The 140,898-nt window shown below is 47.9% G+C and overlaps 5 protein-coding genes and 1 long non-coding RNA gene across 11 annotated transcripts in view; 4 read left to right on the top strand and 2 right to left on the bottom strand.

Moving 5' to 3' along the window:
• Positions 1 to 7,929, top strand: part of B4GALT7 (beta-1,4-galactosyltransferase 7) — a gene marked incomplete at its 5' end in the record, with an annotated part of 10,147 nt that extends 2,218 nt beyond the window's left edge. The window contains 5 exon segments of the mRNA NM_001168422.1: positions 1,804 to 2,166; positions 4,979 to 5,204; positions 6,500 to 6,583; positions 6,849 to 6,953; positions 7,484 to 7,929. Of these exon segments, the coding sequence (NP_001161894.1) occupies positions 1,804 to 2,166; positions 4,979 to 5,204; positions 6,500 to 6,583; positions 6,849 to 6,953; positions 7,484 to 7,639 (934 nt within the window). The 3' untranslated portion in view covers positions 7,640 to 7,929.
• LOC110259387 lies at positions 23,450 to 71,298 on the top strand. The gene is made up of 3 exons (XR_002341729.1): positions 23,450 to 23,863; positions 46,551 to 46,629; positions 70,814 to 71,298. It is a non-coding gene; the product is annotated as an uncharacterized LOC110259387 (long non-coding RNA).
• On the bottom strand, positions 74,588 to 94,949 carry LOC106507311 (translation initiation factor IF-2-like). The gene is made up of 3 exons (XM_021085150.1): positions 94,881 to 94,949; positions 93,592 to 94,234; positions 74,588 to 75,773 (listed from the first exon to the last, which is right to left on the bottom strand). Exons 1-3 carry the CDS (start codon positions 94,947 to 94,949, stop codon positions 75,754 to 75,756), a joined length of 732 nt encoding a protein of 243 aa, XP_020940809.1. The 3' UTR covers positions 74,588 to 75,753.
• On the top strand, positions 93,756 to 106,427 carry N4BP3 (NEDD4 binding protein 3). Of its 2 annotated transcripts, none has more exons than XM_003123673.4 (5): positions 93,756 to 94,213; positions 99,673 to 100,023; positions 100,279 to 100,806; positions 101,248 to 101,502; positions 101,627 to 106,427. In XM_003123673.4, exons 2-5 carry the CDS (start codon positions 99,703 to 99,705, stop codon positions 102,152 to 102,154), a joined length of 1,632 nt encoding a protein of 543 aa, XP_003123721.1. In that variant the 5' UTR covers positions 93,756 to 94,213; positions 99,673 to 99,702; the 3' UTR covers positions 102,155 to 106,427. The 2 variants fall into 2 exon arrangements, with proteins under 2 accessions (XP_003123721.1, XP_005655028.1); XM_005654971.3 differs by having other exon boundaries at positions 94,100 to 94,213; positions 99,676 to 100,023.
• RMND5B (required for meiotic nuclear division 5 homolog B (S. cerevisiae)) lies at positions 110,303 to 131,614 on the top strand. 5 transcript variants are annotated; one of them, XM_005654970.3, is made up of 12 exons: positions 110,303 to 110,661; positions 110,838 to 110,957; positions 115,964 to 116,114; positions 122,029 to 122,174; positions 122,307 to 122,447; positions 125,602 to 125,702; positions 125,882 to 126,048; positions 126,952 to 127,117; positions 128,298 to 128,400; positions 128,492 to 128,646; positions 128,731 to 128,825; positions 129,038 to 129,246. In XM_005654970.3, the coding sequence occupies exons 3-11, from the start codon at positions 115,976 to 115,978 to the stop codon at positions 128,792 to 128,794; spliced, it is 1,182 nt and encodes a 393-aa protein (XP_005655027.2). In that variant the 5' UTR covers positions 110,303 to 110,661; positions 110,838 to 110,957; positions 115,964 to 115,975; the 3' UTR covers positions 128,795 to 128,825; positions 129,038 to 129,246. The 5 variants fall into 5 exon arrangements, with proteins under 5 accessions (XP_005655027.2, NP_001230729.1, XP_020933418.1 ...); NM_001243800.1 differs by having other exon boundaries at positions 110,597 to 110,661; positions 128,731 to 129,249; XM_021077759.1 differs by having other exon boundaries at positions 110,652 to 110,691; positions 128,731 to 131,614.
• On the bottom strand, positions 130,047 to 134,222 carry NHP2 (NHP2 ribonucleoprotein). The gene is made up of 4 exons (XM_003123671.4): positions 133,989 to 134,222; positions 133,563 to 133,632; positions 131,514 to 131,619; positions 130,047 to 130,432 (listed from the first exon to the last, which is right to left on the bottom strand). Exons 1-4 carry the CDS (start codon positions 134,146 to 134,148, stop codon positions 130,307 to 130,309), a joined length of 462 nt encoding a protein of 153 aa, XP_003123719.3. The 5' UTR covers positions 134,149 to 134,222; the 3' UTR covers positions 130,047 to 130,306.

Raw genomic sequence — 140,898 nt, 5'->3', positions numbered from 1 at the left:
AATCTGATTACCAATGGGGAAGACAAGCAGGGACACAGATGATTTCAGAATTCCAAAGGCTTTGGAGTTCCCGTCGTGGCGCAGTGGTTAACGAATCCAACTAGGAACCATGAGGTTTCGGGCTTGATCCCTGGCCTTGCTTAGTGGGTTAAGGATCCGGTGTTGCTGTGAGCTGTGGTGTTGGTCGAAGACGTGGCTCAGATCCTGCGTTGCTGTGGCTCTGGCGTAGGCCAGCGGCCAGAGCTCCGATTAGACCCCTAGCTTGGGAACCTCCATATGCCGCGGGAAGCAGCCCTAGAAAAGGCAAAAAGACAAAAAAAAAAAAAAAAAGAAAATGTATATATATATATATATATATATATATATATATAAAGGATTCAAAGAGGGCACTACTGGAAACCATGGGAACACAAAGGAGGATATATGTATTTCAGTTTATGTCCATGTGACAGGAGCAGGGGTCACAGTGCGGGCCATGGTGTTAGAGTTTGGCCCTGAAGGATCATTGGGGTGCTTCCAGGCAGATAGAATAAGGGAAGTCATTTTAGGCAGAAGCAGCAGGCTTTGTGAGGGCTGGTACAGGAAGGAATCTGGTGAGTGGAGAAAGTCTGAGTTTCCCTATGTGTAGCACTGGGTGAATAACAAGGAGCAACTGGAGATGAGCCGGGTCACACAGGATTGTGACCTTGAGGCCAAGGAATTTGGCCATTACCTCTTGAGCAAAGGAGGATCATCCATGATATTGAATGGGTCTGAACAAGGCAAGGACCAGATGAGACTTGAGATAAAATAGAGGCAGTGGGTGAGGAAGGACCAAGGGCACTTAGGAGGTGAGTCTATATGACCTGGTAGCTAGTTGGTGACTCTCAGAGCTTATACAGTAGATTGCTTTGCAGATTACCTCAGAGTAGAGGAGCTTTCCTTTTCTTGGATTCCTCAGCTCCTTCACTGTCCTCAGGAACTTGAAGGAAGAGGGGCAAAGAAATCAGGTGAATTCCATCCATTTCTTTGTACTTCACAGCCCAAAGGGCAGTCTCTCCCAGCACTACCTCAAAGTCTAAGATATTCCGCTATTTTTCCAGTTTCTGAAGTGAGCCTGAGCGTGTTCCTGGCCCTCATCTTTCTTTCCCTCTTCTGTCTCTCATCTCTTGTCACATGGGCTGCCCCTTGGACTGAAGCTTTGAGACACATTTAGTGAACCATCACTGTTGTTTTGGGCCTGACATTAGTTTGGAGACAGACCTGATCTTCCCAGAGTAAATAGTGATTTTTTCAAGGGGGCTTGATGCCAGCACACAGGCTTGTTTTGGGGAGCTTTCTGAAGTGAGAAGCAGGATGAACCCAATGTTTCTGCTGAGGGTGAACCTTCAGGGGAGAAGGTGGATCTCCCCTGAAGTGGAAGTGGGTGGGATCTCAAAGATGGGGCTCCTGCCATCATGAGCCATTGTCCTGGGAAAGGGCAAGTGCAAGGGACAAGGAGTCTCGTCCCTGCCCTCTTGATCTAGCCAGGACTCAGGCACAGACAGTAAGAGAGCATCGAGGAAGTGGCAGCTCCAAGGCCTGGGAGTGCTTGGAGGGCCTCCTGGAGATAGTGTGCCTCAAGCTGGGCCTAGAGCTGTAGGCAGGATTCTGATGCATGGTAGGAGCACGAATTAAAGTACTAAAGTTGCTTCTGCACTAATTCCTGGGTGCTTGGGGCGGACCAGTCACGTGTGCCTTATTTGTGGGAAGCCAAAGAAGGTGTCTGTTACATGACCTCGGTTCAGCCTTGCCCTTCTGACCCACTCCCTGTTCTTGTCCCAGGTCCAGGTTGATCCCCAGCGGCCTCCCCAGGAAATGCTCTGTCTTCCACCTCTTCGTTGCCTGTCTCCTATTGGGCTTCCTCTCTCTGCTCTGGCTGCAGCTTAGCTGCTCTGGGGACGTGGCCCAGGCAGCCAGGGGACAAGGGCAGGAGACCCTGGGCCCATCCCGGGCCTGCCCACCAGAGCTGCCCCCAGAACACTGGGAAGAAGATGAGTCGTGGGGCCCCCACCGTCTGGCAGTGCTGGTGCCGTTCCGAGAACGCTTCGAGGAGCTCCTGGTCTTTGTGCCCCACATGCACCGCTTCCTAAGCAAGAAGAAGATCCAACACCACATCTATGTGCTCAACCAGGTGGATCATTTCAGGTAGGGACCAGCTGCTGAGCCAGCCCTGCTCACCTGAGCCTAATGGGGCCCTGGCCTCTCGGGCCCTGTACCCTCTCCCTACAGCAATCCAATGCCCGGTGGCCCAGGCCTGTGAAGGCCATCCAGGGCAGTGGCAAGAGGACAGGAGGTACTCGACCGCTCTCACTGGGGAGAGGGTGACAGGAATTTGCAGGGAGGGTTTGGGGCTGGGGAGGCCCTTGATTTCATTTCCATTTTACAGAGGTCCCTGTGGCTGCCATCTGTGGACTAGATCATCCCAGGACAAGAGGGAGAGCGGGGAGATCTGCTGAGTGGTCATTGCAGTCACCTGCGCTCATGGGGGCTCGGCCTGCACAGCAGAGGGGTTGGCGGGAAGTGATGTGGAGGGAGCGCAGATGGGGCTTGCTGGTGGATTGGCTGTGGGGATCAGGGAAAGGACGGTCAAGGCCACAGCTTTAAAGGTGTTCTCACTCTGGCATTATCCTAAAATCCTTGCCCTCACCCCAAACCACAACCCTCCATGATCACAATCCAAGCATCTTACGCTCCATCCCCATCTCCTTTCCCTCCAACTCGCTCCTACTGGGAGACAGACTCCAGCAATGCTTGGATCCCACCAGACCGTTTAGTCCACAATCCTCCCAGCGTGCACCTCCCTCCTTGTCCTCACTTTGTCCTGACCTAACTTGGATTCATGGTCCCTCACATCCACCTCAACTCCCTTCCCCTTTCTCCCTGGCATAATTCTCGCCGGATAAAACTGGGCTCTGCCTGGGCTCTGTTCCACACTGGCACCTGGCAGCTGGATGTGTCTGGAGACACTGCTCATCTCCCTGACGTTGAGCCCTGCTGGCCCAGAAGCTCTCATTCCTCCGGTCAGCTGCTCCCCCACCCCCGCCACTTTGCACACCCACTCCTCTCCTCCTCCCCATCCTCACCTTCAGCTGATGACTTTGCTTTCAACTTGAGAAAATAGAACCAACTGGAAAGAGAACTGGCCCAGGTCCCCACCCCTGGACTCCTTTTGCTGATTCTGTGCAGGCATCCTTACTTCTTGCCTCGGATACCCGGCCCAGCCCCTCCAGGGCCCACTCTTTTACTCCCAGGGCACTGGGTCCCTTTCCTGCTCTCCTACTCAAGGATGTCACTTCAGCCATTGGCACTTTTCTTTCCTTCATGATCAATTTTCCCTCTTCCTGGAACATTCGGGTCAATAAGCATCCTGAACTAGCTTCCATCTAAAAAGAAAAAAGAGACCCCTCCCCTTGATCCCCATATCACCCACAGGTATCGCCTTTTCTCTGCTCCCCTTTCTAGCAAAACTTCCTTTTCTCCTCCATCTCTCTCTCACGAACCTATTCCACTCAGACATTTACCCTCGTGATGACATTTAAACAGCTCTTGTTGACATCACCACTGAGCCCACCTCAGTCATCTAAAGCCCCATCCTCAGGCTTCATCCTGTAGCTCCTCCGGCAGCATCTGCCAGGTGGATTACTTCTTCCTTCCTGAAATATTCTGCTTGACTTCCTGGTCAGTGCTCTGCTTCTGCTTCCTCACTGGCCACACCTCCCCACCTCCTTTGCTGGTTCCGCCTCATTTCCCTGATGTCTCAGCCTTGGTGCTCCATGGGGGTCAGTGCATGGGCCCCCTCTTTTCTAGCTCCAATCCCTTCTCCATGGAGCTTATCCAACTCAGGGCATCAAATCCCATCTCTACCCTGACCTGATGACTCCTGAGTCTGTGTCCAGAGTCTTTCCTCTACTCCAGACCCACGTATCTAGCCAGCCCCCTGAGCAGCCCTCCGCTTGGTGGTCTCAGGCATCTCAAGCTTAACGTGGTCAAAACGGAATTCCTGATTTCCCACCCACCCCAGGCCTGCTTCCGCTGCCCCATTCCCATTTTTAGGGGATGGAATTCACGCTCCCAGCCGTGTTCAGACCAGAAAGCCCTGGAGTCATGCTCCACCCTCCCTACACAGCATGTATAGTGCTTCAGCAGAATATGCCTCTGGAGTCTGCCCACTTCTCCCCCTCTGCTGCTGCCTCCCTGAGTGAAGGCATCATCACCTCATGCCTAAATTGTTGTAACAGCCTCCCAACCTGTCTCCCTGCTTCCACCCCTCACCTGCAGGCTCTTCTGCGCACCCCAACTAGTCATCCTGTTAAACCCTGAGCCACGGCACATGATGCCTTCACTTAAGCCCTTCAGTGGCTTCCCATCTCATCCAGGCTCAAAGCCCAAGTCCATCAGGGCCCTGTCACCCTCTGACCTCAGCCCCTTCACTCACTGGTGTCAGCTCCTGCCTTGGGCCTTCTCAGTCCCTCTCCCCTCTGCCCCTTTCCTCCTGATTCTGTAGGGCTCCTTCCCTCAGACCTTCAGGTTTCTGCTCACGGATCACCCTGTTCTGCTGGCCCTCCCTGACCACCTCGTCATAAAAGGACACCCTCTACCTGCCAGCAGGCTTTATCCTCCTCTTCCTCCTACTTTACTCTTCTTCCCAGCACTGACTACTGCCTGGCTTGTTACATATTTACTTGTTTATTCTCTTATTAGAATGTCAGCTCCTTGAGGGCAAGGCTTTGATTTCTCACTGCCGTATCTCCAGTGCTCTGAACAGTTTCTGGCACATAGTAGATACTCAGCAGCCATTCATGAGATGAGTGGAGGGACAGATGTGCAGCTGGGCAGCCCCACTTTGAAGTTGGTGTCGGACTGGAAGGCGGTGGGTGCCATGGAGGATGGGCTCTCACGCAGAGATTGGGCGAGGGCAAGCTCGCCACCCTCTGCCCAGCCTCGGCGCCCTGCACAGGTTCAACCGGGCGGCACTCATCAATGTGGGCTTCCTGGAGAGCGGCAACAGCACGGACTACATCGCCATGCATGACGTGGACCTGCTCCCTCTCAACGAGGAGCTCGACTATGGCTTCCCGGAGGCCGGGCCCTTCCATGTGGCCTCCCCAGAGCTCCATCCGCTCTACCACTACAAGACCTATGTCGGCGGCATCCTGCTGCTCTCCAAGCAGCACTACCAGCTGGTGAGGCCTGTCTGCCGGCTCTGCTCAAAGCCTGGGAGCCCCCCTGGGTGGGGGCAAAATGGCAAGAGGGTCAGTAGTCCTGGGGCCCAGCAGACAGGGGAGTCCTGCGCAAGGCCAGCAAGGGAGCCCAGGAGCAGCTAGAGGCGAGAGAGAGGACTAGGACAGGGCAAGCCAGTTAGGGATGTTTCTACCACGGCGGGGACAGAATCCCCTTGCAGGCCGGCTTCAGAGGCCCTGGGGATCGTTGGCTCTCAAAATGGAAAAGTCTCGGTGGGGCTGGGAGCAAGGTCTGGCTTCAGGTTCATCTTGCCCAGCTTCAGACAGTGTCACTGGGACACCATTTCACCTTCCATCTCTCAGCTCTGCCTTCTCCAGACTGGATTTCTTGTCAGACATTCAGGATGCAAGGTGGTGATTTTAGCTGCAACCTGCATCCATCTAGGCCCAGTGGAAGATGGAGCCCCCTTTTCCAACAGCCCAGTCAGGAGGCCCACGGCTCCTCCACACTGGCCTTTGATTGGCCTGGCTTGAGTCACGGACCCAGCCTTGAATCAGTCACTGTGGGGTGGGGTGTGGAGTGGGAAGAATCAAGTGGCTTAGCGGGACTTACCACCTCCCCCCAGCTCCTCCGTTCTCCTTCATCCCTGTTCTCCTGCTCCTCTCTTCAAGCTGTGGCTAAAGCCAGCTTAAAGTAAATAAACCCCAAAGTTGGGTGGTAAAACCAGATGTCTGCTATAGAGCCCACTGTCCCTCTCCCACACAGAGGAAGAGGCCAAGGCAGAGCTACCCCTGGAGAAATGGGAGTATGGGGCCAGGCAGAAATGGAGCAGAAGGTGGCACTTCTGCCCATCACCAGCTTTCCAGAGGTCTCCTCCCGCCAGTCAGACATTTTTGAGAAATTATTCATCTCATAAAAATTCAAGGCCCCATTAGAACAGGCAGAGGGACTGGGGTATGCTAACTATTTCCCCAATACCACAGAAGTCGTGGAAACTAAGTATGTGAGTGTCCATTCAGAACTGCCAGGGATTGCAGTGGGTTAAGGATCCAGCATTGCTGCGGCTGTGGTGTAGGTTGCCACTGCAGCTCAGATTCAGCCCCTGGCCTGGGAACTTCCATATGCCACATGTGTGGCCAAAAAAGAAAAATAAAAGAAAATGAAAACAGAACTGCCAGGGAGGAGGAGGAAAAGGGGCCTGGCCTGGCCTGCCTCGGGCTAGGAACTGCTGAGTGGTAGCTGACCAGAGGGCACCCTTGGAGGATGGGGCAGGTGACACTACCTCTCTCTGTGTCAGTGCAATGGGATGTCCAACCGCTTCTGGGGCTGGGGCCGCGAAGATGATGAGTTCTACCGACGCATCAAAGGAGCTGGGCTCCAGGTAAAGCTCCCCCTTTCCCCCACCTCCTCAGCCATCATGGGTGCCCTGAGGTTCCCCTCTGCCCTCAGATGAAGTTCCAGGGCTGGGAAATGGCAGCCCTGGTTCCTCTCCCAGCCCCGCCCCTGATGAGCACACCTCTGCTGCAGGGTGGGATTGCAGGCCCCTGCCTGTGGGCTGTGGCAGGCAGTGGGATCCCAGAGGACGAGTGGTGAGGGCCAGGGTACCAGGAGAGGCAGCCTGACCCACCTTCCTTCGGCTTCCTTAGCTTTTCCGCCCCTCGGGAATCACAACTGGGTACAAGACTTTTCGCCACCTGCATGACCCAGCCTGGAGGAAGAGGGACCAGAAGCGCATCGCAGCTCAAAAACAGGTGCTGGCCGGTGTCGTGGTCAGGGACGGGTAGGTGGTATGTGGGGAGCTGGCAGCCCAAGCATTTCACCAAGTTCTCCTTGAGTTCAGGTGACCCCATCCTCCCCTGCTCAGCCCAGGTCTATTGCTGGACATTCTGCCTGGGCACCGTCCCCTGCTCTGGTGGCTGCCACAGCCCCTGGGCACTGTGGGTCAGCCAAGACCTCAGAGTCTCTGCAGACAGTATATATGGTGGGTGGGGACAGTATTCAGCTGAAGGTGCCAGATCCCCAGGCAGACCAGTGACACAGAAGTCCCTATCCCTTGAACAGCCTTTTCTCTAGGAGCCAGATAAGTTCACCTGGGAAATCTCTGCTCTCCTGCTGAGCAGGGGGTGCAGCCATGGGCAAGAGCCTTCCTGTCCCTGAGCTTTACTTTCCTCTCTCTTCTGTGACGATCATGGGACCTCTGATGATGAGGTCACGGGTGATCAGTGGATGGCTGGCACCTATGAAGCCATAAGTACATGCCCTCTCCCCATTTCCTTCCCAGGAGCAGTTCAAGGTGGACCGGGAGGGAGGCCTGAGCACCGTGAAGTACCGTGTGGATTCGCGAACAGCTCTGTCTGTGGGCGGGGCCCCTTGCACTGTTCTCAACATCCTGTTGGACTGTGACAAGGCTGCCACTCCCTGGTGCACATTTGGCTGAGTTGGCTGGACAGGAAGGAAGCCTGTGCCTACAGGCCACGCTGCTACTCAGGTCCAAGACAAAGCCTCAGGCCCCGGGCTCCGCTCCAGTAGAACATGGAGTGGCCTGAAGTAATGGACAGCAAGCCATGTGTTTGCAGCAGCCCAGCCCCCAGAGGCAGGCTTGAGCCGGGACAAGACACACACAGGGTGCCTGGGACGCTGCTGGCAATAAACAGTGATGGAGAGAGGCTGGGATGAACGTAGTTCCCAACTGGGACTCTCCGCCCTGCCCTGCCCTCCTTCGTGTGCTGAGATATGCAGGCTTTTGTTCCTTCCTCTGGACTGCCTCGTGCCAAGATACAGTTAGAAGCTGGGCCATTGACGTGGGTGGCCAGTGTCATCAGGAGGGTTAAGACTGCAGAGACTTCATGCAAGCTCCATAGAAAGAGCAGCTGAGACCAGCTCTGGCTGGTTGTCTGGAATGTGGACCAAGCATGGCCAGATCTTCTGATTTTTCAAAAGAAACTAGAATTATGGATTCTTAAGTGAAATTGGTTAATTTTTAAATGATAGCAACTAATTGAAACTTTAAAAAAGTATGGCAGGCCAAACCAAATGAGTTCTGAACCACCAGTTTGTCACCTGTGGCTGAGAGGAAGCAGATGGGGCAAAAGATATAAATTAGTTATTAGCTCTTAGTTACAAGCTGGCAAGGAGTTGGAGCACGGCTGGGGATGACAGGGCCAGGGGAAACTCAGGTGGAAGAGAAGCCAAAGACCCAAAGTCCCTGCCACCTCTCCTTGCCCTCCAGGTTTCACTGCCCTTCTGGACAGTCTGACCACCATCAGACCCTGGTGGGCTCTTACCGGAAGAGGTGCTTCATCCTGCCTCGCTGAGACGGACAGAAATAGATCCACAGGACTGGACTGAGGGTGGGTAGGCAGGACTGGACTGAGGGTAGGTAGGAAGTGAAGACCACGTTTCTGAGGCAGGAGGAAGATGGGAAATAGAGTCCCTGGAGTGTTCCCATAGCAAGAGGGAGATGGCCAGTGATTGCCAGATACCACGGAGATAGAAGGAAGGGAGCCAAGGAAGTTGGTGGAGCTGGGATGTGATCTTGGAGAAAACATCTGGAGGATGCCTGGGGCCAGTGAGAGAGGGAAGGGAGCAGCCCTGAAAGGTAAATCACTCCTTCAAGGCATTTGATTGTCAAAGATTTGGGGCAGAAGTCAGAGGAGACTGAGACCAGTTTGTTTAACTATAAATAGGACCCTTGGAGTTCCTGTAGTGGCATGGTTAACGAATCTAAGAACCACAAGGTTGCGGGTTGGATCCCTGGCCTCGCTCAGTGGGTTGAGGATCCAGAGTTGCTGTGAGCTGTGGTGTGGGTGACAGACATGGCTCAGATCCAGTGTTACTGTGGCTCTGGCGTAGGCCGGCAGCTGCAGCTCAAGTTAGACCCCTAGCCTGGGAACCTCCATATGCCACGAGTGTGGCCCTAGAAAAGACAACAAACAAACAAACAAACAAACAAACAAAAACAATAAATAGGACCCTTGAACTGTTGGAGCAAGGGATTGAGGTTAGGAAGGTAGATTGAACAGCTCTGCTCCAAAAAGGCTCCTCCTCTGAGGATGATCTTAGGGCTGCTGTGTGCAGTTGTGTGGGTTGTACACTGTACAACCTGAGCATAAACCAAGGGATTTAAGCAGAGATGAGTGGAAGGAGTGAAGAGCTTCAGATTCCACTGTTTAAACTTATAAGAAAGAGTCCTTACAATACTAAATTGACCTCCCCCAACAATTCAGCTCCACTCAGTACAGTGAAGGGCAAGCAGGCCTTGCTTACAGTGCAAGGGTAGTCAAAGGACTTTCTTAGCTTGAGGCCCGGGCGAGGGGGATTGTGTGCTTTCTGTGTGCTGGCCTCCTGGACAGCCCTGACTGCATCATCTTGGACTTAGGTACATGAAGGCCTAATGCCAGCCTCTTGGAGCTGGTGGAAGTGGATGTGACAGCAAAGCCCTGTGCTCACCTGGCAGGTAGGAAGACAAAAAAGATGGGGTGGGGGGCATCCCTTTCCACCTGCACCGGGGAATGGGATGAGCAGGAGAAAAGCAGGATTGGCCAACTCAGCTGGAGCTGAGCATATCTCTAACCCTGTGCTCCCTCACTTCCCATGGCTGCTGCCACCACCTCCATCATCCAGGCACCAGAAGGTGCCCCAGGCCAGGCCAGATGCTGCCCAAATCTTCAGCCCCACCTTATTCCCCAGCTCAGGCCTCCCTGCATAAAGAATATACAGGGTGCTTGGGGAAGGCCTCCTCAAGGAGGCTGGTCTTGTTGGTGGGGGGGGGGTCAGTTCACATGTAGTCAGGATGGGGAGGGCTTCCAGAGAGGTCAGAGAGAGCATGTTATGTTCAGAGACCTGGAAGTAGTTCAGGGTACTGGTACCCCAATACTGGGGAAATCGGGTGGCAGTGGAGGAAAGGCGAGGGTGAACCATGAGGATCTGTGAAGGCCACACTGAGCAACTTGTACTTTATTCTATGGGTGCAGGGTTTTCCAGCAGGGAGAGATACAGTGTTAGGTCTGTGTTACAGAAAGATCTTTGATGGGAGGATTCATGCTGGACTATAGGATAGAATTAGGACAAGGGAGAGAGCCTAGGCCAAATGAGATGATGAAGCCAGGATGAGACAGTGAAGGCAGGGAAGGGGATCTGCTGAGCCCTAGGGGCTGTAGGAGCCAGGATCGATGGTGCTCCACTGGGCCTTCCCTTCACAGAGGAGGTGCTCTCTGGCACTCTCACAAAAGGCCAAATGGACAGTCATGGCCTTTTGCCATCTCAGCCTTCATGCCTTGAGAGCATTAAAAACAAACATTCCTGGAGTTCCCGTCATGGCACAGCGGAAACAAATCTGACTAGGAAACATGAGGCTGCAGGTTCAATCCCTGGCCTCGCTCAGTGGGTTAAGGATCCGGCGTTACCGTGAGCTGTGGTGTATGTTGCAGACGCAGCTTGGATCTGGTGTTGCTGTGGCTGTGGTGTAGACTGGCAGCTATAGCTCCAAGTAGACCCCTAGCCTGGGAACCTCCATATGCTGCGGGTACAGCCCTAAAAAGACAAAAATACAAAACAAAAAAACCCAAACAGTTCCTGTTATGGCTCAGCTGGTTAAGAACCCGACATAGTGTCCGTGAGGGTAGGGGTTTGATCCCTGGCCTTGCTCAGTGGGTTAAGGATCCAGTGTTGCCACAAGCTGCAGCATAGGTTGCAGATTCAGCTTGGATCAGGCATTGCTGCGGCTGTGGTGTAGACCAGCGTTTGCAGCTTCGATTTGATCCCTGGCCTGGAAACTTCCATATGCCCCAGGAGAGGATGTAAAAAGAAAAACAAACAGAAACAAAAGAAAGAAAAGCAATTTCTTGCTTCAGCTTCAACACATAAAGCTTGTCAGTCATCATTCTAATTCTAATAAAAAAAAAAAAAATTAGGAGTTCCCGTCGTGGCGCAGTGGTTAACGAATCCGACTAGGAACCATGAGGTTGCAGGTTCAGTCCCTGCCCTTGCTCAGTGGGTTAACCATCCAGCGTTGCCGTGAGCTGTGGTGTAGGTCGCAGATGCAGCTCGGATCCCGCGTTGCTGTGGCTCTGGCGTAGGCCAGAGGCTGCAGCTCCGATTAGACCCCTAGCCTGGGAACCTCTATATGCCGCGGGAGCGGCCCAAGAAATGGCAAAAATACAAAAAAAAAAAAAAAAAAAAAAAAAACAACCTGAAATGCAACTCCTTCTCTTGGACCATCAGAGAATTGAAGTTGCAGGGCAAATTGCCATCCCCCAAACCTAGAGAGACAGACAGATAAGATCATATTCAAGATCAGCTGACCTAGAGTAGAGGCTGCTAGAGCCAAAACTGTAGAGTACTTAGCGGTAATTTTGACAAATGGATAGAGACAGTGCGGTAAAGAACCAAGAAAAATCTCCTCCTGGCTTGGACAAGAGAAGGGGAAAAGAAATTACTTAAACATATGCCCAGAGCCATCTTCCTAACGAAAGCCTACTCTCCAGGTAAAAGGACTATCAGAGCCTTATCTTACCCAGGAGGGTAGGACAGTCACCCAGCTTGGCCCCCTCTAGCCTTTCTGCCTCACCTAAGGAGGGAGGACAAAGCTAAGAGACACCCTGAAGGGCACAGTTCAGGCACACTGATCCTCCCCCCCCGCCCCCCCCCGCCCCCCCCCCCCCGCCAAAGATGAGATTAAAGACAGATTCAATCATAAAATGATAAAATGCTTCGCCTTCCAAATTTTACCAATGCAGCAACAGGGCCCCAGTGTATTAATAGTGGATTATAGCTGAAAGAGCTTCAAGGCACAGACTTTAAGAAGTTCTTGGGGAAACCCAAAGATATCAGAGGAGAAAAACACCAAGTTCTCTAGAGGAATTTAAAGCCACTGGTACTTAAAGCTATGGTAAATGTGAAACTCAGTCCAACTCCCAACCAGACTTAACATCAGATCTCACATAAAAGATCTCTTTACAGACCTCCCTTTATCTAATAAATCATGTGTTACATGGCCTGCTAAAAGTCAGGGGGAAAGCAGACTGGAGAGACAAAGCAAGAATCAAACCAAACACAAGATATGACACAGAGGATTTCCCATCTTAGCTCAGTGGAAACGAATCTGACTAGCATCCATGAGGATGTATGTTCGATCCCTGGCCTCGCTCAGTGGGTTAAGGATCCAGCGTTGCCGTGAGTTGTGGTGTAGGTCACAGATACAGCTCGGATCTGGTGTTGCTATGGCTGTGGTTTAGGCCAGCAACTATAGCTCCTATTTGATCCCTAGCCTGGAAACCTTCATATGCTGTGCCCTAAAAAGACCCCCAAAAATATATATGACACAGATTTTGGACTAATTTAAACTATGACTAGAATCCTGTTAAGGGCTCTAATGTGAAAAGTAGACAATATGCAAGAACAGATGGGTAATTAAGCAAAGAGGTAGAACTCAAAGAATCAAAGGAAATATTAGAAATCAAAAGCAAAAACAGTAACAGAGATGAATAATGCCTGTGATGGGAGCATCACAGACTGAACAAAGCCAAGGAAGGGATCAGTGATCTTGAAGATGTGTCAATAGAAACTTCCTAAACTGAGTTCTTATTGTGGTTCAGTGGGTTAAGAACCTGACTAGTATCCATGAGGATGGGGGAGATCAATCCCTGGCCTCACTCAGTGGTTAAGGTGCAGTGTTGCCGTAAGCTGCAGCATAGATCACGATGTAGCTTGGATCTGACATTGCTGTGGCTGTGGCAAAGGCCTGTAGCTACAGCTCTGATTCAACCCCTAGCCTGGAAACTTCCATATGCCTTGGGTGTGGCCCTAAAGAGACAAAAAACAGAAAAGAAAAAAAGAAAGAAAATTCTCAAATTGAAATGCAAAGAGAATGGAGGGGGAGGGAGAAGAACAGAATATCTGGGGCAATTTCAAAAGGCGTAATATATGAACAATTGGCATATCACAAGGAAAAATATAGATGCAAAAATCCTCAACAAAATCTTAGCAAATCTAATTTACCAAATGTATATAAACAATTATATACTATAACCTAATGGAACTTATGTGCAAGACAGGTTCAACATTCAAAAAATCAGTCAGTGTAGGAGTTTCTGCTCTGGTGTGGTAGGTTAAGGATTCAGTGTTGTCTCTGTGGCAGCTCAGATTTGATCCCTGACCCAAGAACTTTCATATACCATGGGTTGGGCCATTAACAAAAAAAACCTGGGGGAGTTCCCACTTGCTGCAGTGGGATTGGCCACACCCCTGGAGTGCTGGGGCACAAATTTGATCTCTGAGCTGGCACAGTGGGTTAAGGATCCGGCATTGCCCCAGCTGTGGCATAGGTTGCAACTGTGGCTTTCATCTGATCCCTGGCTTGGGAATTCCATATGTTGTAGGCAATCAGAAAAAAAAAAACAACTGGAGTTCCTGCTGTGGCACAATGGGTTAAGAAATCCGACTGCAGCGGCTCAGGTAGCTGCAGAGTTGCAGGTTCAATCCCCGACCTGGTGCAGTGGGTTAAGGATCCAGCATTGTCTCAGCTGTGGCATAGGTCACAGCTGTGGCTTGGATTCAGTCCCTAGCCCAGGAACTTCATTATGCTGCAGGTGTGGCCATAAAAGAAAAATATACGTATGTATATACACACACAAATTTAATTGTTTCCCTCACCACAAATAAGGTTTAGTTGTGGACTTCTCAGGATTAGAAAGAACTATTGTTTCATATAGTTGAAAGGTAAGAATTTTGTTGTCTGATAGTGCAGCACTGAGTATTTCCTTTACCTCAGAAGGAAGGAAGCAGTTTGTCCTTAATGACCCATCCCAGTGTCCCCTCCTTCACAGGGGCCTCCCTGACTACCCATGCTAAAGAGTTCATATGTCGCACACAGGCACACACGCATCTCCCTGTTTCAGCGCTTTCACAGCTATTACCACAAAATGAAATCGTATTTATTGTCTCTCCCCTCTTCCCCCATCCCTTTGGAACATTCACACACACGCACCACTCAGGGCTCAGAGCCTGGATTCACTGCTGAAACCTCAGCGCCTAGAGATGGTACCTGCTGCCCCATAGGCCCCCAATTTCTATAGAATTGAATTGAGATTCCCTGGTGCAGATTCCAGCCCACAGCTTCAGCCACGGTTGCTTAGGCCTCCTCTGCCCTAACAGCTGATGTTCTGCTCCCCCTGCCCTGAAGAGCGGACACCACCCCTCCCCCACATATGGGCTCCATCTTTGTTCGCTCACCCTTTCCGCCCTGTTCACCTGCCAGCCACTGCCAGTGCTCCCTGCCAACCTTAATTCTGCTTCATTTAAGCTCATTTGTACCAACTTCCTTTTTAAGAACAAGCGTTGCAGTCCCCTGAAGAGCAGCACCTGTTCTGGGTGGCCATTTCCCTTTTCCTAATTAACACAGAGCCAAGTAGAGAAATGCTCCCTTTCCCTCCCCTCGGGGAACTTGCTGGAGCAGAACCCAGGTCACAGGCCCAACATCAAGTATTTCCCAGAAAGTCCTTTTACCAGGACAGGAGGAAGCCTAGAGAGACTCAAGATGCTCAGTTCCTACCCGGGCTTGTGGTCAGTGGGACATTCTGTGAAAATTCTGAATTTAAGGAAATGGGAAGTCCAAAGTGCTTTGGGGGCTGACCTGACTCCTGAGGTGACTTTTCTTCCCTTATAGCTATGACACCCTGTGTCCTTCTAACTGAGCGGGACCCTATGGGCCCTTCCCTGGGTATCTTACATAAGTACCTAGATAACAGTATCTGATGCACATTTCCTGAGTTGTTTTATAGATGTGAAAACCCTCCACCAAATGGAAGATGTTAACTATTTGATGACCCTGACTGAGCACATAGCCCCCAGACTTCCTAGACCTTAAGGAGTGATAATGTTAACCCTTGTGACACAGCCCTGTTACCATTCCACTAGTCAATCAGAGAATTGTACAGGAGCTAATCACGCACGTGCATACCTCCCTCACCTTGCCTTTAAAATGCTTTGCTGGGAGTTCCCTGGTGGCCTAGTGGTTAAGGGAACCAATGTTGTCACTGCTGTGGCTCAGGTCACTACTATGGCCAAGTTCAGTCCCTGGCCTGGGCACTTCTGTATGCTGCAGGTGCAGGAAGGAAAAAAAAAAAAAATGCTTTGCTGAAAACTTTCAGGAAGTTTGGAGTTTGGGGGCATGACCTACCCCTCTTCTTGCACGGCCCTGAAATAAAACTTTCTCTGCTCCAAACTCCAACATTTCAGTTTGTTTGGCCTTACATGTGAGTTGGGCACATGAATGCATTTTCTGGCATCCTCCTATCAGGGACTTTAGACTTCAAACAGCCCTGGGGCCCATAACGCAGGAGGATGGTCTGTTCTACTCTCTGGAATTTGGAGTGAGAAGGAGGTTCAGCAACAGTGCCCCTGCCCCAGGGAAGGTTTTCTTTTCACCCTGACAGCAGGCAAAATCAGAAGGCCTCAACAGAAATGTTCACCAACCAGCACTGCCCTTCCTGTGTCGTGTCCCGGAATCTCACCCCAGTGGCGGAAGACACAGACTCTCCTAGCACGTTGTCATAGCCACCTACTCATTTTCTGCTGCTGAAGACTCATTAGCACATAATTAATTTATCTTGCTTTTCATGGAAATGAAGCTAAGGCAGGAAGTGGGGGAGGCAGAAACGGAAGGGCCCAGGAGGTTCACCTGGAAGAGGAGAAATTTCTGAGGCTGAATCAGCCAGGAACCTGGGACTATAACTTTGGCTTCAGCCAGATGGGGTGTTCATCCCACCTCTACCCTGAATTCACTGCAACCACAGGCAAGTTACTGAACCTCTCCGAACTTTGGTTTCCTGTTGCAGAACATTGAAACTGCTGAACGATGCAGTAAACAAATTTGGTGCAAACAAATTTGGTGCATGTGCAAAAGAACAACAACTAAGAGAGAGCTTTATCATTACCTGCACCTGATTTTGCTCATGAACACACGTCACCTTCCCTAATAAAAATCGTGTGTGCTAAAGCCTAGGCGTCTTTGTTCTATGGAGCAGAGTGCCACCCAGTCCCCCACTTTCTAGATGTAAGAGTCTTGTTTGTTTTGTATGTCGCACCGTCCCTCTTCCAGGATCTCCTGTTGCCCTGCAGCGCTGGATGCAGCAGTGTCCAGTTCCCACTTTTGGGGGGTGCTGAACCCATAGCATGTGGAAGTTCCCAGGCTAGGGATCAAACCAAGCTGCTGCACTGACAATGCTGATCTTTAACCTACAGCACCACAAGAGAACTCTGTTTCTATACCTTTGAAGTGGAACCTTTAGGAGTTCTGTTATGGCTCAGTGGGTTAAGGACCTGATATTGTCTCTAAGAGGATGCCAGCTCGATCCCTGGCCTCATTCTGGTGCTGGAAGCTGCAGCATGGTTGGAGACATAGGCTGCATAGGTCAAGGCATAGGCAGCTCTGATTTGACCCCTGGCCGGGGAATTTCCAGATGCCACAGGTGCAGCTGTGAAAAGGAAAAAATAAAGTGGAACATTTAATACCTGTCTCCCTTGCATGGCTGCTGAGAATAAACAATATCTGTATCTGGTATAGTATATGGCATTTGATACATAAGAAGTATCCAATAAGTAGTAGCTTTTGTTACTATTGAAAGGCTTCAAAACTATGAACAAGGGCATCTTTATCTTCAGAGAGCATCATATTACCTCATCATGTCAACAGTGTTAACCTAAAAGTCTCCTAGAGCTTGCTGATGATTTGCAGGGCCTCACAGATCTGCCTTGCAGAGAGATGTAGGCCATTTCCACAATTATACTCTATTATAGGTTATTACAAGATATTGGATATAGTTCCCTGTGCTATAAGGTAGGTCTTTATCTATTTTATATATAATAATGTGTATCTGTTAAACCCAAATTCCAAATTTATATCCCCCCTTTCCCCTTTGGTAACCATAAATTTGATTTCTTTTTTTTTAATTACTCAATGAATTTATTAAATTTATAGTTGTACAATGATCATCACAATCCAATTTTATAGGATTTCCATCCCACAATCTCAGCGCATCCCCCACCCCCCAAACTGTCTCCTTTGGAAACCATAACTTTTTCAAAGTCTGTGAGTCAGTATCTGTTCTGCAAAGAAGTTCATTGTGTCCTTTTTTCAGATTCCACATGTCAGTGAAAACATTTGATGTTGGTGTCTCATTGTCTGACTGATTTCACTTAGCATGATAATTTCTAGGTCCATCCATGTTGCTAAAATGCCAATATTTCATTCCTTTTAATGGCTGAGTAATATTCTATTGTGTATATGTACCACCTCTTCTTGATCCACTCCTCTGTCGACGGACATTTAGGTTGTTTCCATGTCTTGGCTATTGAAAAGAGTGCTGCAATGAACATTGGAGTACATGTGTCTTTTCAAGTCATGGTTTTCTCTGAATAGATGTCCAGGAGTGGGATTGCTGGATCAAATGGTAGTTCCATTTTTAGTTTTCTGAGGAATCTCCATACTGTCTTCCACAGTGGTTGCACCAATATTCATTCCCACCAACAGTGTACTAGGGTTCCTTTTTCTCTACACCCTCTCCAGCACTTATTGTTTGTAGACTGTTTGATGATGGCCATTCTGGCTGGGGTAAGGTGGTACCTCGTAGTGGGTTTGACTTGTATTTCTCTAATAATGAGTGATGTTGAACATACTTTCACATGTTTTTTGGCCATCTGTACGTCTTCTTTGGAGAAGTATCTGTTTAGATCTTCTGCCCATTTTTTGATGGGGTTGTTTGTTTTTTTTTTTTTTTTTTTTTTTGGTATGGAGGTGTTTATAAATTTTGGAGATTAATCCATTGTCAGTTGATTAATTTGCAAATATTTTCTCCCATTCTGTGGGTTGTCTTTTTGTTTTGTTCAGGGTTTCCTTTGCTGTGCAGAAATTTTTCAGTTCAATTAAGTCCCATTTGTTTATTTTTATTTTTACTATCATTACTCATTAAGAAGTGGATCTGAGAAGATGTTGCTGTTGTTTATGTCAGAGTGTTTGGCCTATGTTTTCCTCTAAGAGTTTTATAGCATCTGGTCTTATATTTAGGTCTTTAATCCATTTTGAGTTTATTTTTGTGTATGGTGTTAGGGAGTGTTCTAATGTCATTCTTTTACATGTGGCTGTCCAGTTTTCCCAGCACCACTTACTGAACAGACTGTCTTTTCTCCATTGTATATTCTTGTCTCCTTTGTCATAGATTAGTTGGCTGTAGATGCATGGGTTTAATTCTGGACTTTCTATCCTGTTCCACTGATCTATATTTCTGTCTTTGTGCCAGTACCATACGGTTTTGATGACTTGCTTTGTAGTATAATCTGAAGTCCGGGAGCCTGATTCCTCCAGCTCCATTTTTCTTTTCTTTCTTTCTTTCTTTCTTTCTTTCTTTCTTTCTTTCTTCCTTCCTTCCTTCCTTCCTTCCTTCCTTCCTTCTTTTTTGTCTTTTCTAGGGCCACAGCTCTGGCATATGGAAGTTCCCAGGCTAGGGGTTGAATCGCAGCTAGAGCTGCTGGCCTATGCCACAGCAATGCTGGGTCCGAGCCGTGTCTGTGACCTAGACCACAGCTCAGGGCAATGCTGGATCTTTAACCCACTGAGAAAGGCCAAGGATCGAATGCTCATCCTCATGGATACTAGTCAGGTTCATTAACCACTGAATCATGACGGGAACTCCTTCATTCCTCTATTGATGGACATATAGATTACTTCCATGTCTTGGCTATTGTAAATAGTGCTATGAACATCGGGATGCATGTACTTTTTTTTTTTTTTTTTCTTTTTCGGCTGCCCGTACAGCATATGGGAGTTCCCGGGTCAGCATTCAAATCCAAGCTGTAGCTGCAAACTACACTGCAGCTGTGGCAATACCCAATCCTTTAACCCATTGTGCTAAGCTGGGGCCAGGGATTGAACTGGCACCTCCAGAGAGATAAGCTGGATCATTAACCCCCTGTGCCACAGTGGGAACTTCTGCATGTATCTTTTTGAATTAGTTTTCATCTTTTCCAGATACATGCTCAGGAATCAGATTGCTAGATCATATAGCAACTCTGTTTTTAGTTTCTTAAGGAACCTTCACACTGTTCTCCGTAGGGGCTGTACCAATTTACATTCTTGGTGGCCTTCTTATACTTGCCATGCTCCCTTGTGTCACAGGGAGGTTCCCGTGCCATTGCCTCGCACTGGAACCATCATCCCTCCCACTCTCTCCTTGCATCACTCCTATTCTCCTTCAGATCCCACCTCAAGTGTTACTTCCTCAAGGCTTATTCAGATCTCCTTAACTAGATCAAATTCACACTCCTTCAACTGCTCCTGGTAAATGCTGCCTAACGCTCATCACTGTTCCAATCTTACAGCTATTTGTGTGGTTCTACATATCTCTAATCCTGACTTTAAGCTTCAAAATAACAGAGACTGTATTGGCTCACCATTCTATCCCTCAGTTGCTGCTTAATGAATATTTATAAATATGTAAATGTCTGAGATACTTCTATTTAAAATGACAATCCACTATCTAAGGAAGACTGTTTGGGAGGTAAATCTGCTCTAAACACATGTTCTTTAGTGGAAATGGACAGAATACCATGACTCTAAGTAAAGTCAGAGATTATCACAGTGACTCTCCAAAGATCTCAAACCAAACCTGGACATACAGAAATTAGAGTTCAAGGCCAGGCTCTGGCCTCAGACTTTGCTTCTGCTTCTCTCGCCCAGAATATCTTTTGATCATAGACTAGCAGCCAAGAGTTTTAGTCTTGGTTCTGCCACTATCTAGTTGTTATGACATCAGGAAAGTTGCTTAACTTCTCAAGATCTGTGATTTCTTCTCTGTAAAAAGAGGATTTGGATGTTCCCATCGTGGCTCAGTGGTTAACGAATCCAACTAGGAACCATGAGGTTTTGGGTTTGATCCCTGGCCTTGCTCAGTGGGTTAAGGATCTGGCATTGCCATGAGCTGTGGTTTAGGTCGTAGACATGGCTCGGATCCTGTGTTGCTGCGGCTGTGGTGTAGGCCGGCAGCTGTAGCTCTGATTGGATCCCTAGCCCGGGAACCTCCATATGCTGCGGGTGCGGCTCTAGAAAAAGGCAAAAAGACAAAAAAAAAAAAGAGGATTTGAACTAGATCAGTGTTGTAGCCTCTTATCTGCTCCTGTTGCTGCTTCCTCCTCCTGAGCAACAGCAGTTCTTATGGCTCACTTCCTCTTCCCTTCTCCTTCTGGCCTGGGGTCCACAACAGACAGTTTTAATCATTTACTCTGGAGTTGGCACAGAGTCATGGCACAGTGGAAACGAATCCGACTAGAAACCATGAGGTTGCCGGTTCAATACCTGGCCTCACTCAATGGGCTAGGGATCTTGCATGAGCTGTGGTGTGGGTCGCAGACGTGGCTCGGATCTGGCGTTGCTGTGACTGTGGCTATAGGCCAGCAGCTGTAGCTCCGATTAGACCCCTAGCCTGGGAACCCCTCCATATGCTGCAGGTGGGGTCCTAAAAAAAAAATCTTTTACCCATTCAAAAGGTAATTGGGGCTAGGAAATACTGGATTTAACACTTCCTAGGATCTCTAACAACTATAAAGATACAACAATCTATAAAGTCTTTCCTGACCTGCCCCCCCCCCTTTTTTTGCTTTTTAGGGCCACACCCCCAGCATATGGAGGTTCCCAGACAAGGGGGCAAATCAGAGCTAGCTACAGCTGCTGGCCTACATCACAGCCACAGCAATGCAGGATCTGAGTGGAGTCTGTGACCTACACCACAGCTCACAGCAATGCCGGACCCCTAACACACTGAGCGAGGCCAGTGATCAAACTCTCATCCTCACAGATACTAGTCAGATTCGTTTCCACTGTGCCATGATGGGAACTCCTGGCCCTTTCTTGATATTCAGATTTCCGTTCAATATGTCACTTCCTCAAACACCCTTCTCTAAGTATCCTGTGGAAAGAATTGCCCCCATTCCAGCTACTGTCATGTTTTATTCTCTTCATAGCACCCACAGCTCTCTGAATATGTCTCATAGTCTAGGCTCTGTGAGAACAGGACTTCCCTGCTTCCCTTCCTTTTTCTCACAGGGGCAAAGTGCATTCAAGTGAAGATATAATTAAGGTAGCCCAGTGCACCCTCTCTCCACTGGGCATGTTCACTCATTGTTCTTGGTCTTGTGAACTGGAGATTAAGACTTGCCATCTGCCTCTACAAAGATTAAATCATGAGCCGCTGCAGCTGCTGACCCTCAATAACCCCCTGAAAGAGCTCAGGGTGGAGATCAGGAGTGAGGCACTGTGTGCTCTGGGAAAACTGGCAGGACAGGTCTTTAGTTAGCTGGATATTTTCAGGAGAAGATTTGATGAGCCCAATTCTTGCATCTCCTTGTGCTCCTCCTCCTAGTGCTCCTCTAGAAAAGCACTAAAATCCTGCATTTTCTGCCCCTCGTGACTAGCAGTAGCCTTCATGAGACTAGCAGCCAACTTCTGCAACATGTATGCTTGATTGCACGTACCTCTCCCTTCACCAAAATCACATCTATACTGACATTCCCCCCTACCTCTTTGGAGTGATTTTTCAGAGCTATCTGAAATGCGGCCTCCCAAGCTATAGTCCTTATTTGCCCTCAAATAAAACTTAACTCACAACTCTCATGTGTTGTTGTTGTTTTTTAAGCTGAGAGTTTCATCCTGGAAAAGCTTCAAGGGAGTATGGATTTGCCCCCAGGAACTGGCGAGAGTGATGATTGATAGTGAAGATGAGTGCAGACTCTAAAGCAGCTTCGGGAGGCACCCTCCCTCCACTCAGAGCTGAGATCAGGATGCACCAAAGAGCCCAGAAACTGCTGCTTCTAGAGCCCAGTGACCACGTAGAGCTTGCTGAACCCTGAACTTTCTTTGGCAGCAGAGACCGAGTGTGGAGAACAGATGACTGCACGTGGGCTGGACACCATTACTTCTCAGCAGTAGTCAGGCTGAAGAAAAGAACAAGCAAGGCACTCATGCTTAGGTTAGGCTCTGAGTCACTGAGCTATAGTGAAGAAGGATGAGGAACCCTCAAACACAAGAGGGTGGACTGGTCAGACTTCCTGGACCAAAGTAAGTATAACTGAACAGGACCCTCTGGGGTCTTCCTGGGACAGACACCTCTCCCTTATCCTCTGCTTTAGCTCCTCTCTGAATTATCTAGATAAGAGTATCTGATGCACATTTCCCGAGTTGTTTACAGATGCTAAACCCCCCACCAAATGGAAGAAATTAGCTTGATGACATGAGCATTAGCCTCCAGACATACTGGTGCCTAAAAACCGATAATGTTAACCCATGACACTGCCCTGTTACCTCACCATCGACCAATCAGAGAATTGTGCACAAGCTGATCACACACCCAGCAACCTCTCCTCCCTCACCTTGCCTTTAAAGATGCTTTGCTGGACTTAATCTTGTGGTGTAGCAAGTTAGGGATCTGGTACTGCCACTGCAGTGGCTTGGTTTAATCCCTGGCCCTTGGGATTAAACCCTTTAATCTCCGCATGCCTTGAGAGCAGCCAAAAAAAAAAAAAAGAAAAAAAAAGAAAAAAGATGCTTTGAAACCTTTTGGGGTTTTGGGAAGTTTGGAGGTTTTGACCATTAGCCGCTGTGAACTCTTTGCTTGGTACTCTGTACCAATGCTACGCTTTCCTTCACCACAACCTTGTGTCAGTAGATTGGCTTTACTAAGTGCCCAGGCCAGGTGACTCAAGTTTAGCTCTTAAGTATCAGAAGCTGGACATGGCATGGCAGGGAGGGAGCTCCCTTGCAGGGCTGAGAAAGGTGGGCTCATTTGGGTGGTCCTCAGTTTTGGTGACCTTCTGAGGGGCTGGGCGGAGTTTGCTGGCCTGGTTGGCACAGCAGAGTTGACTACTTCCTGGGAAGGAGGGACTGGCTATTAAAGAGGGGCCAACTACCTATGGACGGGTGGGAGGGGACCCTCAGAGCTCAGTGGATTGAGAGAGAAGTAGGATCAGTTGTGGTGGGATAAGGGTAGGGAGAGTCCCAGGAAAGGGAGGAGAACCACCGAGGGAGGCAGCCCTAGAGGTGGATAAACCGTACTCCACACTAATCCTGCACCCCGTCTCTCAGGACTCAACTCCGGCTCAGCGCCTTCGGATTAGCAGAAAGTGGAGCTCCTCTGTGGCCCCACCCCCTTCCCCTGAGGCCCCGCCCCTCCCTTATAACAGGCGTCTTCTCTCCCAGGATGGGACCACGCCGCCGGCACACGGAGAGGCTTTCCCGCCCTTCGCCGGCTGCTAGTGCTGCAGCTCTTGTGACCCTTAAAACTGAAGGCCCTTTAATTGTCCTGTCTCCGCCTTGGGTAGAGTGCAGCTTGGGCTCTGTTTGCCTTGGTTGAGTGCTCATGGCGCTGAAGGCTGAGGGCTAGGCGGCTCCTTGGAGAGCACCCCTCAGGCGAGGCCTGGCTTGGCGGCGCGCGGGCCTCAGGGAAGCTGTTCAGACCCCCACCTCAACCGCAGGCGCGAACTGCAAGAAGTTCTCTGAGACAGTGGGAGAATTAAGGACCATCTGCTTCTGGATAAAGAAGAGCTCCTCAGAGTCGTTGTGTATGTACTGGAGTGTCACGCTGTGACACTTCTTTTCCACCGAACACTAGACCATCAGGTAACCTCCGGGAGAGGTTTCTTTTTTCTTTTTCTTTTGGTCTTGTGTGTTTTTAGGGCCGCGCCCGCGGCCATATGGAGGTTCCCAGGCTAGGGGTCGAATTGGAGCTGTAGCAGTCAGCCTACACCACAGTCACAGCAGCGGGGGATCCGAGCGGAGTCTGCGACCTACACCACAGCTCAGGGCTACACTGGATCCTGGACCCACTGAGCGAGGTCAGGGATCGAACCCACATCCTCATGGATACTAGTCGGATTTGTTTCCACTGTGCCACAACTGAAACTCCCAAAGAAACCTTAAGTTTTTCTTTTCTTTTTTTAATATATAATGCTTTTTTTTCCCCCCAAGAAACTGTAAGTTTTGGAGTTCCCGTGGTGGCTCAGTGATTAACGAATCCCACTAGGAACCATGAGGTTGCGGATTGGGTCCCTGGCCTTGCTCAGTGGGTTAAAGATCCGGCTTGCCATGAGCTGTGGTGTAGGTTGCAGACGTGGCTCTGATCCCGCATTGCTGTGGCTCTGGTGTAGGCCAGCGGCTACATCTCCGACTAGACCCCTAGCCTGGGAACCTCCATGTGCCTTGGGAGCGGCCTAGAAAAGGAAAAAAGACACACAAAAAAAAGACCAAAAAAAAAAAAAAAAAGAAACTATAAGTTTTTCAGTCTTTGAGTCAGTTTTGTTCTGCAAGTAACTTCAATTATATCCTTTTATTTAGATTCTGCATGTGAATGATAGCATATTGGTTTCTCACTGTCTAACTTCACTTAGCATGCTAATTTCTTGGTCCATCCATGTTGCTGCAAATGCCATTATTTCATTCCTTTTTTATGGCTGAGTAATGTTCCATTGTGTAAATGTAGCACATCTTTATCCACTCCACTGTCAATGGACATTTAGGTTGCTTCCATGTCTTGGCTATTGTAAATAGTGCTTCAGTAAACATTAGGGTATAGCTATCTTTTTGAATTATGGTTGTCTCTGGTTTTCCTGTATGCCCCAGGAGTGGGATCACAATGTTTTTCATAGTGGTTGCGCCAATTTACATTCTCACCAACAGCCTAAGAGGGTTCCCTTTCTCCACACCCTGTCCAGCATTTATTGTTTGTAGACTTTTTTGGCTATGGCCATTCTGGCTGGTGTAAGGTGGTACTGATAGGGATAGAGTAGGCACAGGTGGTTGTGGAAGTCTCAGTAGAGGATTATAGATAAAGAGGGAAACCTGGGGGATGTTGGGAGGCCGACGTAAGTTCAAGAAAACCATCAGAACAAGGCAGGCTTGCTTAACTAGTGGAGGTGTGAGAATTGCCTCAGATCTTTGGTAGGAGATGGAATGAGGTTTTGCATTCAGATTCAGACCAAGGGTAAGAGTTCGAAGACCTTCCTTCAGCTGATTTGAATCCAGCCGTTACCTGATACTAAGGAGGAGCTACTACTCCCTGAAAGGAAGAGGAGGGCCTTTCCAACCCCCCACGCCCCTTGGATGATAAAACCGTGGCCCATCAGATCCTGGGGCAGAGCTTTCTTGCCTGCCCACTTGCATCTCTTACAAGCATCCTATGGTAGTAAATCTGTTTCTTGCCTCTCACCTTGTCTCTTGCTGAATTCCTTCTGTGCAGAGGCATAAAAAACCTGAACCTTAGTGAGTCCAGACACAGGGTGAGTAACTCAAATTTAAAACCGTGGGCTTAAGTCTCAGTCTGGCTTTAGGTTGGGTTCGAGTCTCAATCTGGGTTTTGGCTGGTTTCAGGCCATTAGTGTTGTCAGTTTCAGTACCTCATAGTAGTTTTGATTTGTGTTTCTCTAGTAATCAGTGATGTTGAACATCTTTTCATGTGTTTTTTGGCCATCTGAATGTCTTTGGAGAATTGTCTGTTTAGATCTTCTGCCCATTTTTTGATGTTTTTTAAAATATATTTTTGAGATTAATCCCTTGATTAATCCCTTGTCAGGCAGTTCATATGCAAATATTTTCTCCTGTGGGTTGTCTTTGTTTAGGGTTTCCTTTGCTGCGCAAAAACCTTTTAAGTTTTTTTTTTTAGTCTTGCTTCCATATAATTTTTTTTTATTTTTATTTTTTTCCCACTGTACAGCAAGGGGGTCAGGTTATCCTTAGATGTATACATTGCAGTTAGTTTTTTCCCCCACCCTTTCTTCTGTTGCGACATGAGTATCTAGACATAGTTCTCAATGCTATTCAGCAGGATCTCCTTGTAAATCTATTCTAGGTTGTTAAGTTTGATTAGGTCTCATTTTTGTTTTTATTGTCATTATTCTAGGAGGTGGATCTGAGAAAATATTGCTGTAGTTTATGTCAGAGAGTGTTTGACCTACTATTTATAATTTCCAAAAACAGGCCTCCTGGGAATTGTCTTGTGGTGCAGCAGGTCAAGGATCCGGCCTTGTTACTGCAGTGGCTCATGTTGCTGCTGTGGAATGGGTTTGAGAACCTGGCCTGGGAACTTTCACATGCCTTGGGCCTGGCCAAAAAAAAAGACATAACTTCAGATGCCACCGCTTCTTTTTTTTTTTTTTTTTTTTTTTTTAAATTTTATGGCCACACCTGCAGCATATGGAAGTTTATGGGCCAGGAATTGAATCCAAGCCACAGCTGCAACCTGTGCCGCAGCTGCAGAAACACTGGATCCTTTTACCCACTGCACCAGGCCGGGGATTGGACTTTGGCCTCTGCAGCAACCCAAGCTGCTGCAGTCAGATTCTTTTTTTTTTTTTTTTTTTTTGGTCTTTCTGCCATTTCTTGGGCCTCTGCCACAGCATATGGAGGTTTCCAGGCTAGGGGTCGAATCAGAGCTGTAGCCACCGGCCTACACCACAGCTCACGGCAACGCCGGATCCTTAACCCACTGAGCAATGCCAGGGATCGAATCCACAACCTCATGGTTCCTAGTCGGATTTGTTAACCACTGAGCCACGACGGGAACTCCTGCAGTCAGATTCTTAACCCACTGCACCTCGGTGGGAACTCCCACGTGTCACCTCCTCTTGAAGCATTCCCAGATTCTCCCCTACCCACCATTTGAGGCTGGTTATATGCTCTCATTACACCTTATGCTTCTGGTATCCTGGTGTTTTCCATAGTTCTTTGTAATTGTCTATTTAGATGTCTGTTTGGCTTTTACAGCAGTTGTCCCTCAAGAGCAAGGTGTCGTATAATTATATGTAATTCAGAGTTACATGTAAATAGTCCTAGGCTTTCCAGAGTTTAGGAATCACTTTTTTTCTTTAAACCTCAATAGTTACAGTCTGGTCCAGACCCCATGAATTCACAAGTCCTCACCTACTCCCTGTGGATCACATTGCCACTGTCACTTTTCTCCCCATCCCGCTTTGCTTGAGTATGGACATGAGACCCTCCTCTGATTTCCCAAAATACAAATAAGCACAGGACATAATATGAAATAATTTATTGAATGTCAGTGAAAAAAAAGTAAACTTAAAAGTAAGATAATAGGAGTTCCCATTGCGGCTCAGCAGTAACGAACCCAACTGGTATCCATGAGGATTTGGGTTTGATCCCTGGCCTCCTTCAGTGGGTTTAGGATCTGGTATTGCTGTGAGCTGTGATGTAGGTCACAGAAGCAGCTCAGATCTTTTGTTACTGTTCCTGTGGAGTAGTCTGCAGCTGTAGCTCTGATTAAACTCCTAGCCTGAGAATTTCCATATGCCACAGGTGTGGCCCTAAAAAGCAATAAAATAAAATAATAGGTAGCCATTATTTAGGTAGCCATTATTTTATTAAACACATTTTTTTGGCCACACCTGCAGCATGTAGAAGTCCCCCAGCCAGGGATTGAACCCACCCCACAGCATTGACCGAGGCTGCTGCAGTATCACCGGATCCTTAACCTGCACCACAAGGGGCATTTGACACATTTTTTGTATTTATTTATTTGTCTTTTAGGGCCGCACCTGCGGCATGCGGAGGTTCCCAGGCTAGGGCTCTAATTGGAGCTGTTGCTGCCAGCCTATGCCGGAGCCACAGCAACACCAGATCCAAACTGCATCTGTAACCTACGCTTACCGCTCACGGCAACGCCGAATCCTTAACCCACTGAGTGATGCCAGGGATTGAACCCACAACCTCATGGTTCATAGTGGATTCGTTTCCACTGAGCCATGACAGGAACTCCTGACACATATTTTTAAAATTTCTGTGCCAAGCACTATTGAAGACCTTGGGAATATAGCTATAGCAGAATAGACAAAATGTCTCTCATTTCAGGCACTTGTATTCTTGTGAAGGGAAAGATATAAATTGAATACACCATGATTTTAGAGAGTGGTAAGATTTTTAGCTGTAATAAGCCAGATTGATAAAATGGAGAGAAATAGGGATGGGGGCACTTCCATGGTGTGGGAAGAAGAATCTTTGGCCAGATTTTCTCTTCAACCAGAATTTGAGAGCTGCCTTGCTAGATAGTAGTAGCTTTGAGACAGGATAATTAAAATTTTGTAAGCACACAGACTCCTATGGGGAGGCGGGGGTGGGAAACAGGAGCAAATGCTGGAGAAGAGGGGGTGGTCGATGGAATTCTCACCCCAGCTGCTGCCCAGATTGATGGAAAGGAAGGTGTGGGTGCAACTTGTTAATGAGCGTGGAGCTTAGGGCCTCTTACAGACAGCTTGCTTTGGTGTGTCTGAATTATTCATCTTGACCCAACTTTCTTGCAGGGTATATAGAACATCTTCCAAAAAAGTCCTATGACCAGTTCTCTACCTCTCCAGAGAAGTCAGCTGAGGTTACTTTAAGAGATATTGGGAGGGGAGCTTGTTTTGACTAAGTATCTTCTTTATGTTAATTATATTTCTTGTTCCCCAGGAATCCAAGACAGGAACAGAGAAATGAGCTGGCTTGGTTCTGTTTCCTATTTATACACAGTCCCACTTATGGCAAATTGCAATGTTTTTGCTTATAAAAATTTCTTAATTATTCCTCTGATGTCTTCAAAAATGACACAGCCAACATTTTCAAGACAATATACTTCTCACACTCAAGTCAGTGACTCACCTGTGACAGTTTTTCTTCTAATCCAGAGAGAACTTTGCATTTTAATTATATTCTTTGTAACTGTTTGTTCCAGCCTCATTTTTGGTTAAATATCATCCTGGACTGCAAAAGAGGATGGACCTTTGAGATTCAGTGACTTAGGTATCTGTTCAACTAGACTATTTAACCTCTGTTCCTCAACTTTCTGCGTGAGGTACCAGTATCTATCAGTTTCAAGGATTAAACAGGACACCTGTCATATGGAAAGTTTACTTACCTCTTTTCACCCCAGTAAGCTCACAGGTTCACATTCTATTCCACAAAAAAAAACAAAAAAAAAAACAAAAAAAAAAAAACCAAAACCAAAAAAAACCCCCCCCCAAAAAAACAAAACCAAAAAACTGAGCATAACTTTTTTCTATATACAACATAAAGTGAAATGGAATTAGTTTTTCCAGTAATTGCAATCAGGTGAAGACGAAATTCCTCAAACAATTAAATACAGGAGTTCCCGTAGTGGCAGAAACGAATCCGACTAGGAGCCATGACGTTGTGGGTTCAATCCCTGGCCTCGATCAGTGGATTAAGGATCTGGCATTGCTGTGAGCTATGGTTAGGTGGCAGCTGCAGCTTGGATCCAGCATTGCTGTGGCTGTGGCGTAAGCCGGCAGCTGTAGTTGTGATTTGACCCCTAGCCTGGGAACCTCCATAAGCCATGGATGTGGCCCCAAAAAGCCAAAAAGAAAAAGAAAAAAACAAGAAACAAAAAAACCCTAAATACAGAATTGGCGTATGACCCAGCAATTCCATTCCTAGGTATATACCCCAAAGAACTGGAAACAAAGACCCAAGCAGACACTTGGCCACAAATGTTCATACTCACAATAGCCAAAAGAAGGAAACAACCCAAGTGTCTATCAAAAGATGAATAGTTAAACAAAATGTGGCCTATCCATATGATGGAATACTAGCCATAAAAGGAATAAATTCCTAATATATGCTTGAACATGGATGAACCTTGGAAACGTTATGCTAAGTGAAATAAGTTAGACACGAACAAATATGACTCCACTTATACAAAATACTAGAGTTCCCTGGTGGCCTAGCAGTTAAGGATTCAGTGTTGTCACTACTGTGGCTCAAATTCAATCCCTTGCCCAGGAACTTCTTCACACTGTGGGTGCAGGGCCCCCTCCCCCCCAAAAAAAGTCTAGAATAGGCAAATTGATGAAGACATAAAGTAGATTAGCGTTTCCTGGGGCCTGGGTGGGAACAGAGAGAGGAGAAGAAATGGAGAGTTACTGCCAGATGGTTACAGAGCTTCTGTTTGGGCTGATGAGAAAGTTTTGGAAGCGGGTGATGACTGCCTAACAATGTGAATGCCACTTAGTTGTACACGTTAAACTGGAAAACTGCATATTATGCGTATTTAATCGCTCACACCAAGTTGCTTTAAAAAAATAAGGAATGTGACAGGAATTAGGATGATTTAAAGTTAGCTGCTCTACTTAGTATTCATTTCCTGTCTTCTGAGATACTGATTATTCCTAATAAGTGTGGTTATATTCGCCCTCACACCATCTCAGAAGCATGGCTAGATAGTGGGTTTTCTTTCCATATTTAATAAACGGAGTGTTTGAATCATAGGTTCACACCTGTTGGGGTAGTGAGTTTGAAATAGAACTGAGACTAGGATTCAGATGCCGTATTTTATTGAATTCTTAAAAGCCGCACAAGTAATACATGAATTTTTCATTGAAAACCTATGTGCCTTTTTTTTGTTTTTTTTTTTTGGGGGGGGGGGGAGCACACCAATGGCATATGAAAGTGCCCAGGCTAGGAATTGAATTGGAGCTGTAGCTGCTGGCCTACACCATAGCCACAGCAACACCAGATCTGAGCCATGCCTATGACCACACCACAGCTCACAGCAACTCTGGATCCTTAACCCACGGAGCAAGGCCAGGGATGGAACCTGAATCCTCGTGGATACTAGTCGGATTTATTTCCACTGCACCACCACTGGAACTCCTGACTTTCAACTTACTTCACTTAGTATGAGAATCTCTAGGTTCATCCATGTTGCTGCAAATGCATTTTTTCATTCCTTTTTATGGCTGAGTAGCATTCCATTGTGTGTATGTATCTTTTTATCTATTTTTATCTTTTTATTTATTTTATCTATTCATCGGTTGATGAACATTTAGGTTGCTTCCATGTCTTGGCTATTGTAAATCATGCTGCTATGAACATTGGTGTGCATGTCTCTTTTCAAATTAGAGTTTTCTCTGCATGTATGCCCAGGAATTGAATTGCTGGATCATATGATGGTTCTATATTTAGTTTTCTGAGGAACATCCATAGTGTTCTCTGTAGTTGACTGCACCAGTTTACATTCCAACCAGCAGTGTAGGAGGGTTCCCTTTTCTCCACACCCTTTCCAGCGTTTGTTATTTGTAGACTTTTTAATGATAGCCATTCTGACTGGTGTGAGGTGATACTCTAGTTTTCATTTGTATTTCTCTAATAATTAGCAATGATGAGCTTTTTTTTTTTTTTTTTTTTTTTTTTTTGTCTTTTTGTCTTTTTGTCTCTTAGGGCCGCACTTGGGGCATATGGAGGTTCCCAGGCTAGGGGTTGAATTGGAGCTGCAGCTGCTGGCCTACAAGACAGCCACAGCAATGCCAGGTCCGAGCCTCATCTGTGACCTACACCACAGCTCATGGCGACACCAGATCCTTAACCCATTGAGTGAGGCCAGAGATAGAACCCGCATCCTCATGGATGCTAGTTAGGTTCACTGACCGCTATGATGTCTATGTGGGTCTTCTGCCCATTTTTTTTGGCTGCGCCCATGGCATGTGGAAGTTCCTGGGCTAGGGATTGAACTCAAGCCACAGTGGCTACAGTGACACTGCCAGATCCTTAGCCCACTGCACCGAAAGAGAACTTGATTCTGCCCATTCTTTGATTGGTTATTTGTGGGGTTGTTTTGTTTTGTTTTGAGTTGTATGAGAGCTGTTTGTGTATTTTGGAAATTAAGCCCTTGTTGGTCACATTATTTGCAAACTATTTTCTCCCTGTCCATAGGTTGTCTTTTCTTTTTGTTTATGGTATCTTTTGCTGTGCAAAATCTTACAAGTTTGACTACATCCCAGTTGTTTATTTTTGCTTTTATTTCTATTGCCTTGGGAGACTGACCTAAGAAAACATTGTCAGAGAAGGTTTTGCCATGTTTTCTTTTTTTTTTCTTCTTTTTCTTTCTTTGCTTTTTAGGGCTGCACCTGCAGCATATGAAGGTTCCCAGGCTAGGGGTTGAATCGGAGCTGCAGCTGCCTGCCTATGCTGCAGCCACATCAAGGCCAGATCTGAACTGTGTCTGTGACCTACAGCACAGCTCAGAGCAACGCCAGATCCCCAGCCCACTGAGCAAGGGCAGGGATCGAACACAAGTTCTCATGGATATTAGTCAGGTTCGTTGCTGCTGAGCCATGAGGGGAAATCCTTGCCATATTTTCTTTTCTTTTCTTTTTTTTTTTTCTTTTGTCCTTTTAGGGCCGCCCCTGAGGTATATGGAGGTTCCCAGGCTAGGGGTCTAATCAGAGCTATAGCTGCCAGCCTACACCACAGCCACAGCAATGTCAAATCCGAGCCGCATCTGCGACCTACACCATAGTTCATGGCAACACCTGATCCCTAACTCACTGAGTGAGGCCAGGGATCGAACCCAAAACCTTACAGTTCTAGTTGGATTTGTTTCTCCTTTGCCATGATGGGAACTCCCCTTGCCATATTTTCTTCTAGGAATTTTATTGTGTTGAGGTAGGAGATAGATAGGTCCCTGGGCTGAGAATAGCAGGGACTTGTTAGGCTGAGTAAATTGGGCCTTACTTCTCTTTGACACCTCAAAGAGAAAGTTAATGGCAGGGGCTGAGCTCTGCTAGAGTAGAAAGATAAGATGACCACATCAATCACTCCTGGGGTCATGGAGACCTCCCCAATTACACATGTGTGGTAAAATCCTAGGGGTCCAAGGAGTTCCTGTTGTGGCGCAGCAGAAATGAATTTGACTAGGAACCATGAGGTTTCAGGTTTGATCCCTGACCTCGCTTAGTGGGTTAAAGATCCGGCATTGCCATGAGCGGTGGTGTAGGCCAGCAGCTGTAGCTCTGATTCGACCCCTAGCCTGTAGGCTAGCAGCTGTAGCTCTGATTTAACCCCTCCGTATGCCTCAGGTGCAGCCCTAAAAAAAAAAGCAAAACATGAAAACAAACAAAAAACCTCCTGGGGTCCAAAAGGGAGGGGGCGCCAGGCCATAATAAGTCTTGATACAATCTCAGAACCCTTTGGACTGAAATCTATCTTGACCAAAAGATGCACATGCATATCAGGGAGGGCCCTGTGTCCAGTCAGGTGTGAGAAATAAGATAAAACAAGATAATTGGCCAAAGGAAAACAAGAACCTGGAAGAGCTGTCCTGTGTAAGGGATATAAATCACCTCTCTGGTGTGCCCCCTCAGTGAGGAGGACGCCAGCACCCAAATTCCTCTTTTGGGTGTCTCTTACTGCTTTGTTTCTACTGTAGATAAATAGACTACTTCTCTGTGTGCTCTCCCACATGTTGTACTGTTTTTCTTTTTTGTCTTTTTGCCATTTCTTGGGCTGCTCCCTCAGCATATGGAGGTTCCCAGGCTAGGGGTCGAATTGGAGCTATAGCCGCTGGCCTACACCACAGCTACAGCAATGCTGGATCCAAGCCGCATCTGCGACCTACACCACAGCTCAAGGCAAGGCCAGATCCTTAACCCACTGAGCAAGGCCAGGGGTCGTACCCAAAACCTCATGGTTCCCAGTTGGATTCATTAACCACTGCACCACAACGGGAGCTCCCTGTTTTTCTAATAATAAACTTTATACCTGTTTTTACAGTCTTTGCCTCCTTGAAACATTCTTACTTTTAACAGGGGGCAAGAATCAAGGCAATTCTTCTAGCATCTAGCTGGTCTAGTGGCTAGGATTCCTGTTTTCATCCAGGCTGCCCAGGTTCAATTCCTGAGCAAAGAATTAAAATCTCCCTTTAAGCCATCACTCACTGCTGTTTCTCTGAGATCAGTGTCGTGTCTTGTATTTAAGTCTTTAAGCCATTTTGAGTTTTTTTAATACGATGTGAGGGAGTATTCTGAGTCCATTGATTTACATCCAGCTGTCCAATTTTCCCAGCACGACTTGCTAAAGAGACTGTCTTTTCCCCCATTGTGTATTTTTTCTTTGTTGATGATTAATTGACCATAGGTATGTATTTCGGTTTTTAAATCCTCTCAGAAATATTTTACAGTTTTAAGTGTGGAAAAGTACATATAGCTTTTTTTTTTTTTTTTTTTTTTTTTTTTTTTTTTTTTTTTTTTTTTTGGCCTCGCCCATGGCATGTGAAAGTTCCCAGGCCAGGGACTGAACCTGTGCTCAGCAGCAACCCTAGTCACTGCAGTGACAATACCAGATGCTTTTTTTTTTTTTTTTTGGCTTTTTAGAGCCGTACCCACAGCATATGGAGGTTCCCATTAGGTGTCTAATCAGAGCTACAGCTGCTGGCCTATATCACAGCCACGCCAGATCTGAGGCGCATCTTTGACCTCCACCACAACTCACTGCAATGCCAGATCCTTAACCCACAGAGCGAGTCCAGGGATTGAACCTGCAACCTCATGGACACTAGTTGGGGTTATTTTTCACTTTCAGTACAGTATTCAATAAGTTACATGAGCTATTCAACACTTCATTATAAAATAGGCTTTGTGGGAGTTCCTGTTGTGGCTCAGCAGAAATGAATCTGACTAGTATCCATGAGGGATGTGGGTTCGATCCTTGGCCTCACTCAGTGGGTTAAGGATCTGGCATCGCCATGAGCTGTGGTGTAGGTCACAGACACGGCCTGGGTCTGGTGTTGCTGTGGTTTAGGCCAGATGCTACAGCTCCAATTTGACCCCTAGCCTGGGGACCTCCATATGCTGCAAATTGGGCCCTGAAAAGACAACAAAAATAGTAAATAGGTTTTGTGCTAGCGAACTGTAGGCTAATGTGAGTATGTTTAAGGTAGGCTAGGCTAAGCTATGACGGTCAGTAGGTTAGGTGTTTTAAATGCATTTTCATTTTAGAATATTTTCAACTTGTGATGGTATATATCAGGGCATAACTCCATTGTAAGTCAAAGGAGATCTGTATTTATAAAACATGCAAACTCATACTCCTATTGTGGGGTTGGGGGAGTGGGGAGGAGAGAGAGAGGAAGAGGTTGATTGATGGGTACCATTGATGATAACCAGAATAGGCACTGAGTCTTTAAAAAGTTAGCAAGTAAAGGGGAAGAAGCATTTATTCTGTCTTGTATGAACAGTATTACATAGTGATCAAATAATACTAATTGATGAGGGAAAGTTTGTACTCTTTAAAAAGAATGACAGCATTAGAATATAATTTTGCAGCTCTTCATGAAGTAGTTCATTAAGGTAAAGCCATCAATGGATGAAACCACTGGACAAAAGTTTGTTAGGGAACTTTTCGTTGGAGGTATTACATTGTACCTCCAACGAAAACTTGGCATCACTAAGAGTGGGAAAATCAAACAAGATATGATGTGCCTCCTGATGGGATGACATCTGAAGCTCACAGTGCCACCTGTGAAGTATTCTTGCAAGAGAGAAAAGTTGAATCTGAATCTAGTCAAGACTTCTAGTTTATGGGAAATATGCAGAACAGGTTAAATGACTATCAAGTAGCAAGTGACACTACCGTATCAGATGACCTGGTTTCTTCAACACAGCGATGGCATAAAGTGTGTGCTTGTGTTAGGAGGTGGGGGTGGGTTACTGTAGATGAAATGAGACCAGAAGACCATAAGCAAATGCAACTCATGGTCTTTATTAGAAACCTGATTTCTAAATCAGCCAAGAAAAGTTGACTTTTGACATGGTCGGGGAAGTATGATTATGAAATGGGGATTAGATGATAGCAAGTTTTTATCGTTAACTTTTTTGGGTGTGAAAATGGTACTGTGTTATGTATCAAAGTGTCCATATATTTCAGAAGTGCATATGGGAGTATCTAAGAGTAAAATGACATGAAATTTTTTGCTTTCAAATAATTCATTGATGATAAAGAGAAAGATAAATAATACTAGTGGGGAGTTCCCATTGTGGCGCAGTGGTTAACGAATCCGACTAGGAACCATGAGGTTGAGGGTTCGGTCCCTGGCCTCGCTCAGTGGGTTAAGGATCCGGCGTTGCCGTGAGCTGTGGTGTAGGTTGCAGACGCGGTTCGGACCCCGAGTTGGTGGGGCTCTGGTGTGGACCAGGGGCTACAGCTCCAGTTTGACCCCTAGCCTGGGAACCTCCATATGCCGCGGGAGCGGCCCAAATGGCAAAAAGACAATAATAATAATAATAATAATAATACTAGTGGGACAGGACTTCCCATCATGGCTCAGTGGTTAACGAACCCAACTAGTATCCATGAAGACTCGGCTTTGATCCTTGGTCTTGCCCAGTGGATTAAGGATCCAGTGTTCCTGTGAACTGTGATGTAGGCCACAGACACAACTTGGGATCCCCAGGTCTGAATCGACTCCTAGCCTGGAAACTTTGATATGCTGCACTTGCAGCCCTTAAAAAAAAAAAAAAAAAAAAAAAAAGAAGGAAACTTCCTTAATCTGAAAAGAAGTAGGTACAAAATAATGTATACAGGAGTTCCCTAATGACACAGCAGATTAAGGATCCAGTGTTGTCAATGCTGTGGCATGGGTTTGATAAGTGGCTGGGAAATTCTGCATACCATAGGCACAGCTAAAAAGGAAAAAAAAAACTTAAATGTATACAAACACAGTGTTTAATGATGATACTTTAAAGATATACCAAGTAGGCGTTCCCGTCATGGCTCAGTGGTTAACGAATCTGACTAGTATCCATGAGGACACGGGTTTGATCCCTGGCCTCGCTGTGGGTTAAGGATCAGGCGTTGCTGTGAACTGTGGTGTAGGTCGCAGATGATGCTCAGATCCCTCATTGCTGTGGCGTAGGCCAAGAGCTACAGCTTTGATTTGACACCTGTCCTGGGAACTTTGACATGCTGCGGGTTCAGCCTTGAAAAGACAAAAGACAAAAAAATTAAAATATTCCATGTAAATTGGGAATTGCTATCCACCATTTCTCTAAAGCATTTAACTAGAAGTCCTAGCCCCTAAGCCGGAATGTTTGTGTTGGGGGTGGGGAGTGTTGGTCAGTGGAGAGGGAAGACAAGAAAAAGAGCATAAAGATATGAAAAGAAGAAACAGACCTGCCATTTTTATTTTATTACTCAGTGAATTCTATTACATTTATAGCTGTAAAATCATCAACACAACCAATTTTATATCATTTCCATCCCAAACTCCCAGCGCATCTCCCCATCCCGCAACCTATGTCCTTTGGAAACCATAAGTTTTTCAAGGTCTGTGAGTCAGTATCTGTTCTGCAAAGAAGTTGATTATATCCTTTTTTTATTTTTATTTTTTTATTTTTTATTTTTTTGTCTTTTTGCCTTTTCTGGGGCCAAACCCGTTGCATATGGAGGTTCCCAGGCTAGGGGCCTAATCAGAGCTGTAGCCACCAGCCAACACCAGAGCCACAGCAAAGCCAGATCCGAGTCACATCTGCGACCTACACCACAGCTCACAGCAACGCTGGATCCTTAACCCACTGAGCAAGGCCAGGAACGAATCTACCACCTCATGGTTCCTAGTCCTATTGGTTAACCACTGAGCCATGATGGGAACTCCTGTATCCTTTTTTTAGATTCCACATGTAAATTATAGCAAATGCCATTTGTGTCTCACTAACTTGATTTAGCATGATAATTTCTAGGTCCATCCATGTTGCTGCAAATGCCTTATTTCTTTCCTTTGAATGGCTGAGTAATATTCCATTGTGTATATGTACCACATCTTCTTGATCCACTCCTCTGTCGATGGACATTTAGGTTGTTGCCATGTCTTGGTTATTTTATATAGTGCTCCAGTGAACATTTGAGTACTTACCTTTTCAAGTCATGGTTTCCTCTGGAGAGATGCCCCAGAGTGGGATTGCTGGATCAAATGGTAGTTCTATTTTTAGTTTTCTGAGGAATCTCCATACTGTTTTCCACCGTGGTTGCACCAATTTACGTTCCCACCAACAGTGTAATGGTATTCCTTTTTCTCCACACTCTCCATCATTTATTGTTTGTAGACTTTTTGATGATGGCCATTCCGGCTGGTGCAAGGTGGTACCTCATAGTGTTTTGTTTTGTTTTTTTTGTGTGTGTTTTTGCTTTTTCTAGGGCCGCTTCCCATGGCATATTGAGGTTCCCAGGAAAGGGGTCTAATCGGAGCTATAGCCACCGGCCTACACCAGAGCCACAGCAAGGCGGGATCCTACCACGTCTTTGACCTACACCACAGCTCACGGCAACGCCAGATCCTTAACCCACTGACCAAGGCCAGGGATCAAACCCCCAACCTCATGTTTCCTAGTCAGATTCATTAACCACTGAGCCACGATAGGAACTCCATACCTCATAATGGTTTTGATTTGCATTTCTCTAATAATGAGTGATGATGAACATCTTTTCATGTGTTTCTTGGCAATCTGTGAGTCTTCTTTGGAGAATTGTCTGTTTAGATCTTCTGCCCATTTTTTGATGGGGTTGTTTGTTTTTTTGGTATTGAGATGTAGGGTGTATTTATAAATTTTGGAGATTAATTCCTTGTCACTTGCTCCATTTGAAAATATTTTCTCCCATTCTGTGGGTTGTCGTTTTGTTTAGGTTTCCTTTGCTGTATAAAAACTTTTAAGTTTAATTAGGTCCCCTTTGTGTATTGTTGTTTTTATTGTCATTACTCTAGGAGGTGGATCTGAGAAGGTACTTTGCTATGGTTTGTCAGAGAGTGTTCAGCCTATGTTTTCCTCTAAGAGTTTTTTAGTGTGTGGTCTTATATTTAGGTCTTTAATCTATTTTGAGTTTCTTATTGTGTATGGTAATAGGAAGTGTTCTTTTTTTTATTTTTTATTTTTTATTTTTGTCTTTTTGCAATTTCTTTGGGCCGCTTCCGTGGCATATGGAGGTTCCCAGGTTAGGGGTCGAATTGGAGCTGTAGCCACCAATTCGGGATCCGAGCCCCATCTGCAACCTACACCACAGCTCACAGCAATGCCGGATCGTCAACCCACTGAGCAAGGCCAGGGATCGAACCTGCAACCTCATGGTTCCTAGTCGGATTCGTTAACCACTGTGCCACGACGGGAACTCCTATTTTTAAATTTATTTATTTATTTGTTTATTTTTGCCTTTTTGCCATTTCTAGGGCCGCTCCCTCAGCATATGGAGATTCCCAGCATAGGGGTCAAGTTGGAGTTGCAGCCACTGGCCTACCCCAGAGCCAAGATAATGAGGGATCCGAGCCACATCTTCGACCTACACCACAGCTCACGGCAACACCAGATCCTTAACCCACTGAGCAAGGGCAGGGATTGAACCTGCAACCTCGTGGTTCCTAGTCAGATTCGTTAACCACTGATCCACAATGGGAACTCCTATTGTTTTTATTGTCATTATTCTAGGAGGTGGATCTGAGAAGATATTTTGCTGTGGTTTGTCAGAGAGTGTTCGGCCTATGTTTTCCTCTAAGAGTTTTTTAGTGTGTGGTCTTATATTTAGGTCTTTAATCTATTTTGAGTTTCTGTTTGTGTGTGGTATTAGGAAGTGTTCTAATTTCATTCTTTTACATGTGGCTGTCCAGTTTTCCCAGCACCACTTATTGAAGGGACTGTCTTTTCTCCATTGTATATTTCTTGCCTCCTTTGTCATAGATTAGTTGACTGTAGGTGTGTGGGTTTAATTCTGGGCTTTCTATCCTGTTCCACTGATCTATATTTCTGTCTTTGTGCCAGTACCATATGGTTTTGATGACTGTAGCTGTGTAGTATAGTCTGAGGTCGGGGATCCTGATTCTTCCAGCTCCGTTTTTCTTTCTCAGGATGGCTTTTGCTATCCTGGGCCTTTTGTGCTTCCAGACAAACTTTAAGATATTTTGTTATGGTCTATGAAAAATGCCCTTGGTGCTTTGATAGGGATTGCATTGAATCGGTAGATTGCCCTTGGGTCGTATAGTCATTTTGATAATATTGATTCTTCTAATCCAAGAGCGTGGTTTGTCTTTCATGCATGGTATCTGTTTGTGTCATCTTTGATTTCTTTCATCAGTGTCTTATAGTTTTCAGGGTACAGGTCTGTTGTCTTCTTTAGGCAGGTTTATTCCCAGGGATATTATTCTTTTTGATGTGATGGTAGATGGGATTGTTTCCTTAGTTTCTCTTTCTGATCTTTTGTTGTTGGTATATAGGAATGCAGTTGATTTCTGCGTATTAATTTTGTAGCCTGCGTCTTTGCCAAATTCATTGATGAGCTCTAACAGTCTTCTGGTAGCATCTTTAGGATTCTCTAGGTATAGTATCATGTCATCTGCAGACAGTGATAGGTTTACTTCTTCCTTTCCAATTTGGATTCCTTTTATTCTTCTTCTCTGATTGCTGTGGCTGAGACTTCTAAAAACTGGAGTTCCCGTCGTGGCGCAGTGGTTAACGAATCCGACTAGGAACCATGAGGTTGCGGGTTCGGTCCCTGCCCTTGCTCAGTGGGTTGACGATCCGGCGTTGCCGTGAGCTGTGGTGTAGGTCACAGACGTGGCTCGGATCCCACGTTGCTGTGGCTCTAGCATAGGCTGGCAGCTACAGCTCCCATTGGACCCCTAGCCTGGGAACCTCCATATGCTGCGGGAGCAGCCCAAGAAATGGCAAAAAGATAACAACAACAACAACAAAAAGACTTCCAAAACTTATGTTGAATAGTATTGGCGAGAGCGGACATCCTTTCAGCTTTTCACCTTTTTTTTTTTTTTTTTTTTTTGCTTTTTAGGGCTGCACCTGCAGCATATGGAGGTTCCCAGGCTAGGGGTCTAATCGGAGCTACAGCTGCTGGCTACAGCCACAGCCACAGCCACAGCCATACCAGATCCAAACCATGTCTGGTGACCCACACCACAGGTCATGGCAGCACTAGATCTTAACCCACTGAGTGAGGCCAGGGATCAAACCCGCAACCTCATGGTTTCTAGTCGGATTCTTTTCTGCTGCACCACCATGGGAACTCCAGCTTTTCACCATTGAGAATGATGTTTGCTGTGGGTTTGTCATATATGGCCTTTATTATGTTGAGGTAGGTTCTCTCTGTGCCCACTTTCTGAAGGGTTTTTATCAGAAATGGTTGTTGGATTTTCCCAAAGGCTTTTGCTGCATCTACTGAGAGGATCATATGGTTTTTACTCTTCAGTTTTTTTAATGTGGTGTATCACACTGATTGATTTGTGGATATTGAAGAATCCTTGCATCCCTGGGATAAATCCCACTTTATCACGATGGACAATCCTTTTAAGGTATTGTTGGATTCGGTTTGCTAGAATTCTGTTGAGGATTTTTTTCATCTATGTTCATCAGTGATATTGGTCTGCAATTTTCTTTTTTTGTGGTATCTTTGGTTTTGGTATCAGGGTGATGGTGGCCTCGTTGAATGAGTTTGGGAGTGTTGGTTCCTTCCTCTGCAGTTTTTTGAAATAGTTCCAAAAGGATAGGTGTTAGCTCTTCTGTGAGTGTTTGATAGAATTCACCTGTGAAGCCATCTGGTCCTGGACTTTTGTTTGTTGCACTTTTTTTTTAAATTTTTTTGGGGGAGGGTCTTTTTGCCTTTTCTAGGGCTGCTCCCGTGGCATATGGATGTTCCAAGGCTAGGGGTCTAACTGGAACTGCAGCCTCTGGCCTGTGCCAGAGCCACAGCAACGCCAGATCCAAGCTGCGTCTGCAAGCTATACCACAGCTCATGGCAACGCTGGATCCTTAACCCACTGAGCAAGGGCAGGGATCGAACCCGCAACCTCATGGTTCCTAGTTGGACTTGTTAACCGCTGAGCCACACGGGAACTCCCTGTTGCAAGTTTTTTCAATCAAAGTTTCAGTTTCAGTACTTGTGATTGATCCATTCATCTTTTCTATTTCGTCTTGGTTTAGTCTTGGAAGATTGTACTTTTCTAAGAATTTGTCCGTTTCTTCTAGATTGTCCGTTTTATTAGCATATGGTTGCATGTAGCAGTCTCTTATGGTCCTTTGTATTTCTGTGATGTCCGTTGTAACTTCTCCTTTTTCATTTCTGATTTTCTTGATTGAGTCCTCTATTTTTCTTGATAAGTCTGGCTAAGGGTTATCAATTTTGTTGCTCTTTTTAAAGAACCAGCTTTTAGTTTCGTTGATCTTTTCTGTGGTTTTCTTCATTTCTGTTTCATTCATTTCTGCTCTGATCTTTGATTTCTGTCCTTCTGCTAACTTCAGGTCTTGTCTGTTCTTCTCTCTCTGGCTGCTTTAGATGTAAAGTTAGGTTGTGTATTTGAGGTTTTTCTTGTTTCCTGGGGTAGGCTTGTATTGCTATAAACTTCCCTCTTAGAACTGCTTTTGCTGCATCCCCTAGGTTTTGGAGTGTTGTGTCTTTGTTGTCATTTGCTTCTAGGTATTTTTGAATTTCCTCTTTGATTTCTTCAGTGGTGCATTGGTTGTCTAGTAGTAGCATGTTGTTTAGTCTCCACGTGTTTGTGTTTTTTGCAGTTTTTTTCCTTGTTGTTGGTTTCCAGTCGTCAAGCATTGTGGTCGGAAAAGATGCTTGATGTGATTTCAGTTTTCTTAAAGTGACCGAGGCTCGATATGTGGGCCGGAATGTGATCAATCCTAGAGAATGTTCCGTGTGCACTTGAGAAGCATGTGTATTCTGCTGCTTTTGGACGGAATGTTCTATAAATATCTATTGAGTCCATCTGGTCTAATGCTTCATTTAGGGCCTGTGTTTCCTTGTTGATTTTCTGTCTGGACGATCTGTCCATTGCTGTAAGTGGGTGTTAAAGTGCCCCGCTATTATGGTGTTATTGTTGGTTTCTCCTTTTAAGGTTGTTAGCAGTTGCCTTATATATTGAGGTGATCCTATTGTTGGGCGCATATATATTTACAATTGTTATATCTTCTTCTTGGATTGATCTTTTGACCATTAGGTAATGTCCTTCTTTGTGTCTCATACTATTCTTTATTTTAAGGTCTATTTTGTCTGATATGAGTATTGCTACGCCAGCTTTCTTTGGGTTCCCGTTTGCATGGAATATTTTCTTCCATCCTGTCGCTTTCAGTTTGTATGTGTCCCTAGAAGTGAAGTCAGTCTCTTGAAGAAAGCATATTATATGGGTCTTATTTTCGTATGCATTCGGCCAGTCCCTGTCTTTTGGTTGGGGCATTTAGCCCATTTATGTTTAGGGTAATTACTGATATGTATGTTCTTATTGCCATTTTATTAAGTGGTTTGGATTTGTTTTTGTTGGTCTTCTTCCTTCCCTTCTTCTCTTGTTCTCTCCTCTTGTGGTTTGATGACTATCTTTAGTGCTGTATTTGAGTTGATTTTTCTTATTTGTGTGTGTATCTATTGTAGATTTTTTTGTTTGCAGTTACCCTGAAGTTTTGATATAGGAATCTACATATATACATGAGATCATTTTTTAAGTTGTTGGTCTCTTAATTGCAAGTGCATTTCCAGTGTCCTGCATTTGTACCCTCCTCTTTTCATTGTTTCTGATTTTGGTAGCATATTCGTGCGTGGATGATTTCCTACCTTTACTGTGATCCTTGTTGTTTGTAGTATTTTTGTTTCTAGTGTGGCCTTTTCTGCCTAGAGAAGTTCCTTCAGTATTTGTCATAAAGCTGGTTTAGTGTTGCTGAATTCTCTTAGCTTTTGCTTGTCTGTTAAGCTTTTGATTTCTCCCTCCAACCTGAGTGGAAACCTTGCCAGACAGAGTAATCTTTGTTGGAGGTTTTTTCCTTTCATCACTTTAAGTATATTGTGCCACTCCCTTCTGGCCTGCAGAGTTTCTGCTGAAGAATCTGCTGATAACCTTATCAGGGTTCCCTTGTAGGTTATTTGTTTCTTTTCCCTACTTTCTTTCAATAATCTCTCTTTGTCTTTAATTTTGGTCAGTTTGATTAATATGTGCCTTGGGGAGTTCCTCCTTGGGTTTATTTTACTATGATACTCATTGTGCTTCCTTGATCTGAGTGAGTGGTTCCTTTCCCGTGTTAAGGAAGTTTTTGGCTATTATCTCTTCCAATCTTTTTTTGTCCCTTTCTCTCTCTTCTCCTTCTGGCACCCCTATAATATGGGTGTTGGTGTGTTTAACATTCTCCCAGAGTTCTCCTAGACTGTCTTCATTTCTTTTCAATCTTTTTTCTCTTTTCTGTTCCTCTTCAGTGATTTCCACCAGTCTGTCCTCCACCTTGCTTATTCGTTCTTCTGCCTCCCATATTCTGCTATTGGTTGCAACTAAAGAGTTTTTTATTTCAGCTATTGTATTTTGCATCTCTGCTTGCATAAGGTTTTGTTTTGTTTTGGTCTTTTTGTCTTTTTATGGCCACACCCGCGGCATATGGAGGTTCCCCGGCTAGGGGTCGAATTGGAGCTGTAGCTGCCGGCCTATGCCACAGCCACATGGGATGTGAGCCATGTCTGCTACCTACACCACAGCTCATGGCAATGCTGGATCCTTAACCTGCTGAGCCAGGCCAGGGATGGAACCTGCAACATCATGGTTCCTAGTCAGATTCACTTCTGCTGCACCATGATGGGAACTCCTGCTTGCATAAGTTTTAAATTTTGTATTTCTTTGCTCAGTGTTTGCTGTAAATTATCACTCTCTGCCTCCAGCTTATTTCCAGTGTCTTGGCATCATCCTCACTATCATCAGTCTAAAGTCTTTTTCCTGGAGGCTGATAATCTCCAGATCACTTAGCTATTTTTCTGGGTTTTTTCTTGCTCCCTTATCTGAGTTATAGTTCTCTGCCTTTTCATATTTATAGGTTTTTGGTGTGGTCTCCTTTTTGCAGACAGTAGAGTTGTAGCTTCTCTTGCTTCTGCTGTCCTCGCCCCTTGTGGCTGATGCTGGTACAGGGGCTTGCTGTAGGCTTCCTGATGGGAGGGACTGGTGCCTGCCCACTGGGAGGTGGGGCCTATTCTTAACCCTCTGGTGGGTGGGCTTTGTCTCTGGGTGAGATTAGAGACTGCTGTGTGCCTGAGGAGTCTTTAGACAGCCTGTTTACTGATGGGTGGTGCTGTGATCCCAGCTGGATTATTGTTTGGCCTGGGGCTTTCAGCACTGATGGGTGGCCACCTCTAGAGGAACGCAGGCTGATGATTATTCCAGAGAATTTAGCCTCCAATGACCTTCCCCCACAAGGAGCCACAGTCACCCCCTGTTTTCCCAGGAGATCCTCCAGGAACTGCAGTCATGTCCAACCCAGATTCCTATGGAGTCTCTGCTTTGCCCTGGAACCCAGAGCACATGAAAGCCTGTGAGCGCCTTTCAAGAATGGGGTCTCTGTTTCCCCCAGTCTTATGGAGCTCCTGTGCACAAGCCCCACTGGCCTTCAATGCCAGATGCTCTGGGGGCTCCTTCTCCCAATGCCAGGTCCCCAGTCTGTGGGCTGCCCACCTGGCGAGTATGGGGTTACTTATATTGCATAATTGCCCCTCCTGTTGTCTTGATGTGGCCTCCTTTTTGTCTTCTGGAGTAGGATATCTTTTTGGATAGTTTGCCATCCATTCGTTTGAAGGTTTTTCAGCAGTTGGTTGTAAGTTTGTTGTTTTTATGAGGGAAGGCAAGCTCCAGTCCTTCTGTTCCGCCATTTTAATCGCGTCTCTTCCAGACCTCTCATTAAAAAAAAATTATTATAGTCGGTTTACAATATTCTTTCAAAAAAAAAAAAAGAGTTGCCATTGTGGCTCAGCAGTTAACGAACTGGACTAGCATTCTTGAGGACATGTGTTTGATCCCTGGCCTCACTCAGTAGGTTAAGGATCTGGCATTGCCCTGAGCTGTGGTGTAGGTTGCTGATACAGCTTGGATCCCGTGTTGCTTTGGCTCTCAAGTAGCCCGGTTGCTACAGTTCTGATTGGACCCCTAGCCTGGGAACCTCTTTATGCCATGGGTGCAGCCCTAAAAAGACAAAGAAAAAAAAATACAGTGTTCTGTCAATTTCTGCTGTACAGCAAAGTGACCTAGTTATGCATATATATACCTCTTTGTTTTGTTTTGTTTTTTCAGGGCCGCACCATTGGCATATGGAAGTTCCCAAGTTAGGGGTCTAATTGGTGGTGCAGCTGCTGGCCTACACCACAGCCACAGCAATGCAGGATCCAAGCTGTGTGTCTATGACCTACACCACACCTCACAGCAACGATATATCCTTAACCCACTGAGCAAGGCCAGGGATCGAACTTACATCCTCATGGATACTAGTCAGGTTTGTTACCACTGAGCCACAATGGGAACTCCTACATATACACATACATTCTTTTTCTCATGTTATTTTCTATCATGTTCTGTCACAAGTGATTGGACATAGTTCCTGTGCTATACAGCAGGACCTCATTGCAGTGAGCAGTGAAGGCACTTTTGGTCAGTGCTCTCTGAGAGCCAGGGCAGGCACACGTGCTGTCCGTGCCTGTGGTCTCAGCATCCTCATGTGCTCCCTATTTCCACTTTCAGAAGTTCTGCAGATGCCATCTACTAGCAAGAGGACCTTCTGCTCCCAGTGGCAGCAGCCGTCACTGTTGCTTTTCCCAAGGTAAACACATGCTGAGGTACACCATTCTCTTTGCTCTACTCTTACATAGTTAGGTGTGAAATTTTCGATGGGAGAGGAGGAGGGAGGGAAGCAGGAAGGGAGGGAAGGGCCTCAGAACCATGCCTGAGTCTCTCGGAGTGAGGGCCCAATTCTGTGGGGGGCGGGGTTCTCCTGCAGGAGATAATGTCAGTAGCCAGCCAGAACTGCAGAGGAGGATGGTTTTGTACACTGCCGATCTCTTCGTTCCATTGGAGCCAAACCTACCCAAAGGGCTGCTGTACAATGTATGGTCAAAAAGAAAAGAAAAAAAAAAGAGTTCCTTCACATCTCAGTGGGTTGGGGATCTGGTGTTGTCACTGCTGTGGCTCCGGTTACAGCTGTGGCACTGTGCATGTGTTCGATCTTTGTCCCGGGAACTTCTGCATGGTGCAAGCGCAACCAAAAAAAAGATGCAGGATCTGAGCAGGCCCAGGCATCCGTCCCTCATGAGCCTCACAACCCTGGCCCTTCTCGTGCAAAAAGTGGGGCCACTTTCCTTTTCAGCCTCCTTCCTGAAAAACCACAGCAGTTCCTCTTGAAAAACACCAAATGTTTTCATTCCAGTCCTCCTGGTCCAGTCTGACAGTCCTTGAGAAGGAGCTTGGCTCTAAGAACAAGTGCCTGGCCACCTCTCATGCCCACCCCAGGCCTCTCCCTCCCCCTGAAAGGGGAAAGAGATGGGGTGGGCTGGGTGAGGATCATCTTTCCTGGTAATTCCTGTTCCTCTCCTCTTCTACTTTCCCCAACGAAATACAGTCAAGGAGACGTCTCACTGTATAAGTGCCAGGATAAAAGTTAACTGCCTGTGGGTCCCTGTGCTATAAGTAAAGGGGAACCTCCAGGTACTAAGTGGGGGGTGTTCCTTCCCACTCCCAGCACCTCACTCATCCACTGGCTTTTACTGCCCCCTTGTGGTTGTTCTCTTCCCACAGCCAATCTGGCCCACTCTGACCACACTGGTCCCCTGCAAACCTTGCATTGGGCTAGTCTTCACTGGGGGGCACTTTTGGCAAAAAGTAGTGAGAAAACTTTCTTCCAAAATGTGTAAATACATGAGTATCTTCCAGAAATTTTCTTTTCTTTTTAAAAACTTTACTGGTTGAAAATTTTCAACTTTACTGGTTGAAACCTCACCAGGTGACTATAGAATAAGGGGATCAGAAAAATGTCCCCTGCCTCTAGATGGGTAAAGGAAGCCCTATTATTCCTGTAAAAAGTGATGCTCTTCTGGACACTGCGTGTTCCTGGCGAGGTTGTGGCTGGATCTATCTGAAACCAAACCCCACTAAAGCCAAGTTTATGATTCCCCTCTGTATCCCAAACTGTTTTCTCTTTCTTGTCTTACCCCTGTTCCTCTCAGGATTGAGGAGTTCAAAGAAAAGGGAGGACTAAAACTGGGCAGGATCCTGGGGCCCCTCCCAGGTACACAGGCCCCTTTGTGTCACCCATTTCTTGTTTGCAGAAAAAGCCTTTGGCCCCCTAGACATTCACAGAGTTCCAAAGAGCAGACTCAGTTACTAATTGGGGAAAAAAAGGAATGCAGGAACAGTCAAGCAAAAGCAGTCAAGAAACAATAGTTCAGTGATAAAGTGGAGTCTTAGCTCCTCCTCAAGGGATATAAGTAACAGTCTGTGAGAATCTTTGCGCTTTCTGAAGAAACTAAGACCCCTCCTTCAGGTGGAGAATGGTGTCTACCTGCTAACCACAAGCCCCAGACCCCAGATTGGTTGGAACCAGAAGGTGGATGATTAAGATTCCTGAAACATCACCCTTTTACCTTACTGTTAGGTTTGCCAAGAGAGGAATGAGCAAGGCCAAGTTAGTAAACCAAAAAAGATTTACTAAGGCATCAGAGGGACATGGGCTGAGCTCAAGATGGGGACAGCTCTGACTGTGAGGAGGTGCTAGGCTTGTAAAAGATCCGTGGCGGGAATCTGTGGCTGGATGGAGTTCATGGCAGGAACAACGAAGAAGGAGGGGAAGGTCAAGGGAGGGGTAGGGGGTAGAGTCCCATGACAGAGGGCAGTCAATCCTTGTAGGAGGTTAATCTATGCAGGCACTTGTTTTCTGCAGGCCGTTGTTTCTTGCTGCCGAACTTGAGCATCACGTTCTGGGTGGGTGTGTCCACAGCAGGTCTCCAAGGTGAACAGCCACATTTAGGGGTTTGGGGTCTGTCTCCATCCTTCAGGAACCTATCACTTACCACTAACCAATCAGAAGAAAGTCAGGCACCCTACATTCCTCACCCCAAATGTTGCCTTTCAAAACCCTTCCCTGAAAGCCACTGGCAAGTGTGGGTCTTCTAAGCACAAGCTGTCCCTTCTCCTTGCTTAGTGTCCTAAAAAATAAATGCTCAGATTTCCTTCAGTACAACCAGGTGTTGATGATTGGCTTTGCTGCATGTCAGATGAGCAGACTCAAGTTCAGTTACATAACTCCCAAGAGTTTTTTTCTGAGCCCTGGTCATAGCAGAACAGCATTTGGAGGCAAAAATCTCATCCCATGCTTGGGCAAGCCACTTAGGCTTCCTGCTGCCCTGTAATGTGGCTGTGACTACTGCATCCACCTCACAGCTATCAAGGGGTAAGGTTTTAGACCCTAAGGTGAGGACACAAGCCAATGATTTGATGAAACCTGTTTGCAGCCTGCTGTTTTCTGTCCTGTGTGGGATGGTTCTCAGAACACAAAGGGCAGGACTGTCCCCACTGTTCCAGACATCTCACACCTGAACAGCTAGTGCTAGAACATGGTGAATTGTTCCAACTAACACCCAGAAGCCCTCAACTAGAAACACATCCCTCTTCTTCATAACTGTAGTGTGTCTGACAGTTGAAGTGTTTTTTTTTTATTGTAATGCAAGTGTCTGACTTAAGCTTTTGATTGCATCCACTTCAAAGACTGTCATGTGAACAAACATATTGCCAGCCACAGAACCAGATAAGGAGCCGGGCTGAACCCCTTAAGTTCTTCTGTTTTAAATATTTTTTTCGTTTGGCCACTTGTTTTTTGCTCCCTGAGACTTTAATTCCTGCTCTTTTGTTGTTGTTGTTTTCTTTTTAGGGTCACCCCTGTGGCACATGGAAGTTTCTGGGGCTAGAGGCTGAATTGGAGCTGCAGCTGCCTGCCTACACCACAGCCACAGCACCGCTAGAACTGAGCTGCATCTGTGATCTGCACCACAGCTTGCAGCAACACCGGATCCTTAACCCACTGAGCAAGGTCAGGGGGTTGAACCCGCGTTCTCATGGATACTAGTCGAGTTCTTAACCCCCTGAGCCACAACAGGAACTCCAGTTCTTGCACTTAGGATTTACATTTACCAGTAAAGAGAAGAGTGAACCCAAGAAACCTAGGCCCACACCCTTGACCCCAATAAAAGCAGAACGGGCCCAGGCTCTCTACCCATGACCTTGTGTGGCCTCAGGCATCCTGTGTACCCTCCATAACTTCTAAGTAATAAACCTGGTTTACTTGCTTCATAGTTTCCTGATGGTTTTTGCTGAGGGTATCTTGCAATCATAATAGGAACCACAAGGGTAGGTCTTGTCACACTGTAGATAGGAGGCTGAGGCCCACACAAAACAACAGCTTTGCCCAAAGGTGACTTGTCTCTAAGCTTCTAATGTTCACGGACAGCACTGTTTCCTGTAAGCAGTGTTGACCCATGACTTGGAGGATACCTTGCCTTTCTGACTCATGGTGCCAAGGTGATCTCAGAGAGGCCAAGCTAGAGAGACTAGAGCCTTGGGAGAGAGCCCAGTAGAGAGAGACGCTCAGGCTGGGTGCCTGGAGAGTCCCGGATTCATAATTGCATGTCCTTGGGAAACTAACTTACCCTAAAATGCTCTTTCATCATCTCTAAAAGAGGGAGAACACCCCAAGGAGTGTTGGGGTGATATACGGAGAGGATGATTGAGATCTGCTCACACCACTGCTTAGGTGTACAAAGAAAATGTAGTCAAGTACATATTTTTCACAAGTCATAGGAGTCGGGGAGCCAGGACAAGGTCAGCTACTCAATTTCCTTTGGTCCAAACCTCCTCCAAGTTCCTTTCCCAGTGCAGCTTTGAATCAGGAATGGTTTAACAATTTCTCTTTAAATTTTTTTTTTTTTTTGTCTTTTTGTCTTTTTGCTATTTCTTTGGGCCACTCCTGCGGCATATGGAGGTTCCCAGGCTAGGGGTCCAATCGGAGCTGTAGCCACCAGCCTACGCCAGAGCCACAGCAAGGCGGGATCCGAGCCACAGCAAGGCGGGATCCGAGCCACTTCTGCAACCTACACCACAGCTCACGGCAATGCCGGATCGTCAACCCACTGAGCAAGGCAGGGACCGAACCTGAAACCTCATGGTTTCTAGTTGGATTCTTTAACCACTGCGCCACGACGGGAACTCCTTTTTTTTTTTTTTTTTTTTGTCTAAAAATTTTTTTTAGGGAGTTCCCTTCATGGCTCAGGGGTAAACGAACCCAACTAGGATCCATGAGGATGAAGGTTTGACCCCTAGTCTGCTTAGTGGGTTAAGGATCTGGCATTACTATGAGCTGTGGTGTAGGTCGAAGACATGGCTTGGATCCCGCATGGCTCTGCCTGTGGTGTAGGCCAGTGGCTATAGCTCCAATTCGACCCTTTGTCTTGGAACTTCCACATACTGCAGGTGTGGCCCTAAAAAGCAAAAAAAAAAAAAAAATTTTTTTTGGCCGCATCAACAGCATGTGGAAGTTCCCAGCCAGAGATTGGGTGCATGCCACAGCAGCAATCCAAGCCATTGCAGTGACAACACCAGCTCCTTAACCCACTGTGCCACAAGGGAACTCCCTAACAGTCTCTTTTGAACAAGTCTCTTCTAGATGAATTTTCTGCCATTGGAATGGGAATGATCTTGTATCCCATCCTTGTGTGCTTCTTCAAAATGTCACCTGGCTATATGTGAGGGTGTGAGGATGAGGGTAGAAGGGCCAGGGATCCACTGGAGGTGCTGGGGTCCATGTGGACCCCTGCAGTGGAGGGTCAGTCCGGCTTCATCTGGCTGTGAACACTATAGGATAGCTGGTCCCTGCTGGTCTTTGAGCCACTACTGAAGTCTCTGGGTCCAGCCATTCTCCTGTGACAATGAAGGCCAGGCATCTTGTAGTCCATCTGTCCTCATGCCAGACCTCTACTGACCCACTGGCCTCAGCCCCTTGTGTTCTCCCCATAAGGCATATGGGGACTTCTGGATCCCTGCATGCATCCCCTAGGCCACAGGGAGCCAGGAACCTCACTTCAGCTGTTTCACTCTGACCTTGTGTTATGGACTGAATACTAGTGTCCTCCCCATACTCGCTCATAGGTTGAAATCCTAACCCCCATTGTGAGCTGTTACGAGATGGAGTGATTAGTTCGTAAATGTGCAGCCCCATGAATGGAATTAATGCCCTTATAAAAGAGAGCCCAGGAGTTCCTATTGTGGCTCAGCGGTAATGAACCTGACTAGTATCCATGAGGACGTGGGTTCAATCCCTGGCCTCACTCAGTGAATTAAAGGATCTGGCATCTCTGTGAGCTGTGATATGTAGGTCGCAGATGCAGCTTGGACCCAGCATTGCTGTGGCTATGGTGTAGGCCAGCAGCTGCAGCTCCAATTCAACCCCTAGCCTGGAAACTTCCTTATGCTATGGGTGTGGCCCTAAAAAGCAATAAATTAAAAGTAAAAGAGACGCCAGGGAGCGCTCTCACCCTCTCCACCACATGAAGACAGACACACAGTAAGATAACCATCTACAACCTGGAAGAGGGCTCTCACCAGAACTCGACTATGCTGGCCCCTGATCTTGAACTTCCAGCCTCTAGAAGTCTTGTTGACATGCTACCAGTCTGTGGTATTCTGTCACAGCAGCCTGAATGGATTAAGATACCCACTACTGCTCTCCTGAATCATTCCAGATGTGTTGATCAGGCCCTCCCATCATGATTTCACCCTGAAAATTAAGCAAACAACCTGTGCCTCTGATGTCACTGCCCTCTCTCTGCCCTCATTCTGTGGGGCTGGAGGAAAGGACATTCTGGACCTCCCTGGCCATAGTCCTTTCTGCCCAAGAGCATTAGCAGGATCTCTGCCCCATGGAAGAAACTCTATGATCTGGCCTAGTGATCTTCAAACCAAGGCTGTTCACCAGGTATTCCAGCCCTCTGCCTTCCAGGATTACACTTCTGCCCCCCTGTAGTTGAGTGGGCCATGGGTCTATTCTGGCAGGGGCAAGAGCAAAGCATGTGTCACTTCCCCTCACAACTCAGAACTACCCCCTAACCCACAGTGCAGGTGAAGTGTGTGTGAGAAGCATTTATTACAAGCCTCTATGTCATTGGGATTGTTTGTTACTATAGCACAGCCTAGATACTCCTGACTGATGCACTTATAAAGCCCCTAAAAGAAGTCTTTAAAAACTGTGACCCTCTTGCACATTTTTACATGACATCTAAAATTTTCACTAAACATTTAAATTGTTGTAAGGGATATAATTTCCAGTCTATTGTAAATACTAATATCCATTTCAAATAAAAACTGTTACATCAGCCTTTTTTTTTTTTTTTTTTTTTTGTCTTTTTGCTATTTCTTTGGGCTGCTCCCAGGGCATATGGAGGTTCCCAGGCTAGGGGTCGAATCGGAGCTGTAGCCACCGGCCTACACCAGAGCCACAGCAACAAGGGATCCGAGCCGCATCTGCAACCTACACCACAGCTCACGGCAACGCCGGATCGTTAACCCACTGAGCAAGGGCAGGGATCGAACCCGCAACCTCATGGTTCCTAGTCGGATTCGCTAACCACTGCGCCACGACGGGAACTCCCAGCCTTCTAAATATATCCAGTGGAATCTAAATATTGAAGCACTTTCTTACCCAGTATCATTGGTTTTTTTAAATCCATGAACAAGCTCTTCTTCAATATTTGGAAATTTTTACTCGCCCCCCCCCCGACTTTTCCCTGCTTTTTCTCCTTGAATTCATTTCCACCCTATATACCTTTGCCATAAGGAAATATATTTTTAGGCTTTAAAGTCTTTTATCCACCACTTTATCAAACTTCCCTATAACAAAGCAGGCATATAAATAGAAATTTTGAAGCTTGCTTTATTCTCGACTGTAAATCCTAAATGTTAAACTTAGCTTCTGAATTGATTTATTAATATAATTGACCAAAACAATATGAACATAAATTTCGATGAATAATTCTTAAACGTAGAAAGCATTTTTTAGGGGGAGGAGCAAGATAAGTGAAGGGGGAGTTCCCGTTGTGGCACAGCGGTTAACGAATCCGACTAGGAACCATGAGGTTGCAGGTTTGATCCCTGCCCTTGCTCAGTGGGTTAATGATCCGGCATTGCCGTGAGCTGTGATGTAGGTCACAGATGTGGCTCGGATCTGGCTTTGCTGTGGATCTGGCGTAGGCTGGTGGCTACAGCTCCTATTAGACCCCTAGCCTGGGAACCTCCATATGCCGCGGCAGTGGCCCAAGAAATGGCAAAAAAGACCAAAAAAAAAAAAAAGGGATTAAGAGGTACAAACTACTATATAGAAAGTAAGATATGCAGTTCCCTGGTAGCCTAGTAGTTAAGGATCCAGAATTGTCACTGCTGTGGCTTGGGTCATTGCTACTGCATGGATTCGATCCTTGGTCCAGGAATTTCCACGTGTCCTGGGTACTGTCTAAGTAAATAAGCTCAAGGATATGTTGCACTTAACCCTTTGTGGGTTAAGAACCTGACTTTGTGAGGATGAGGGTTTGATCCCTGGCCTTGCTCAGTGGGTTAAGGATTTGGTGTTGATGCAGCCGCAGCTCTGATTCAACCCCTGGCCCAGGAACTTTCATATGCCACAGATGTGGCCATTAAAAAGAAGAAAAAAAGAAAAAGGATATATTGTACAGCACAGGGAATATGGTCAATATTTTATAATAACTATACATGAAGTATAACCTTTTAAAACTGAATTACTACGCTGTATACCTGAAACTTTTAAGTCAACTATACCACAATTTACAAAGTAAAAGAGAAAGCATCTTTTATTGAGGTATATGGTCATCCTTCAGTATCTGTGGGAAATTGGTTCCAGGATGCCCCCAGATACCAAAATCTGAGGGTGTTCAAGTCCTTTATTTATTTATTGTCTTTTTAGGGCCGCACCCTTGGCATATGGAGGTTCTCAGGCTAGGGGTTGAATCGGAGCTGTAGCCACTGGCCTATGCCATAGCCACGGCAACATGGGATCCGAGCCTCGTCTGGGACCTATATCACAGCTCATGGCAACGCCGGGTCCTTAACCCACTGAGCAAGCCCAGGGATCGAACCTGCAACCTCATGGTTCCTAGTTGGATTCGTTAACCACTAGCCATGACAGGAACTCCTTCAAGTCCTTATATAAAATGTATTTGCATACAACCTATATACCCTAAATCATCTCTAGGTGACTTATAATGCCTAAACAATGTAAATGTTGTGTAAATAGTTGCCAATGCAGCAAATTCAAGTTTTGCTTTTTGGAACTTTTTGGAATATCCTTTCCCCTTGGTATCTTTGATCAGTAGTTGGGTGAATCTGCAGATGTGAAGTCATGACTACAGAGGGCTGCTAGAACCTAATTAACCTGGTGCTAAAATTCTTTCCTATGACAGAATAGAAGATGTTAAACATTTTTAAAGATGCAGGCTGTAATTAGGATATTTTACATGATTTGATAAAACGGGTTTGACTCCAGTTTCTAAGAACACAACGAATCTGAAAGAACTATCATAGAAATATCTGTAAGTTTCAGCTGATGTGTCCTGAAGATGCTGGTCTCCCAGAGACTATGCATGTGGTTCAGCATCACTGTCCTCCAGTGTGCCTGCTGCTCAGAGGCCTGTCCCCCTGCCAAGGTCATATCCTAGGATGAGCACTGAGAACATAGGAGCTGCTTCCCAGGAGCTGCTTCCCACCTGTGCTCTCTGCTCCACTCTCAGGGGATTCCCTTAAGAGCAAAGCATTTCTAGACAAAAGGAGAGGTGGATAAGAAGTGGATAGGTCTTAAAAGTTCTCATCACAAGGAAGAAAAATCGTAGTTATGTATGGTGACAGATGTTAACTAGACTGTGGCGATCATTTCATAATATATACAAATATTGAAGTGTTGACACCTGAAACTAACACAATAATATACAAAAAACTAATATAATAATATAGAAAGGTAATATTGAAATGTTGACACCTGAAACTAATATGGTACACAAAATACTAATATCAAAAACTAATATTGAAATCACCTGAAACTAATGTTACATGTCAATCATATCTCGGGTTTTTTTTTTTCTTTTTTTTAAGGCCACACCCATGACATATGAAAGTTCCCAGGCTAGGGGTCGAATTGGAGCTACAGCTGCCGGCCCCTGCCACAGCCACAGTAACGTGGGATCCAAGCTGTGTCTGTGACCTACACCACAGCTCATGGCAATGCCAGATCCCTGACCCACTGAGTGAGGCCAGGTATCAAACCCACATCCTCATATCTCAGTTTAAAAAAAGAAGTGGAGGGAGTTTCTGTTATGTTGCAGAGGTAATGAACCCAATTAGTATCCACAAGGATGTGGGTTTGATCCCTGGCCTCGCTCGGTGGGTTAAGGATCCCGCCTTGCTGTGTCTGTGGCGTAGGTCAACAGCTGCAGCTCCAATTTGACCCCTAGCTTGGGAGATTCCACATGCTGCCCTAAAAAGCAAAATAAATAAATAAATAGAAATGGAAAAAGCAAAGCAATTAAAAATAGCCATGACACCCTGAACCCCAGGTCCTCATATATCTGCCTCCAGAACTTCCCAATATGACCAAAATTCCTTAGTTTATATTTAAGAGTAGTTGTCACCTCATATGCAGTTGTAGCCAGATCACCTTTAGGACAGAAGATACATGAAAGCTGAGATTCTGAAAACTGATTCTCTCGAAACTATCCATGTAGTTTGGATACAATTCAGTTACATAAAACCCCATGTAATTGGAATGTTTTCTGCAATACCCACATTTTTAAGATACAATGACTTAAAAACTCATGGATCTATCTTTTACAGGATTTTCTTCAGATTCCATGTATTAGTCAAAGTAATGAAAACTATATATATATATATATATATATATATATATATAATTTTTTTTTTTTTTTTGCCACATCCATGGCATTTGGAAATTCCTGAGCAAGAGGTCGAATCCAAGCCAGAGCTGCCACTGACACCACAGCTGTGGCAATGCTGGATCCTTAACCCACTGTGCTGGGCTGGGGATCAAACCCGCAACGTCACAGAGACAACGCTAGATACCCTGCACCACAGTGGGAACTCTGAGGAAAACTACTTTCTGGTTTCCTTGCCCACACCCACTTCCAGGAAAAACTTTGTGTACCCCAGCAATTTGTGTCACTTATTTGGAGGCCTCTGAGCTTACCTACTTGGCTTGGGAACTACGGAAATTTATAAAATTCTTTTCCTTTTCTACCTGCTGGCTCTCGACTCTGGCCTGGAGTTAAAGCTTTGCATTCCAGCAGCAGGACCAAGGCAAAAAATGCCATCAGCAGGAGTTCATACCCAAGAGAATGCAAGAGAAAAAAAAGTCACAATGATACAATTCAAAATTCTTGTGTCTGTTACACATGTAAAGGGCTTCCTACAGTGAGTGGCAATCGGAAAGTATTAAATAAAGAACATCAAGCAGACACATGTCACATGCGTGCACCACAGTCCCAGCCTGGCTCTGAGGCTCAAATACCATTGCAGGCAGTTAGGAACTTGGTCCAGAGTTGCTGCTCCTGAGATAACAAAAAGACTCGGATTGAGAAACTTTGGTTCCCAGATGTGGACTCTGTTCACACCACATGCCAACCCCAACGCCCAGTCTGTCACCTAACTGCTCGAGGACATCACTGTAGCTTCAGGCTTTATGAGACAGAGGTGGAGAGTCCATGGTGGATAAGCTGGGAAGCTGCCAGTCTTCCCAGGTGATCGCTCAAGTCCCGGTTCCCCAGTATGGAGCTGAAACTCAGGGAAGAAAAAGCAGGGAAAGGCTCAGGGCAGAGGAAGACCTCCCTTCTGCCCAACCCAGCTAGAAGTCCTTGGCAAGCAGGCCGACTTTTTGCTAACCCATAGCATCCAGCAAGGGAAGGAACTCATAATCTGAAGGCAGGCAGACATGGGCACCCACATGGCCCTGCCCTACCCATCACTGACCAGGTCAGTCACTATCTGTTCTGCCCTGGAGGTCTGTGCTGGCATGTGGGGATTAGACGCACCTTGTCTGATTATCACAGCCATTGACCAGTGAACCAGGACACTCAATGAAGAGCTGTCACCCTGCTCATCCTGGCTGCTCTGGATTTGTGGCCCCAGTGCTCCCTCCTCTTAGTTTTATAACCTAAGTCATGTTGAGACAGACTGATCCCATATCTGATGTCATCCTCACCACCATCTAGAGAGCCACCTTTTCATTATCTCCACCACACAGAGGCAGGACTCCCCTGGTTAACACTGCCTGTAGGCTATTAAGAGGCAACACCTCTAACCTGTGCTCTCCCTCTGTGGAAACTACCCCTTCCAGTGGCTCATAACTGAATCATGAGAAAAAGACTTGCATGCAATATCTCCTCCCATAAAACCCGGAGGAAAAAGGAGGATCCAAGTTTTGGTGTTAGAGAAGCTAATTTGTAATAAACACAAGAGCCATATGAGGGGATGGGAGAGGCATGTGCTCACAAACATTGTCTTGCAGGGGGCGCTGTCTGCCCAGGGATCTGCACCTGCCTTGGGGGTGGGGGTGGGAATAAGGATCTGTTTTCACAGCTGAGGCAGTCCCAAGTGCTGCGTTATTTGGTGTGTATGTACTTATTAAAATGTTTGCTTTGCTGTAAACTGCCTCAGCTCAAACAAATAACACTTTTTTTTTTATGGCCACACTTGGTGGCATATGGAGGTTCCCAGGCTAGGGGTCAAATTGGAGATGTAGGGGTTGGCTTACACCACAGCCACAGCAATGCCAGATACAAACTGCGTTTTCGATCTACAGTTCACCGCAACACTGCCTTAATCCACTGAGCGAGGCCATGGATGGAACCTGCATCCTCGTGGATGCTAGTCAGATTCGTTTCCGCTGAGCCATGACGGGAACGCCCCCATCACTCCTTTCAAAATCACAAGTACATACATATATCCTGCACACACAGAGAATCCCTTCAGAAAGACACCACCAGGAGTTCCTGCTGTGGCCTAGGGGTTGGATTCTGGCTGTAGCAGCTCCAGTTGCTATGGAGGCCCAAGTTTGATCCCCAGCCCTACTCAGTGGGTTAAGGATCTTGCATTGCCACAGTTGTGGCATAGGTTACAGCTTTGGCTCAGATTCGATCCCTGGCCTGGGAACTTACATATTCTGCAGGGCAACGGGGAATCCTGGAAGAGGGATAGCATAGCATACAAAACGCACAAGACTCTTTTACATCTAGAAAGTGGGGGACCAGGAGACATTCTGTTCCGCAGAGCAAAGGCCCCTAGGCTTTAATCCTCATGACTTTTATTAGGGAAGGTGACATAGGTTAATGAGCAAAATCAGGTGCATGTAATGATAAAGCTATCTCCTAGTTGTGCTTTTTGCATGTGTGCCAAATTTGTTTATTGCAGAATTCAGCAGTTTCAGTGGTCTCCAACATGCAACCATAAAAAAGAAAAGAAATACGCCACCAAACTACTTTTTTTTAACAAGCCTCCCAAGCAAAGATCAGTATTTCTGGGCACTTATTTTTAGCCTGAGAAAATATCCTTTTACTGGAATCAAAGTTACTTAAGTGTGTGGTTGGTCACCTTATTCATTTGCTACGTAGTCAGGTGCAATTTCTATTTGGATTCTGTTTCAGGTTTGCTTTTTTTTTTTTTTTAATCTTTTTCAGTTTAACTTTACTTTTTAAATATGTAAAACATTTTCATGATTCAAAAGTCAAAACTATATAAAAAGGTGAATTCAGAGCAGAATATGCTCCTTCTGATTCCAATGCATAGTTTTTTTTTCCCCCACATCAAGCAATTGATAAAAGAAATGTTCACACACTGAGGTATGGAGAAGTCATTCCGGTTTATGCATGAGTTAACTTGAATTTGAAGTTTAACTAGAACAATCCGTTTGTGGCCTATCAAAGGTACATTGTACATCTGCTTTAATTATTAAAAGCATGCACCAACCAGAGGTAAAGAATGTCCATAATGGAGTTCCCGTCGTGGCACAGTGGTTAACGAATCTGACTAGGAACCATGAGGTTGCAGGTTCGATCCCTGCCCTTGCTCAGTGGGTTAAGGATCCGGTGTTGCCGTGAGCTGTGGTGTGGGTTCCAGATGCAGCTCGGATCCTGTGTTGCTGTGGCTGTGGCTGTGGCCGATGGCTACAGCTCCTATTGGACCCCTAGCCTGGGAACCTCCATATGCCGCAGGAGCGGCTCAAGAAAAAGGCAAAAAAACCAAAAAAAAAAAAAAAAAAAAAAAAAAAAAGAATGTCCATATTAAGAATAAAGATTGGAGTTCCTGTCATGGCACAAAATGAATCTGACTAGTATCCATGAGGACATGGGTTCGATCCCTGGCCTCGCTCAGTGGGTTAAGTATCTGGTGTTGCCATGAGCTGTGGTGTAGGTCCTGGCGTGGCTGTGGCTGTGGCCGGCAGCTGTAGTAGCCCTAAAAAAAAAAAAAAAAAAAAAAAAAAAAAAGAATAAATGATTAAAGAGAATAAAAGATTAAATGTCTGCCTTTCTGGGATGCCAATGCTGGGACTCCTTTGATGGGAAGACGCCCTTTCTGGGTGCCAAGGCCATATACTCACTGCGTATATGCTGGTCTGTTTGTTTTTTAACCTTGAAGAAATGTATCCCTGACTTGTTTAACGTTCTTTGTTCTGACAAGATATAAAACTGTACTGAAAACCATGCTTTTTTTTTTTTTTTGGTCTTTTTGCCTTTTCTAGGGCCGCTCCTGCGGCATGTGGAGGTTCCCAGGCTAGGGGTCTAATCAGAGCTGTTGCTGCTGGCCTATGCCAGAGCCATGGCAATATGGGATCCCAGCCGCGTCTTCGACCTACACCAAGGCTCACGGCAAAGCCGGATCCTTAACTCACTGATCCTTAACCCACTGAACCCAGGGATCGAACCCACAACCTCATGGTTCCTAGTTGGATACATTAACCACTGCGCCACAACGGGAACTACACCATGTTTCTTCAGAGTAGTTTCTCAAAGTAACCGGGAAACTGGTTTCCAGGCCATAGTCCATAGTTTGGCCCAAATAAAACTCTGTTCTATTCCTTTTATTGATTGTTTATTGATTATTTTCATTGACATAATTTTCTGACACTTGCTGAGTGTCCTACAGTTCAACCCAATTCTGACATTATTTACGTGGATGTAGCATCAGATCACACAGGTTCAGGGCTCAGCTCTACAAGACTGCCCTCCTCCTCCCCCCATCTGGCAATACACATTTCAGACGCCAGTCACAAACTCAGGTTCTCTGCTGTGCTTGTTACCCACTCAAACTTGGGTCTGTTTCACCACCATGCAGTAAAGCCAATTTACTTACCCTGGGTTGTGTGAAGGAAAGTACAGTTTTTTTGTTTTTTTTTTTTTCTTTTTGCTATTTCTTTGGGCCGCTCCTGCAGCATATGGAGGTTCCCAGGCTAGGGGTCGAATCGGAGCTGTAGCCCCTGGCCTACGCCAGAGCCACAGCAACGCAGGATCCGAGCTGCGTCTGCAACCTACACCACAGCTCATGGCAATGCCGGATCGTTAACCCACTGAGCAAGGCAGGGACCGAACCTGCAACCTCATGGTTCCTAGTCGGATTCGTTAACCACTGCGCCACGATGGGAACTCCAGGAAAGTACAGTTTTTATTGCAGGGTACCAAGCAAAGCAAAAGGCCAGCTCCTGCTCTAAATACCCATACTCCCCAATGGCTCTCAGGGAGGGATTTTTTTTTTTTTTAATTACACAGTGAATTTCATTACACTTACGGTTGTACAACGATCATCACAACCCAGTTTTACAGCATTTCCATCCCAAACCCCCAGGTCATCCCCCCACCCCTCAACCTGTCTCCTTTGGAAACCATAAGTTTTTCAAAGTCTGTGAGTCAGTATCTATTCTGCAAAAAAGTTCACTGTGTCCTTTTTTAGATTCCACATGTAAGTGATAGCATATGCCATTGGTGTCTCACTATCTGACTAGCTTCACTTAGCATGATAATTTCTAGGTCCATCCATGTTGCTGCAAATGCCATTATTTCTTTCCTTTGAATGGCTGAGTAATATTCCACTGTGTGTATGTGCCACATCTGTATCCACTCATCTGTTGATGGATATTTAGGTTGTTTCTATGTCTTGGCTATTGTGTATAGTGCTCCAATGAATATTGGAGGACATGTGTCTTTTGAGTCATGGTTTTCTCTGGATAGATGCCCCAGAGTGGGATTGCTGGATCAAATGGTAATTCTGTTTTAGTTTTCTGAGGAATTTCCATACGTTTTCCACTGTGGTTGGACCAATTTACATTCCCACCAACAGTGTAATAGGGTTCCCTTTTCTCTATACCCTCTCCATCATTTATTGTTTGTAGACTTTTTGATGATGGCCATTCTGGCTGGTGCAAGGTGGTACCTCATAGTAGTTTTGAATTGCATTTCTCTAATAATTAGTGATGATGGACATCTTTTCATGTGTTTTTTGGCAATCTGTATGTCTTCTTTGGAGAAGTGTCTGTTTAGATCTACTGCCCATTTTTTGATGGGGTCGTTTGTTTTTTTGGTATTGAGATGTAGGAGGTGTGTGTAAATTTTGGAGATTAATCCCTTGTCAGTTGCTCGATTTGAACGTATTTTCTCCCATTCTGTGGGAGTCTTTTTGTTTTGTTTAGGGCTTCCTTTGCTGTGCAAAAACTGTTAAATTTAATTAGGTCCTGTTGTTTATTTATTTTTTATTTTTTTATTCTTAAATTAATTAATTAATTTATTTGTCTTTTAGCCATTTCTTGGGCTGCTCCCACGGCACATGGAGGTTCCCAGGCTAGGGGTCTATTCAGAGCTGCAGCCACCGGCCCACGCCAGAGCCACGGCAATGCAGGATCTGAGCCGTCTACAACCTACACCAAAGCTCACGGCACGACGGATCGTCAACCCACTGAGCAAGGCCAGGGATCGAACCTGCAACCTCATGGTTCCTAGTCGGATTCGTTAACCACTGTGCCACGACGGGAACTCCTATTTTTAAATTTATTTATTTATTTGTTTATTTTTGCCTTTTTGCCATTTCTAGGGCCGCTCCCTCAGCATATGGAGATTCCCAGCATAGGGGTCAAGTTGGAGTTGCAGCCACTGGCCTACCCCAGAGCCAAGATAATGAGGGATCCGAGCCACATCTTCGACCTACACCACAGCTCACGGCAACACCAGATCCTTAACCCACTGAGCAAGGGCAGGGATTGAACCTGCAACCTCGTGGTTCCTAGTCAGATTCGTTAACCACTGATCCACAATGGGAACTCCTATTGTTTTTATTGTCATTATTCTAGGAGGTGGATCTGAGAAGATATTTTGCTGTGGTTTGTCAGAGAGTGTTCGGCCTATGTTTTCCTCTAAGAGTTTTTTAGTGTGTGGTCTTATATTTAGGTCTTTAATCTATTTTGAGTTTCTGTTTGTGTGTGGTATTAGGAAGTGTTCTAATTTCATTCTTTTACATGTGGCTGTCCAGTTTTCCCAGCACCACTTATTGAAGGGACTGTCTTTTCTCCATTGTATATTTCTTGCCTCCTTTGTCATAGATTAGTTGACTGTAGGTGTGTGGGTTTAATTCTGGGCTTTCTATCCTGTTCCACTGATCTATATTTCTGTCTTTGTGCCAGTACCATATGGTTTTGATGACTGTAGCTGTGTAGTATAGTCTGAGGTCGGGGATCCTGATGCTTCCAGCTCCGTTTTTCTTTCTCAGGATGGCTTTTGCTATCCTGGGCCTTTTGTGCTTCCAGACAAACTTTAAGATATTTTGTTATGGTCTATGAAAAATGCCCTTGGTGCTTTGATAGGGATTGCATTGAATCGGTAGATTGCCCTTGGGTCGTATAGTCATTTTGATAATATTGATTCTTCTAATCCAAGAGCGTGGTTTGTCTTTCATGCATGGTATCTGTTTGTGTCATCTTTGATTTCTTTCATCAGTGTCTTATAGTTTTCAGGGTACAGGTCTGTTGTCTTCTTTAGGCAGGTTTATTCCCAGGGATATTATTCTTTTTGATGTGATGGTAGATGGGATTGTTTCCTTAGTTTCTCTTTCTGATCTTTTGTTGTTGGTATATAGGAATGCAGTTGATTTCTGCGTATTAATTTTGTAGCCTGCGTCTTTGCCAAATTCATTGATGAGCTCTAACAGTCTTCTGGTAGCATCTTTAGGATTCTCTAGGTATAGTATCATGTCATCTGCAGACAGTGATAGGTTTACTTCTTCCTTTCCAATTTGGATTCCTTTTATTCTTCTTCTCTGATTGCTGTGGCTAAGACTTCTAAAAACTGGAGTTCCCGTCGTGGCGCAGTGGTTAACGAATCCGACTAGGAACCATGAGGTTGCGGGTTCGGTCCCTGCCCTTGCTCAGTGGGTTGACGATCCGGCGTTGCCGTGAGCTGTGGTGTAGGTCACAGACGTGGCTCGGATCCCACGTTGCTGTGGCTCTAGCATAGGCTGGCAGCTACAGCTCCCATTGGACCCCTAGCCTGGGAACCTCCATATGCTGCGGGAGCAGCCCAAGAAATGGCAAAAAGATAACAACAACAACAACAACAACAAAAAGACTTCCAAAACCTATGTTGAATAGTATTGGCGAGAGCAGACATCCTTTCAGCTTTTCACCTTTCTTTTTTTTTTTTTTTTTTTTTTTGCTTTTTAGGGCTGCACCTGCAGCATATGGAGGTTCCCAGGCTAGGGGTCTAATCGGAGCTACAGCTGCTGGCTACAGCCACAGCCACAGCCACAGCCATACCAGATCCAAACCACGTCTGGTGACCCACACCACAGGTCATGGCAGCACTAGATCTTAACCCACTGAGTGAGGCCAGGGATCAAACCCGCAACCTCATGGTTTCTAGTTGGATTCTTTTCTGCTGCACCACCATGGGAACTCCAGCTTTTCACCATTGAGAATGATGTTTGCTGTGGGTTTGTCATATATGGCCTTTATTATGTTGAGGTAGGTTCTCTCTGTGCCCACTTTCTGAAGGGTTTTTATCAGAAATGGTTGTTGGATTTTCCCAAAGGCTTTTGCTGCATCTACTGAGAGGATCATATGGTTTTTACTCTTCAGTTTTTTTAATGTGGTGTATCACACTGATTGATTTGTGGATATTGAAGAATCCTTGCATCCCTGGGATAAATCCCACTTTATCACGATGGACAATCCTTTTAAGGTATTGTTGGATTCGGTTTGCTAGAATTCTGTTGAGGATTTTTTTCATCTATGTTCATCAGTGATATTGGTCTGCAATTTTCTTTTTTTGTGGTATCTTTGGTTTTGGTATCAGGGTGATGGTGGCCTCGTTGAATGAGTTTGGGAGTGTTGGTTCCTTCCTCTGCAGTTTTTTGAAATAGTTCCAAAAGGATAGGTGTTAGCTCTTCTGTGAGTGTTTGATAGAATTCACCTGTGAAGCCATCTGGTCCTGGACTTTTGTTTGTTGCACATTTTTTTTGGGGGGGTGTCTTTTTGCCTTTTCTAGGGCTGCTCCCGTGGCATATGGATGTTCCAAGGCTAGGGGTCTAACTGGAACTGCAGCCTCTGGCCTGTGCCAGAGCCACAGCAACGCCAGATCCAAGCTGCATCTGCAAGCTATACCACAGCTCATGGCAACGCTGGATCCTTAACCCACTGAGCAAGGGCAGGGATCGAACCTGCCACCTCATGGTTCCTAGTTGGACTTGTTAACCGCTGAGCCACACGGGAACTCCCTGTTGCAAGTTTTTTTTTTTTTTTGTCTTTTTGTCTTTTTGCTATTTCTTTGGGGCCACTCCCACGGCATATGGAGGTTCCCAGGCTAGGGGACGAATCGGAGCTGTAGCCACTAGCCTACACCAGAGCCACAGCAACGCGGGATCCGAGCCGCGTCTGCAACCCACAGCACAGCTCATGGCAACGCTGGATCCTTAACCCACTGAGCAAGGGCAGGGATCGAACCCGCAACCTCATGGTTCCTAGTCGGATTCGTTAACCACTGCGCCACGATGGGAACTCCCCTGTTGCAAGTTTTTTTAAATCAAAGTTTCAGTTTCAGTACTTGTGATTAATCCATTCACCTTTTCTATTTCGTCTTGGTTTAGTCTTGGAAGAATGTACTTTTCTAAGAATTTGTCCGTTTCTTCTAGATTGTCCGTTTTATTAGCATATGGTTGCATGTAGCAGTCTCTTATGGTCCTTTGTATTTCTGTGATGTCCGTTGTAACTTCTCCTTTTTCATTTCTGATTTTCTTGATTGAGTCCTCTATTTTTCTTGATAAGTCTGGCTAAGGGTTATCAATTTTGTTGCTCTTTTTAAAGAACCAGCTTTTAGTTTCGTTGATCTTTTCTGTGGTTTTCTTCATTTCTGTTTCATTCATTTCTGCTCTGATCTTTGATTTCTGTCCTTCTGCTAACTTCAGGTCTTGTCTGTTCTTCTCTCTCTGGCTGCTTTAGATGTAAAGTTAGGTTGTGTATTTGAGGTTTTTCTTGTTTCCTGGGGTAGGCTTGTATTGCTATAAACTTCCCTCTTAGAACTGCTTTTGCTGCATCCCCTAGGTTTTGGAGTGTTGTGTCTTTGTTGTCATTTGCTTCTAGGTATTTTTGAATTTCCTCTTTGATTTCTTCAGTGGTGCATTGGTTGTCTAGTAGTAGCATGTTGTTTAGTCTCCACGTGTTTGTGTTTTTTGCAGTTTTTTTCCTTGTTGTTGGTTTCCAGTCGTCAAGCATTGTGGTCGGAAAAGATGCTTGATGTGATTTCAGTTTTCTTAAAGTGACCGAGGCTCGATATGTGGGCCGGAATGTGATCAATCCTAGAGAATGTTCCGTGTGCACTTGAGAAGCATGTGTATTCTGCTGCTTTTGGACGGAATGTTCTATAAATATCTATTGAGTCCATCTGGTCTAATGCTTCATTTAGGGCCTGTGTTTCCTTGTTGATTTTCTGTCTGGACGATCTGTCCATTGCTGTAAGTGGGTGTTAAAGTGCCCCGCTATTATGGTGTTATTGTCGGTTTCTCCTTTTAAGGTTGTTAGCAGTTGCCTTATATATTGAGGTGATCCTATTGTTGGGTGCATATATATTTACAATTGTTATATCTTCTTCTTGGATTGATCTTTTGACCATTAGGTAATGTCCTTCTTTGTGTCTCATACTATTCTTTATTTTAAGGTCTATTTTGTCTGATATGAGTATTGCTACGCCAGCTTTCTTTGGGTTCCCGTTTGCATGGAATATTTTCTTCCATCCTGTCGCTTTCAGTTTGTATGTGTCCCTAGAAGTGAAGTCGGTCTCTTGAAGAAAGCATATTATATGGGTCTTATTTTCGTATGCATTCGGCCAGTCCCTGTCTTTTGGTTGGGGCATTTAGCCCATTTATGTTTAGGGTAATTACTGATATGTATGTTCTTATTGCCATTTTATTAAGTGGTTTGGATTTGTTTTTGTTGGTCTTCTTCCTTCCCTTCTTCTCTTGTTCTCTCCTCTTGTGGTTTGATGACTATCTTTAGTGCTGTATTTGAGTTGATTTTTCTTATTTGTGTGTGTATCTATTGTAGATTTTTTTGTTTGCAGTTACCCTGAAGTTTTGATATAGGAATCTACATATATACATGAGATCATTTTTTAAGTTGTTGGTCTCTTAATTGCAAGTGCATTTCCAGTGTCCTGCATTTGTACCCTCCTCTTTTCATGGTTTCTGATTTTGCTCAGTGGGTTAATGATCCAGCGTTGCCGTGAGCTGTGGTGTAGGTTGCAGACGCGGCTTGGATCCCACGTTGCTGTGGCTCTGGTGTAGGCCGGTGGCTACAGCTGTGATTCGACCCCTAGCCTGGGAATCTTCATATGCCGCGGGAGCGGCCCAAGAAATAGCAAAAAAAAAAAAAAAAAAAAAAGAAAGTTTGCAGACCAGCAGTTCCCATTGTGGCTCAGTGGTTATCGAATCCAACTAAGAACCATGAGGTTGCGGGTTCGATCCCTGGCCTTGCTCAGTGGGTTAAGGATCTGGCTTTGCCATGAGCTCTGGTGTAGATTGCAGACGCAGCTCGGATTCTGCGTTGCTGTGGCTCTGGCGTAGGCTTGGCAGCTATAGCTCCGAATGGACCCCTAGCCTGGAAACCTCCATATGCCGCGGGTGTGGCCCTAGAAAAAGGCAAAAAAAAAAAGACAAATAAATAAAACGAAAGTTTGCAGTCCATTTGTTTGAAGGTTGTTCAGCAGTTGGTTGTAATTTTGTTCTTTTTATGAGAGAAGCTAAGCTCCAGGCCTTCTATTCTGTCATCTTAATTCCATCTAGTGAAGGATTTTTTTGGGGCATTTTAGGGCCGCACCCATGGCACATGGAGTTTTCTAGGCTATGGGTCTAATCAGAGCTACAGCTGCCATCCTACACCACAGCCACAGCAATGCCAGATCCGAGCCACCTCTATGACCTAGACCACAGCTCATGGCAACACCTGATCCTTAACCCACTGAGTGAGGCCAGGGATTGAACCCACAACCTCACAGTTCCTAGTTGGATTTGTTTCTGCTGTGCCATGACGGGAACTCCTAGGGAAGGATTTTTTTAAAAGGAAACATTTGGGGAGTTCCTGCTGTATGGCACAGCAGACTAAGGATCCAGTGTGTCCACAGCTGTAGTGTAGGTTGCAGCTGTGACTCAGATTGACCCCTGGCCAGGGACCTTTCATATCCAGAGAGTATAGAAAAAAAAAAAAAAAAAAAAAGCAGTGTTTGGGATGAGGGTTGCAACTTGTGGACTTCTTACTTTCTTCTGATTGGCTGGTGGTGAGCTAAGAGTGTAATGTTTCTGGAATCTTAATCAACTTTCTGGTTCCAACCAGTCTGGGGTCTAGCGCTCATGGTCAGCTTAGGGTCTTAGTTTCTGCAGGATAACTCAAAGGTATGTGTCAGATTGTTATGTCTATCCCTTAAGAAGGAGTTATTATTACTTTTCTTGTTTAAGGGTTTTCCTTATTTTTTTCATTCCCTCACTTTCCTAATTAGTAATTGTTCGTGTCTGCTCTTCGGAACTTAGAAGGCCTAGGAAAGTAAAACCTTTGTCCACAAATGAGAAACAGGGGACAAAGAGGCGCTTTTGTACCAGGGGTTGGGGGGGGGGCTGCAGGGTTCTATTTGGTTTCAATACTCCTTTTTCTTTGATACTCCTTAATCCTGAGGGGAACAGGATGGGACAAGAATGGGAACACAGTTTTGGATAGAGCAATTAATTTTAAACTCAGCAGAGGAACTTGGTTTTGAGGTGGGGGTGGGGGGCTCGGTTTCACTTCTGACCAGCTGACTGTATCAGAAGTTCCTAAGACCCCTTCCTTGGGTTTGATTAATTTGCTAGAGCTGCTCACAGGACTCAGAGAACATTTACTAGGCACTGGTTTATTTCAGAAAGCTATAAATGGGGAACAGCCAGAGGGAAGAGATGCACAGGACAAAGCATGGGGAAGGGGCATGGAGCTTCCATGCTCCCCTCTGGGGATACCACTCTACCTGATCGCCAGGTGTTCACCAACCCAGGAAAAGCTCTCTAGACCCCATCCTTTTGGGGTTTTACGGAGGCTTCACTACACTGGCCAGTGTGACTGATGGAACCTCCAGCCCTCCCCACCTCTACAGAGGTCAGGGGATGGGACTGAAAGTTCCCACCCTCTAATCACCTGGTTGATTCTCTTGGCAAACAGCTCCCATCCTTAGGTGGCAGGGCATGTCCAGAAATCATCTCATTAACATAACGAAAGACACTTTTGTTTTGACGGCACTGTAGGCATATGGAAGTTCCTGGGCCAGGGATCGATTCCGAGCCTCAGGTGTGACCTATGCCACAGCTGTAGCAACACTGAATCCTCAACCCACTGTGCCACAGCAGGACCTTCGTGACACTTTATATCACTCTTGGAGTTCCCATAGTGGCTCAGCAGGTTAAGAACCCAACATAATGTCTGTGAGGATTGATCACTCAGTGAGTTAAGGATCTGGTGTTGACACAAGTTGCGATGTAGGTCACAGATGCGGTTTGGATCTGGTGTTGCTGTGGCTGTGCTGCAGGTCCCAGCTGTAGCCCCAGTTTGACCACTAGCCAGGGAACTTCCCTATGCCGCAGGTGCAGCGGTAAAAATAAAATAAATAAATAGCTCTTGTCACCTAGGAAATTCCAAGGGTTTTGGGAGCTCAGTGCAAGAAACAGGAGGATCAAATATATATTGATCATTTCAAACCACACTATCACAGCTCCCTTTCCCATCTAGGAAGTACATTTCCAGGAGCTGCCTCCAGGAGCCACCCACACCCACTGCTCTAATATCTCCATCCTGTCAGGGCATCAGGTGGCTGAGTCCCTGGAGGTCATCCAACATGCCCCTCCCTCTTACAGACCCAACTGATCTTTCCAAAGCCCTTATTGTACTTGCTGAACCGCAGAAAAACATACTATCCTGCCCCTCCAGCCACTCAGTTGCATTTTAAACTTCCTACTTCTACCGGCAGCAGAAGCAGCACTCAGGCTTCCAGGGCCACACAGGAATCGCTTTTAGCTCTTTCTTCTCCCTCACTCTAGCATGCAGCCTGTGGGCACAGAGTCCAGCCCTGGAAGGCAGAGTCCAGCCCTGGAAGGCAGAAGAAACTATAAAGGCCATACAATTCAGCTGCCCACGCAACACTTGAGTTCCCTCTGAATGGCCGAGGGGAAGCTGTTGCCAGCCTCAGCTTGAACACTACCCCCACCCCTAGGCAGGGAGTTAGCCACTTCCTGACATTACCTGTTACATCTTGAAACAGCTATGATGTTCAAAAGTGGTCTTAGGTTGAGCTAAAATTTGCCTCCCCATTGCTTCCCCCACACACATTTTCACTGGTCCTAATTTTTTCTAGGGTTTCACAGAACAGACCTGCCTCCTCCATCTGCATCTTAGCGTGAAGGCTATGATCACACCTCCAGAGGGTAAATACTCCCCCATTGCTCTAGCTGGTCTTCTGTGACATGTTTCAAGTCACTAACCGGTTTGGTGCCTCCTCCAGGCATGCTCCAGTTTTTCCAAGTCAGTTGTTGCAAACTTAGAGCCTACGGGCGGGGCCAAGCCAGTGACATCAGTGCATGACATGGGTGGAGCACAACTGGGAGGGGCGACAACTGCAGCAAAGAGAGAATCAATGCCCCAGTTACTGGAAACAATCATTTTCATTTCAGCCAATTGTTACCACACAGAATTGGAGCCCTAGCATTGCCAGATCTTTCACTTTTCAGTAGAAACAGAAAATTTGGATTTGGATTTGAAATGTCCAGATTTTTTTTTTTTTTCTTTTCGGGGCCACACTTGCGGCATATGGATGTTCCCAGGCTAGGGGTCTAAACAGAGCTACAGCCACCAGCCACAGCCATAGCAATGTGGGATCCGAGCCACATCTGTGACCTACACCACAGCTCACGGCAACGCCGGATCCTTAACCCACTGAGCAAGGCCAGGGGTTGAACCCGCAATCTCATGGTTCCTACTCAGATTTGTTTCTGCTGCGCCACAACGGGAACTCCTGAAATGCCCTGATTTTTAAAAGTTGGTAATTAGTTAAAAACAAAACATAGAGTTCCCATCTTGGTGATGTGGAGACGAATCCTACTAGGAACCATGAGGTTGCGGGTTTGATCCCTGGCCTCACTCAGTGGGTTAAAGATTTGTCGTTGCCATGAGCTGTGGTCTAGGTTGCAGATGCAGCTCGGATCTAGCATTGCTGTGGCTGTGGTGTAGGCCGGCGGCTACAGCTCCAATTGGACTCCTAGCCTGGGAACCTCCATATGGTGTGGGTTCGGCCCTAAAAAGACAAAAGACAAAAAAATTAAACAAACAAAAAACATTATCTGAATCAATACTATGCAGGCAAAACAAAAACCTCTGGGCACCAGTATGCAATGTGTGGTCTACAGGAATCTGAAAACGTGCCACCTAAAACTGAATGTGACACCCAGAAGTGGTGGCTGACCTGTTCCACCCATCCTTCCTTGGGAAAGCCTCACACCTCCCTCTCGATATCCACTATTTCAGCTCTTTACCTTCTCTCCTCAGGACCAGGCCTGTAGTATCTTGACAAGCAGCCATCACTCCAGCCCCTCACTGCTGCCCAGTGCATGCCCATCACCCCAGCCCCTGCCCTGGGACCTGCTATGGCCAGACCTCAATCAGCCAGGTCTGGCTCCTTCTGGAGAGCAGGCAGGTCAAGAGCCTTGGTTAACACATGCTTTTGGCCTCTCCCCTTCTGATAGAAGCAGTCCCTTGCCCCTTTCTCTCTGATCCTCCATATTTTGTCCAAGCCAGACCCCCCTGCAGGAATGCCTTCCTCCTCCCCCACCCACATCTTACCCGAGGCTTTCCCTGGCAGTGTCAGCCCTCAGTGGTTGCTGCCCCTTATACTTTGCCACAACTGGAATACAGGGAGAATGACAGACCAAGGAGTGTTTGAGGGATGTAAGAGATGACTTGTGTCATGTGCTTGGAGTAGTACCAGGCAAACAGGAAGTATTCAATAAACATGAGCTAGTATACCTGCTGAGTGTTAAACCTACCTGCCATCTTGTGCCCTTTCACATTTGCTACCTACGCTTTCCAGCTAAATGATGAAAGAAGCCTGGATGTGCACACTGGCAGACCTGGGTCTGAAGTCCATCTCTCCCACATTTTAACTCTGGTGAAGTCACACAACCTCTCTTGGACTCTGTCTCTGCATCTGTGAAATGGAGCTACTGGTTCCCACTTCTCAGGGTTGTGATAAGGATCAAATGAGGCAATGTCTGCAAAAGCTTTAAGTAAATAGGGAAGAAAGGCTGTAAGAACCACCGGTTTCTGCAGGAGGAAATTCCAGACCAGCCACCAAACTGCTGGAGTCAAGGGCAGGCAGTTCTGTCTTTGAGTAGACCTAGAATGTTCTTTTGTCAAAAGTTCAACAAATAGCTCTTGAGCAGCCATTCTGGGCCCACTATGCAGAGTTACTGCAAAGAAAAAGGCACAGCCCTCAAAGTAGAGGCGGTTAAGCCACCTCCAAACCTACCCCACCAGCCCTCTGCTCAGTCCCGTCACCCCAAGGATGCTCACCTGGGACCTGGTATTCCCACGCTTCCTGACTTCCCTTCCAACTCTGCCCACTCCTGTCACTCCTCTCGCTGCTGCCCTAGTGACCTTCCTGCAACACAGTCATTCACTCACTCACGCATTCCACAATCATGTATTCAGAACTTACTAGTCTTCTGAAAACAAAACAGACCAGAATCCCTGCCCTTCATGGGTTTTACATTTGAGTAACTCTACTAACTCGTTATGTAACTTCTTTGCTTTAAAAGCTCCACTGGCCTCCAATTCTATAAGCTAGAGTCAAAAGTCTTGAGCTTGGCTCTTGGGCCTGCTCACATCTGGCTCCACTTTCTTCCAGCCTCTCCCCCGAAATTTCCCAGGAAGGTGGCTTCCCACGGGCTTCAAGCGGGCCACACCCCCCCTTGAACTCAATTTCTTGTTTCCTGGTTGTTTCCTCAGTCTGGGGAATTCCTCTTCCAAGTTAGGGGCAGCTGAATGTTTTCCCTGTCCGGGAACTTGCCTATGAGCTCTGCCACACTCACCTGGGAGCTCCCAAATATCATTTTGCTTTTGCTTCCCCAGCATCTACAGAGTGGATGTTCAGCCATGGAGATCTATTTGTGTGTGTGTGTGTGTTGAGAAAGAAGCCTGTAATGGACATAAATGGTTTTGTGGGTGGCCAGAGAGAGAAGCAGAGAGCATCTCAGCCGGGAGATGACAGAGGGGGACTTAGGGAGGATGTCCCTGTGGCCTGGGCCTGGATGATGAACAGAATGTGACCACAGGAAGGAGGTCATCTGTCAGCAGAGGGACCAGCAGGTGCAGGCACAGTGTGTCTAAAAACATGAAATGCACTAAGGAGTCATCCAGCATTCCGTGGGCCAGGAGAGGAAGGCAAGAAAGGGAGCAGACAAAGAAGGTGGGAGAGAGGAGATGTCCCCTGAGTGGGAAAGGCCTTAAATGTCAGGCTAGGGGATCTGACCTCAGCACGTCAGGGGTCAAAAACTCAGGTGGAACCAGAGCAGATTAAGGAGATGAATGTGGCTCAGGGTACCTAGGGCAAGTGCAGACCAGGGCCTTTCTGAAAAGGAGAGGCACTCCTGGCTCCTGGTGATGGAGGCAAGGTCGAAATCTGGGCTCAGGGCTTCCATAGCTTCACATTTAAAAAAAGAGAAGACAGGAGTTCGTGGTACAGTGGGTTCAAAATCTGACTGCAGGAATTCCCATCATGGCTCAACGGTAACGAACCCACTAGAATCCATGTGGATTCAGGTTCAATCCCTGGCATTGCTGTGGCTGTTATCTAGGCCGGCAGATACGGTTCTGATTTGACCCCTAGCCTGGAAACTTCTAAGTGCCGCAGGTGTGGCCCTTAAAAAACAAATAAACAAACAAACAAAAAACTGACAGCGGCTTGGTTTGCTGCTGAGATGTGGGTTCAATTCCCAGACCAGTGCAGTGGATTAAGGAGCCAGCGTTGTCACCACTGTGGCATAGGTCACAGCTGCAGCTCAGACTCAATCCCTGGCCCCAAACTTCCATATGCCATGGGTTCAGCCAAATAAATAAATAAAATAGAAATAAAAAAGAGAAGCCAGAAATCTAGTCTTTATATTGAAATGTTGTGATGGAAAATACCACCACTACCAAACATGTTTATGGGTCTTAAGTTTGCAGCTTCTGGGGTAGGGTTTTAGGTGGCGAGATGTGTATTGGCCCAATAAACTGGTGACAGTTGCGGAAAATTGCCAATACACAGAGTGGAAGCAGCTGCAGAGGCTACAATGGGGCCACAGTAGTTCAAGTGGGCCCAGGTCAGGGGTGGTATGGAAAGGCAGGGGCATGGGGAGGGGTAAGGTTGCCAGACACATACAGAAACCCCCAGTTAAATTCGAGTCTCAGATAAACAAATTATTATTTTTTTAGTATTAAAAAGTGGTATAAAGGACTTCCCTGGTGGCTCAGCAGGTTAAAGATCTGGTGGTGTCACTGTCCTGGTTCCGGTTGCTGCTGTGGTGTGGTTCCATCCTTGGCCAGGGAACTTCTGCAAGCCATGGGTGAGTCAAAAAAAAAAATTAAATTTTAAAACATTTAATTGGTATAAAAAATAACCCATTGTTTACCTCAAATTCTAGTTTGCCTCTGTGTTATGTATTTTTATTTGCTAAATTTGTCCACCTTACAGAGGGGTCCTATTGTGTGGAACTAAGAGTACTTGATAAAAACTGACCACATGGGGAGTGGTAGGGGTGGGAGTGGGGGTCGTGTGCAGGGTCTGGAGTCCTTGGTGGCCCAAGGCAGGGCAGTAGCACCTAGCTGGGGGGCCTGGTGAGGGCGGCCGGGGGCCTGCAAACCCAGACCCGTGCCACCATCCTGGATAGAGATCAGAGAATCCCAGAGACCCGCATCACTTGCCTCCTTGCTCCAGTCAAGTGTATGCAGGGTGACCCTCAGCCTGGGCTCAGGAACAATGAGGAGATGGGGTGAGGGGGTTTGGACATGAGGAGGAACATTGGGACATTGTCCATTCCAGGGGCCTCTCTCCCTGCAGCACAGCATAGCCAAGTACTGAGTGCCGAGCATCTGCCTCTTCGCGTCAGGTACAGGGATCTGGGCTCCCTGTGGCTTCATCCCCTGGACCCACTACTCGGGTGATAGCCTGTACACACCTGTGCGCAGGCAGATCTGGAGGGATCTGTTCTCTGCTGGACCCCGAGGCCGGGTGAAGGTCAGCACCAGGTTATCTCCTCCCTCTCAGCAGGTCTTGCAGGCTCCTCAAAGCAATATTTGAGCAGTTTGTGATCAGGACAGAAATGGAGTTCCCTTGTGGCTCAGTGGGTTAAGTACCCAACAGTGTCCCTGAGGATGCAGGTTCCATCCCTGACCTTGCTCGCTGGGTTAAGGATCTGGCCTTGCTGCAGAGTAGGTCGCAGGTGTGGCTTAAGCCAGATCTGGCATTGTTGTGGTTGTGGTGTAGGCCTGCAGCTGCAGCTCCTATTGGACCTCTAGCCTGGGAACTTTCATATGCCACAGGTGTGACCCTAAAAAGAAAAAAAAAGAAGGAAAAAACCTGACAATAGCTGAACCTGCATGAGGCAAAATTTATGATTGGCTTTAAAATATTTGAAATGTTGGAAAAATTCAGGTCTTCTTGACATAATTTAGATCTGCAAAACCTGATCTAGGAGATTGGATTTGATAGAAATATCAGTCACAAGAGGAAAAGAAAACTGACTGGTGAAGAAATTAATTTTATTTTAAAATTAGATTAAAAAGCAGTGATACCCATGAAAATTATTTTGGCAAAATAACTTGAAGTGCAAAAAATAACAAATGGCTTGACTTTGCTATATTTAAATTTTTATCATCAGATTTGCTTTAATGAAATTTATTCAAAAACTGCTTTGTAGAAGTTCCCATCATAGCTCAGTGGTAACAAACCCAACTAGTATCCATGAGGACTTAGGTTTGATCCCTGGCCTTGATCAGTTGGTTAAGGATCCGCCTTTGCTAAAAGCTGTGGTGTAGGTCACAGACTCAGCTTGGATCTGGTGTGGCTGTGGCTGTTGCTGGCAACTGTAGCTCCAATTGGACCCCTAGCCTGGGAGCTTCCATATGCCTCAGGTGTGGCCCTAACAAGACAGAAAAAAAAAAAAAAAAGAAGTGCTCGGAGTTCCTGTCATGGCTCAGTGGTTAACGAACCTGACTAGTATCCATGAGGATGCAGGTTCAATCCCTGGCCTCACTCAGTAAATTAAGGATCTGGTGTTGCCGTGAACTCTAGTGTAGGTCACAGACGTGGCTCGGATCCTGTGTTGCTGTGGCTGTGGCGTAGGCCAGCAGCTGTAGCTCTGATTCGACCCCTAGCCTGAGAGCTTCCATATGCCAAGGGTGCAGCCCTTAAAAACAAAAGCCAAAAAAAAAAAAGGGGGGGGGCTTTGTTAACCCAAAAAAGAATCGTCAGTATTGGCAAAAATTCTAATTAAAATATTTTCATTCAAGAAAATCACAAGGTCAAAGTGCCCCCTTCCTATTGAAGACTCACAATTTTATATATCTCTGCCTGACCTCCAGACCCAAATATGCAATGCCTGTGGAATATTCTGTCTTGGACATCCCATAGCCTCATCAAATATATATACCCAAAGCCAAACTGCTGATCTTCTCTCCCCAAACTGATCTTCCTCTCAGACAGACACCTGTCTCTGAGACTGAGACTATCACTCATTCGGTTACTCCTGCCAAATACTGGAGGCATTCTCCACCCTCACCTCCCACATTCCCCTAAACACAGACAATAAGCCCATGGCGTTCCCATTGTGGCTTATTGGGTTAAGACCCTGTCATAGTGTCTGTGAGGATGCAGGTTTGATTCCTGGCTTTGCTCAGCGGGTTAAGGATCTAACACTGTTGTGGCCTTAAGTGGAAGAAAAAGAAAAAAGAATGCAAGCCCATCATTTCGATGTACAGAGTGGCTCTCAAAATTTGTCCTCTCAGAGTTCCCGTCAAGGCACAGCAGAAACGAATCCGACTGGGAACCATGAGGTTGCAGGTTCAATCCCCGGCCTCGCTCAGTGGGTTAAGGATCTGGCATTGCCATGAGTTGTGGTGTAGGTCGCAGACACAGCTTGGATCTGGCATTGCTGTGGCTGTGACCCAGGCTAGCAGCTGTGGCTCCAATTCGACCCCTAGCCTGGGAACCTCCATATGACATGGGTGCAGCCCTTAAAAAAAAAAAAAAAAAATTGTCCTCTCTCCAGCTCTCCCTCCAATGCCTTCATCCAAGCTTATAGCATCTTCCACATGGATTAACATAACTAGTCTCCCCCACACCACTGTTGGACACTCTGATCCATCCTCCCCACTAACAGTGTGATAGTTTCAAAAGCAAACCAGGGGAGTTTCTTGGTGGTCTCATGTTTAGGAATCAGCCCTTCCACCGCTGATCCCTGGCCTGGGAACTGAGAGCCCACAGCAAGTGGTGGGAAGGAAGGAAAGAAAGAAGGGAGGGAGGGGAAGAAGGAAGGGAAAGTAAACCAGAATCTTTCTTCAAGATAAAGCAGTCTAGGAGTTCCCATTGTGGCTCAGTGGTTAACGAATCCGGACTGGGAACCATGAGGTTGTGGGTTTGATCCCTGGCCTTGCTCAGTAGGTTAAGGATCCAGTGTTGCCATGAGTTGTGGTGTAGGTTGAAGATGTGGCTCAGATCTGGCGTTGCTGTGGCTCTGGTGTAGGCTGGCGGCTATAGCTCCAATTAGGCCCCTAGCCTGGGAACCTCCATATGCTGTGGGTGCGGCCCTGGGAAAGACCAAAAAGAAGAAAAAAAAAAAAAAAGATAAAGCAGTCTAGACATTTTGAACAAAACCTCCTGCTGAAGACAGCTAAAAGAGCTGGTCAAATGTTTATAACATTCAGGACCTAGAAATTATCATGCTAAGTGAAATCAGCCATACAATGAGACACCAACATCAAATGCTTTCACTGACATGTGGAATCTGAAAAAAGGACAGACTGAACTTCTTTGCAGAACAGATGCTGACTCACAGACATTGAAAAACTTATGGTCTCCAGAGGAGACAGTTTGGGGGTTGGGGGGATGTGCTTGGGCTGTGGGATGGAAATTCTGTGAAATCCAATTGTTAAGATCATTATACAACTACTGATGTGATAAATTCATTTGAGTAATAAAAAAAAGTGGAAAAAAAAGTGAAAAAAATAAACAATTAAAAAAATGTTTATAACATTCATACACATACACACACTCTCTTAAAAGCATCAAAGAGATAACAGGATAAAAATGAGGAATTGCTGTGCATAGGTCTAATTGAGAACATGATTCCAAAAAAGGTGACCCTGATACTTGATGCAATGGTTGCCCCAGAAGCTTTCGCCAGTTGGAAACAAATGACTGAGAGGCCAAGCTCACATCTAGTGGCCTTGCATGGCTGGAGACAAAAATCAGAGTCAGGGGCCTGCCATGGGTGAGAGACTGATAAACCAGCCCAACACTATGCTCGGCCTCAAAGAACTGCACCCCAGAAGTAAAAGGTGAACTGAAAGCAAACCAGCCCTTCCCTGAATGATAGTCAAGCTCTGAGTCATCCAGGTGCCCCAGAAAACATCATGCCCTAAGTATGAACTGACATGATCTCAGTTTGCTAATCCCTCCAGGCACCTAGCAAAAGCAATAGAAAATTCTCCTTGGTGAATTACAAAACCACCTCATTTCAAATTATTGCTACAAATCATTTCATAAGTACCATATTCAACATACAAAAACAAACAAACGAACTAGACACAGGATTCTTTGAGAAAAACCCATCAGAAATAATAGTCAATCGAAATAGAGCTGGAGGAACTCCAGACTATAAAACAAATTACACTTAAATGGAGTTACCATTGTGGCTTAGCAGGTTAAGAACTGGACATAGTGTCTGTGAGGATGAAGAACAGGAGCAAGGCTGCCCTTGCTCAGCAGGTTAAGGAGCCAGGTTCCGCTCAGATTCTGAGTTGTTGTAGCTGTGTTGTAGGCCAGCAGCTGCAGCTCCGATTCAACCCCTACCCTGGGAACTTCCATATGCCCCATGTGCAGACTTTAAAAAAGAAAAAAAAGAAAGAGAACAGGAGGGCTAGTCAGAAGAAACGAACCAGAAAGAAGTGTGGAAAGATGGGAGTTCCCGCTATGCTGTAACAGGATTGGCAGTGTTTCTGCAGTGCCAAGACACTGGTTCAATCCCAAGTCCAGCACAGTGGGTTAAAGGATCTGGCATTGCTACAACTGTGGCATAGGTCACAACTGTGGCTCAACTCTGATCCCTGGCCCAGGAAATTCATATGCCACAGGGCAGCCAGAAAAGAAAAAAATGAAGAAGTATGGAAAAAGAAAAGGATGGAAAATATAGAAGAAAAGGTTACAGCTAAGGAAGTTTCAATAAGACCTTACATAGGTCTAATTGCAGTTCCAGAAGGCGAGAAGAGAGGGAGAGACCAGAACAGAGGCAATATCTTATTCTATTAATTTTTTTTTCTTTTTTCTTTTATTTATTTATTTTTGCTTTTTAGGCCACAGCTGCAGTATATGGAGGTTCCCAGGCTAGGGGTCAAATCAGAACTACAGCTTCCAGCCTACACCACAGCCACAGCAATGCTGGATCTGAGCCGCGTCTGCAACCTACACCACAGCTCACAGCAATAACCAGATCCTTAACCCACGAGCAAGGTCAGGGATTGAACCCACAACTTCATGTATCCTAGTTGGATTCATTTCTGCTGTGCCATGACGGAAACTCCAGTTTTCTTTTCTTTTCTTTTTTCTTTTTTTTTTTTTTAATTTCAAGTATTGTTCATTTACAATGATGTGCCCAGGCAATATCTTTTTTTAAATTTTGCTTTTTTAGGGCCGCACCTGTGGCATATGAAGGTTCCCAGGCTAGAGGCTGAATCAGAGCTATAGCCGCTGGCCTATACCACAGCCACAGCTACATCAGATCTGAGCTGCATCTGCGACCTATGCCACAGCCCATGGCAACACTGGATCCTTAAGCCACTAGGCAAGGCCTGGGATCAACCTATGTCCTCATGGATACTAGTCAGGTTCGTTAACTGCTGAGCCATGGTGGGAACTCCCCAAGGCAATGTCTTAATAGGTGATGGCTAAGAATCTTCCAGAATGCATGGAAGATACCAGTCACAGACTTGAGAGCTCAAATGCATCCTAATCAGAATATATAAAAAGAAATCAATGCCTTGACCCGTGGCCCTTACCTTGAATCATGGTGAAAACGCAGAAAATCAAAGAAAGGAAAATGGTAAAAGCATCCGGAGGAAAATAGGTAATAGGGCGGGTTATTTACCTCTTGTATTTCAGGTCCTACCCCACCCTTCTATTACCTGCTCTGGGATGCTGGGGTGAGGGTCTGGAAATTCTGGGATTTCCCAGATCCCCTTGCCAGCTGATTTCCTGTTCATTTCTTCCACTGGGAGGTGCTAAAGGGAGATCAGTGATTAGTAGGTGGGAGAAAGGGATTCCCTTCAGTCAGCTTCCCTTCAGGAGCCTCTAGCTCCTTTCAGTCCTCCCACTACTGGCCACACCAAACTCCCTTGCAAGCCAGCAGGGCCTTTCTTGTGGGCAGAGCCCCAGCTGCTGTTCCTCTTCCAAGCCCCTGGGTTCTATTAACCCTGATTCTTCCCTTTTATCCTCTCAAGCCAAGGGGTGGGAGCTGCTTCCTGTAATTACTAGTATCCGGGTAAACTCAGCATCCTCTTTTGCTCTTGCAGCCTTCAAATATCTCTGTAAACAATCATCTTATGTATTATATTCCCTTTGTTTGAAAAAAACTAGTTTAGTTTATTTTTTCCTGAGTGGACCCTAAGTGCTGCAGAACTCTTCAAAGAAGCCATGATGTGTTGATAGCATATTGTTCCCAATTACAGTCTTCTCTCATGTCCTTGGGGGATTGGTTCTAGGACCCCTGTGGATACCAAAATCTGAGGATGCTCAAGTCCCTTACATAAAATGGTGTAAGAGTTCCTATTGTGGCTCAGTGGTTAATGAATCCGACTAGCATCCATGAGGATGCAGGTTCGATCCCTGGCCTTGCTTAGTGGGTTAAGGATCTGGCATTGCTGTGAGCTGTGGTGTAGGTCCAGACATGGCTTGGATCTGGCATGGCTGTGACTGTGGCGTAGGCTGGCGGCTACCGCTCCAATTGGTCCCCTAGCCTGGGAACCTCTATATGCCATGGGTATGGCCCTAGAAAAGACAAAAAGACAAAAAAAAAAAAAAATTTGGTGTACTTTTGTATATAACCCACATACATCCTCCTGTGTACTTCAAATCATTTCTAGATTACTTATAGTACTTAATTAAATAGTTAGCAGGGCATATGGCATATGGCAGATTCAAGTTTTGCTTTTGGAACTTCCTGGAATTTTTTTTCAAATATTTTTGATCGATGGTTGAATCCACAGACACAAAACCCTTGGATATGGAGGGCCCATGTATTTGCCACTAATCCCCATGAGAAGCTAGTATTTTCCCACCCTGCTGACATCAGACTTTGACCATCAACATATGTGGATAAGCAATGTCTGCCACCATTTCTCAACAAAAGTTTTACGAACCATCACGTGATTTTGCCACAGCTCTTTTCCCTCTGCTGGGAGACTAGCATGTCCCAGGTAGAAGCTGCAGAACAACCCATGCAGGACATGGAAAGCAAGCTAGAAATAAACCTTTGTTTTTGCAAGCCAAGGAAATTTAGGAGCTGTTTGTCACTGCAGCATACTCTAGCAAAATCTAAGTCACAGAATTTGACTGTATCTGGCTCCTTAATGGCAAAAATAGAAGCCAGCAGATGGTTGAACAATAGCTTCAATGTACTGAAAGAAAATTAGTGCCAACTTAGAATTCTATACACAGAGAAACTATCCTTTAAGATAAATAATGCTAAATAAAGACATTTTCATAAGAAGCTGAGAAAACAGTCCATCAAAAGACTATTACACATGAATGGAATTCTAAAGGCTATTTTGTAGAGAGAAGGAAAATTATCTGAGATGGCAGATCATGGATGAAGGAAGGAATGAAGGACAAAAACCATGGAAGATATGTGGGTCAATCCAGCTGAAGATTGGCTATATGAAAGAACAATAATGAAGTCCATGGAGTTATACAGATACGGTAGCTTGGAAGTCAAAGGGTAGTGACTGGAAGGAATTAAAGTGTCCTAAAGTCTTCATATATTCACCAGAAAGGAGATACACTAACATCTTGTGCCCCCTGAAATGCACCGAGAAGGCACACATCTCTGTGGCGCCCTTCTCCACGTTGTGCAGTCTCGACAAACACAAGTTGAGGGTATTCTACAGCACACCTGGGCAATGCTCTTCCAAAAAGTGAGGTCATGAAAGATGAAGAAAGACTGGGGAACCATCAGAGTCTGGAGGAGACTAAGAAGACATGACAACTAGGGAGTTCCTATTGTGGCACAGCAGAAACGAATCCAACTAGTATCCGTGAGGATGCGGGTTCTATCCCTGGTCTTGCTTAGTGGGTCGGGGATCCATCATTGCCATGAGCTGTGGCGTAGGTTGCAGACTCGGCTCGGATCTGGTGTGGCTGTGGCTGTGGTGTAGGCTGGCAGCTGCAGCTCTGATTCGACCCCTTGCCTGGGAACTTCCATATGCTTCCAGTGTGGCCCTAAAAAATGAAAAACAAAAACAAAAACCTAATTGAAAATTAAATTAAAAAAAAAATCAGAGTTCCCGTTGTGGCGCAGTGGTTAATGAATTTGACTAGGAACCATGAGGTTGTGGGTTCGATCCCTGGCCTTGCTTGGTGGATTAAGGATCCAGCGTTGCTGTGAGCTGTGGTGTAGGTTGCAGACGCAGGTCGGATCCTGCGTTGCTGTGGCTCTGGTGTAGGCCGGTGGCTACAGCTCTGATTCAACCCCTAGCCTGGGAATCTCCATATGCCACGGGAGCAGCCCAAGAAATGGCAAAAAGACAAAAAAAAAAAAAAATCACCCAGAAACATTGACGATTACTATTTCTGGTGTGTTTTCTGCCCGTCCATTATCTTGCATGTGGTGATGTTTTACATTCCTCATAAGTAAAATCATGTCAGACACTGTTTTTATTCCACACCAGGCTTTCAGAGATGTTACCTACCACGTTTATATCCTACAAGCATCATCACTGCCATTTTACAAAGAAGGAAATTAAGGTCTAGAGTAGACTAAAGGTCAAACAGGTAATAAAGGCCCAGATTCACTGTGAGTACAGATCCCCTGATGACTATTTCTGGAACCACACAAAAATCCAACTGGAGTTATCTTGTACAGAAGCAGGTTAAGGATCTAGCATTGTCACTGCAGTGGCTCAGGTCACTGCTGTGGTGCAGGTTTGATTCCTGGCCCAGGGATTTGCATATGCTGTGGGCACAGCCACAAAAAATTTGAGGGCTTTATAATTAAGAATTTCAAATTATATATATATGTTATATATGATTCATATTTCATAAATATGCAGGCATGTATGTACAGACATATAAAGTCATAACATGAGTCATCAGGTAAATATGAATTTTAAATATAATATCCCTTCAGGAGTTCCCATTGTGGTGCAGCAGAAACAAATCTGACTAGGAACCGTGAGGCTGCGGGTTTGATCCCTGGCCTTGCTCAGCAGGTCAAGGATCCGGCGTTGCCGTGAGTTGTGGTGTAGGTCACAGATGTGGATCAGATCTGGCATGGCTGTGGCTGTGGTGTAGGCCAGCACCTACAGCTCTGATTAGACCTCTAGCCTGGGAACCTCCAGATGCTGTGGGTGTGGCCTTAAAAAGACAAAAAAATATATATAATTTCAGATTTATCAATATAGATTTTTTTTTAAGTCTGACAAAACACATATTGGAAAGAATTTTCAGTGGCTAGAACTTTTTTCTTCCTGTCTCTCTCTCTCTCTCTTTTTTTTTTTTTCTTTTTATGGCCACACATGTAGCATAGGGAAGTTTCCAGACTAGGGGTCAAATCGGAGCTACAGCTGTGGGCCACAGCTACAGCCACAGCTACTCAGGATCCGAACCAAGCCTGCCACCTACACCACCGATCATGGCCACACCAGATCCTTAACCCACTGAGTGAGGCCAGGGATCAAACCCACATCCTCATGGATACTAGTTGGATTCATTTCCACAGTGCCACAACTGGAACTCCCAAAACCCAATTCTTGAAGAGTAAATTCATCCACTTGTTCATGCATGTGTTTAACCAGAGTTTGCACCTCCTGGGGGGAGAGAGTGTAGGAGACAACAATCCCACCATTAATTTGCTTCCATGCTAAAGATTTTATGCCTACAGCCCAGAGCCCGCAGCCACACAGCTTGGCCTAGTGTGACTAGGTAGGACACGGTGACATGCCCCTGCAAGAAAGGACCCATGGCCCAGCTACGAGGAGTGTGGCTGGATGACAGTGCCCAGCTGTCAGCATCTTTTGGGTCCATGGGCTTTCAGATGAAGGTTACACTCTTCTCCGGAGGCCAGCAAGGGGGTGGTATAAGGACCTCTTCTACCGCGAGGCAGATCTGAGCTCCGAGCTGGGCAAAGCAGTTGGGGTCTGAATCAGCTGGGAGCACCCTCTGCCCAATCCTGCTCCCTTCTCTTTTCGTTCATAAACCCTTGAGTTCCTAATTCCATCTCAGCATCTGTTGCCCAGAGGATAGACCTGCAACAAACTGTTTGGTAGGTTTGCGGACTTTCCCACTGACTCCAGTGGGTGAACTAACCCAGAGATGGTCTTTGTCCTGGGCAGCCTGGTAAGCCTCCTGGGGCAAACAGCTGTGTGCCAGGTAAGAGGCTAGTCCAGGGCCTGAATTCCCTGATGTCTGCACCACAAACACAATGCTGTGCTCATCCCGCCATCAGACCTGCCAGGGTGTGACCAACTCCTGCTTGGAGGACCTTGAGGACCGGATCTCAGAGGAGGTGGAGCAGCAGGGGGGAGGGGAATGGCTGCTGCCCGCGACGTTTGGTCAGAGGGTGGGGTGGGAGTGTGCCAGGCGGGTGAGGGTGTGTGCCAGCCTGTCTGGCTCTCCTGGGTGGGGCTGGATGAATGGGTACAGGCGGCGGCCTCGCATGGCTCTGTGAGTCGAGCCTGCTGCGGACTGGGGATGGAAGCCAGATAGGCAGATGTGCTGGGCCCATCTCCTCAGTGGCCAAGGAAGGGGAACAAAGCAGGCACCTGGGGATAACCTCTGCCAGGGCAGCCGACCCAGGGGAGAGGGCAGATTTCCAGACTTCAAAGGCCTGTGGTGTTTTGGGGCCCAGGGCAGTGCATGGATAGATGGAAGGCAGGTGAGGCACCCGCTGGGTGGACATGTAAGTGAAGGAGTGCATGACTCACTAGGTAGTGAGCCCCCAAGATCAGGACCTAACTGGTCACTCCTGGGGCTCCCACCCACTGTGGTAAGCATCCCTCTTTCGGTGCTGAAGCTTGAACTTTAGCACATCACCATCTTTTCCACACAGGCGGGAATCCACCGGTGACCCCCCGGTCTCTCCTTCTGGCCCTCCCTGTAGGGAGGAGAGAGGAAAGAGCTTCCTCATTCCATCTCAGGAGAGGAGTGGCAGTGGGCAGATGGCCCAGGCGCTGGTGGAAGGCAGAACAGAAACCGTGCGTCTGTTGCCTATGAGAAGCCCTGCCTGATCTGAACCCTTCATACCTGTGAAATCACCTGCCCTAAAATGAAATGCATGTTATAACTGAAAATGTTTATCTACATTGAACTATTGAGGGATGATACATCATAATGTCTGGAAGTTGCTTTAACCCAGGAGTGGAGTTCCTATTGTGGCTCAGCAGGTTAAGAACCTGATTAGTGTCCATGAAGACACAGGTTTGATCCCTGGCCTCACTCAGTGGGTTAAAGAATCTGTTGTTGCTGTGGCTGTGGTGTAGGCTGGCAGCTACAGCTCAGATTCGACCCCTAGCCTGGCAACTTCCACATGCCCCATATGTGGCCCTAAAAAGTAAAAAAAAATAAGAGAGCCCAGGGGTTGGGGAGGGGCTGGGGGCATGGTGGGGTGGGTGGTGGATATGAAGATGAATAAAATCATCACATTGGGTGATGGGTACCTAGGAGGTCTTCTACCTTTATGCATATTTGGAAATTTCCATAATTAAGCTTTAGAAGGAATCTAGGTAAAGTCTTTGTTTTTAAAATATGTTCTACTACCAGCACCTTTTAGTGAACACCATATACTTTTTACTTTTAAAAAATTTCACTTCAGTATACTTTTTTCTTGTAAAAATTTCTAATTGTAGTAAAATACACATATCACACAATTTGCCATCTTAACCTTTTTTTTTTTCTGTCTTTTGTCTTTTTAGGGCCACACCTGCAGCATATGGAGGTTCCCAGGCTAGGGGTCCAATCAGAGCTGTAGCTGCCGGCCTACACCACAGCCACAGCAACGCCAGATCCGAGCCGAGTCTGTGACCTATACCACAGCTCACCGCTTAACCATCTTTACATTGGGCCTCGCATCTTCACAACACTTTAATTGTTGTTGCCACAGTCTTTCCCAGACTTTTCCAAATCCTCTCCCCCACTAATCTCCCCTCTACCCCCAATCTCTCCACCACCTGGGTGGCAGCAGGGCCTGGGCCTGGATTTTGTGGTGGCTCCTGCAGATCTGGGCTCCCTGCCCCAGGGCAGGCACCTGAGCAAGTGGAATGATCCACTTCTACTCCCACCTGTGGCCTGAGGCTGCCCTGTGTCACAGTCACTGGGGAAGGCGGGCAGGGGGAGAGTAGAGGTGAACTTGGGCTCCTCCCCAGCACAGGTGACTCAAGGAGGGCACTTCAGGTCTCAGAAGTCCACGTTCACCCCAGGGTTTGTGGGGCACAGCACCCTGGGTGTGGGGTGAGGGCGGGTGAGCAGGGTCCTACAGCCTTTACCACGATAGCCACAGTGCCCCAGCAGTGACACAGCTCTCAGGTTTAGAACACTCTTGGAGGAGCTGGCAGGAGCTAGCGCGGGCAACAGGAGTTACCTGTTAGCCTGCCCTTGGCAAATTCTGAAATCCTCAGTTGCTGCCTCTCTAGAAACGCTCAGCTCCTGGCCCTCCTCCCAAGGGCTAGGGCCTGGCCCCAGGGGACAGAGAGGACAAAGGAGGGCCAGGAGCAAGTCACTGTTATCTTTAAGACATTTCATCCTTGATTTGATTCTGCCTGCTTACAAATGAAGAAACTAAGGCTCAGTGGGGTCATCAGAAAGTTATGGGGATTAGAGCCAGGGTGCCTTTCCTCATCCTCCTCCGCTGGGTTAGAAAGGAGTCATGAAGTGGCCTTTTTGCAGATGGTGGATTGCAGCTGAGTGCGGTCAGCTGTCAGCTTTGGGAAGGCACTGGGGGATGTGCACTGGAGGCTTAGGACTTACTGTCTCCTGGGGGTGACAGCCAGGTGCCCCACAAATGCTCATGCACTGCATCAAGCGCCACCCCAGTGACAGAGGATGGCGGGGGTGGGGGTAGTTTTGTCTCAGGGGTGGGAGAAGGGGCCTTGGGCAGAGTGGGTGCCCTTAATGGCTTCTCCCAACAGCAAGCACTTACAGATGAGGACATTGAGGCAGGGGCTAGTGCTGGGCCTGAAGGAGCTGTGGGACCAGTCCTGAAGGATGCCCCCTCTCAAGTGGGGGAAAGTGGAGAAAGAATGCGTGGGCTGGAAATGTCCCTCTGGGGCAGAGTGGGCAAAGGCCAAGGCCAGGCAGTGGAGCCCAGGCAGGCTGCTGCAACAATCGAGGAGAAAGGTGATGAAGTCAGAGGTGGCAGCCAGAGAGAAGGGGAAAATTCTGAGTCTCTCTGGGATGGCTCTAGGATTTTACAGTCCTGGCCACTGTGCAAGGAGCATGGATGCACTTACTACCCAGCCCAGGAAGACAGACCCAAGACAGCCTGAGTGGGTGCTGGGTGGGGGTCCACAGCCTTCCCAGCTACTTCAAGACAGGCTCCGTGGCAAGCATTTTGACCTTCTGATAAACTTTCCCCATAAGGAGAAGGAGAAGGACAAACTGACATTTGCCTACTCTTTGCAAGAACCATGCTGAACATGTGCTTTACAGTGATACTTAATCCTCCTAGCCAAATTATGATCCATCTTTCTTTTTTGGGCCATGCCCAGCATGTAGAATTCCTCGGCCAGGGATTGAACTCACGCAGCAGCGGTGGCCAGAGCCACAGCGCTGACAATGCTGAATCCTTAACCCCTGAGCCACGAGGGAACTCCCTCTGTTACCCTTTTGGAGAAAACCAAGGGCAGAGAAAGAAATGAAATTCTTCAAGGCCAGCCGATTCAGGAAGTAGGTGCATCCAGGAAGCTTCTCTCCCTTCCCCTGGCCCTGTGCCCTAAACGCCTCACCCCTTGGCACTTGGGCAGTGTGGCTCCTGAGCCAACTCCACAGAGGTGCCAAGTCTGAGGACAGGTGACCCAGGCAGGAGTGGCTGCTCTGTGAACCCAGAAAGGGTTCGACCTGCATACGACCCCCACCCCTGCCCAGTCTAGCCTCCCCCATGCTATCCAGACAAGCATGTGGGGAGGGGGACAAAGGCTGAGCTCCTGGACCTTTTCTCATATTATCCTCCATCATGTTCCATCACAAGTGATTAGATATAGTTCCCTGTGTTATACAACAGGACCTCATTGCTTATCCAGTCCAAATGCAACAGTTTGCATCTACTAGCCCCAAACTCCCAATCCATCCCACTTCCTCCCCCTCCCCCTTGGCAACCAGAAGTCTGTTCTCCATGTCCGTGAGTTTGTTTCTTTTCTGTAGATAGATTCATTTGTGCCATATGTTATAGTCTGGATATAAGTGATAGCATATGGTATTTGTCTTTCTCTTTCTGACTTGACTTCACTTAGTATGAGAATCTCTAGATCCATCCATGTTGCTGGAAATGGCATTATTTTGTTTCTTATGTCTGAGTAGTACTCCATTGTGTATGTGTACCACATCTTCTTAATCCATTCATTTGTTGATGGACATTTAGTTTGTTTCCATGACTTGGCTATGGAAGTGCCAGCCCAGCTTTTTAAAGACATCAGAAAGGCATATTGGAGGCCAAGGGCCAAGGGGATAGGGTGAGAACGAGAGCAGCCTGCATGGAGGGAAGAAGTGTAGTTGAACTCCTAGGCGGCAAGAGTTCCAGTTTCCAGGCCCAGCTCTGCAGGAACTAGCTCTGAGATGTGTTTAGGTGGAGCAGGTTGTGTCCCTCTCTGGACCCCAGTTATTTGCATCAGAGGAGGTTGGCACTGAGGGCACTCAAGTGTTCAATGTCATGCTCTATGGTTTACGCCCTAAGGTATTAAGCTTCCAAACGTGCCATGTGAGAGTGCATGGCTATGGAGGGGGCACTTCTGGCTTAGAACTATAGCTGCCTATGGAGTTCCTGTCATAGCTCAGTGGTAACAAACCCAACTAGTGTCTGTGAGGACTCAGGTTCAATCCATGGCCTCACTCAGTGGGTTAAGGATCCAGCATTGCCATGAGCTATAGTGTGGGTTGCAGATGCTGCTCGGATCCCGTGTTGCTGTGGAGTAGGCCAGCAGCTGTAGCTCTGATGCAACCCCCAGCCCAGGAATTTCCATATGCTGTGGATGGGGCCCTAAAAAGACCAAAAAAAACAAAAACAAAAACAAAAACACCAAAACAACAACAACAGCAAAAACTAGAGCTGCCTCTCCCCTGAGGCAGCTGGTCCCCTCAGCCCTGCATTCCCCATTCAGGTGATCAGGACAACCTCAAAGGGTTCAGAGAAGCCACGTAGGAAGGAACATCTTCCAAGCCAACTCCTCAACTGGGGAGACGTGGTGATGGTGCTTTTAACAATATAGAGCTCAGACCTGTGCAGGAGGGGAGGGACAGGGAGCAGGAGGGGAATGACAGCTCTGCTGGAGGGGTCAAACCAGGCTGCTTGACATGCCCCAGCCCACTGCACTCCACACCTTAGTGCTCAGCCACCATGCTTCCACCTGCATCTGCCCTCTCTGGCATGCAGCTGCTTTCTTGGTATTCCATTCAGTGGAGACCCTTACCCTCTCCCCTCCTTGCAGTGTCTCTCTAAAATTATTGTTTTCTTATGGCCTCAGGTGCAGCATATGGAAATCCCCAGGCTAGAGGTTGAATCAGAGCTACCGCTGCTGGCCTACACCACAGTCACAGCAATTCGGGATCCGAGCCTTGTCTGCAACCTACTCCATAACTCAGTGCAATGCTGGATCCTTTAACCTACTGAGTGAGGCCAGGGATGGAACCCACCTCCTCTTGGATACTAATCAAGTTCATTATCAGGGAGCCACTACAGGAACTCCTGTCTTTTATTTTTAAATTTATTATTATTTTTTTGGCCACGCCTGCAGCATGTGAAAGTTCCTGGACCCGGGATGGAACCCACACCACAGCAGTGATACCAAGCTGCTACAGTGACAATACCAGATCCTTACCCCACTGTGCCACAAGAGAACTCCTCGTCCTGTCTTTTATATCTCTGAGCTCCAGAGTATCTTCTAAAGATTTATTTATTTATTTTAGGATCTTAGATTGGTTGCAGCGTGCAGTAGCTTGATGTTGAATCTCAGTTCTCAGACCAGGGATTGAACCCTGGCCGCAGCAGTGATAGAGCTGAATCCTAACCACTAGATCACCAGGGAACTCCCCAGGGTATCTTTTTTTTTTTTTGTCTTTTTGCCATTTCTTGAACTGCTCCCACGGCATATGTAGGTTCCCAGGCTAGGGGTCTAATCGGAGCTGTAGCTGCTGGCCTACACCACAGCCACAGCAATGTGGGATCTTAGCCGCGTCTGCGACCTACACCACAGCTCATGGCAACGCCGGATCTTTAACCCACTGAGCAAGGCCAGTGATCGAACGTGCAACCTCATGGTTCCTAGTCAGATTCGTTAACCACTGAGCCATGACGGTAACTCCAAGTATTTTCTGATTTCTTTCCTTCCTGCTGGGATGTTCTAAAATACCCGAACACCCTTCCCCTCCCACCTCCTCTGGCAGTCTGGGGCTGGGAAAGAATGTTGCACTGGGTGGGGGGTGGTCAGAAGACCTTGGATAAGTCACTTACCATAGATCCCCATCTTCTCCACCTCATGGAATTTCTTGCCAAGTCAATTCTTCTTTCAAACCGTGAACATCCTTCCCCTCTCCCCACCACCCCTCCAAGGGAGGCGCTCTGTGGCCTCCTTCCTTTTCTGTGACACTCCTATAATCTGGCCTCCCTGCCTCAACCACCTCACAGGGCCTGTGTACACACCCCAAAGGCCAGCTGGTTCCTTACACTCCCCTGTCTCCACATCTCAGAGGCTCCTGTGGCGCATGTCGAGAGGCATCTCTGGGTCAGTTCCAATGTGCCTCTCTCCCACTGACCTTTCCCCACCCCCAGGGCTCTGGGCTCACTACCAGGCTTGCCTCCACCCAACCATGCCCTGCTTTCTCCAGCCACAGGCTCTTGCTCCATCATAAGCATCCTCCTCCATGGAAAGGCTTTCCATCCTTCAAGTACAGTCTCAAAAGCCACTTCCCCAGTGAGGTCTTCCCTCAGGCCCCCTAAAAGGCGAAGTGTGTGCTTGTTCTAAACCTTCATTGTAACTCAACCAATTGGGGGCTCCTCAGGGGCTGATACCCAGAGCAGTTATTAATGACCAATCATCTGAAGTCTGACACTTCCATTGTCGGGAAATTGTTAAGGATGGCATAGAAGGCAGGGGTTTGCAGAATGGAGGCCTGTGGGCCAAATCTGATGCATGGGTAACATGATGTCTTTTTTTCTTTTTTCTTTTTTTTTTTTTTTTTCTTTTTAGGGCTGTACCTGCAGCATATGGAAGTTCCCAAGCTAGGGGTCGAATTGGAGCTGCAGCTGCTGGCCTACACCACAGCCACAGCAACGCTGGATCTGAGCCGCGTCTGCGACCTACACCACAGTTCACAGCAATGCCAGATCCTTAACCACTGAGTGAGGCCAGGGATCAAACCTGCAACCTCGTGGTTCCTAGTCGGATTCCTTTCTGCTGTGCCACAATGAGAACTCCAACCATTTTTAAAGTATACAATTCAATGGCATTTAGCACATTCACAGTGTTGTGCAACCACCACCTCCATCTGGTTCCAAAACACCTTCCTCATACCAAAAGAAACCCCACGTCCATTAAGCAGTCACTCCTGGTTCATTCCTCCCCACAACTCTGGCCCTAATTTGCCTTCTATCTGTATGGATCTACCTGCTTCGTATAAGTGAAATCATACCACACCTGGCTCTACGTGTCTGGTTTCTTTCACTTAGCAAAATTGTTTGGCAGTTCACCCATGCTGTAGCATGTATAAGAACACCATAACTGGAGTTCCCGTTATGGCTCAGCAGATTAAGAACCCAACATGGTGTCCATAAGGATTAGATGCCTCAGAGAGTTAAGGATCTGGCGTTGCTGTTGCTCTGGAGTAGTCCATCAGCTGCAGCTCCCATTGGACCCCTAGTGGGGGAACTTCCATATGCCACAGGCCCAGCGGGTTTGAGAAACAAAACAAAACAAAACCACCATTCCTTTTTATGGTTGAATAATATTCTATTGTATGGATAGACTGCATTTTGTGTATCCATTCATCTGTTGAGAGACACTTGGGTTGTTTCCACCTTTGGACTAATGTGAATAGTCCTGCTTGGAACGTTTTTGCACAGGTGTCTGAGTCTCTTCCCTGTTTTCAATTCTTTGGGATGTGTACTTAGGGAGTGGAACTGCTGGGTCATACCTCACTATATGTTCATAACCTTTAGGGGAAGACGTGGTGTTTTAATATTGGAACATGAATGCCTTTTGGTGTCCATTTCGGACTCGGTCTCCATCTTCTTGTACCTGCTTAACTCACATTATTTGTCTGGCCCCCGAAGGCATCTGAATTTGCTTCCCCAGACGGCTTTGGCAGCAAAAAAACTTAGCGACCAATTCAGTGGCTAACAAGCCAGAGACCTTGGGTAACCTCTCGGAGTGCTATTTTGCTCAGCCTCAAAAGGGAATAATACTGCTTACCTAAGAGGAGGCGGTGAGGATCAGGGAGATGATGGATTGAACACGCCTCTTCGGAAGCTGTTGGGTTCTGGAAACCGAGAGGGCCGGGTGAGGCCAGGAGGACTAGGAGGCGGAGGAGGGTGGGCTGGGCGCCCTCTGGGGGTGTCGGCCGCACTCCGGGCTTCGACTCGGCCAGTGCCCGAGCCCGCGCGCCAGGGACGGTCTCCGCGCAGAGCGCAACCCTCTGGGGGCTCCGGTGCCACCGCTGCGCGGCGCTTCTGCGGGCAGGGCTAGGCTGGAGCCACGAACCCGGGCGGGGCTCAGGTTGGCACGCGGTGGGCGGGGGTGGTCCCCCGTCCCCGCCTCCCACATCCGGGGGCCCGGGCCGGTCCCCGGGCCGGCAGCGCGCGGGTGAGTCAGGCCGGGTTTTCCCTCCGCCTCTGGGGCAGGCGAGCGAGCACTGCCGATCGCGTCCCTCCCTCGCCAATCCGGCTCCGGCGCCCGCCCGCGTTTTCCTGGCGCCTGCTGCCCGGCCGCTCCGGCCCGGCTCGCAGTCTCGGCTGGAGCCGGTGCCCTGGAGGGAAGGTTCAAATCCGCGCCAGGGAGCTGCAGCGCGCGAGGGGTGCGGAGCGGCGCCAGCATGGTGAGTGGGGAGCGACGGGGGCTAGGGCCAGGGCTGGGGGCTGGACTCGCGGGGTGGGACCGGCCGGACTCGCGGGGTGGGACCGGCCGCGGAGGTCTAGCTCTCCCAGCGACCTTGGCCAAGCTGCAGCCCTTCGCCAGCCGTGGTTACATCTGAGAAGTGGGCGGGGGTGGCAAGGTGTGGTGTGCGCCCAGGTACCCCTGCTTCCTGACACCGAAGCACCGAGGTGCGGGATCAGGGACTATGTGGGATCAGGGATCATCCGCGATCAGGAACGCCCCGCTGGAAGGGCAGGCGGCAGGTCACGCTGCTCTCAGTAACCCATGCAAATGCTCTTTCCTGGGAGCAGCGCCTGGGATCCCCGCGCTGCTAATGGTTATAGGGCAGGCGCCCTTGGCGCGGGAGTATGACCTCGTCTTCCATTCCCCCAGCCCATCCGCTCAGGTCAGGCCCTAGAGAAGGGCCTGGAAGAGATGTCCCCTCCCGCCTCCGGGTAGCTTGAGGATCTCCCGTAGTTCTGGGGAGCCTTGTCTCGGCCACAGCCTTTCCCAGGGAAAGTCCATGGAGATGACAACCTCGACTGCCCCTCCACCTTTCCCACCAGACTCCTCTCCTGCCCTCTTCTGCTCCCTCGAGATACCCCTTTCCTCCAACCTCTGCCCCTTACTGGTGGCAGCTGCCAGCCTGCTGCCAGGGGTCCCGCGGATAGGGGACACTCCCAGGTCTGGAGCACCATCCCAGTCTGGCCACAACCTTTGGCCAAAGTGAGAGCTCACCTGAGGCCAGGCGGAAATCTGGGCCCTGACTGCAGCTGGAGAAAGGACTGGGACCTGTGATCTCCCGCTGGGCAACTGCCCTCGCCCACCCCAGGCAGTTTGGGGCTCTCTTCCCTTGCCACAGGGGCTCAGCCTGTCCCACCGCCTAGGTTCTCTCGCTCTGTCCAGCCTAGGCAGGGAGAAGAGGCAAGAGGCCATCCTGGGCCTGGTGATCAGCCTCCTCCCAAAGCCCTCCTGGGCAGGGCTCCTCTGCCTGCCGGCTGGCTCTGTGTAGGTGTGTATGTGCCAGACTGAATGAATGCAGCCAGCTACCGCCAGCGCCTCTAGAGCTAGCAGCTTCCAGGGCTCAGAGTCCCCATGGCGGGGCTTCCACTATTCCTGACCCAGGGGCAGGCAGGGGGGATTCTAAGCAGAAGGGACTGGGATCCCAATCCCCAAGAGTGCAGGTGATTGGGAAAAGCAGGTGTGGGGAACTGAGCAGATGTAACACACAGCAGTGTGTGCCCGTGAAGGGCAGCTGGTGATCCCTGGCTGGGGCAACCTGGGACACAAGAGAGGGTCTTGCCTGGGGAGTTGGAATGGCGGGTCATATGGGATCTTAGACAACTCACTTCTTCTTTCTGGGCCTCAGTTTCCCTATCTGTAAGGTGGAGTGAGGATAACTTCTGTCCTGCCTACCTCATGAGGCTGTTGTGGAGATGAAATGATTCAATGGTATAGCTGATAAAAACGTCAGTGACTATATAGTGATACTGAGAATCATTCCTCCAGGGTTTAGACGCTGGACTCTGCCTCTTCAAGTGTCCCAGTGGGGCTAAGGAATGTCAGTCCCCTCCCTGGGCCCCTTCACCCATTGCCCCCTCTTTTGGAGCTAGTACATTCCTGTCCCATTCCATAGGGGCAGCTGCAGACACACCCCTCAGCAAATCTGATCCCCCAGCAGGTGGTGGGACCCTCCCTTGGGGCCAGGGCTCAGGCAGGCGGGGCTAAAGGCAGGCCATGGGGCTAAAGGCAGCCATGGCCGGACTGGGAGCTTCCTGCCGAGTGCTCTGGGATGTTCCACTGCAGAGGATGCACAGTGTGGTCAGGGAAGGTGTCTAAGCTGGGGAGCCTTTTCACTTTCTCCTGTGCAGCTGAACATGACCTTAGGCACATTATTTTACCTCCTGGGCCTCAATGTTCTCTTCTGAAGTAGGGGAATGACAATATTCCCTCTTGTGTGTATTGTGAGTGTGTGGTAGGCCCAGGTCAGCAGACCCACCAAGGCACCCACTAAGGGACACTGTGGTGCCTACCTGCATGTCCTCTCTTTTTCTACTTCATGGCCAGGGCGGTCCCCCAGCCTCATTCTCCCGACTCCACCAAGGGTTGGTCCAAAGGAGATGCGCCTGGTGTCTGGGGCTCAGTGCTGCTGGCTAATCTTGGAATGGGTGGAGGGGAGGTAGGAGCAGGAGAAAGGGGCTCTGTTGGGGCCAGGCTGGACCTATGCAGAATGCGGCCTGTGTTGCTCAGCTGAAACCTAGCTGGCAGGGCGGTGGGCTTCAGCTCTGGGCATTGGGCAGCTATGGAGCTCTGGGCAGGAAAGCCCAGGCACTTGAAGGAGTATCTGCCTTTTTCTCTGATGGAGCTGCAAGGCACTTGCCATCTCTCACTGCCTCCTCCCCCACCACATCCTCTCCTGCACAGCTGCCCTGGCTTGAGTGGGCCAGTCCCTGGGCTTCCAAGCAACGAGAAGGAATGTGTGTGTTGTGGGGAAGCAGGGGAGGTGGATGGACTCCTTTAGAGAAAGGGACTGTCGCCAGACTGAGACATGGGCAGGGTGGAGTCTCTTGAAAGCCAAGGGCTCGACCCTACTGGGGGAGCTAATAATGCAGCCAGAGAAGTTATCTAAGAGGGGTGGAGGGCGGGGGTCTTGGGGAAAGACAAAGGAGAGGGCTGTTTGTGCCCCTCCATCATGCTCCATGGCTATTTCAAATTGCTCAACTTGCTTGTGGAGAGAAGCCAGTGCCATGCCCTGCTCACCACTTCTGCATGTACGTGCGCACGCGTGCACACACACACACACACACACACACACACACTCCCCTACATCTAGCCTTGGGGCTAAGGAGGACCCCTGGGTATCCATGTGTTATATGTGTGTCTAGAAGGTGCTCAGTGCTGTGTGGATGGATGACCTTGAACGTGACTCTGTCTGCTGTTAGATCTGCATTGTGTCCTCTAACAGAGGAGCCTCTGTGCCACTGGTGGCATTGATTGGACTCAGTATGCATATGATGTACACACTGTTTTGGCCCATGGCTGCCTCTCCTCTGGACCTGGGATGGGACCCTTCATGGGGATCATGGGGTTATGGCTCCCTGAGATAGGAAGTGAGGCTCTGGCTGGGGGAACGTGAGGCAGTGTGTATCTGGGATGAAGTGGGCGTTTTTGGCACCATTGCCACCATTTCCGCCCCCGTCCTCTCACCAGGCTTGCGGTTCACAAGCCCTTTCACCTCTGTGTTTCTGTGACTGTCACAGCAATCCTGGAAGGGAAGCAGGGAGGGCAGGCTTTCCTACTTTGCAGAAAGATGGGGAAACAGGCATAGCAAAGAGAGGTACCCTGTGAAGAGATGCTGTGAGAGCGGGGCTGGAGACCAGATTCTCTGCTGTCTACCTCCCTAAGAAGCAGTGACAGGATGGAGTTTCCGTCAAGGCTCGGTGGTTAATGAATCCGACTAGGAATCATGAGGTTGCGGGTTCGATCCCTGGCCTTGCTCAGTGGGTTAAGGATCCGGTGTTGCTGTGAGCTGAGGTGTAGGTTGCAGACATGGCTCGGATCCCAAGTTGCTGTGGCTCTGGCGTAGGCCGGTGGCTACAGCTCCGATTAGATCCCTAGCCTGGGAACCTCCATATGCCGAGGGAGCGGCCCTAGAAAAGGCAAAAAAAGACTGAAAAAATAAAAAAAAACTAAAAAAATGAAGCAGTGACAGGAGTTCAGTGGTGTCTGTTGCTGGGTGGGCTTATCATGGTGAAGGAGTGTCAGACTGGGGGCCAAGATGCTTCCATTCCAACTCTTGGGCTGTAGGTGACATCCTGAGTCCCCACTAGACATTTGGCTGCCATGATGCTGGACTCACAGGCATCCTCACTCTGACTAGTTCTGTGACCTTGGGCGAGCCCCTTCTCCTTTTGGAGCCTCTAAAAATGATGTACGGTTACCTATGTGTCAGGGCTCCGTGAGATCCCTACACAGGGCTGTGTTGCTGTAGTTGCCCAGCACCTGTGATTCCTTGTCTGGATGATTCCCCTAACCCTTTGTGACATGTGACTCCCCCATAGGGGTTGAGCCATCTGGGGGCTGGGAGGGGAGGGTTGGGAAGGCCACTTGCCCAGGGTGAGGTTGAAGGCCACAGGGCGTGGAGGCAGGGATATGCCCTCCCTCCCTCCTTCCCTTCCACTCCCCATGAGCTTTGTCTTCTCTAAACACAAAACCTGGAAATGGTTGAGGAAGATGGACCCTCCTAACCATTGTTTGGGGCGGGAGTGGGTGTCCCGGAAGCATACTGGGTGGATAGTGGGGGACTGGCAGCTGCAATGTGCCTGTGGGGTGTCTGTCTGGGAATGGGAGCAGGTGGGTGGGAGGCAGAGAAGGCGGCATTCGTTCATTTGGCAAGTCCTTTCTGAGCACCTACTGTGTGCCAGGTTCTGGCTGGGAACAGGGGCTCCAGTGGGCACTAGGGACAGGCCCTGCCCTCCATGGTGTGGTCCCAGCCCAGGTGGGAGACAGCCCATAATCTGGTCACTCAGCTGTTCGCTGGCGACATTCACGTGTCTAGCAGTTAAGCTTGCCCTCGGCCAGCCTGCGTTGTCCCTGGCTGTGGGCCAGGCCCTGGACTGGGCGTCATGTCCTCTTCTCTCAGCCAGTCCTCCCAGCATCCCAGAGTGATAAGATTCATGGTGGTGATTGTCCAGCTGAGGAAGCCAGGGCCCACACAGTGACAGGCTCCACACATCAGCTCAGGATTTTGGATCCCCCTCCTTGCGGTGGGCTCTAGAGGGGCAGCATATACAGGGGCTTCCTCCTGCCTCCCACTGCTGCCCTAACGTGAACACCTGTTCCGGAAACCAAGGCCATTGTTCCCACCATCCTTCCTCCCCTGGGGCTTTTCCTGTTTGTATCCCTCCTACTGTAGCCCCCAACCCCACGGGTGCCAGGTGCTTCCCTTGGGAACTCCGCCTCTTGGCAGGAAGAGGGGTTGAGCTAAGTTTTCCCCTTCCAGAGGGAAGAAGAAATGGAGATTCTGAGGCCACTAGCCCTGGTTCCCTGTGCCCGCTGCCCACCCCCCTACCTTGGGTAGGCAGCCTGGCAGGAGAATGAACAAAGTCAAGAGTCAGACATCACTGGAGTCCTCAGCTGGCCCAGTCCTGGAAGGGGCCCCTATCTTGCTGCTTCAGGTCCTGGTCCCTCTGTGACCGCAGTTACACACTGGCCCCTGGCTGGAGCTGGGGTGCCAGACAGGTGGCCTTGGGAACTGTACCCCTTTCTCTAGGAATCCTGTCCCGGTTTCTTTCTGGGACCCACATCTGCCACCCGTGGGTGGGCCAGGTGGGGAGCTGGCATAGAGAGCAAGCACCTGGTTTTAGAGCATCAGGGGAGTTGGGCACCTACCTGCCCCTGATGGAGCCTCCTGACCTCCAGAAGCAGCCGCTTGTGCCCTGGTGAAACTTCATGGCCAGAGCCCCAGGCCCTGCTGGCATTGCCATGGGCAGCGTGGGCAGCCTGTTGGAACGTCAGGACTTCTCCCCTGAAGAGCTGCGGGCGGCACTTGCGGGGTCTCGGGGCTCCCGCCAGCCTGATGGGCTCCTCCGGAAAGGCTTAGGCCAGCGGGAGCTCCTCAGCTACCTGCACCTCCCCAAGAAGGACAGCAAGACCACCAAGCGGGCCCCTCGTAACGAGCCTGCCGACTATGCCACCCTCTACTACCGGGAACATCCTCGGGCTGGTGAATTCAGCAAGACCTCGCTGCCTGAGCGGGGTCGTTTTGACAAGGTATGCCTCTGCCACCATGCCCCTCCCTAGTGTGGGAGGGAGGGTGGGGATGGGGGGTTTGGGGGGCTCCTTGGAGACCCTGATGCTGGGGTGGGATGTGACAGTCTTGCTATGGGCTGGCCTGAGGCTTGGTCACTGCCTCCCAGTGACACACCCCACATTCTCAATGAGGATTCCCCAGGGGCCATGGGAGCCTTGGAGGGCAGAGCTGAGCAATCAGCCCAGGGCCTCATACCTGCCTTCTCTTCCTGGCAGTGCCGCATTCGCCCATCAGTGTTCAAGCCAGTGACAGGCACCGGGAAAGGCTTCCTGTCCATGCAGAGCCTGGCGGCCCACAAGGGCCAGAAGCTGTGGCGCAGCAACGGCAGCCTGCACACGCTGGCCTGCCACCCACCCCTGAGCCCTGGGCCCCGGGCCAGCCAGGCCCAGGCCCGGGCCCAGCTGCTGCACGCCCTCAGCCTGGATGAGGGCGGCCCCGAGCCTGAGCCCAGTCTGTCCGACTCCTCCAGTGGGGGCAGCTTTGGCCACAGTCCCAGCACTGGCCCTGGTCCCTTCAGCTCTTCCCTGGGCCACATTAACCACCTTGGGGGCTCTCTGGACCGGGCCTCACGGGGTCCCAAGGAGGCTGGGCCGCTGCCTATGATGAGCTGCCTGCCCGAACCTCCGCCTCCCTATGAGTTCTCCTGTCCCACCGCTGAGGACATGGTGGCTGTGCTGCCTGACTCCTGTGAGGAGCTCAAGAGGGGCCTCAGTGATGAGGATGGCTCCAACCCCTTCACGCAGGTGAGAATAGCCCTGCCCTGGGGTCCTGTTCTGTCCCTTGGCATTGGAGTACAGGGCAGACAGAGGGTTACCAGCCAGCATTCCCATGTGGCTCTGGGCACAAGAGAGTAAGGAGGAGAGGGGTGATGTGGCTCCTCTCCCCAAACTCCACATGTCATGTCATCAGTGGTCCTTTGTTGGGAGTTGTCTGGGAGGGAAGGAGGGAGGGGACCCCTTGGGAGGACCATGTATTGGGGACACTTCACCTCTGGAGAACATTTTGGGGTCGGGCACATGTGTGACTGGAGCCTTGGGCCCTGGACCCTGTGGTGTCGGGGTACAGGATGTTAGAAGCAGCTGGAGTGTTGGAACAATGGGCCAGCCATGGAAATGCAGGCAGTGGGTGTCCTCGGGGCCGTGTATGACTTTCAGGGCATGGCAGGCACCTCTTCCCCTTGACAGGTGCTAGAGGAGCGCCAGCGGCTTTGGCTGTCTGAGCTAAAGCGCCTATACGTGGAGCGGCTGCATGAGGTGGCCCAGAAGGCCGAGCGCAGTGAGCGCAACCTCCAGCTCCAGCTGTTCATGGCCCAGCAGGAACAGCGGCGCCTGCGCAAGGAGCTGCGGGCGCAGCAGGGCCTGGCCCCAGAGCCCCGGCTTCCAGGCACCCTCTCAGAGGCCGATCCCAGCACTCGACCAGAGGAGGAAGCCCGATGGGAGGTGAGAGAGCAGGCATCCAGAAACTCCTGGCCCCATGGCTATCATCCCATCCTCTGCCTGCCCACCAACTGGTCCCCCCTTACCCTGCTTTGCTTGGCTCTTGCCCATCCTTGTCCCCCTGCAGGTATGCCAAAAGACGGCGGAGATTAGCCTCCTGAAGCAGCAGCTACGGGAGGCCCAGGCCGAGCTGGCGCAGAAGCTAGCAGAGATCTTCAGCCTGAAGACGCAACTTCGGGGCAGCCGGGCCCAGGCCCAGGCCCAGGATGCAGAGCTGGCCCGGCTGCGTGAGGCTGTGCGGAGCCTGCAGGAGCAGGCCCCACGAGAGGAAGCCCCCGGCAGCTGTGAGACTGATGACTGCAAGAGCAGGGGGCTGCTGGGGGAGGCAGGAGGCAGTGAGGCTGGAGATGGTGCCGAGCAGCTGAGGGCTGAGCTGCTGCAGGAGAGGCTCCGGGGCCAGGAGCAAGCGCTGCGCTTCGAGCAGGAGCGGCGGACATGGCAGGAGGAGAAGGAGCGGGTGCTGCGCTACCAGCGGGAGATCCAGGGGGGCTACATGGACATGTACCGACGCAACCAGGCGCTGGAACAGGAACTTCGGGCACTGCGGGAGCCCCCTACACCCTGGAGCCCCCGACTTGAGTCCTCCAAGATCTGAGGTCAGCGAAGCGAAATGACAGCAGAAGCACTGTCAGAAGACGGCTTGGACAAGCCCGCCCTGAGATGGCCGATTCCTTCCTTGCATTGGTCTGGGGCAGAATCTGCTGAGACCAGCCGGGGATGGGGAGGCTCGCCGAGAGTGGTGGGATCCAGTGGGGCTGTGGGCTGGATGGGGTGCCTGCAGCAGGAATCAGGGCCAGACTTGGCTGAGGAGCACCCAGGCAGGGCCCAGCCCTGCTCCCTAGAGTAGGGGTAGCCCAGAAAAGGAGGTTAAAGAACAAAGTGCCCCATGATGCAGAAGGGCCGAGGTGAGGGATGAAGTCTGGGGTGGGAACACTGGCCTCCCCAGAATAAAACCATGTTTTCTACTAGGAGGTGCCAGATGATCACGTTGAGCCTGTTGCTGGCCTGAGTCCAGAGGATTGTGGATGGTCAGGGTCAGGGGCTGTTCATCTGGGCTGTAGCTTCCTCCGTGGTCATGGGCAGTGGGGAGGGTGTGCCCTGCGCCTCAGCACAGCTGCTTGGCATGCATGTTGGGGAGCAGAGGAATCCCTGCCCCAATACCATGCAGTTCCTTTGCTGCCATGTGGGCTGAAATTCCTTTCTTTAGCACCAGTGGAACTTTTCAGAAGGAACAATGCCAGGGAACACAAGCAAACAAAAGGGCAAGTCAACCAAGGCATTTCTAGAACATGAAAGGTCCTCTTGGTGGGAAGTCTGGACCCCAGGTGCCCATTCCCCGGTAGATGTGGGGCCAGCCTAAGAGAGCTTCCGCTGGAGAACCTTATGGCTCCTGGTAGAGTTCTTCCCCTTCCAGAATGTACCTCCCCCTTTCTGACTTGTGCACCCCTTCCTCCTTAGGGCTGAGGGTCTTGGGAAGGTGCAGGAGACAGACAGAGAAAGCTTGCAGGTCTCTTGGTAAAGGGCCTGTACCACAGCAGAGAATGTGGACATTTCCCCATAGGCATGGGGGGCCCTGGGGTGTTCTTGAGCAGGAGAGAGATAGGATCTGATTTGTATTCTGGAAAGCTCCATCCTGGGAGAAAGCACCCCACCCCCGCCCGTGGCCCTGCAGGGGCCTCCCCTCTTAGGCAAGGCTGGTCCTTGGCCCCCAAAATCCACTCCCGCCCTTGCCCTCTCAGACATCTGGCTTCCCTTCTGGGCCCTTTCTTCCTCCTGGGTGGGTGGCCTGGAGCAGAGAACCAATCTGGCTGTGCAAGTGGTATCTTCCCAGCCCCTGCTCTGAAGCTCCGGATCCTTACAGATGCATCACCGTCACTGCTACCACCCATTGAGCACTTCCTGTCTACCAGATGCTGGGTTAGGCTGTCAGGGCATGGGGGCTCAGGGTTGAATTAGATGTGCTTCTTGCCCCAAGGGAACCAGCATACAGACGTCTCCCTCCCAAGCCCTGCCTGGTGGTGGGGGAGTGGCCATCTCTGAGAAGTTCTCAACAGAAACCCCCAATTTGCTCCCTTTGGGAATGCTGGCTCTCTCCCTGGCCATGCCTGGCTGGGGCCTGAAGGGTCCTGGTGGTGGAGTAGAGTTTCCATGCAAGGGTAGCTGTGAGGTATGAGCCAGTGTGTCCTGCCTTTTTAGGGTGGAGAGTGGGGTGTGTGAATTGTCTGCCATGAGATGGTATGTTTATGTCCCTGTGAATGGCAGGTGTTTATAGTAGAGACGTGTTATGGGTGGTGGGTGTGTCTAAGGGGGTGTGTATTGGAGGCCGGGAGGGCTGCTTTCTGGTCCCTCCCTCTGTCCCATTCTTTCCCACCAGTCTTAGCCCCTTTTAGCACTGGCCAGGCTTGGCTGGAGCCTGTGGCCAGGGCAGACCCCTGGGCCAAGCTGAGACCCATCTGAGTTCACCCCTGAGCCCGGGTCCTCTACCTGGGGAGGAAAAGCAGGGACACCTGGTTAGGCAGGCTGGGCCCTAATAGGCCTTGATACCCATTTCACACGGCCCTCCAAGCTGAGGTTTCTGGGTCAGTGACTCCTCTAGAGGGCCCTCCAGAGCCCAATGCTGGCCTGAAGCCTGGGTCACCCCCAGGGCCTGGAGCTGGTCAGGCTGGGTGCCCACAGTGCCAGGGTCCACCTTTTGGTGTCCTAGCTCTGCAGAACAACTCCCCACCCAGCAATTAGGGAGCTGGGCCGGCCAGTACAGCCAGCGGGGAGTGGGTGGGCGGTACCAAAACTTGGCAGCTGTGCCAGAAACCAAGCCAGGCCCAGATATAGGGGGAGGACGCGAGAGAGCTGAAGCTGGGGCGTCTCAGAGGGAACCAGATCCCTGTTAGCTCATCCCTGCCGGGCAAACCAGTTCCCTGTCCCCAAGCCGGCTGGGTGGCTCTTGGGCCGGCTGATCACAGGTGCCACTGTAGTGGCTACTGCTTGGGGCAGCCCTCAACTCCCCAGCTGTTCTTAGACCCTCTTCTCTAGTAGACTAGGTCCAGGAGTGAATTCTCTCCAGGACTGAGACAAGCTCCCAGCACTGGCTTCCTGCCCTTGGGCCTTCTTGTCACTCAGATAATGTCATGCCCTCCAGTGGCTCCCTGGACCCCTTAGCCTATCACTTGAGGCATCTCACAGTCTGGCCCCTGGGCTTGCTGATCGAGGTGCCCCTCCTGATGCCAGCCAGATGTAGGGAGAGGGTGTGAGAGAGCTGAAACCTGGGCGTCTCAGAGGAAACCAGATCCCTGTTAGCTCATCCCTGCTGCCCTCTGGGTCCTCCAGGCAGACTCCCTTCCCAATGCTTAGATCTTGCCTCCTCAGGGAAGCCTTCCAGGCTATCCCCTGTGTCCACAGCCCCATGTCTCTCCTCTAGCTCCTTCTGTGCTGCTGGCATTGTCAGTTTGCCTCTGCCTCCACTGGGCTGTGGGAATGGCCGGGGCAGGGCCGGGGCTTCTGTTTTCATCCCCAGAGCCTGCTCTCATTCTAGCCCAGAAGGCACTGACAGGCTTTGGGTTCAAAACAGACCAGACCCCTCCCCTGACTGGCATGGGTTCAAGCTAGGGGTGGGGTGGGAAGGTGGCAAAGGCTCCAGTTCCCAGTGTTCATTCACCTTTCTTGCCACTTGGTTCAAACTAGGTCTGTGCCAAGTACTAGGGCCCCTGAGCCAGTCACCATTTACTGTACAGTGATGTGTAGAGTGCCTGCCTCCGGGAGGAAGCTAAGGTGCCAAGGCCTGTGCCCCTGTGGCCCTTCCTGGAGGGTGGGGTAGGGAAGCAACACACACACACACACACACACACACACAGTAGGGATTGGGCTGGAAGAGTGCAGACATAGAGACAGAGGACAACAGAGAGACCTCTGCAGTGGTGTGCAAGACAGCTGAGTACAGAAAAGGCACAGGGAGACTGGAGGAGGGAGAGTAAATTTCTTTGAGAGCGGGGTGGAGGGGAGGTTGCTGCAGTAATAGGGAACATCTTCCAAAGAAGGTGCAGGCCCCATAGAGACGATTCAGATTGCATAGCCCACGGCCCTGCTGGGTGGAGGCTTAGCTGTTGGTATCGGATTCAAGAAAGAAAAAGGATGTGCTGTTTCTTGCAATAAAACCAAAAAAAGTGGACTATGTCATGAGAGGTGAGGTTTGACTGTGGTGGGAGTTCAGAGGAGAGCTGGCTCATGCACCAGGCGATAGGGTGGCGCTGGGGTTGACAAAGGTTGACTAAACTTTGGTCACGCACTTCCAAGCGCTCTCTCTCTCTCTCTCTCTCTCTCTGGCTGTGCCCATAGCATGCAGAAGTTCCTGGGCTAGGGATCGAACCTGTGCCACAGCGGTGACAACACCAGATCTTTAATCCACTAAGCCATCATGGAACTCCACGAGTTCTCTTTATGACTCTGCCTTCCTGTGTCCTTCCTTGTGCAGTCCCATTCGAGCAAGAATCCTGCGAAGTTTAGCCAGGGTCCCCATCCTCCGTATCTGTCACCCTCCACGTCTACTCGGTTCCTCAGCTTCCACCACCAGGTGATGTCTGATCACTGGCCTGCCTGCATGGAGAACCTTGGGAGGTCCGTTTAGCAAGTTCCCTTCTGCCCCCTGAGGTTTCCTTTTAGTAATTTTCCATCCACTGACCCCCCACCACCACCATTGGCTATAAATTCTACTTTTCCTTGTGTTTGGAGTTAAGCCTGCTCTTAGTCTCACCACATGGATACTAATCGTGTTCGTTAACCACTGAGCCATGACGGGAACTCCTCTCAGTCCTACCACAAAACCCCATTCCTGTAGCCCCTGCCCCTTGAATAAATTCTCCCTTATCACTCTTTAACAAATGTCATGAGTAACTTTTTTTTTTCTTTAATGAGGTCATCTCTGAGGAGTTCAAGTTGGATGGGAGAGTTCCTCAGGAGCAGAGTGCGATGAGGGCCCGGATTGGCCACTGGGGAGTGTGGGGGCAGGTCCAGGGAAGGGTCCTGTCTGGAAAGGGGCAAGAAGAGGCAAGCCAGATCCTGGACAGCCTGGCAAGTTGGCACAGGAGGATTTCACCTGTTGTGACTGGGTGGGTCCCTCAGACAGGGAAGAGGAAGGACCAGAACCAGGACCAGCTTTGTGTGTGTGTGTGACCTGTGCAGTGACCCAGGGCCCCATGCTCAAAGGGCCCTAGACTTGGTACAATGCTCGACTGTCACCATCTGGAACCTTATGACATTTGAAAAAAGGGCCTCACGCTTTCATTTTGCCCTAGGGCCCACAAGTGGCATGGACGCCCCTGGCCTGAACCAAAGCTTTGCAAGGAGAGGCAGGGACAGGGAGAAACAGGAGACTGGTTAGGACCCACGTGGAGAGCGGAAGGAAGAGCAGAGCCTTAGCAGGCAATTTGAGCTCCGAGGGCTGAGCCTTGAGGCTTCCAGTTTCTGCAGAAGGCAGGACCTGCACCATCTGCCATTACCCACATCCCACCAGCTATCAGGGGAAGGTTCATCTTTTCCTAGCCTGGCCTTTTTGGATGCACACTGGGAGGCAAAGAAGGCTATATTTTCAGGAGAGCACTTCACGACTTGTCTTTTTTGTCAAAAATCTTTTTTTTTCTTTTCTTTTTTCCTCTTTTTCTTTCTCCCTTCCTTCCTTCTTTCTCCTTTCCTTCTTTTCTTTCTTTCTTTCTTTCTTTCTTTCTTTCTTTCTTTCTTTCTTTCTTTCTTTCTTTCTTTCTCTAGTGTGCCTTTTGTGTACTGGCCTCCCTGCCCCTTGTAAATTTTTTTTTTTTTTAATTTCAGGCTGTTTAATTTTTTTTTTTTTTTAATTTTTTGGCCGCCCCACTGCATATGGAGTTCCCGGGCCATGGATCAGATCTGAGCTGCTGTTGCTACCTACAGATCCTTTAACCTACTGTGCTAGGCCAAGGATCGAACCTGTGTCTTGGTGCAACAGAGATGCTGCTGATGCCAAAACTCCCCCCTTGCTTTTTTTTTTTTTTTTTTTTTTTGTCTTTTTAGGGTGGCACCTGCATGTATATGAAGGTTCCCTGGCTAGGGGTTGAATCAGAGCTGTAGCCACCTGCCTACACTACAGCCACAGCAACTTGGGATCCAAGCCACGTCTGCAACCTACACCACAGCTCACTGCAATGCCAGATCCTTAACCCACTGAGTGAGGCCAGGGATCGAACCCATGTCCCCTCGGATACTAGTCGGATTTGTTTCCGCTGCACTGCAATGGGAACTCCCCCTTGCCATTTTAAATGCATAATTTACATACAGGAAAACTCACTGCTTTTACAGTGCAGAGAATTGTACAACCAATCCTACCCTCAAGATATAGAATAGTTCCATCATCACCCCCCCATTCCCTCTGCAGTCATCCTTTCTACCCCACCCTCAGGCAACCAGTGATCTGCTTTCTCTGCAATCTTGTGTTTTTCTTTTTTGCCCTTTTTGTGAGCGGTGCTTAATCCTATCTTAGGACCTATTACAAAGTAGTGAGTAAAACAATACAACATTGGTGTAAAAGTAAAACTACCTCAGGAAAAAAATGAAGAGCTGGAAATAGATTTCATTCCATAGAAATCTTATTATGAAAATGGGCTGCTTCAAAATGAGAGGGTAAGGAAAGATTCTTTAATAAGCAGTTTTGGGATAACTGGACAAAAATGTGGGAAAAAGATAAGTCACACTTAGCACCATCCTCTGAAAAACAAAATGGACATGTACGCGGAATTATTATTGTCTTTTGGCCACCTCTGGGTCATGTGGAAGTTCTCAAACCAGGGACAGAACCCTCACCAGAGCAGGGACAATGCCAGATCCTTTAACTACTAGACCACCAGGAAACTCCTTCTTAAATTTAAAAAATGGAATCTTAGGAAACTAGTAAAAGATAAAACAGACAATTATTGAGTTAGTGGAGAATAGCTGTTTTTCTGCTCTGAAGCAGCCACACTCCAACAAAACCCAACGAGGAGTTCCCTCTGTGTTGCAGTGGAAGAATCAGCCTGCAGAGACTTGTGTAACAGGGAGGTGGTGCCATCCCCTCCTGACTCGGGGAGGGGTGGGGGGAGAGTAGGTTAGAGAATCCCCTGTTGCTGCAGCTGCACCTAGATCGCAGCTGTGGCTCAGATTCAATCCCTGGCCTGAGAATTTCCATATGCTGCCAGTGTGGCCATAAAATGGAAAAAACAAAACCCCCCAAAACCCCAAGTCACCCAATTCCAACAAGGAAATACTGACAAATCAGAAAACGTGCACCCTGAAAAGTAACCAAAGCACGATGTAAGAGGAGCCACATACTGGGGGAAAAATGACACAGAGGTGAAAAAGCCTGATGTGTGAGCTGGGCTTCTAAGTTCTGGTTCTCACCCGTTGTGGCTGAGAGGCAGGCCAGGGCTCTCCCAGAGGAAGTGGTGAAGCCTGAGGCGTTCGCGGAGGGTTGTGAGGTCCTGCTGGCTTGGACGCAGCCTCAGCAGTCTCAGCCTCGGACTCGTGGCCCCAGGCAAGATTCACTCAGCCTTCCGCCCCCACGACTCTAGCCTGGGCCAGGACCACCCAGGCTCACCGTGCAGAGCAGACCCGCCTCTCCAGGATGCTGCGACGCTCACGCGGGCTCCAGGAGGTGCTGTGCACCGCCCTCTTCATTGCGTGTTTCGTCAGGTTTTGGAGCCGCAGTTTCCTCATTCATAAGTGGAGGATACTGGTCACTTCAGACTATTTCTGCACACCTACTGTGTTCCAAGCACATATGTTGGAGAATGTTGGAGATATAACAGCGATGATTAGAAAGTCCTGGCCTGGATGGAGCTTTTATCCTAAAAGAGGGTGTGTGTGTGTGTGTGTGTGTGTGTAGGGGGGTGGGGTGTTAGGGGCAGGAAGAACAAGAATAAGCAAATATACGCTCAAGATAATTTAAAGTTAAATGTTATAAAGAAAACAGGACTGGATTGTGCAAGTGCTATAGAGAAAACAAACCAAGATTGTGCAAGCGTGTTTTATGGGAGTGGGGAGGAGGCGTGGAGGGTTAGAGGGTAAAATGCCCTGGAATGAATCTGGTCTAAAAGAGAGCAGGAAGTTATGGAAAATGAGACCGAGTCTTTTCTCTTGCGCTCTTTCTAGTCCAAGTCCCTTAAGTCTGAGGAGGAGGTGGGAAACTTCTCTGCCTTTTCCCTGCAGAGGAAGGGGACCTGGGAGGGGGAATTCAGTCTTGGCCTGCGTTTGGGATCACTGCTTCCTCTCTCCTCCTTCCCAATCCTTATTTCTCCCTCCTTAGGGCAATTGTGCAACCCGTCTCCCCCCCAACTCCAAAAGGAGGGCGACCGATGGAGGGCAGCAGAGCAGGGGGTCGGTCTCTCACAGTAGAATTTAATTCTGTTGAACGCCCAGAGTATTAAGTCCGGGCTTAGAGGAGCAGCAGGGATAGGGCAGAAAAGAGGAACTTTTCTTTTAAACATCATTTGATATTTCAAAAAGAGAATCAAGGCGCTGTCGCGGGAAAGCCTAACCGTTGGATCGCTTACAGGCATTGTGTTGTTCAGTACTGTCTTTAATTTATTTTTTTATATTTTATTTTTTCCTGCTGTACAGCATGGGGATCAAGTTACTCTTACATGTACACATTTTCCCCCCCACCCTTTGTTCTATTGCAATATGAGTATCTAGACATAGTTCTCAAATGTCTTTATTTTAAACGAAGTTGGAGGGCGGGGAGGGGGGGGAGGCACAGTCATTTCTGGTTTAAGACTTCTGAACGAGGCGCCGCAGTGCGCACACCCGCTGGCCAGCAAGTGGGTCGCTCGGATTCCTTCCCGCTGAAGGGAAGGTTCGGGGCTCTGCCGGCGGCCCCGAGGGCCCAGGGGAGCACCTGCGCAGCGTCCCGACTTCGGGAGGTGAGGCAGCCAGCTGCCGCGGGGATCCTGCGGGCGACTCCAACCTTGGCACGCGGGAGGGGGAGGCTTGGCCACCCCTCCTTGAAGCCGCGAGTGGGCGAGTCCGGAGCTGCGGAGCAACGGCCAGTAGCTTCCGGTTCCGATGGCAGCGGCTCGGCGCCGGAAGCCAGGGCCAAGGCTGCGGGACCAGGTGAGAGGCCGCGAGCTTCCGGGAGGGGAGGTGCGACTAGAGGGCAGGGCGCGCCGGGACCACGGACTCGGGCGCTGGGGGCCCGTGTTTCGCTAGACTCCCAGCCTCCGGGTCTTCTCTGAAGCCCCGCGAATAAGCCCCCCGACCAGTCCTCTTTGCCCTTGTTTTCTCCACAGACGTCGGCCCAGGCTGGGAGTTGGACCCTCACAAACTCAGAACCTTCGAGGAGCCACCCTTGCTGGGGGAGTCGCTCGAACTCAGACGTCCCAATCTAGTGCGACCCGGCGGGGTCGGAGGTAACCCGTTACGGACGTGGGAGCCAGGCAGGGCATTCGACTAAGGTCTTTTGAAGGATGAGTAGGAGTTTGCCAGCAATTTGCATGTTCACGCAGGTGAAACTCCCAGTGGTGGCTGACGTCCAGAAAAACGGTGGGCTTTTACCTCGCTCCAGTTTTGGTTAATGACAAAAAATGTGACAAAAAAAAAAAAAAAAAAAGGTGTGCAATGAGAATAAGGAACAGGGTGAATTGATAGAGCGACAGGTGTGGGGTGGGGCAGAGGGGGCAGCATTAGATACTGTGGTCTAGGAGAGCGTCTCTGGAGAAATGACGTTTGCGTTTGAGACTCTGATAAGGAACTAGCCACAGGAAGATCTGGGAGTAGAGTGTTCCAGGCAGAGGGAACAGCCAGTGCAAAAGCTCTGAGGTAGACATAAACTGATGTTCAAGAAATAGAAGGAAGGAGTTCCCGTCGTGGCGCAGTGGTTAACGAATCCGACTAGGAACCATGAGGTTGTGGGTTCGATCCCTGGCCTTGCTCAGTGGGTTAAGGATCCGGCGTTGCCATGAGCGATGGTGTGGGTCGAAGACGCAGCTCGGATCCCGCGTGGCTGTGGCTGGTGGCTACAGCTCCAATTAGACCCCTAGCCTGGGAACCTCCATATGCCACGGATGCGGCCCTAAAAAAGGCAAAAAGACAAAGAAAAGAAATGGAAGGAAGGCTAGTGTGGTTGGAATATGGCCATTGAGGGGGAGAATGGTAGGAGCAGAGAGAGAGATTTTGGGCATAAAAAGGGTGGTGGAGTTCCTTGGTGGCTCAGTGGTTTAAGGATCCAGTGTTGTCACTGGTGCAGATTCAATCCCTGGCCTGGGAACTTCTGCATGCCTTGGGCGTGGCCAAAAAAGAAAAAAAGAAGGGTTTTTATTCTAAGTACAGTGGGAATCTATTGGGTTTTAAACAGAGGAGTGATGTGTAGGGTGAAAATGGATAAAGGTGGGGGTGCAAAAGATGAAGGGTTGGGCCAGCAGAGGCTGTTCAGTTCAGTGTCAGACAACGGGGACCTTTCTGTAATGTGTGCACATTTCCCTTCTTCCTCCCTGGCACCAGAAAGGGCCCTCTTGTTTTAGGATACTGAACACTGGAGACAAAACCCATATGCCTGCCTTGGTGGGGATTTTAATATTTCTTCCTGCCTAACCCTGGCAGGTTTGAGCTCAGGCCCCCTAGTTAGGAAGTGGATGCACCCATTGTGGACCAGGGCACTGAAGGGAGAGAGGATGAGATTGGATTCCAGCCCTGAGCAGTCTAGTGTGGGGAGGTGGACGAGCGAGTAGGCATGCTGCAGTGCTGGGAACTCAGATGTGTGTGGAATGGACACCCTCAACAAAGGTTTTGTTTGTGAAGCAGAAGAGGAGGCAGGGAGATTCGTTGAGGAGCTGATGATAAAACTGCATCTTGTGTTCTCCGTGCAGGAAAGTGTTGAGGGCGCTCTGAACAGCTTGTGCGAAGGAAGTGAAAGTGCAGTTGCAAAGGGCTTGTATGTGGTGATGGGATCTGATGTGTTGTTTTGGAAGGGTCACCCTGGTAGGTGATTTCTGTCCAAGTGAAACCTTAGGGAGGTGGGCTTAGGACAGTGGAATTGAACTTCCCTGGATTAATCCTGAAGACAAACTCATACACTCCTCTATCCTTGTGCCTGGTGAAGATGACTGACTGATTAAGGCAGAATGCTTCACCTTGGACACTCTGAATTGGCCTCTTAATCTTTTCAGGTGAAATAACTGCAAGCAGTTCTGCTTTCCCATCTTGTTTATTTTATTTACAATTTTTTTTTATTGAGGTAATCACACTTCTCAGTTCACGATACATTTAACTGGTCCCTGCAGGGCCTTTTTCTCCTTTGCATTTATTTACTTATTCTCTTTTACCCGCATTCCTCCCTTCTCCCTGCACTGTAGCAAACCACTCTGATGTGTTCAGCATATATCCTTTTTTTTGCTTGTGTCCTTGGTTGTATGCATATATTTTTAATCTCTATAAATGGTATTCTGCCTGGGCTTCATTTTGTTTCTTTTTTTTCCCTTCAGTACTATGTTTTGGGATCTTTTTGATGTTGCTGTGAGTATATCTGGAACCTGATTTCTTTCCTTCTTTCTTTTTTTTTTTTTTTTTTTTGTCTTTTTTTGCTATTTCTTGGGCCGCTCCCATGGCATATGGAGGTTCCCAGGCTAGGGGTCAAATTGGAGCTGCAGCCACCGGCCTACGCCAGAGCCACAGCAACGCTGGATCCGAGCCACGTCTGCAGCCTATACCACAGCTCACGGCAACACTGTATCGTTAACCCACTGAGCAAGGGCAGGGATCGAACCCGCAACCTCGTGGTACCTAGTCGGATTCGTTAACCACTGCGCCACGATGGGAACTCCTGGAACCTGATTTCTTAGTGCTACTCAGGTTTCCATAGATGCATCCCCCACATTTTACTTCCTTGACTTATGGTTTCCTCCAGTGATGGGGCCCCTAGGTTGTTTCCTACTCCCTGCCACGACCCCGTGATGAAAATTCTTATACCCATCATCTTCCTAGCTTTAGTATAATTTCAAGGTGCTGGCTTGGGCTTCTCTTTAATGATCCTGGCATTAGTTGATGTCTGACAGGGCCAGACTATTTTCCTCAGTGGGGTCCTAACCTTTCCTGAGCTGTGTTTATTTGTGGTAGATGGTGATTCTGGTTTCCAGACACTCTTGGTAAACATTCTTTTGTACGGCCCTCTTTCCTAGTTGATCATCTCACAGGCCCTGTGGTTGCCTTCCTGTTTCTTGTCATCATTAATCATTGCTGTATACTCATTCCAATCACAGATATTGGCTGCTTTCCTTTCCTGGTGAGATGGTGGCCTGTTAAGCTGGTCCAGATTGGACTGTGAAGTGAAGTGCTTCAGAGAAGTGAAGGGCTCTGGAGCCCAGAGCCAGATGCCCAGCTTTGGTTCCAGGACCTATACTTTCCAGCTACGTGACCTTGGGCAATTTATTTAATTTTTCCCAGTTTCATTTTCTCATCTCTGAAGCGAATCTAATCATTGTACCTTCCTCATAGTGTTTTTGTAAGAATTAAGTAAGTTAGTTAATGCATGCCAAATCATTAGGACAGTGAGTGTCACATAATAAACTCCTATGAAATATTAAATATTAATAGCAATAATAATATTATTATAATACTATTTCTGACAGGTGTCCCTGTTATATTTTGCTTGTAATGGCTCATATCCAGTTATAAGGTATTTCCTCAGGGGGCATGAAGAGGAGGGCATGTCTTCCAGACACCATGATTATAAAGTCTAATGTGAGAGCATCAACCATAAGGAGGGAGGGCATAAATACATGTCAGGGCTTGGGTACCATTTCTTTATCACTCATCCCTTGCCTAATTAGTGGCTTTGGGTCGGGCTGAGATGATGAGGCCAGGACTGATGGTGCTGGTGGGAATGGGAAGAGAGTCTGGTGAAACTGGGAGAATCCCAGTGACCACTTTAGACACAGGATTCTCTTTGTGGTGTTACTTTATATCCTTCTTTGAGAAAATGAACATCTGGCTAGATGGCTGGATTTGAGTGTTTGACAGAGCCTTTCATTTTAAATCCCTTCTTAATATAATTTCAAGGTGCTGGCTTGGGCTTCTCTTTAATGATCCTTAAAGAGGGATGGGGAGCAAAATCACTGCAACCACCATTTTGAGGATTGTCCATGCATACGTTCATTGTCAGAGGCTACTCTGGAGTGGAGTAGTGGCTCGTGTGGAAGGAGCTTAGGGATGGGACATAAGTGGTAGGAAAGGTGGGACAAGAAAAGTCAACTTTCAACAGTGTAATGATGAGTGAAGGTTGTGTTACAACAGTATAATGAGGAGGGAAGGGGGAGTTCCCACTGTGACTTAGTGGTAACAAACGTGTCTAGTATCCACAAGGACGCGGGTTTGATCTCTGGCCTTGCTCAGTGGGTTAAGGATCCAGCATTGCAGTGATCTATGGTGTAGATCGCAGATGTGGCCTGGATCCCACATTGCTGTAGCTGTGGTGTAGGCTGGCAGCTGCAGCTGTGATTCAACCCCTGGCCTGGGACCTTCCATATGTCACGGGTGTGACCCTAAAAAGACAAAAACAAGCAAACAGAAGGAAGGTTGTGAGGGCCTGGTGGGAAAGGCAGGCCCTCAAACAGATCATTGCCAGTGATAAATAGTGAAATAGAACGGTGCCGAGTGTGAGTGGAGGGAGCCAGGTGGGAGCAGGTTAGGGGTGGCTGCGGAAGAACGTGACCTCTGAGCTGCCTTGAAAAGGATGAGCCAGCTTCTTAAATACTCAAGGCAGTGAGGAGTGATGGAGAACTTTCCAAGACAGAACCGTGAGAGCAGGGGAACACGAGGTGCCTGTCCGTGGGCAAGTGGTGGGGAGGTGGAGGCAGGAGCGGTGGACAAGGCCTGTCAGGCCATCGTGGTCAGTGTTGTTCCTAGGTCTGTGCTTTCACGTATCAGCCATTCAAGGACTGCCTTCATGGCTTCTGTCACTGTAGTGCATGGAAAGCCAGTTCCACTAACTGAAGAGAAGGTGGCCGCTCCTGTGGCAGGTGGAAGTTCCTACATGAAAATACATGAAATATGAAGACATGCAGTGTATGTGCAGATTTCTCTTTAGCATGGATAGTATTGCCTGCTGAGGGCTCTGCAAGCCCTGCTCTCTCTTTTTTTTTTTTTTTCTTGATAAAAAAAAGAAGTGAACAGGATTCTAATGAAAAGAGTTGAAAACAGAGTAACTTTCTCACCAGGACTCAGAAAACTCCATCCTTACGCCTGTCTGCACCCTTCAGTGGGTACCCTGGCTAGGGGTGATGGAAGCTGTTACAGATATGCTAAACTGGGAATTTCTATGTGATGCTATGGGAATGGTGGGGGGATCTGGGAGCCCTCCTCACTGTGCCCTGTTGGCCCAGGTGGGGCCTGACGCAGTGGACACCCTACCCTGTGCCCCCAGGCAGAGGTCACCATGGAGCAGTGTGCGAGCGTGGAGAGAGAGGTGGACAAGGTCCTGCAGAAGTTCCTGACCTACGGGCAGCACTGTGAGCAGAGTCTGGAGGAGTTGTTGCGCTACGTGGGCCAGCTGCGGGCTGAGCTGGCCAGCGCGGGTGAGTGTCCCCCCCAAGAGCCCCAAACCTGCTTCTCTAAGGGACCCCAATGATACTTGGTGATGGGTTTCTGGAAGGATGTGGTTAGGGCATTGATACTTGGATCCCTAGGCCTCCTTGCAGGAGGATAATGGAAGTCTCTGCACTGTTTCCAAAAGCCCAACAGAAATTATTAATTTTGGAGTTCCTGTCATGGCTCAGCTGTATTGAACCTGACTAGTATCCATGAGGTTGCAGGTTTGATCCCTGGCCTTGCTCAGTGGGCTAAGGATCCAGCGTCACTGTGACCTGTGGTGTAGGTCACAGATGTGGCTTGAATCCCACATTGCTGTGGCTGTGATGTAGGCTGGCATCTGTAGCTCCGATTCAACCCTTAGCCTGGGAACTTCCATATGCTGCAGTAGCAGCCCTAAAAAGACCAAAAAGAAAAAATTATTAATTTACCTATGATTATTTTCATTTAGGTTTTGGGTTTTGGGGGGGAAGTTTTTGGCCGCACCTATGGCCTGTGGAAGTTCCCAGGCCAGGAATCAAACCCATGCCCAGCAGTGACCTGAGCTACTGCAGTGACAATGCTAGATCCCAAATCCACTGAGCCACCAGAGACTCCTAAATTTTGTTTTTATTTTTCTTTTCTACTTTGAATTTTTGAGACGTTTGAAGACAATTTCAGTTTTACAAAAGGTTTCCAAAATAGTATAAAGAGCTCATATATACTCTTTACCAAGTATATACTAGCATTCACCACTGCTAGTATGTTGCCGTATTTGCTTTATCAGTTCTGTTGCATGTTCTTTTTTTGTTTTTTGTTTTCATTTTTGGCTGCCCTGAGGCATGTGGAGCTCCCAGGCCAGGGATCAGAGCAGAGCTGCAGTTGAGACCTAAGCCACAGCTTCAGCAACGCCAGATCCTCAACCCACTGAATTGAACCTGTGTCCTAGTACTCCCAAGATGCCTCTGATCACGTTGCGCCACAGTGGGAGCTCTTCTCTTGCATATTCTTATTACTTTTTAAACCATTAGAAAGTAAGCTGGGGAGTTCCCTTCATAGCTCAGGGGTTAATGAACCTGACTAGGATCCATGAGGATGCAGTTTCCATCCCTGGCTTTGCTCAGTGGGTTAAGGATCCAGCATTGCCGTGAGCTGTAGTGTAGTCGCAGATGTGGCTTGGATCCAGCATGCTGTGGCTGTGGTGTAGGCCGGTGGCTACAGCTCTGATTTGATGCCTAGCCTGGGAACCTCCATATGCCGCAGATGCGGCCCTAAAAAGTAAAAAAAAAAAGAAAGAAAGAAAAGAAAGAAAGTAAGCTGTAGATGTCACATCCCTTTGCCCTTAAAACTTCAGTGTGTATTTCCTAAGATCGAGGGCATTCTCTTACATAAATACAGTACAGTTATTAAAATCAAGAAATTAAACATTAATATAATATAACCTGATGAGTATAGCTCATATTTCAATTTTATTTTTCTTTTTACTGCCACACCTGCAGCATATGGAAGTTCTTGGGTTAGGGGTTGAATTGGAGCTACGCTCTGGCCTACGCCACAGCCACAGCAATAACGGATCCAAGCCGCATCTCTGACCTTTGCTGCAGTTTGAGGCAACACCAGATCCTTTACCCACTGTACGAGTCTGGGATCGAACCCCCATACTCGTGGACACTATGTCAGGTTCTTAATATGCTGAGCCATAATGGGAACTCCTCATATTTCAATTTTTCATTATGCAATATATTTTTTTTCTTTTTTGGTTGTCCCAAGGCATATGGAGTTCCCGGGCCAGGGATCAGATCTGAAGTGCAGTCGTGACCTACACAGCAGCTGCAGAAATGCTGGATCCTTAACCCACTATGCAGGGCTAGGGGTTAAACCTGTGTCCCAGTGCTCCAGAGAAGCCACTGATCCCATTGCACCACAGTGGGAACTCCTCTAATAATTTTCATAAGCATTTTAATTTTATTTTCCAGTCCAGGATCCAGTCCAAGATTCAGCACTGTTCTTAGTTTCTTGTGTTTAATCTTTAGTTTTTTTAATTTCGGACATTTCCTCTACCTGCCTTTGTCTTTCATGACATTGACAGTGTGGAAACATTAATGATTTTGCAGAATGTCTTGATTTGGATTTCTTTGCTGTTTCCTCATCATATTTTTGCATTTTGGGCATGAGTACTTCAGAACTGATGTGTTTCTCAGTGCATCACATTAGGAGGTACAAAATATCAGTTTGTTCCATTATGGTTAATGTTAACTTTGATCACTTGGTTAATATGGTATCTGCCAAGTTCCTCTACCCTAAAATTAATCAATGTTTCTTTCTTTGTCTTTCTCTCTTTCCCTCCTTTTCTTTCCTTCCTTCTTTTTCTCTTTCTCTCCCTTCCTTTCTTTCTCTCCCTCTTTCTCTCTCTCCCTTTGTTTCTTGCCTTCCTTCTTTCTTTCTCCCTTTCTTTCTTACCCTCTCTCTCTCCCTTTCTTGCCTTCCTTCTTTCTTTCTTTCTTCCTCTCTCTCTCTTCCTTGCTTTCTTTCTCACCCACGGCATGTGGTGGAAGTTCCCAGGCCAGGGATTGAATCTGAACCCCAGCTGTGACCTATACCACAGCTGCAGCAATGCTAGATCCTTAACCCACTGCACTGGACCAAGGATCAAACCCTTGTCCCTTGTCTCTGCAGCAACCCGAGCCATTGCAATTGGATTCTTTTTTGTCTTTTCTAGGGTCGCTCCCACGGCGTATGGAGGTTCCCAGGCTAGGGGTCTAATCGGAGCTGTAGCTGCCGGCCTACACCACAGCCACAGCCATGTGGGATCTGAGCCCCGTCTGCGACCTACACCACAGCTCACGGCCTTAACCCACTGAGCAAGGGCAGGGATCGAACCTGCAACCTCATGGTTCCTAGTCGCATTCATTAATCACTGCGCCACGACAGGAACTCCTGCAATTGGATTCTTAACCCACTGCACCACATTGAGGAACCCCTAATATTCCTTTCTCTGGAGTTAATAAGTATTTAGCGGGGAGATACTTTGAGACTATAGAAATTTCCTGTGCTTTATCAAACTTCAGTCCACTGGTTTTAGCATCCATTGATGATTCTTGCCTGAATCAGTTATGAAGTTAGTTGCAGTGTGGGTGATTTTTCCTGCTCTATCATTTCATATACATTTGTTCAACCGTAAGGAAGAAGCTGTCCCCTCCTTTATTTATGTATGTATGTATGTTTGTACAAATTCTTATTTTAGTCATTGGATTATAATCCATTGCTGTTATTATTTATTTTGATTATCAAATTATCTCAGATTTGACCACAGGTAACCCCTGGTTCCTGTGTCTCTTTTTTATTTTTATTATTATTTTTTGCTTTTTAGGGCCATACCTGTGGCATATCGAAGTTCCCAGCCTAGTGGTCAAATCAGAGCTACAGCTGCTGACCTTCACCATAGCTTACGGCAACACCAGATCCTTAACCCACTAAGCAAGGCCAGGATTGAATCTACGTCCTCATGGATGTCAGATTTGTTACCTCTGGATTACAATGGGAACTTTTTTTTTTAAATTGAGCTATGAGTCACATTTAAAATTCTCCCTTTAAAAGTGTACAACTTAGTGGTTTTTAGTATATTTACAAAATTGTATAATCATTACCACTATCTAATTTCAGAACATTTTCATCACTCTAAAAAGGAACTCCACCCATTAATAATCACTGCATTCCTCCTTGTCCTCCAGTCCCTGGCAACCACTAATGTACTTTCTCTCTATCCTTACCTATGCTGGACACTTTTTTTTTGTTTGTTTGTTTTTGGCTTTTTGCCTTTTCTAGGGCCGTTCCATCGGCATATGGAGGTTCCCAGGCTAGGGGTCGAATTGGAGCTGTAGCCACTGGCTTACACCACAGCCACAGCAACACCAGATCCGAGCCGCGTCTGCAATCTATACTACAGCTCATGGCAATGCCGGATCCTCAACCCACTGAGCAAGGCCAGGGATCGAACCCACAACCTCATGGTTCCTAGTCTGATTCGTTAACCACTGAGCCACGACGGGAACTCCTGGACACTTTATATAAATGGAATCTTACAATCTGTGGCCTTTTATATATATATATTTGTAAATAACTCCACTTCCCTCTTGATATTTCCTTTGTTTATTTATTTATTTATTTATTTTTTTGTCTTTTGTCTTTTTGTTGTTGTTGTTGTTGCTATTTCTTGGGCCGCTCCCGCGGCATATGGAGGTTCCCAGGCTAGGGGTCTAATCGGAGCTGTAGCCACCGGCCTACACCAGAGCCACAGCAACGCGGGATCCGAGCCGCGTCTGCAACCTACACCACAGCTCACGGCAACGCCGGATCGTTAACCCACTGAGCAAGGGCAGGGACCAAACCCGCAACCTCATGGTTCCTAGTCGGATTCGTTAACCACTGCGCCACAACGGGAACTCCTCCTTTGTTTTTTTAAATGATAAGCATTTTATTTTAATTAATTAGTTTATTTGGCCACACCCACTGCATGCAGAAGTTCCTGGGCCAGGGATGAAAACTGAGCCACAGCAGCGACAATGCCGAATGCTTAACCCTAGGTCACCAGGGAATACCTTTGTTCTTTCATTTAGATTCATCCCTGTCGTACCATGAATCATTACTTCATTCTTTTTTATGTGCTGGGTCAGATGGTAATTCTGTGTTCACCTTTTTGAGGGATTAACTGAATGTTTTCCAAAGTAGCCATAACATTTTATATTCCCACCAGCAATGTATGAGAGTTCCAGTTTCCCCACATCCTCACCAACATGTGTTTATATCTATCTTTTGATTATAGCCATCCCAGTAGCAGTAGGTGGATGGCCCAGCCACCACCTCCTATTTGTATTAGTCAGGATTCATTCCGTTATAGGTGACAGAAACCTAGCTCACACTAGAAGGTGAGGGGCTCCTGGATGTATAGACTCAGGTAGCTGAAAGGTCCAGTCTAGTCCAGTTGGATCTAGGTGCTCGTGTCATTCCTTTCATCTACAATGGCTTCATTCTAAGAGCAGTGCTCCTCTGAGGTGGCCATGGTGCTTTAGCAACTCCAGTTCACATTCTGTTTGTTTAGCAACCTGGCAGAATGCATCTCTTTTCCATGGCTTCTGGTCTCAGAGCTGAGATGCTCCCTGGCCCTTTTGGGTCACATTCCCTTCTCTGGGTCATGTTTTCTTCCCTGAACCGAGGTGATGCCATCTAAAATAGGGGTATAGATGCTGGGCCAGAAGAAGGGGTCCATACCCTGTCTGCCCTCCTCTGTTCCAAGCCCCACATGCTCTTGGTGGTTGGTGGGGCCCCACCATGGGAGTGGAAACCACTGTGAGCCTGGCATCCTGAGCCAGAAATGTCCTTGAACTTCCCTGCCAGACCACGGCCTGCCTGGTGTCCTCTGGGTGAGAAAGAGGCATTTAGGTGGGGACAATGCTTCATGGTTCAAAGCCCTCCCACATGGCATGGCATCTCCTTCAAGATAAGGAGCCATCTGTTGTGGTGGTGAGGAACCCAGCTTTAGATCTAGCACTGCTGTGAGGGCTGGCAGCTTACTGCCTCAGCTTCCTTAGCTGTAGGACAGGAGAGGATGCATAGCATGGTGGGGAGGATTAAATGAGCTAAAACCAAGCACTTACCCACAGTAAGTGTCAAATTATCTTCATTTCACAGCAGCCTCCAAGGCCAGTGCTCTTATTCCCCCATTTTGCAGATGAGGAAATGACTCTGAGAGATACCCTGGCTTGTCTCACTTGATGAGTTCCAAGTCACACATTTAAAAAGTGGCAGGATATGGAGTGGAAGCTGAATTTTTTACTCCGGGGCTCAGGGCTACTTCCTGGGCCACCATGCTACACCAAGGTCTGCTCCTCTGTGTCCTGACTCACTGCCAGTGTTTCTCTGCAGCGCTCCAGGGGACCCCTCTCTCTGCCACCCTCTCCCTGGTGATGTCCCAGTGCTGCCGGAAGATAAAAGACACTGTGCATAAACTGGCTTCGGACCACAAGGACATTCACAGCAGTGTCTCCCGAGTGGGGAAAGCCATTGACAGGGTGAGCATGTGGGCGGCCCTGGACCTGGGGAGGCGTGGGACCCCTATGGCTAGTATGGAGCAGGGCTCCTCAGGAAGCCAGTGTGAGAAGTGCGAGCCTGAGTCATAGGGACCTGTCTCTCATCCTCATCAGAACTTTGACTCTGAGATTTGCGGTGTAGTCTCCGATGCTGTTTGGGACTCTCGGGAGAAGCAGCAGCAGATCCTGCAGATGGCCATTGTGGAGCACCTGTACCAGCAGGGCATGCTCAGTGTGGCTGAGGAACTGTGCCAGGTAACGGGCCGCTGGGAAGGCACTGGGACCTGCCTGTTCTACTTACTACTTGATAGTTTCCTTCCTTCCTCCCTCCCTTTCTATCTTTGCTTTTTTTTCTTTTAAGGCTGCATCCATGGTATTTGGAAGTTCCCAGGCTAGGATCAAATCTGGGGTGCAGCTGTGGCAACACCCAATCCTTAACCCATTGCACCACAGCAGGAACTCCAGTAATTTTCTATATATTAGGTCCTTGTTCCTTTTTTTTTTTTTTTTTTTGTATCCAGACATGACTCAAATATGTGTGTCATCAGTCGTAGTCTGAAAGGGATACCTGTTCCCAGAGACCCATTTCCAGTGGACAGTAGGCCCAGCAGTGTGTCCTCCCCTCTGGACTGCTCATGGGAAGTCCTGTGTTTATTCCAAGACTTCTTCCATACTTTGCTTGCATTGTAGACCAGCTCCTTAAATGGATTACTATCTATTTTAAAAATTCAATTTAATTTATTTAAGCTAAAAGAAATAAAAACATCTCACCCATTACCCACACCCCCTGTCCTCCGCATCTGGCAACCACCAATTTGTTCTATCTATTAGCTTTTTTTTTTTTTTTTAATTTAGGTATTCCTGTCATGGCTCAGCGGTTGATGAACCTAATTAGTATCCATGAGGATGCGGGTTTGATCCCTGTCCTTGATCAGTGGGTTAAGGATCTGGTGTTGCTGTGAGCTGTGGTATAGGTGGCAGACTCGGCTCAGATCCCGAGTTGCTGTGGCTGTGGTGTAGGCTAGTGGCTTCTGATTGGACCCCTAGCCTGGGAACCTCCATATGCTGAGGGTGAAGCCCTAAAAAGACAAAAGGAAAAAAAAAAAAATTAGATTCCAGGAGTTCCCGTGGTGGCACAGTGGTTAACGAATCTGACTGGGAACCATGATGTTGCAGGTTTGATTCCTGCCCTTGCTCAGTGGGTTAATGATCCGGCGTTGCCGTAAGCTGTGGTGTAGGTTACAGACACGGCTCGGATCCCGCGTTGCTGTGGCTCTGGTGTAGGCCAGTGGCTACAGCTCCGATTCGACCCCTAGCCTGGGAACCTCCATATGCCGCGGGAGTGGCCCAAGAAATGGCAAAAAGACAAAAAAAAAAAAAAAAAAAATTTAGATTCCAAATATAAGTGAGATCATGGTATCTCTTTTTCTCGTCTTGATATGTCTCACTTAGTGTAATGCCCTTGAGGTCCATCTGTGTTATCACAAATGATAGGATTCCTTATTTTTTTTAATGACCGAATAATATTTTATTACATGCACACACATTTTCTTCCTTCTTTCCTTCCTTTCTTTGTCATTTTTTTTTTTTTAGGGCCGTACCCACAGCACGTGGAAGTTCGCAGGCTAGGGGTTGAATCAGAGCTGTAGCCACTAGCCTGTGCCACAACTACAGCAATGCCAGATCCAAACCGAATCTGTGACCTACACCACAACCCATGGCAATACTGGATCCTTAACCCACTGGGCAAGGCCAGGCATTGAACCTGCATCCTCATGGGTACTAGCCAATTTGTTTTCGCTGAGCCACGACTGGAATGCCACATTTTCTTTATTTTATTTTTATTATTTTTTTTTGTCTTTTCTAGGGCCACACCCACGGCATATGGAGTTTCCCAGGCTAGGGGTCTAATCGAGCTGTAGCCGCCGGCCTACACCAGAGCCACAGCAATGCAGGATCAGAGCCGCATCTTCGACCTACACCACAGCTTAGGCAAAGCTGGATCCCCAACCCACTGAGGGAAGCCGGGGATTGAATTTGAAACCTCATGGTTTCTAGTTGGATTCGTTTCTGCTACGCCATGACGGGAACTCTCTAGAAGCTTTAAATTTAGTTTGATGCAGTCCTACTTGTTTATTTTTGCTTTTGTTGCTTCTTATTTATTTATTTAATTTTTTTGGTCTCACCCACAGCGTGTGGAAGTTCCGGGGCCAGAGATCAAATCCAAGCCACAGCTACAGTCTGTGCAACAGCTGTGGCAGTGCTTATACTTAACCCAGTGTACCACAGCAGGAACTCCTTTTATTGCTTATTTAAATATTGCTACTTTAGAAATCGGTGCCCCTCAAAAGAAAATGAAAAGAGTTCCCTAATGACCTAGTAGGTAAGGATCTGATGTCACTATTGTGGCACGGGTTCAATTCCCTGGCCTGGAGACTTTTGTATGTCATGGGTGTTGCCAAAAAAAAGAAAGAAATCGGTGCCCCTGCTATAAATAGAAAGTAGCTATAAAAGTATATATGATGATGGATTTCCCGTTGTGGCTCAGTGGAAACAAATCTGACTAGCATCTATGAGGATGCAAGTTTGATCCCTGGCCTTGCTCAGTGGGTTGAGGATGTGGCGTTGTCGTGAGTTATGGTGTAGGTCGAAGACGCGGCTTGGATCCCAAGTTGCTGTGGCTGTGGTGCAGGCCGGCAGCTGCAGCTCCAATTCAACTCCTAGCTTGGGAACCTCCATATGCTGTGAGTGCGGCCTTAAAAAGGCAAAAAACCAAAAAATATATATATGTGATGAAAAGTGAAGTTATTAATTTCTAGCTTGAGTGGGTTGCCAGCCAGGATTCCGAGTGCCTGATAATCCCTTTCTTAAAAAGGAAAATTAGGAGTTCGTGCTGTGGCTCAGAGAGTTAAGGATCCAGTGTTGCGGCAGCTGTGGTGTAGATTTCCACTGCGGCTTGGATTCGATTCCTGGCTGGGAAACTTGCATATGCTGCAGGTGCGGCCAAAAAATAGGAAAAGAAAAAAAAGGGAAGATTAGTAAAATGACAAAGCAGCACTTGTTAGGTTATAAAGACCCAGGCAGTGAAAGTAAAGTATACTTTCCGTTAATAATTCGGGGGATTGAAAAGGAATCACTTTCTCTCCATGCTCCTCAGCATGGGCCTCCAGTACCCAGCAGGTGGGGTAGGTTTGCAGACTGCCTTCTGGGAGGCTAGCATGTAGCACTCAGCCTCCCAGAACTGAAATGGAAATAAGAGGGATCCAGGTGGCTGTCGGGAGACCATGGCTCCTCACACAAAACCTGGCCCCATCTAGCCTGTCTTTGGTGGACAAGGTTTTATTAGGTGCAGAGAAGAGAATTTTGGAAACATTGTTCTCCAGTGGTGGATTGCTCTCTCTCCTTCTAGGAATCAACATTGAATGTGGACCTGGATTTCAAGCAGCCTTTCTTGGAGTTGAATCGAATCCTGGAAGCTCTGCACGAACAAGACTTGGGGCCAGCACTGGAGTACGTTGGCTCTTGAGTGGACCCTCGGGAGACAGGGCTTATCTGCGCTCTTCACCTCACTCAGTGTAATTGACACACCTCCAGCCCTGTCTCACAGGCTACATGGGCTTTTGGAGGCTCTGCCAGGCCCCTTCATTCACCCCACCAGCTCCACACTTAGCTGGCCCCTTTCTTCCCAGGTGGGCTGTCTCCCACAGGCAGCGACTGCTCGAGCTCAACAGCTCCCTGGAGTTCAAGTTACACCGAATGCACTTCATTCGCCTCCTGGCAGGCGGCCCCGAGAAGCAGCTGGAGGCCCTCAGCTACGCCCGGCACTTCCAGCCCTTTGCTCGGCTGCACCAGCGGGGTATGTGCCCCGGGTGCCAGGTGGGCATTGCTGGGCTCTGGTGGATGTCAGCACGTGTGGGCTTGCCTTTCCCATGCTGAGAACTCTGACCCCTCTCCCACTGTCTCCTAGGTGACCTCCAGAGTCCAGACCCTTCCTCCCCTGCCTCTGACACACCTCCTAGCTTCACCTCATAACCACCTCTGGTCCCCAGCCCCTGCTGCGTGCCACACCCCTGTCCATAGCTCACCAGGCCTGCGTGTGCCCATGACATATGTACCCTCATGCTGCTCTGCCTCAGCACAGGCTTGTCCTGCCTAGAAGAACCCTGCTTGTTTGACTCCGTGGGTCCTTTCAGCTTCCGCCCCAAGCCCTCTTTCTTCACACTAGGAGTTCCAAACAGTTGATTGAGGCTTACCTTCTAGATGTTCACAGTAACCATCCGACTGCTAGTAGCTTTTTTCTTTAGCTCCACTCATATTTATTACTTCATGTTTTATACACTGGGAAAACTCAGCAGTGCTATTAAGTCAGCTAGATACTGCCGCCTCCTGAAAGCTTTTTAAAAAGGGAGATTAGCTAGTGTTGGAGAATAGAGACATGAGTGCCAGCCTGAGACTCGTTCTTTGTTGCAGCTGGAAGGATGGGAAGGGAACCAAAACTCCTTGCTACCTGATGCCATGTGGTCATGCTTCCCCTTGTCCTACAAAAGCAGCCCTGAGACCCCGCTTCACCACTAGATTTTAGGGAAAACCAGTTCTGCCAGCAGGCATTTTAATCTCCCACTTGGCCAGGTCACAGGCCTGGGAGCCATGGGCCCAGTCTACTCCCCATGCTGCCTCTGCAGCCTTGCCACCCCAGAGCTGGGTGTGAAAGGCTGCCTCCTGGCCCCCTGACACCCCCCTCCCCGCCCCCGCCTTGTAGAGATACAGGTGATGATGGGCAGTCTGGTGTACCTGCGGCTAGGCTTGGAGAAGTCGCCCTACTGCCACCTCCTGGACAACAGCCATTGGGCCGAGATCTGTGAGACCTTCACCCGAGATGCTTGTTCCCTGCTGGGGCTTTCTGTGGAGTCACCCCTCAGCGTCAGGTACAGCCGTCCCTGTGGAGGCAGCCCAAGTGACGGGGTTTCAAGGGAAACCCAGCTTGCCAAGGCCCTGCCTCATCCAGGAGTGGTGCTTGGTGCCTTTACATACCTACAATGGCCGTCTTAGTCATTCTTCTAGTTGGGAGTTACATTTGCTTCTATAGTTGGAGAAACTGAAATCAGGAAGAGTTGTGGCCCAGGGCCACCACTAGGTCAGTGGCAGGGTCAAGATTCCCATTTTGTAAGGCCTCTTGAATGAGGTCTGTGTTTCCTGCATCTCACCCCTGGATTATCACAGGTCCTTCAGTTAGCCTGGCTTTCTTGCTACCTCATCTCCCAAACACTGCTTCCCTTCAGGGAGACTAGTGTCTGAGTCACACGTTCTGAGAGCTTTCACTCACAAGGCTCCTTGACAGTAATATTCTTCTCATGGCTTCGCAACAGACCTAGGAATTAGAGGTACTGTTATCCTCATTTTACAGGAGAAAACAGGCCCCTAGGGCCTCACAGGAAATAAAGGTCCTCTAGACCCAACCGCACCACACACTGCCACAGGGGTGCACTTTATTTAGGCTGGCTGTGGAATCCCAGGCCCTGCCCCAGTGCAGTGGGCTCCACTCTCTGTTACTGTGGACTCTGGGTATGGAACAGTCTTTCCCAGTGGGAACACCTGCACCTTAGACAAGACAGTTATGTTGTGCCCTGCAAGTCATAGATATTTGGTGCCTGAGGCTCCAGCCAGTCTACTCCCCCACCCCTCCCCAATCATTGTGAGAACTGAATCTGTTTTCCCCCAATTCTAAGTCCACTGGTTTATGGAGGTGCACTGTGACAACAGAACAGGGTAAACAGACGGGAGGGGGCCCTTTCAAACTGATCACTGTCCCTGTCTTACCGAGGACCTATTAGTGGTTTGGATGAGCAGATATCTGCCTCCTAGATGTGTCTTTTGTCTTTCCCATAGGTTCTCAAACTTTGAGGTGCATTAGAATGACTCTCTGGAGTTAGACATGTAACTACAGGTGGGGCTTTATGACTGACCTAAGAGATTTTTAAGGACTGATTTGATCAAGTGTCACTTTGGAACCCCGTCCCAAGTCACAGAGGACAGGGTGCTTGTCCGTTTGTCTCTCTGCTGGGTTCTTGGTCGGGGTCACTCTAGCCCCTGCTCTTTCTTCTGTAGCTTTGCTTCTGGCTGTGTAGCACTGCCTGTGCTGATGAACATCAAAGCTGTGATTGAACAGAGGCAGTGCACTGGGGTCTGGAGTCACAAGGATGAGTTACCGGTAAGGCCTGGTGGGGGCAGGCATGGCAGGAGGCGCTGGGGAGGACAGCTGCCACAGGGAGTGGGACTCACCACTCTGCTGGCGTCCCCAGATTGAGATCGAACTGGGAATGAAGTGCTGGTACCACTCAGTGTTTGCGTGCCCCATCCTCCGCCAGCAGACATCGGATTCCAACCCTCCCATCAAGCTCATCTGCGGCCATGTCATCTCGAGAGATGCACTCAACAAACTCATTAATGGAGGAAAGTGAGTTCCCTGTGCCCTGCTCCACCTGGGCTCTATTCTGCTGGCCAGCCCCCTGAAATGCTCTTGCTTCTCCTCGCTTTGTAGGCTGAAGTGCCCCTACTGTCCCATGGAGCAGAACCCAGCAGATGGGAAGCGCATCATATTCTGATCCCTGCCTGAGAGGAACTTTGCTGAAAGAGGTTTTTCACCCATGAACCTTGGCCTATCTCGGTGGGGGTGGATGGATTCCATGGACTGTGGTTCATTTCACAGCAACTGGCTGAGAAGTGCTGCCAGGAGGGGCTGAAGCGGCCCTCTGGCAGAGGCTGGGCAGCTGGCTCCTTGGCTATTAAGAGCAGGGAGACGTGACCTCTGTATTCTGTCTCTCTCTTTATATTTGCTGTTGATTAAGAGAGAAGCAGAGGACCTGGTGGGCACAGCAGATGTCTTCCATCCCTGCCTTCCGCCGGGCCTCTTACTGCCACACCAAGGCTTGTGTCCACTCCAACCACTGCACAGCCTCACAACTGTATGTGTCCATTTCCCACTGTAAATAGTCCGGGTTAGAACTGAATGCCATCGTTTTATAACGCTGAGCAAATATATTCACAGGCCTTCTCCTTACTTCACTTATCTTTAGCTTCACTGACAAAGAGCCCAGTCAGAAAAACCCATCCTGCATCTCTAATTAGAAAAAGCTGGGCAATAGCAGACCCTGGGAGGGTGTTACATATATAAAATCGTATTACCTCCATATTGGAAATGTAGGAAGTTGAAATAACTTGCTCAGAAGGCTCACGGCTTATCCAGAAGAGCATCTGGAGTTTAAACCATATTCAGTCCTCAAGCTCAGGGTCTTTCCAGTCTATGCCAGGGTGCCAGAGGTTTGGCTGCTGTGTGTACTGAGTTCTTTACTGGGCCTTTGAGAGCAGGAAGGCACCATATGTCTAAAATGTTTGAAGGGATTAGGTTACTGGGGCCATTGTGCCGAGCAGGAGAGATAGCCTGGGGTTCTGCATGTAGCTGTGTATATCTATTTAAAATGTACTGTGTGGGTCGGTAAATTGCTTCTATCAGCTTCCCAATGGCATTTAAGGCTCCTAGGGAGAAAGAAAAGAGGAATAGGGGTGCCCTTGACATAGCGCCTACAGGCTTCTCTGCAGTGGGATCTGGGCTCAGGTGCCTCACCCTGCAGCTCCCGCCTACTCTGGAAGCAGGAGTGGAGAGCTTGGGGGTGAGCAGCAGGGTTTGTTCTCAACTGGAGTCCAGCATTAGCCCTGGTGGCCAAGCATTAGCACTGAACTTTCTTGAGGTCCTCGGGTTCTCTAGTGAGAAAGGCTGCTTTGGCTCTTTTCCCCCATCAGCTCTTTGGCCCTACCAGGAGCTGCTACTTAAAAAAAAAAAAACCCACAGACTCAACATATTTTAGTTTTAGCATTTACTCCCCCCCCCCCCATCACATTCTTGGAACTATCTTCATTGAAGCTCAACAGGAAACTGCATTGATGGAGAAGATGCTGGCTTTGCTGTCATGAAATAGCTACTGGAGCTGTCTGGAAGGAATATGTGCTTCGGGGGACCACAGAGATGCTGTGAGTGTGGGCAGCAGGAGGGCAATCAGCTGACCTGCCAACAGCCCAACAGCTTCCGGAGCAGGTGCCCAGGGTGTTGCCTAAGTCCTTCACATGGGTGGGGGCAGGGCTTGCACCTCCTCCAGGCACTCGTCATAGGCCTCCTGGTATTCCTCATGGGGCTTGACCATTATCACACAGGTGGGGCGCTTGGAGCCGGCAGCTGCACCCAGGTCCTGCAGAGAAGGAACAGAAGGGCTATTTGGGAAGAAGGCTATATAACCTGTATACCAGGGAGTCATAAGCTGATGATCCACTGGCCTAATCCAGCCTATAGACATGTGCTAGTCAGTCAGTGTTAAAAATATTTTGGGAGTTCCCGTCGTGGCTCAGTGGAAACGAATCTGACTAGTATCCATGAGGATGCAGGTTCGATCCCTGGCCTCGCTCAATGGGTTAAGGATCTGGCATTGCTGTGAGCTATGGTATAGGCTGGCAGCTACAGCTCCAATTCAGCCCCTAGCTTGGGAACTTTCGTATGCCGCAGGTACAGCCGTAAAAAGATCAGAAAGAAAAGAAAAGGAAAAAAAATTGAACTGGTTGCCACCGCTTTTTTTTCTTTTTTTTTTAAGGCCGCGCCTACAGCATAAAGTTCCCAGGCTAAGAGTTGAATTGGAGCTGCAGCTGGCCTACACCACAGCCTCAGCAACTTGGGATCCGAGCCATATCTGTGACCTACCCAATTTGCAGCAATGCTAGATCATTAACTCACTGAGCAAGGCCGGGAATCAAACCCACATCCTCATGGATACTAGTCCAGTTCTTAACCCACTGAGCCACAACGGGAACTCTGGTTCCCACCATTTAAACACGGCAAACTTGAATTGTCCAGCAATACTGGGCCTGTATTTTCATGTGGCAACTGTAAAAGGACTCTATCCCAGCAAGGGTTGTCCCCTGAGGCAGGACCTATGCTTTCTAGGTCCCTGCCATCCTCTATTGGACCCCAGACTGGCCTCTGCTACGTAAGGATAAGGACAGCTCCAAGTCCCTAGAACACCTCCTCTGAACACTGTGCCCACCTAATAAGACTAACACATCCAAGTACACCTTCTATTTCATCCCCAACAGCCCATGGAGAAGGGAATTCCCATTTTACAAGAAGGAAATGGAAGTGCAGAGAGGTAACTTATCTGCCATCCCTCATCTAGGAAGGAGCAAAGCCAAGAATCCACCCAGGCCTATCTTTTAACTCCAAAGCTCAGGCTCTTTCCCACTATGATCTGCTGCCACATACCTTATCCCAAGCCTCCTTACCGTCTTAGAGGGGATATAGACGTAGGGCAAATTCCGGTCTTCACACATAACTGGGAGATGGCAGTATACCTCAACAGGTAACGTGTCTCCTGCCAAAACCATGATCCTGAAATGAGAGAAGCCACTGTCATTTCCAGCTTGCTTGTTCCCTCTTTCAGTTATAAGTGCCACCTCTGAGCTGGCCATTGGGAGTACAGAGATGGGTAAGTTGGCTCCTGCCATCAAGGATCCCAATTATTAATGTGTGTCGCCAAACCTCTGGAAGTACGTGCAGATTGGTTTGGGGAGTGCATTCCTCTGGGAGGTGATCTCTATTGCTTGGCAACAAGTAAACCCACCAAGTGTAACAAAGGTATTGGGCTGAGACAGATGAGGTATGGGAGGGATGCCAAGCAGTAAGAGCTCAGAAAAGAAATCAGGAAGCAATACTTGAGAGGAGACCTGAATGATGAACATCGGTCAGGCAGCCCATGGAGGGGATGAGGACAGGGAAAGCATTTTAAGGTCCAGAGAATCAGTGCAGGTTTGATCCTCAGCCTGGGGCAGTGGGTTAGGGATCTGGTGTTGCCATAGCTGTGGCACAGATCAAAGATCACAACTTCGGATTGGATTTGATCCCTGGCCTGGAAACTTCCGTGTGCTGCAGATGCTGCCAAAAATAAAAAAAATAAAAGGCACCTCAAACTTGTCTAAAACCAAACTTGTGATCTTCCTGTACAAACTCAGCCTCTTCCACTGTTCACTCTCTCAGTGAGTAGGCCCTCTGTCCATTCGCCTCGAATCCATACCTCTTCACTGTATGTCCAAAAGTCTTCTCATCCATCCACTTTAATTCTCTCCATCTCTGCCATCACTAACCTAATCAAAATTGCCCTCACCTCTTCTGCACCAAAACAGCCTCCTATCTCAACTTCCCCATCTAGTCTTCCATCTCTTATCCTTCCCAAAGCTTCCAGAAACATCTTCTTAAGGTGTAAATGTAATTATGTCACGCCCTGGCTTTAACCCTCAGTGGCCTCCAAAGCTCTGAGTACAAAAACTAAACTTACCATGGCTTACAAAGCCCCATGAGAGGACAGCACTTCTGCCCACTACTATCCTCTCCTGCCCTGGGATTCACTTTCCTCTGACAGAATGCTCCTCCCTCCCCCACACAAATTCCTAGAACTTCAGACCTCAGCTATCCCACCTAGCATCACCCCCCCATCATTTTTTATATCTTGAGCAACTACAATGTACCACACACTTCTGGAAAGGAAATAAAGCAGTGAGACGGTTCATCCTGTCCTCAAAGAACTTATTTTCTGATATAAGTGAGAGAGAAAGGGAGTAAGAATGTAAATAAGTAAGGAGGTTCTCGTCGTGGCATGAACCGTGTATCCATGAGGACGTGGGTTAGATCCCTGGCCTCTGCCCTTGCTCAGTGGGTTAAGGATCTGGCATTGCTGTGAGCTGTGGTGTAGGTCGCAGATGTGGCTGGGATCCCATGTTGCTGTGGCTGTGAGGTACGCCTGGGGATACAGCTCCGATTAAACCCCTAGCCTGGGAACCTCCATATGCCTTGGGTGCGGCCCTAAAAAGACAAAAAAAATAATAATAATAATAAGATAGAAACGTAAATAAGTTCCTGAATCTGACAAATGCCAAATAGGGAAGATGTAGGGTAATGAAGTCATTCTCACCGCACCCTGTACTTTTTTCCCTTCTGTAGTTGCCTATGACAAGTTGTAATCCTGTGTGGTTAATGTCACTATCTCCTCCTGTAGCAAGTGCCTGAAAAGGGGCAGACAGTAAATAGTGGCTGCATGAATGAAGCTGGGATCTACCTGAAGTGAGTTGGCTTATATGACTGGCTTCCCCTGGAATTCTCTTTCCCCATGGCCGTCCCTTAGAGCTCGTGCAAGTGATGTATTGACATCTGTGCTGAAAGGAATTTACCGACTAATCACCTGAATATCAGGGCAAGTCAGAGCACTTTTACCTACTAAGTAGGAGGGATACTTTCGTCATCGTTTAGAAATGCAAAACCGGGCAGTAGGGGGTTCTTACCCTTTTTCGCCTTTGTTGATAAATTTCTGAACCTCCTTCACCCCGCGCCGAATCTGCTTCTGCTTTACGGCTGCAACGACAGGGGAATCAGCCCCGGGGGCCTTGGGCCACCACCAGCGTCCCCACCCTGCCCGGCGTCCGCCGCATCTCTCTTTTCTAAAATTTTTATTTATTTTCTGAGGCTGTAGATTTTCTTTAAAAAGTTTTTTATTATAGTTGACTTACAATGTTCTGTCAACTACTGCTATATAGCAAAGTGATCCTGTTATATATTTATATACATTCCTTTTTTCCACATTATCCTCCAGCACAGGTGATTAGATATAGTTCCCTGTGCTATACAGCAGGATCTCATTGCTTATCCAATCCAAATGCAGTGGTTTGCATCTGCTAACCCCAAACTCCCAATCCATCCCACCACCGCACCTTTCTTGATGCATTTGTAGAGCTTCCGTGTCAGTTTGCGAGAAGCCAGGGGTTGCGCGATGGGGTTCAGATTCACCAGCAGTTCATGATAAGTGCGCTCCCCGCAGCACGCATCTGCCTGGGCCTCCGGCCCGTCGGGATCTGCCTTTATTTTGGTCATGGCAGCAACTCGGCAACCAAGTGCCCAAGAACCGAGTACACGCGGCCGGCGCTTCAGAAATCGCTTCCGGGTCATGCCCCTCTGAGGGAAGCAGTCAGTACACGACAGCCAATTAGGAACCCAGGTCCCAGACTCTGACCAATCACCGATGCTAAACTCGTTAAATATAGAGCGGGGGGCAGAGTCTCGGCGGTAGGGGCAGGACCATTCCCACAGCTGAGGCGGGGCGGATTAAGGCCGGAGTCCGAGGACCTCTGAGGGAGGGGGCGGAGCCCGGAGGGAGGCGGGGCCTGGAGGAGGAGAAGAGGGACTGGGACGGCTGCCTCGGCTCGTCTGGCTCGTCTGAGAGTTGCGCGTCAACCATACTGGAGACGAGGGGGCGGAGGCTGTACCTGTGGGGGGCGTGACCAAGTCTAAAAGGACGGATCCTAGCTTAAAGGGCGGGTTCTGCTACCAGAGGTCGGCCCAGTGTGATTCCACACCTCCTTAGAATCTGATCCCTCCAATGGGCAGTGCCGAGCCTGGTCAGGTCCCGGGTCCAGAGCCGGTCCTGGTGGCGTATACCCTAGGTACTAAGGTTAAAGTAAAGCCTTAACTTAATTGATAACGATTTCTTCGTTCTAGCACGATTTCTCACGCTCTGCTCTCTTTCCTGGTAAGGGATGGCCCCATTCATTGAGTGCCTCGATCTGGACCGCTTTTCCCCAGAGAGCCGGTGACTTTCTTTCCCGCCCTTCCCGCAGAGACCTGCTCAGGTGTTACCCATGTGGGAGATTTTCCTGACCACACTTAACCTAAAATTCCAGTCCTTGGGAGTTCCCTTGTAGCGTAGCTAGTTAAGGATCCAGTGTTGTCACTGTTGCTTCTGTGGCGCGGGTTCCGTCTCTGGCGGCGGGAACTTCCACTGGCATGGGAAAAAAAAAATTGCAGTTCAGGCTCACCTTGCATCGGCATCCCCTAACCCTCTGTTTTCCTCATCGTTCCTACCACTGCCTGGCATCACGCACAGGGGAGGCATTGCGGAGACAGCGGGAACTGCAGAAGAAGGCTTGAACACTGAAGCTGAGAAGTTGGGGCGTCGTGGGGAGAGCTCTGAGTAGGCACTCTGTGTGTAGTTATCTGTAGAGGATTAGTGGATGGTGCCGCTGGAGAGGCAAGCAGGCCTAGACCAGGGTGGATCTTGTACCTCTGCCTTATTTCTTGTGTCCTATTGGGTGGATATTAATTAGATCGTTGCTGTAAGTCAGTTGCCTTGATCATGCGGTGTTAGGCCCTCCATTTTTGTGGTGGTGGAACAGCCCAGAAAGTGGAAATTTTTTTTTTTTTTTCTTTTTAGTGCTTCACCCACTGCCTATGGAAGTTCCCAGATTAGGGGTTGTATCAGAGCGGTAGCCACAGGCCTACACCACAGCCACAGCAATGCCAGATCTGAGCAGCGTCTGTGACCTATACCACAGCTCACGGCACAGCTAGATCCTTAACCCACTGAGCGGGGGCCAGGGATCAAACCCAAGTCCTCATGGATCCTAGTCAGGTTTGTTATAGCTGAGCCATGATGGGAACTCCTGAAAGTGGAACTTTAGAAGTCTGCAGGTGGCTTGCCAGCGCATGGCAGTCAAGCCAACCGAAAGCCTGACCTTTTAACCTCGCAACCAAGTGCAGTCATTACATAATACTGTTTTTTAAAATTTTTTTTTTAGTATTTTAGGAGTTCCCATCCTGGCTCTGTGGAAACAAAACATTTAAAAATATATGATTATGGAGTTCCCTTTGTGGCTCAGCCGTTAATGAACCTGACTAGGATCCATGAGGATGCATGTTGGATCCCTGCCCTTGCTCAGTGTGTTAAGGACCCGGCATTGCTGTGGTTGTGATATAGGCCAGCAGCTACAGCTCCGATTAGACCCCTAACCTGGGAGCCTCCATATGCCTCCGGTGCAGCCCTAAAAAGAAAAAAAAAAAAAGTATTTTTTAATAAGAAAAATTAGGATGCAATCCATGCTACATAGATCCCAAGTAATTTCACAAACAGAAAAATGTATCAATTGAACATGTGTTATACAAGCAACAAAATTTTTTTTGAAAATAAACAAAGTTTGTGTGCACAATGTAACCAAAAATTGGCCTTTTAAGGAGTTCCCAGGTAACCCAGTAGTTAAGGATTTGGTGTTATCACTTCTATGGCTTAGGTCACTGCTATGGCATGGGTTCTATCCCTGGCCCGGGAACTGCTGCATGTTGTGGGTATGCCCCCCCTCCCCCAGTCGACCTTTTGAATGTTTTTACTTTGGAATTTCTTAAGAAAAGATAGCTTCTGGAGTTCCCATTGTGGCGCAGTGGTTAACGAATCCGACTAGGAACAATGAGGTTGTGGGTTCAATCCCTGGCCTTGCTTGGTGGGTTAAGGACCCGGTGTTGCCATGAGCTGTGGTGTAGGCTGCAGACATGCCTCAGATCCCGCGTTACTGTGGCTCTGGTGTAGGCCAGCAGCTACAGCTCCGATTCGACCCCTAGCCTGGGAATCTCCACATGCCACAGGAGCAGCCCCAGAAAAGGCAAAAAGACCAAAAAAAAAAAAAAAAAGAAAAAAAGAAAGAAAAAAGATAGCTTCTTCTGAGTTTTAGGACCAGTGGTTGCTGTCAGCTTTGCCTTACTGTCCACCACTTCACTGTACCATTTCACACCCCAAGCCTTCCCCTGCCTTCTCCCTCCTCCCTCCTCCTGAGTCTGGCAATAATAGTCTGGCCCTTCCTGGGTACCCTTCTCCAAATGACCGGTGGGGCTGTGAGAGCAGAGCTCCTCTAAACATACAGCTGACAGGGCTCTGCAGGGTGGTTTTCCATTCCTTTTTCAGCCTTGTAGGGCGAGTGACAGTGTGCAAAGGGGAAGGTGCTCCCAGACGTGGGCACAGGGCAAGATGAACTCTGCAGAGAATTTCATTACAAAGAAACCCAATTCAAGCAAATTTGCTTGACTGACCTCACCAAGGTCTCAGTTATGAAGGCCTCTCAGTTCTCACATGGAAGGAGGAATTAACATTTATGTGCCAAGCATATTACATATAATATCACATTCAGGGCTCACAAAGAATGTTTATTATTCACAATTTGCTGGGGCTTATAAAGGTGATCTCTCCAACAAGTGCACACAAAGCTGAATTTGAACCCTGATCTGATAGGCTCCAAGCTCGTGCTTTGCTCATCTCCTGTGACCTGGTGTTCAACTTTATTTGCTTTTTTGTTTTGTTTGTTTTGCTTTTTTAGGGCCGTACCCTCGGCATATGGAAGTTCCCAGGCTAGAGGTCAAATTGGAGCTACGTGTGGCTGGCCTATGCCACAGCCACAGCAATGTGGGGTCTGAGCCATATCTGTGAACTACAGCACAGCACACAGCAATGCCAGATCCTTGACCCACTGATCGAGGCCAGTAATCGAACCCTTGGCCTCATGGATGCTAGTTGGATTCATTTCCACTGCACTAAAATGGGAACTCCTTATTTATTTATTGGCTGTGCTCACAGCATGTGGAAGTTCCTGGGCCACAGTGGTAACAACACTGAGTCCCTAACCACTAGGCCACCAGGGAACTCCAACTTCAGCTCAAAGGTTATGACATGTGTCTGCACAGTTAAAGTGCAGGAATCTTGGCCTGTCCAGGTCATAAGTGTCAGTTTTTTGGCTTTTGGTTTTTTAAGGGCCACACTCGTGGCATATGGAGGTTCCCAGGCTAGGGGTCTGAGCCAAGTCTGTGACCTACACCACAGCTCACAGCAACGCTGGATCCTTAACCCACTGAGCAGGGCCAGGTGTCGAACCTGCGTCGTCATGGATATTAGATACATTTCCCCTGAGGCACAATGGGAACTCCATAAGTGTCAGCTTTTGAGACAAGCTTCCTTTTTTTGTTGTTGTTGTTGTTGTTGTTGTTGCTATTTCTTGGGCTGCTCCCGCGGCATATGGAGGTTCCCAGGCTATGGGTCAAATCGGAGCTGTAGCCACCGGCCTACGCCAGAGCCACAGCAACGCCAGATCCGAGCCGCGTCTGCAACCTACACCACAGCTCACGGCAACGCCGGATCGTTAACCCACTGAAGCTTCCTTTTTGACAAGGAAGTGTAAAGAACAAATCTGTCCTCAGTAAACCACACTATTTTCACATTATGTAAATTCTCTTTCTTTTTTTTTTTTTTTGGCTACAGTGTGCAGTGGCTTGATGTGGGATCTTAGTTTCTGGACCAGGGGAATGCAGCAGTGAAGGCATCTTAACCACTAGACCACCAGGGAACTCCCACACACCATGTATTTCTAAAACTAGTCTCAGAGATCTGTGCCAGATCCAACGTGCCTTGTTGACTTTGCTGATCTTGTTTGAATGGCCACTTGAGTTTATTACTTGAAGTAATGTAGAATGGGTAATAATGTAATGGCCAGTGGGCAGTAGATCAGGGGTCTAAATGACAAATGACTGGGCAAGGCATTTAACCTCTGTAGGCTTCAGTGCCTTGACTATAAAATGAGAAAGTTAGACCTAGATAGGCTAAGACCCCTTCTTTTAAAAAATAGGGAGATTTTTAAAAATTGAGATATAATTTCCATATCATACAATTTGCTCATTTAAAGTGGGAGTTCCCGATGTGGTACAACAGATTAAGGATCTGGCGTGTCACTGCTGTGGACCTGGTTACAGCTGTGGCACAGGTTCAATCCCTGGCCTGGGAACTTCTGTATGCCATGGACACAGCCAAAAAAAAAGTGTATTAATGTGGTTTTAATGTGTTCCCCAAGTTGTGCAGTAATCACCACAAGCAATTTTAGGATATTTTCATCACTTCAAAGAGAGCCTGCACACCTTTTAGCTATCACCTTTCACCTGCTCATCCTCCCTAAACCTGAGTAACCCCTAATCTACTTTATGTCTCTATAGATGTCCCTATTCTGGATATTTCACAGAAATGGAATCACATAGCGTGTGGCCTCTTATGTCTGGCTTCTTTCACTTAACATTTTTTCAAGGTTTGCCTATGTTGTAGCGTGTGTCAGTGCTTCATTATTACGTGACAGTCCACTCTATAGATAAATACCACGTTTATAACCTATGTTGTTTCCACCTTTTGACTGTTGTGAATGGTGCTGCTATGAACATTCATATATGGGTTTTTGAGTTTTCATGTGGCCACATGTTTTTGATTCTTCTCTTGTGTAGGTACTTAGAATTGCAAGGTCAAATGGTTAACTCTAACCTTTGGGGGAACTGCAGACTGTTTTCCAAAGTGGCTGCAACATTTCACATTCCTACCTGCAGCATACAAGGGTTCCAGTTTCTCTTCATTCTCATCAATACTTGCTGTTATCTGACTTTTTCACTCTAGTCATCCTAGTGGGTGTGAAGTAGTTTATCATTGCGGTTTGGGTTCGCATTTCCCTGATGCTGAGCAGCTTTTTGTGTGTTTATTGGCTGTTTGCATATCTTTAGAGAAATGTTTATTTGTCCATTTTTTAAATGTATTTTTAAATTAGAGTATAGTTGATTTACAATGTTTCAAGTTCTGTTGTTCAACAAAGTGACCCAATCATACACATTTCCCTATGCTGTACAGTAGGATCCCATTGCCCATCCATTCCAGATATAATAGTTTGCATCCAAAAAAACTCCCCAAATGCCCATCCATCCCACTGTCTTCCCTTTCCCTCCAGGGAACCCCTGTCCATTTTAAAATTAGGGATGAGGTTTTTTGGGTTTTTTGACCTCAGTGTGCAGGGCTTGATGTGGAATCTTAGTTCCCAGACCAGGGATTGAACCAAGGCCATGGCAGCGAAAGCACCAAGTTCTAACCACTAGACCACCAGGAACTCCCAGGGATGCATTTTTGATTGACTTTTTATTTATCAAGCTCAGTGCTTACCCTAGGAGCTAAAGTTCAAATAGAAGTTCAGTTGCCTTAGTGGCAGTTGGTGTCTCCCCAGAAGTGAAGCCTGAGATTTTGGGATAGAGCCTAGGGAGAAAGGGGCAATCACGTGCTATTCTGGAGGATGGATGCTTCCTTAGACACAACTACTTGGGACACACCCTATTGTGTAAAGCTGAGAGCTTAGTGGTCAGCTTGGCACTGAAAGTTGGGTTTATTTAGGGTTAAGATTTGGCTTTGGGATTTAACATGTAAAAAGTATTATTTAAAGGTGATAATGTTTATGTTAAAAAAGACTCTGTGGAGTTCCTGTTGTGGTGCAGCAGAAACAAATCCAACTAGTGTCCATGAGGATGAGGGTTTGATCCCTGGCCTTGCTCAGTGGGTTGGGGATCTGGTGCTGTTGTGAGCTGTGGTGTGGGTCGAAGATGCAGCTTGGATCCTGCATGGCTGTGGCCTTGGTGTAGGCCGGCAGCTGTAGCTCCAATTCAACCGCCTAGCCTGGGAACTTCCATATGCCACCAGTGTGGCCCTAAAAAGAAAAAAAAAAAAATCTGATAGTACATAAGAGCATAAAGCAAAACTTAAATATAAATAAATATCCTTCCTCCCTAAGCCTTCTTCCAGTTTAAGCTCTCCAAGACATTCCTTTTTGTGTTTCCTATAGAGACATAAAGTAGATTAGGGGTTACTTAGGTCCAGGGAGGATGAGCAGGTCAAAGGTGATAGCTAAAGGGTGCAGGGGCTCTCTTTTAGGTGATGAAAATATATATACTGGTTTACTTACATCAAATAATATTCTATTCTGGCTATTTTGGCAATTTGTTTCCACCTATCAATATATC

The sequence above is a fragment of the Sus scrofa genome, chromosome 2 (genome assembly GCF_000003025.6).
Source record: "Sus scrofa isolate TJ Tabasco breed Duroc chromosome 2, Sscrofa11.1, whole genome shotgun sequence".
Classification (NCBI taxonomy): Eukaryota; Metazoa; Chordata; class Mammalia; order Artiodactyla; family Suidae; genus Sus; species Sus scrofa.
This window is presented reverse-complemented; position numbering and strand designations above follow the sequence as displayed.

Excerpts from the sequence above, each read along its gene's own strand:
- RMND5B (XM_021077759.1), top strand. The coding sequence starts at position 115,976 with ATGGAGCAGTGTGCGAGCGTGGAGAGAGAGGTGGACAAGGTCCTGCAG. Across the intron at positions 116,115-122,028 it reads GGCTGAGCTGGCCAGCGCGG|CGCTCCAGGGGACCCCTCTC; the intron begins GTGAGTGTCCCC and ends GTTTCTCTGCAG. Across the intron at positions 127,118-128,297 it reads GAGTCACCCCTCAGCGTCAG|CTTTGCTTCTGGCTGTGTAG; the intron begins GTACAGCCGTCC and ends TTTCTTCTGTAG.
- LOC106507311 (XM_021085150.1), bottom strand. The coding sequence starts at position 94,949 with ATGGTGCTCCAGACCTGGGAGTGTCCCCTATCCGCGGGACCCCTGGCA. Across the intron at positions 94,235-94,880 it reads CAGGCTGGCAGCTGCCACCA|CCCCCGTCGCTCCCCACTCA; the intron begins GTAAGGGGCAGA and ends CCCTGGCCCTAG. Across the intron at positions 75,774-93,591 it reads TCCTCACCGCCTCCTCTTAG|GAGCCTGCAAGACCTGCTGA; the intron begins GTAAGCAGTATT and ends TATTGCTTTGAG.
- N4BP3 (XM_003123673.4), top strand. The coding sequence starts at position 99,703 with ATGGCCAGAGCCCCAGGCCCTGCTGGCATTGCCATGGGCAGCGTGGGC. Across the intron at positions 100,024-100,278 it reads AGCGGGGTCGTTTTGACAAG|TGCCGCATTCGCCCATCAGT; the intron begins GTATGCCTCTGC and ends TCTTCCTGGCAG. Across the intron at positions 100,807-101,247 it reads GCTCCAACCCCTTCACGCAG|GTGCTAGAGGAGCGCCAGCG; the intron begins GTGAGAATAGCC and ends TCCCCTTGACAG.
- NHP2 (XM_003123671.4), bottom strand. The coding sequence starts at position 134,148 with ATGACCAAAATAAAGGCAGATCCCGACGGGCCGGAGGCCCAGGCAGAT. Across the intron at positions 133,633-133,988 it reads CTACAAATGCATCAAGAAAG|CCGTAAAGCAGAAGCAGATT; the intron begins GTGCGGTGGTGG and ends CTGTCGTTGCAG. Across the intron at positions 131,620-133,562 it reads ATCAACAAAGGCGAAAAAGG|GATCATGGTTTTGGCAGGAG; the intron begins GTAAGAACCCCC and ends CTCTCATTTCAG.